The 144179-nt window shown below is 28.8% G+C and overlaps 2 protein-coding genes across 3 annotated transcripts; both read left to right on the forward strand.

Annotated features, from left to right (window-relative positions):
• The first annotated feature begins 16475 nt into the window (after positions 1 to 16475).
• Positions 16476 to 34899, forward strand: LOC107436412 (uncharacterized). The gene is made up of 12 exons (XM_016048123.5): positions 16476 to 17065; positions 19285 to 19347; positions 22184 to 22284; positions 22826 to 22854; positions 24975 to 25100; positions 26253 to 26357; positions 27968 to 28083; positions 28879 to 29041; positions 29269 to 29340; positions 30446 to 30571; positions 31883 to 31982; positions 32894 to 34899. The coding sequence occupies exons 1-12, from the start codon at positions 16886 to 16888 to the stop codon at positions 33492 to 33494; spliced, it is 1782 nt and encodes a 593-aa protein (XP_015903609.2). The 5' UTR covers positions 16476 to 16885; the 3' UTR covers positions 33495 to 34899.
• A 13491-nt stretch (positions 34900 to 48390) lies between these two features.
• LOC107436411 (bile acid-sensitive ion channel) lies at positions 48391 to 83984 on the forward strand. 2 transcript variants are annotated; one of them, XM_087153955.1, is made up of 11 exons: positions 48391 to 48662; positions 58336 to 58637; positions 60894 to 61021; positions 63156 to 63378; positions 65050 to 65234; positions 72472 to 72602; positions 76652 to 76817; positions 79519 to 79599; positions 79853 to 79952; positions 81908 to 81987; positions 83722 to 83984. In XM_087153955.1, exons 1-11 carry the CDS (start codon positions 48660 to 48662, stop codon positions 83832 to 83834), a joined length of 1512 nt encoding a protein of 503 aa, XP_087010081.1. In that variant the 5' UTR covers positions 48391 to 48659; the 3' UTR covers positions 83835 to 83984. The 2 variants fall into 2 exon arrangements, with proteins under 2 accessions (XP_087010081.1, XP_087010082.1); XM_087153956.1 differs by lacking the exon at positions 48391 to 48662 and adding an exon at positions 49680 to 49920.
• Positions 83985 to 144179: the final 60195 nt, after the last annotated feature.

Below are 144179 nucleotides of genomic sequence, written 5' to 3' on the forward strand. Positions count from 1 at the left end.
ATTAATAAAAAGTAAGTTGTGGGCAAATAATTTTCTTAAAATATACTCTTATAAAAAATAAACATGTTATTAAAAAAAGGCTAACTGGCACTTAATCCTTTAAACCTAGTTCAATTTTTCCTTAAAAGGTCACATAAAATGTTAGAGGACATTTAAAACATGAAAAAAATAACGGAGATCATATTCGCAAATACACAACAACAGAATGCATGAATTTTTCATGAAGATACCCGCAAGCCCTTTTGTAAACATGGCTTCATACTGAGTTATTTAACTTTTCCGGACAGTTTTGTTTGCCCCTAAATATTATTAAAAAGAAAGTAACATATAATGTGGACATTCTGTTGACATAAAAACATTCTAAACTGAGTTCCAGTATTTTATATTTTAAAAAAAACTCTCAGTGTTATATTCAAACAGTAAATTTTTTCTAGGGTTTCACATTATCTAACATAAAGTCTTTGGAAGAACAAAGAGAACAAATTAAGTGAAAAAGTATTATTTTAACAATGCCTTAAAGTTTTCGTAATCGTAATAAAATTCTTCGATACTTTTGCCTATTGGGAATCAAGAAACTGTAGGTTTGTGTGTTTTTTAACCATCATGAGTTTAGAGATATTTTTCTTGAAAATTATCAGAATAGCTTTACAAAAGAATAATATTCATCTCTAATTATGATACCTAGCATTTTTAATTAAGTTTAGACTAATTTATTGAATTGTTAAGTATGTAAAACGAAAAATCGCAAAAAAAATTGAAGCAAAAATTTACTTGAAAATAAAAAAATTTAAAAATATTTTGCTACATTAAAATGAGAGAAAATTTCGACAGGTTTCGAGTGCACAAAACACGACGTTTTTCTCCAGGGGAACAACATGTAAATCAACAGATTAGAAACAAGAAAAGGTACAGTTTTAACCAGTAAAGGTAAATGAAAAATTAAATGGGCGAAAAAAAAAATTGGCGAATCCAAATGAGTAATGGCCCAAGAAGGCAAATCAGAGCCAAATACATTTTCCCTGTGCAATGCAGAATCGGGACATAACTGAGATCATTCACTAGAGAAGTTGATATAAATGGAACAAAAATCAAGGAGAACAAGATGAGCTGAAATATCAGCTAGAATTTTCCTTCAGCTACCGCGTTTTTATTTTCCTTATTGATTCGCGCTTTCCGTTGTCAACAGTGCTTTTTCCTGTTTCAATTTGTCATTAATTCAAATGGTACTATCCTGACGGAGAGCATCAAATTTTGAAGGTTCGAAACCAGATAATTTTATTTCCATTTTACTTACATAGAAAAAAATTTTTTATTTATGTTCTAGATCCAGAACTGTTTAAAAATATCATGACTGTTTTTTTTTATTCATTTATTTAAAATTAAACTCGTGTATACACTCGGATATTTGATGTTGCTGTACTATTAAACAAGTACACACGAAATTGTTCAAAATCTACTCAGAAATGTTTAAAAAATGTATTTTAAGAGTAAAAAAAGTTAAAATTGATGCTTCTAATTCTTGACGGAACTGTAAATTTTAAACTTAAAAATGAAAAATCTACTTTTAGTAAAAAAATCAGTAATTTAATTCATTTTTTATCACCGTTTCTTGATATCAAAATTAAAATATTGTACTTGAAACACTGAAGTTGCATTTTTGAAAAAATTATATCAAACTTTTAAAGAAAAAAATCTGTTTTCATTTTCCTGATTATAAGTTATGCTCCTGCACTTTATTATTTTAACAATTTTGATACACGTTGGTATAAAATTGAAAATACATTATAAAAATAATACCGGAAAATAAAGTATTTAATGTTTCAATATTACTTGCAGTGTAAAACTGAAGAGGGGGGGGGGAAGAAACCAACTCTTGTCTCATAAAAGCAAATCGAGAAAAAGCAAACATTTAATTACAATTTTAATAAATTTGTATTAAGAAAAGTATTAGGTTGAGTCATAAAATAACTTCCATTTTAAATCTCAATAATCTTATATTTGTGATATAAATTTTAGTCATAAATTATTTTTACTTTGGTTCATGAAAAACTTGCTCACTTAGTTCAAAATAATTTATTTTCAGTCAAAAATAACTTGAGTAATGAATAACTCTGGCTTTTAATCATAAAAACTCTCCATTTTCATCAATTTATTGTTAGAAATTTCTCGGAAAAAATGGTAAAATAACAATTTATTTAATTGATATTTTACAATATTCAAACAAAGTATTCAAAAACCATAAAAACAGTGAGAAAACTGTGAAAAAAAACGCTTATTAACTGCTTTCACCAATTACGGCGAAACAACCAGAATTTTATAGCGCCAACTATGCACACCTAATAAAGCCACTTAGTTTTTTGCAGCTGGGTATATATTACAGTCCATAAGACTAATCTGTTATTCTCATGATCGATTTCGAGTCCCAATATCAACACCACAGTATACTCCCTTTATTCCCTTCACAACAAATGAAGAGATTCCAGTATCCTCCCCAATTATTGACCATTGATTATTGGAAAACGATACTCTCATTTACGAATAGATGACAACCCCATAAAGCTGTTCAATAGCAATAATAAAGCTGCTCAAATCAAATCAACCACAACCTATATCCTAATGCCTATAAATTAATGAAAAGCCTATTTCCAATGTCCAGTTAAATTTATTTTTTACGATTTCGTAACCATGCTAGTTGTAAATGGTTTAAAAAAATGCAGCTTTGTATTTGTTATTATATTGTTTTTAACTATAATAGTTTAAACGGTTTCAAAACCATGAATTTAAAAAAATTTCTTTATCGTAAACTTAACGATTTTTTTAATAGACAGACTGCTACCGGTTATTTTAATATAATTTAAGAATGAAAATTCCAATAGCGTAAATACAACTTTAAATCATAAATAACTTCCACTTTGATTCATTAATAACAAGTGTTCTTGATCGTCAATGATTTTTTCTTGTGTCATATATCAGTTTTGTTTTGGGTCATGAATGACTTCATTTTGAGTCATAAATAACTTTCCTACTTACTTTAACATATGCTAAAGTAAATTAACTTAAATTGATTAAAGACATGACATTTCCTTATAAGAAGAATTGGAAAATATTGTGATATACCGTGAAGTGTCGATATTTCCTGGCGATATAAAAATTATATTCAATTTCATTCTTAAATTCAAACATTTTACCAAATTTAAAGCAATGCCAAATATATTTTAAAGTACTATTTTCTTCAACCAATGAAACGATTAAACTGTAAACTTTTCCTGTTTCCTACCTTTTATTTCTCTCTTCTTTCTGCATTATGTATCAAATAGAATTTTTCCAACTTAAATAATTCTTTTCACCCCTAAACTGGGACACTTTCTGGAAGTCTTTTCACAGTTTTCTTAGAAGGGAAAGTTTTTCCTGATTCCACATCTTGAATTACTAAAGTTGACACCTGTCTGGGGAGTGTCACTGATCCGGCAGTAATTTGAAAAAGGAAGGATTCAACTCAATTTTGCACACTCTTCGTAAATTTGTTCGAATGCTCTTGGTGACAAACTTTTCAGACTAGTCTTATCTCACCTTTTAACTTGTTTCAGAATCTGAAAGAAAGTATTTGTAAAAGAAATTAATTTATTCACAAGTTTTATTCTCAGCTTGCTTTCAATATTCGCGGAATGTTAAAAGTTTTTGAAGAGGTAAAATGTTCCATCACCTTTATATCAAATTAGAAAGTTGGAAAGTTCGCGGTTTTAGTTTGACTCTAGAAAATAATTGGCTAAATATGCGTTTTTATATTATTCGTTAAGTTATGCCATAATAAAGATAAAGTTAAAAATAAAGATTCTTCTTCTTCGTCAGCACTACTGCCTAGTGCAGACCAAGGCTTTCTCAATTAGCTGCCTCCAGACAGGGCAACTTTGAGCTACATTTCTCCACCTGTTTATTCCCAACAATTTTAAGTCCTTGTCAACACTGTCCAATCATCTTGTGGCTGGTCTCCCTCTTCTTCTACTTCCTTCAATTTTCGAAAAAGTAAGTGTTTTAATTAGGTCCAACTCTTCACGTCGAAAAGCGTTTTCCAACCATCTGATCCTGCATGGCCTTAATAACCCTCAAAATATAGGTAATCTATATCTATTGTATATCTCATGATTATATAAACTAAAGATAAAGATTCACAAATCAATATATTTCACTATTCAAAACTGCATAAAAGTTTCCATGCGTCATAGAAGCATCATCTTTTAGAGTAAAATACTGAAAAATGGCGACAGAAATGGTAAAAATAAGCTGTGCGAAGTAAATAAAATTCTTATAAAAGCAGAACAGAAACCGATTGATCTAGAAATTAAAAATCATAAATGGAAATGGATTGATCATGTTCTACGTAAACATGAAAAATTTAAAGTAAAGCAAGTTTTGGATAGTATTCCTGAGGAAAATCGAAAAAGAGGAACACATAAAAATACTTGTTGCTGGACGATTGTAAATTAATTGAAAACAATAAGAAACACAGGGAGAGAGGATCTGGCCACAGAAGGATCTGGCCACAAATAGGGTGAGATGGAAAGCTGTGATAGACGCTCTATGCTCTAATTCGAAGAGAAAAGGAATATAAAGGGGGAGTAAATAAAATGTAAAAAGGCCCAGTTTTCAACAAATACTGCTCCACGAGCATATTTAATAAGATCAAAATTAAATTAATTGGGGTTTCCATTTTACCACGAGTGACACCTTAGAAAAAAAAATTGCATCGATAACTTTCTAATTCTAAGAATTCTATATTTGATTTTTAAAAAAAAATTTAAAAGTAGCTAAAATTCCAGGGCTAAAGAGAATACAAGGGCTAGTTCACTCCGCTCTTAGAGCTGAAGCTACGATTTCCCTCCTCATGACGTCACTGTGTCTACAGATCTCGGAGATCGCAAGCAAAGATATGATAACTTTGCATCTTTCTCTTGTAAAAATAAGTTAGACTTTTTCTGGTTATTAGCCTTCAAACTTTACGTAATTAACACATTATTTCCGTTCATAAACATAGTTCAAAAAAAAACTTTCTTGGTTATTATATTAAAAAAATACCATTTTAAACTTATAAAAATGTTTTGCTAGTTGGTGAAAATGACACGATAAATACTTTATTTTAAAAAGTTCAGTTTTAACTTTAACTATTAAGAAAAATGAAGGCATATATCGACACTTTTTTTATCTACATATTCTTTTATAACGATATGTTAAGTTAAATTTAGAATCCCTGATTTTAAAATATGTCGTTAATAGCAATTTGTTCATACTTAATCATTAGGAAACATCAACCTTAAACGCTAATTACTGAAACAAAATAATAATTTAGGTTCATAATGACATCAGAAATTTTACAATTGTTTATAGGCATTTAAATTTACGATGATATAATATATAGATATTTAAGTTGAAGAGAATATAATTTTTAAAAAAAATCATAAATATTTAGAATAACTACATTAAAAAATATGTTATGAAATTAGGAAAATTTCAACTATATACTATATATTTTACTTATACTTTTTACTTACATTTTAAATTTCTTTGACTTTATCTATTTTTTAATTCTTTTCACCTGCCTTTCTTTATGAAGTAGCGAGGCGGTTTCTATTTAGATAATGAATTTTTATAAAAGTTCTTTACGACAGAATAAACGTATTGCGGTTTTATATTAACTGTGTCATTTCGGAATCCATTCTTTACATAGTTGTTCATTTACTTTAGGGAACACGCGAAAAATTATACTTTTTCCTTTTTTTTTATATCAGAATTTTTGCAAGTTGTAATCGCGCAAACTGGCATTTCGATAATAGTTTTAAATTCTTGTAAATTCACTGCAAAAACTGAGGAAAGTCATTATGGAAAATAACAAATGTCTTAGAATATCTCGCAAAAAGAAATGATCCAATATTAGTTAGAGCTAGTAAGGCCAAACGCTCCGTTCTTGAAGTAAAAGTGCGAGCTTTGCGCCAAAGTGACGTCACTAGAGTGACGTCAGAGGATCGGCGCGGCAAGAGATACTTCAAAGGAGTGAACCAGCCCTTCTATTCTCTTTAGCCCTGTAAAATTCCAAGAAATCTTAATTGAAGATCATTTTTTCACCTATCAAAAAACTTAATTTTTCTTATATGCTAAAATATCCTGTTGAGAGAAATAGGCAGTATTTATACCTTCATGGTTGAGTCACCTTGGATAATAAAGCAATTTATAGAATTTCACACGAATGTGTTTATTTTATATCGGAAAAAACCAAAACCAGCTCCAAAATTTTAATTAAATGTAGATATTAATTTCATCAAATAACAGGAAATAAACTATTTATCTATTCCACAATAGCGTTGGTAAAAAATAACGAATTCAGCTATTACTATTCAAATTTGTATTTCTTCGTCCAATTTAGATTATTTTTGAAGCTAAAAAATACATCGTTTGCAAGTTACGCTTCCGAGAAACCATTTTTCTGAAGCAATGAGAACATTTCTTGTTTTAACAACAGATGTAGATGCCGCACCGCTTACATATAAAGTTGTGATTCTTAATTTTTATTTTTTCACCGTCATGTTCTTTCATTCGATTGATGGAACAACTAGTGTATTTTATTTCCTTTGACTAACTCCTTTTTATTGGCTTATTCAGTTTTTTTTTTACCTTTATTTTATTTACGCAGCTAATTTGTAATGTTTCTATCACCTTTTTTCGGATGTAAAACTGCAAGCGATGCTCCAATGTGCCGTGTCCAAAAGTTGATTGATGGATTTCGAAAGTCAGACGAAAAAATGAAATTGCGATAAAAAAATATATGCTAAGCGGAGAATGTATTATGCTTGGAAAACTAGGTAATTTCAGTTCACTAAATTGATCTTTCAGTTAAACTTTCCGCCAATAGGTAGCTGTAGCAGAATAGGAATAACCACAAGTAATATGAAAATGTTGTCGATGAATAAATATTTTAAGTTTCTGAGTTTTTTGCTTTATTTTTAGAAGATTTTTCTGTTTTCACTGTAAACTAATTTGCATTTCTTAGATACATATTGAGTAGGGGCAACTATTGACGAGAAAATTAGCACAATATGCAATTTGGTAGGCTGAACATCTTGAGTAACCCAAGCATAATGCCGCAAACATTCCATTCGTTTTTCATTGATCTTGAAATCCATTTTTAAAATTCAAACTTTGTCCAAATCACCATAATTTTAGCTTTATGCAAGATAAGAAAATTCTATATGTGTCAAAACACGGAACAATTACGATCTGTCGAATCCGTCTACTTATTAGCATATCTAAGGCCATTAAGATTGGATCCTAGAACGTGAAGACCCGATCATTATATCCAAAGTTATTTAAGGTGGTCTTTTTTTAGCACTGTACATGATCTGCAAAATATACTATTGCTATTTCTGTAACAGTCTTCCTGTTGCGGTATCAAGCTACAATTGTAAAAAAATATTGTAGTAAAATATAAATATTGATAATTTTTTGAGGACATATGCTTTTGAGATATTGAATTTGAGGTCAAATCGCTTCATAATTTGATATAGCTTTAAAAGTTCAAAATAAGTTATTGATTGAAACTAATTTTTTGACTATATATTTATTTAGTTCAAATATTTAATTATTTATAAAATAACTAGTTATTTTTGACCTTATATTTCCTTTGCAATCTATCAAATTGTCTTGAAAAATAACTTGCTCATTAAAACCAAGTAATTTCAGAAGACATTTTTAGTGAAATAAGTGTAGTCAATGCAATATAACTAGTTCACATATTTTACGTACAGCTGAAACCAAACGAGTTTTTAATATTCAAAATTAAATCTACAATCCAAAATCAAAAATGCTTTTTTTTTTTTTTTTTTTTTTTTTTTTTTTTTTGTTCCTTGTAGTTGCGAAAAGTTGGAAGATAAGAATTATTTTTGTTCACAATCTAATTTTTGAATTTTATTTAGTCTGACATTGCATACAAACGAAACTCAATCAATGCTCGCAAAAACAATTGAAAATTTTAACCGAGAGTGACCTTTGAAAATTATTTTTATCAAATAATGTTGAGTAAATGTATTCTGAATTGTCGCCTTAAGACATCATTCACACAGCTCTTCAAATATCACAATCTATTCTAAGTAACAATATTATTTTATTTTTATGTTATTGAGTTTTTAACAGCTAAAAACAGCACGAAAGTAAGTCTCTTACACATTTTAACAGACAGAAACAACAGTTAAACATTTTTTTTTCAAATATGGGCATTTTTCCAAGATTTTGAAACGAAAAAAATGTGAGTGTAAAATTTTAAAAAAAAAAAAAAGAAAAAAGGAAAAGTGAGTACCGGAAAGTCAATTTGTTTTATCAATTTATTTGTCCCAAGAGAAGTTTCTTATCTTCCAATTGTGCATGAATGAATCTAATGTTCGTAAATAGAATTGTTTCCACTGGATGAGTTTATGTTAAGCCGTATAAGCCTTAAATATCAAAGTGAGTGAGAAGTTGACAGAATTTGAACGAAATGAACCGACTTTGACGTCTGATAAAATAATCCGGTCAATATTGCTTTTGTTGTTCTCAAACGAAATCCCTTGATTTTATTTATTTCAGATATTTCTTATACACTTTATGTGCTTATCTGTTACTCAATTCTAATATTTCATAACGAATCTGCGTATTGCAAACTTAAATAACTTACTACTTTTTCCGATTTTTTTTTTCAGAATTCTAAAAAAAAAAAAAAAACGACTATTCATGATGCTTAGCATTTATGTTACTAACGTACAAGGGTTAGTCAGAAAGTAAAGAACGTTTTGGTTTAGCCAAATAAAAACGAAAGATAACACCAAAAAACTATATAGTGAAACTCTATAAAGTTGAAAGACGTAGTTTTATTCAATGCATACTTTTCTCAATGTAGTTGTTATATATCGAAAAGAGGGGGATAGTGTAGATGTGGTACTGGAGAGGACATCTTGAGTAACTATTTTATTTATTAATATCAAATTTCATCTGTAAGGTAATGTAGATTGTCAACACTGATGTATAGTGCACAAAATAAAAAACGAACAGTCTTCAATAACTTTTGATCTAATAATCGGATCTTCCAACTCGAGGATTCAATCTTAATGGCTTAAGAGGTTGACCTCAAATATGCTAATTAATTAGGGCAGACGATATTTTAAGTTACGAAATCAGACACAAAATCACAATTTTATCTGAAGAAAAATAATTTTGTTTCGTCGAATTCGGGTTTTTTTTCCCGAAATATAGGGGGTAGACGCAATTTTGGAAATACGGTTCACATTGTTCGGTCAGGAGAACAGTTCAAAGTCTAATATTAAATTTACATTTTCCGTATTACGCCGTATCTCGAGAAAGCACACATTTATTAAACTCGTTTAACCAAAGATAATCCTTAGCAAAAAATAGTATTTAGTAAATACTTATAGTTTTTTTATTATTTTATTTAATAATTGACGAAAAAATTTTGATACATATTGTTTGCATTATTTTAAAGAATATAATTTTACATAGCAAAATTCAAAATTTGATTGAAATTAGTCAAATAGATCAATTTCAATAAAATTTTGCATTTTGCTGTGTAAAATTATATTCTTTAAAGTAATGTAAAAAATATGTGTTCAATTCAAAATTCGGTTATTACTTAATAAAATAATTAACAATAATAAATGTTTGCTAAAAGTCATTTTTGAATGGAATTAGCTTTGGTTATACAAATTTTAAAATTGTATGCCAAAATTTTTCAATTCGCATAAAAAGTTCTTGATATGGCGAAATATGCAAAAAGTAAAATTATCATTATGGGGTTCAAACTTTGGATAGCTCTGCTGATCAAGCTGTGGGGACCATATTTCACAGTTTGCGGCTACCCCCTAAATTTTGAGGGTCAAAACTCCGATTCCGTTTAAAAAAATGCATGTGTATTCAACTTATTATGCAGCTTAAAATATCGTTTGCACTAATTAATATATAAGAATTAATAATATTTGAAGTCACACTCTCGAACCATTAGGCTTACGAGTCTGGCAAGTGAGGACAAAACCAGTCTTTTTTTTAAAATATTATTGCGCAAAAACTAAACAGCTAAGTAATTCCAGAAAAAAACCACAAGCCAGGTAATCGTTCTCAAATTCCAAGATTAATAATCAATAGGATCAATAGGAAAAGAGTAAAAATTTAAGCTCAGTTATTTTAATAACAATATTATTATTGAAAAAAATTCTGCTTATCCTAAGAGGTTAAAAATTAAAATTAATAATATGTAATTACAATACTTAATTATGAGTTCAAAATTTCATAAAATTCTTATTAAATTAAGAGCAATCACTTGTGGTTCTATTAATTACTTAACTAAACCTGGCACTATTTTATCTAACAACTTCAATATAATTATTATCAACATTATTAAATAGTTTTTCTTAGATTAACACTAAGAGTCGACCTATTTTAAAACTTATTAAACAAAATAAAATTAATTCTATTGAGACTTTTTACTTCCAAGATCTCTTGAATAGCATTCTTTAAAAACTAAAAAATGTTCTCTTCAGTTATGATTTTAAAAATATCCTTAATTGCGATATTGACAATTGAGAAATTTTGATTAAAAAATATCTTTTTAATAATTATCTTTACAATGGAGAACATATTTTTGTTCAAATAGTTGGAATATCACATGTATCTAATTTTTCATCACCTCAAGCTGACTTATTTTTACACTTTTATGAAAAATATTATATTCTTAATATTAAATTAGTTTTTAGATTTATTGATGATTAAATTATCGGCAATTTTCAAAACTATACCATTTTGTTAAATAATATTTACTTAGAAGAATTAAGTTAGCTTTTTAATTATGGTAATAATATTAATTTTAATTTTTGGGATGTAAGTATAAAAAAGAAGAAAATATTTGCATTGTTGCCTTAAATAAAATGATAAAAGGAATGATTTTAAAAAATTTATTGCATGGAATTCTAATGTTTCTAAAAATATTTATGTGAACAATATTTGTAATCAAATGAATAGAGTTAAGAGAATTTGTAGCAATGCTTTTTTAACCAAAACACAAATACATAACTTTTCCAAAATCGGATTAAAAAAAACAATGGATATCCAACTAATGTAATTAAATTCTATATAAAATCATTAAGTTAATTGCTTGTTATAGCTTAATTAAAAATTTCTTTTTTATTTAAATTTATATTTGTACTATGTGCAAATCCAATACGGTTAAATCCGTGGCTAAAAATCTTCTAATATTTAATAGACAATTTTTTTAAATCATTTTTTTTTAATAATTGTTAATAATTTCTCCAAAAATCATAAAAATAAAATGTTTTAATTTAAATTCTAATTTTAATTTATTATTAACTTTCAATTATCCATTATAATATAATTACCTTGGGCACATCCAGTTTCGGGCTAATACAAAGTAACTGACAAATAAAATGCAGTTTTATACTTCAGTATGAACGTGCCATAATATACACTCTATAACAAAAAAATCGACGCACCAAGAGGCAATCATCCGATTGCTTTGAAATTTCGTATGCATGAATGTTTTGAACAAATATGGCTGGAATGATGCCGACTGGGGACGTATAGTCTTTAGCGACGAATCCCGCTTCCAACTGTGTCCTGACGATCATCGAAGACGTGTTTGGAGACTCACAGGGCAGAGGGGGGATCCTGCCTTCACTATTGCACGGAATATTGGCCCTCAACAAGGCATTATGGTCTGGGCTGCCATTTCCTTTGAAAGCCGGACCCCTTTGGTCGTCATTAGAGGTAGACTTACTGCACAGCGGTACGTCGACGACAGCCTAAGACCTGTTTTGCTACCATTCCTTTTGCAGAGTCCTGGGCTGGTTTTTAAGCAGGACAATGCCAGACCACATACGGCACGTGTTGCTATGATCTGTTTGCAAGCTTGTCAAACTCTTCCTTGGCCTGCCAGATCACCAGATCTCTCTCCCATCGAGCATGTCTGGGATATGATGGGAAGGCGATTGCATCTGGCACGGAATGTTGATGACCTCGTTCGACAATTGGATCGGATTTGGCAGGAAATACCGCAAGAGACCATCCGGGAGCTTTATCGGTCTATGCCACCCCGTGTGGCAGCTTGTATCCAGGCTATAGGCGGGTCAACACCTTATTGAACTTGTTACTGTAACTATACAATAAATTATTCAATTGTTCTGAAATTTTAATGATTTACTATTCTGTACATTGTCTTCCTGTCCATCCAATTTTCGTTTTAATCGGACAACTCCTTCTTGGTGCGTCGATTTTTTTGTTATAGAGTGTACATCCTACTATCCTCTATTTACGCTTTTATTTTCATATTTTGTAATTTAACAAACTAGTTACAAAAATATTTTGAATCATTTTTGAAAGATGCCGGTAAATGGAAGCACATTTTGTGTTTTAATCTGTATTTTTATGTTTTATTTCCTTTTTTTTGCTCGATAAGATTTATTTTGGAATTCCTTGCGCGATATGTTTTATTTTCGTTTCAAATTTTTTGATGCTCCTCACACTATTTTATTGATATATCTTACTTTAGCTAATATTAATGCAATATTAGAAAGCACTATTTTTTGCAGAGAAATAATCGTGACAGTTGACAGCGAGACTATATCTTTTTCTTGTATTGTTTTCCAGTCTTTTGATTTCGTTTTAATTTTTTTTTTAAATTTAAAGACAATTTATTTAACAATAATTTTTCTTCTCCTTTTTAAAAATATTTTTTCCATGTTTACTTCGTTTTTTTAACTTCGTCTCTAGCTTCCATTTTTAACTAACCTTTGTATTTTTAACTAACCTTCATATTTTTAACTAACCTTTGTATTAACTAACCTTTATGTTTTTAATTTCGTTCCTAGGGGTTGCCCCCATTGACTTCAAAATGATATCGTAGGTACATGATTTTTCACAAGCAATTTTGATTTTGGTCAATGTCATTTTCTTAGTGCGGAAAGGCCATCTAATGTTGTTATCATTAAAACGAAATCGATGAATAAAATTAAAATTATACCTCAATAAAAATGACCTTTAATATAATTATGTGTAAAAACAAATTTAACAATTATGAATGATGGAACTATTTTAAATAAATAAACAATTACGCTTTTCATTTAAGTTTGCATTTAATTTGATGTCATAAAAATTAGTTAGCTTTAAAAAATGAGAAGAGGTTTGTTTCTTTGAAATGATCAGTTTTTTTTAATAACTTTTTTTTCTAATTTAACTTTTAACTCTAAAAATAAATCAATGATAGCATCGTCTTTAGTTCACTTTGACTTTTGTCTGTCGCTTTCAGAGATCGTCAAGAAAATGAAGAAAAAAAATCACTAAATAAGAGCAACACACAGGACCTGATTATCACCTAGGCCAAATAGGCAAGGGCCTAGGGCCCACAATCTCTTAGGAGCCTCAAAAATTAGTGAAAAGTTTAATGAAAGGTGGGATAACTTTGTGTTGGTTTAAGTACTAATTAAAAAATGATTGCAGCTTACAATAAAAGAATAATTCAGCGAATCAGTGACTTTTTGCAAAATTCACTGATTTCGATTGTTTGTGGTAACCAAACTATTTTCATTTTGACATAACATTGTTTTGTTGTTTTATATTTCGCTTCAATTTATAGATACGTAAACTTTATCTTAGAAAAATAATCTTCAATTGTCTACTTTCAAAATATTTGTTAATAATTTCATTATATTTTGTAAGTGGCCCGGAGAATTTGACGGGCCTTGGGCCTGAATTTGTCTTGATCGGTCTCTGGCAATACACAAATATTTTGAATGCATTTTACCTACTTACTTACCTACTACCTACTTACCTCCTAACTTGTTTATTAATATTGTTTGTTTTGATAAATTCCATGTTTGACCTTTTCCGCGTTTGGTGCAGAGGTTTGCACCAAAGGTTGAAGTACGTTTGGTGAACTCTCCTAAAGTTTTTCAAATTTTCGAATTTGCCTTAAAACCATTTTTATCTTACCTCAAAATCTCTACATTCGGCTCAATCCTTAACCAAATCACGTCATTCAATTACAGTTCCATTTATCTCAGACATACCAAAGCATTTCTTATCGATTCCCAGACCTCAGTTCTTTTTTAAATTTTCCATTCCACCTACATCAATCATACGGAAAACATTTTGCAATTTATATATATAATTTTTTTGAAGAAAAAAATAATAGTGACTGGAATAGATCAATTTAGTAGTCAGACGCTTAGAAGTTTATTTGAAAAGATTTTTTTTTTAAAAAGTGAATAATCTATGAACAGAAGAGAAAATTATTAAAAATTAAGAGGATTAAACAAAACTTGAAGATTTAAGTTATATTATTTAAAACCAATTTCTGGTGGTCGGGATAATTTTTTTTATAACACTAGAAAAATCAAATTTATTGATTAAAAAATTTATATTTGGATCAAAAAATGGAGAAAAACTTTGATCAATCTTTTTTTTTTTTCTTTGAAAGCTATTGATAAAAATTTAGGTTTCAAAATGATTTGTTGTAGTTTTTCTAAAGCAATAAAGAGGTTCAATTTTCATAAAAATAAGTATTTTCTCCATTTTTTTAAAATAACAAATACGAAGGGTTGATGGAAGGAAATTTTTCAATATAGGAATTTCTATTTCTAAGATGCATTCTAAAGGTAAAAATAACAAATTCTTATGCCACTTCAACGAAACTAAAAAAAAAAACACTTTAGATTTATGAAGAAAAATAACTTAAAGACAGCAAAGCAACATTTTTAATGTAAATTAGGCCAGTTTTTGTAGATGATATGATTAGATTAACTTTGCTAATTAAAAGAGATGAATAAATACATACAAGCAAGCTAAACATTTGACTTGCGTGGGTGGTGGATCCTGTATACAACTAAAGTAGATCCTATAGCAAGGGTAGACCAATTGAAACTGAAACCGATAATGGGAAAGAAGAAGTACTCAAGCACATCCAGAATATGAATAATATTGTAGAATGTAAGCAGGCTTTTTACAGACAAAACTCTTAAACTAAGTATGGCCACCCCAAAAATAAATATATAAATAAAAATTTTAAATTTTAAGTAAATTTTAAAAAATGAAGAATTTAGCAATTCTAGTATTTAAATCCAATATCTTTATATAATTGGCATTCTTTTTATAGATATATATTCGTACCCTTAGTTCGGTGTTAGAGGCGGCTTTGTATACGTAACTAAAGATAGTCATTATCCAGAGTGGAAGAGAGAACTTAAACTATTTTCGTTAATTTTTAAAATATTAAAATGAAAATCTGTGTGCGGCACAAGATTGCACCTGGAAATGTTGATGTAACTTAAAAGCATACTTTCCTAAGGGGCAAAGCTGAACCGTTTAAGATATCTAGGAAACTATAAGCTAAGTCAGCCTTAAGAAACGTAAAATTTAAATTGTTTCGCAATTTACTACTACATTGTTTTTGTCACTATACATTGTAAAGTCACTGCATTGTGTATTTGCCGACTTTTCACTTAGTATTTATAACTCCTATGTTTATAACGATAAACTCCAGGTTTAAGTTGTTGTTTTTTTTAAATTATTAATCAAAATTATCTATAAGAAGAATAAAAAAAATTTTAAATTATTTTGCCTGAAACTCTGGGATATTAAGAGAGTCACTTAAAAGAGGATAATTTCTTTAAAATTCGAGTTTGTTGAAGAGGGAGTTTGAGGACAGAAAGTAAAGTTTTTAAACCTCAGGATACTTAAAATGCATGCTAAAAAAGTAAATTAAAATTTCTGTGAGGTATATCATTTAAAAGTTTTTTTTTTTTTTTCCTTTCATACTTATGACTAAAAAAGATAAAAATAGAATTTCTTCCAAGACATTTCTGTAGGAGATAAAAATATTTAAAATTATTATTTTTTTTTTCTTTTCAAATCGCAATTTCATTCTGCTAAAAAAAAAAAAAAAGAATTAGATGGAGAAAGAAGAAAAACTAGTTATTAAGGAAGAATTTGGAAAAATTTCAGGAATTTTAGATGTTTATTTACTTCTTTATCGTTTATTTATTAATTTTAATTTTATTTAGAACTGATCAAAAAGACATTTTGGGTAGGTGCTAGCCGGACGATCTACGCTCGGTTGTTGTTGTTGTTGTAGTCCATTTACGTCGCACCAGAGCTGCACAATGGCTATTGGCGACGGTGTGGGAAACATCCCTGAGGATGATCCGAAGACATGCCATCACAATTTTGATCCTCTGCAGAGGGGATGGCACCCCCGCTTCGGTAGCCCGACGACCTGCAAGCGAAGTCGAGCACTTTACGGTAGAACAGTTTAGCGAGGACCAATACCGCACACTCTCGGTCCCCACGCAGACTGATCCAAGTGGTCACCCACCCGCACACTGATCGCAGCCAGTGATGCTTGACTTCGGTGATCTGCTGGGAACCGTGTCTTAACGATCAGACCACTGCGGGACTGCAGATGAAGGATAAAAAAATATTTGGAGATAATTAAAAATACAAATTTAACCATGCGAGTTATATGCAAGCGTTAGCTTTTCTGAAATTTTACTGTTCGTAATTGTAAAAAGTTCACTTTTTCGGTTCAGATTAAACGGTTGAAACTATTGATTGGGATCTGATATATAAGAAGAGTCGACATTTCGTTCATATAAAGCATGCTCCTTGAAAAAATGGGAGAAAACAAATAACTCACTTAATAGACTCAATTGCAAGGCTACAACTCTGCATCTTTTAAATAATAAATATTATCTTTGGTACATTTATTGAAGTCTTCAATCATTGTGTGTAGTCATTTCTGATTTATGTGCTAATTTTACTCAATAGCTTTATGCTTTCAATCTTCTAAACGATGTCTGATACTGGTGCATTTGGCAAAATTTTACCAAACTTAAAAGTGACAATTGGTGATGAATTGTCTAACTCAGATAATAGTTTAGAAGCCGGGGAAATAACTGAAGTTGAGAATGTGAAAGAAGGCGATGAAATATCCAAAACTGAAATTATTCGAAAATGGATGGATACTTTGCAGGTAAATTATTTTTAAAATTAGTTGTCTTGAAATTTATAACAACAGAAAATATGCTATTATTTTTTAATCACTGCAAAAGTATGGCATGTATTTATTAATTGTTTAAGTAACTACCACTAATCATGTTACTGTGCCGAAAATAAAAAAACACTCTTATCTAATGCTTTACTGATGAAATATTTAAAAAAAGTTCTGAATGCTTGATAACATTTCCGTATTAATATCTACATTGAAGTGCGGAGATTTCCGCATCGTGATCTGTGGCAGAATAATCGCCAACTCTTGGAAACTTCCGTGCAGGGGCCCACGGGAAACTAAAAAAAACATCGAAAGGAACTAACTCAAAAGTTATAACTCGTCGCAACCACAGGCAAACATCTGGACGTTTTTTTAAATTTGCAAGTTTAAAATCTATTTGGCACCTTGACGATTGTAGTTGGTGCGGCAGATCATAATGCGGAAATATCCCCAAAGTAGTTATAAAGTTTCGGCCATAAATGATCAGTTGCATGCAAGAAATTGAAAAAGTATCTAAGAAGGTGACAAACATTACTCATTTGTTAGATATAACAATGTTCTCGATGAGCATTTTTAGAAGGCGGCCTGTCCTTGGATCCCTATAAATGTGCCTTTATTATAAAAATAAGCAACCATTCCTTAAAAATACTGCCTTTTATTCATATTCCATTTTTAAAATATTTAACTACAGTTAGACCTCCAGGAAAAACTACCTCTATTTAGCGACCACCTCTATTTATGACCACTTTTAGGAGGCAAAGAATTTTTTCCATAGACTGCGTTGAAGAAAACCTTTAGGAGAGTCCATTAAAACCTCTCCTAGCGACTAGAAAAACATTTGTAGTACCAAATGCAAAAAAGATCAAATAAGGAAACTCAAAAAATATTGTGTAAGGTTCTTATTTAGAGAGCTAGTTTTGACGATACAACCTCATGTTGCAGTCAGGGTTCACTAATGATTATGCTATCAATGATTTACTCTAAGAGTTGAAAGTTAAATTAGAAAAAAAAAATTATTTTAATAAGAACAAGCATCTGGAACCTCTTCTCACTTTTTAAAGCTAACTAATTTTTTATGATATAAAATTAAATGCAAACTTAAACAAAAAGCATAGTTATTTATTTAAAATAGCGTTATCATTTATAATTGGTCAATTAATTTTTACACATAATTATATCAACTAGGATCATTTTTACTCCCGTGCCACAGGTCCTGGGTTCGATCTTCGGGCCAGGCAAGGCTGACTCTGCCTTTCATCCCTTCAGTGTGTCGATAAATGAGTACCAAGCATGCTTGGAAACTAAACACTGCGGGTTCTGCATTCGGCTGACCACCTAAACCGGAACATCTGCTCCTCCACCCCAGAGCCCTAGGTCAAGGAAACTGAGATTGGAACATTAGGCCTTGGCCCTCTATGGGCTAACATGCCACTGAGTTTAGTTTAGGTTAGGATCATTTTCATAGATGCTTAATTTTATTTATCAACCTGTTTTTTCATGATGCCAAAAGAAGTGGCATTTACACACCAAGAAAATGACACTGACTAAAATTAATATCATTTTCAAAAAAATCATGTACCTTCAATCACAACTTTGAATGGAACGATTTCAATAGAAATAACCTCTAAAAGCAACCAGCCTCCATCAACGACCATTTTACTATGGAACTGAGAGTGGTCGCTCCCGAGAGGTTTCACTGAATGGAAATAATGTGTAATTGTGTATAAAGTTTGAAAGCTAGAAGTCACACTTATTTTTACAGAGAGAATCATGCAAAGTTTTCATAATATCTTTGCTTGTGATCTCCGAGATCTGTGTGCAGTGTGACGTCATGAGCAGGAAAATCGTAGCTTCAGCTCTAGGAGAGAAATGAACCAACCCCTATCTCTTTTCTTTAGTCCTGGGTTGCTACTGTTCCAACCATTTTTGAACTAGTAATTTTCCTACAAAAAGAAAACCCAGTTTCATATTATTATTTGAGTAAGGTGTATACTGAAAAAAAGAAAAAATTCACTCAAATATAATTTTTAATGTTTTGAATTTTAACTTTTCCCAAACTATTGGCTGCAGTATCTTTTGTCTAATACCATAAAATAAGTTTACTGACATATTTTTAAGAGCTTGTTATGTTTTAAGTCCATAATGCATTGTAAATGAATTCTCTTTAGTTGCTGTTACACTTGTTTAATTTTCTTTTCCAGAATCCAAAGGTTTACAGCACTAAATTAGGTGGCTTTCAAACTGGCCTTGATTTGTCATCTGAGGTAATCAATTATTATTATTATTTTTCAGAAAAGTTTTAAGATTTGTCAAATATCCTTTCAGTAGTTTTAATAAACAGTGTATTAAATTTAGCCAATCCAATGAGGTAGTTATTAGGTAATTACTTAAAAGCATGATTTAAAATTTGCATGTCGTAATAAAATTTGAAATTTGTAAAACCATAAAGGAATGCATCGCAAAAATTGCTGAATAAATTATTGAAAAAAACTTGGATTTACGATAAAATGAGCAAAAACAAAGCATGTCAAAAAGTGCTTTTTTAAATGTGCAATTTAAAACTCTCTTGTCATAAGAATATCATAGTGAAAATACGGGTTTTTAAAAATCATGTGGGAAAGCGTAGCAATAACTCCCTTTAAGGAAAAAACATTCAGATTTACGATGAAAGTGGCACATATAAAAGCATGTTAAAAAGTGATGAATTAAACCCCTGATTCGTTATGTCATAAGAATTGTATTGATATTTTAAAAATCTATGGGAATCAGTAGCTAGAAGTGTAAAAGAAAAAAGGAAGAACAAGCTTCACTTTGATTTCCGAATGTAATCAATAAAATATAAAGCAAGTCAAAAAATGATTACTCAAATTTGAATTATGCACTTCATGTTGCATCAAAAATATCTGGTTTTTTTAAATCATGCAGCTACAACCTTTAAAAGAACAATCCAGAAACAACATACAGTCAACTCTGCATAAAGGATTAATATTAGATTTTGCCAACTCTATTTATTTAAACGGGTTATTTTATTAAATGGGCATTATTCTATCTTAAATGCTAAGTTTTTACAAAATTTTACTTTCTAGTGATATCTAATGCACACTATAATGTTTTGATTAAGTAAACTCAATTTTATGATCAGTGAGCAATTCTGGGGTCTGCGCTAAGCACTCGCCATCTTGCCAAATGCGACAAAATCGTAGATTTGGGTAATAAAATTGTGTTCTGGCCCAAGTATTGGCGAATGATTTTTTCCCCTGGAATGAAAAATATATGTTTAACTCGATCCTCAAAATTATATCAAAATGAATTTTTCTAAACAAATTAGTTTTTCTTTTCTTTTCGATTACAGTAATTTTGGATAGATGCGCCACATAACCAATTGGAATTTAATCACAAAAAAATTTGAGATTTGCATTTGGTGAAGACTTTCAAAAATTGGCAAATACTGTTGATATTTGGCTAATTTACTGGCTAATAATCTGAAATCCTTAGTGCGGGCCCGGAATTATAATTAAAGCTGTCAATGTTAGTATCAAAAAATATAAATGTTGTTTGAAGTAACATAAAAAAAATTATTGCTAATGAAAAGTACTATAGAAAAAAGGTACTATAATGCCTGTTTAATTCGTCAATTCATGAAAATTCGATTTTTTTTTCTGTCTTTTTCTACTGTGACGTCCATGGCTTGCATATTTCTTTCGAATGCTTTCACATATTTTTTTTAAATGTTGAAGCTTGAGAAATGCCAAATTGATTTCTTTTTTCAGTTTGGGATTTTTTGAAACTTAATGTTTCTATGACTTCCATCTTTTGAGTTAACATAAGTTATTCCTTGTCACTGACCAACTCAGAATTATTCACTGGAGTAAGCCATTATTATTCTACTTTAGAGAATGATGCACTGTACAATTGTGTGTATCTACTGGTTTTTTAAATATTTTCTCATCAAAACTAATACAGCGGGAGGGTACTGCAAGTCTTGACTGTGAAACAGATACTATTTTATATTCTTAAATCATGAGTGACTGAAGTAAGACAAAGATGTGTAAAACTTCCTTAGTTCTTATTAATTCTTAAACTAAGGCAACATATGAACAGAAAGTCTCAAAGTGAACACTCATTGTATTCTCTTCTTCTTAACTGAGGAACATAAATACCATTCCAGCTGGTCAAACATTTCTTAAAAATATTTTTTTTTCTTTCATTTTAGTACCTCTTCTTATGCAATTATGCAAGGACTTGAAACATCAAATAACTATTTTAATGAGGAAATTTAACATTAGTTTCATATAAAATGATTTGGTTCTGTTAAATTTTATTGGTATAAGCGGGTTATTCGAATATCTGATATGCAATTAAGAGGGGACAACTGTAGATTTACAATAAAATCTGTGCAAGTGTATCAAAAAGTGATAACTCAAATGTGTGGTTCAAATTGTTTTAATTTTACAAAAAAAAAACCTGTTCAAAAGCTCTAAATGGTTGCATATCAGCAATCTGTGTGCCACAGGTTGCGCATCCCTACTGAATCTTCTGTCATGCACTCTTTTTTGGAAAATTGCATTTAGATTTTAGTTTTTAATAATTATTTAATTTTTAAAAGTATTCTGAAGTGTCTATTTTTGAATTGCAACTCAGAAATCTTACAAATTTCTTTGTTGGAATTTGCAAAATCGGTGTATTAATTTCAAAATCATGATTTGTGTTGTGTACCAAACAGTTTATTAAAGCCTCATCCAAATCTTCTGTCTTGCATTTTGATTTTTATTCTTTAAAAGCTTTTTTAAGTTTCTCTATTTTTGAATTTCGTTTGTTCTGTGGAAGAAACTACAATCATACTTATTGCGAATGTGCACATTTTTATGCCATTATCCAACTGATGTAAAATTTTAATTTTTTTCTTTTTTTTCTTTTGCTTTGTATTTAAACATTTTATGTCTTTTTTTTTTTAACAAAACAAATTAGTGATAGATTTTTTTAAAAAAGAAATCTAGATATCCAGAAACTTATGGCTGTCATGGATATCTAGTACCATTTTTTATTTGAATAACTCACTTAATTGTTATTTAATGAAAAAATAAAAAATTTTAATTATAGGTGTTGATTAAGAAGTTGGAGAAAAGAGCTGAAAGATTTGGATTAGATGAAAACAGTAGAAACCAAATCACCCAACTTGAAATAGATGAGCTATACAAAAGGCAAATTAAATATTTTGTTTTGTTATTCTTTTTTTTTTAATTTATTAATTTTGTTTTTATTAGGTTTGTTATGCTTTTTTTAATTTAGGGCTTGTAAAAAGTGTTTTATTTTCTATCTTTATAAAAAAGATTTTTTTTCTTCGCTGTGTCAATTGTTGTTCTAAATTACAAAAAATGCATGATTTTCACAAGATTCTCTGCAATATTTATCAGAAACTAGTTATTTTATTATGATTATGTGCAATTTTTGAAAATGTTTTTGAATTTTATTGAATTTATGTTTTGAAAATAAGTACTACTTTAAAGGATAGAAAAAAAAATTTTTATTACTGCACAGATCCTAATTATGTTTTTTTTTTAAAAATTTTATTTGGAAAGTGATTAAAAATATTTTCTGAGTGCTTAAAAAGTACTTAAAAGGTGCTAATTATTTGTTGAAGAATCTGGCTACGTACTCTGTTGTAGATTACTATTAACTTTTATCTTTTTGCCTTTATATTCATATCGCCTGTATATTCTATACTTTCTTATTCTTTTATAGTTTTGGATATGATCCTACAAATTTATCAGGTAAGTCATATTTTCTTTCCCTTTTTTATTTTAAATTCTTATTAGAAAATTATAATATATTTACTTTTGCAATATTTCTTTGCTTAAAACCTTTTATTTATATATATATATATATATATATATATATATATATATATATATATATATATATATATATATATATATATATACAATCAATAGCTTTTGCAATCTAATGTTGGTACCATGTATATATCTAATAAAAAATGCTTAAACCACAGTGCATATAATGAATAATTTACCCAACTAGCTTAATTATTAACTTAAACTGTATTTGTTGTGTTGTCAGTTTATTTTAAAAGTAGCTCAAAGGAAAAATAGAAAATATCAGATCATTGAAGACTTGAAATAACAAAAATATGTGTTAAAATAATATTGCAATTGAACTGAATTTAATTGTTAATGTCACGCATAAGCTAAGCTAAAAGGCTCTAGATAATGATCTCAGATCCAATCCTTAGTGCATTGTATGTTACACCAGTTCTCAAAAGTTATTGTTTGTAAAAATCATCTGGTTTCTACACCGTGTTTTATAACCACCCAACCATGTGTGGAATTTTTCTGGCTCTAAGCTTTTATCACAGGGTGTCAAACTCCAATTCGAACAATTGAAGATGAAAATGTTTTTCAGTATGCTGAGTAAATGATTTAAATGCTTTATAGGTATAGTAAGAAATAAAAATTTTAGAGAATACATATTTTTGATGATTATTCCCTTAAATTCATTGTCTTTTATGCCAGTGTTTGTTTCACATTGAAGTTCCTTTTTTTCCCTTCAAAATTAGTTGAAAAATAGGTATTTAGCAATTTGGTATTATTTACTCAATTTTTTTTTCACTCTGTTATTTGCTTTGAAAATTTATTTTCCCTTGCTAAAGATTAGCTATTCCACATTTTGACTATTGAATTATTTATTATTAAGAAAGTATAAATGCTATCGAAACTCATAATTATTCTAAGAGAATTCTAGGGAAATCAATGTTAGTTTACTCAAATTGTCTCCCCATTCATTAAATTATATCCATCTATCTACATTCAAATTATCCTATTGCTTTAACCAAAAAAAAAGTTTCAATTAAACTGAAAACTTAACATTGGTTTAACAGTAGGAAATTTTAGAGAAATTAATGTTAGTTCATTCAAATTATCCTGTTGCTTTTGAATATTTTTTTTCTTAAAAGAATTGTTTCAATTTTTATAGCAATAAGTAATGTTATCCTATAAAGTATATTCGTACAGTAGAACATTGAGCGATTGTTCTTAATAGGATCATTCAATAGATAGGGAAAACAATGAATGTAGATCAACATAAAATGTCAAATAATGACTTGAAAATGTTTGAAAAATAATTAAAAGGAAATTAATAAATTCACAATATGTACAAACAATTTTATTTGAAAAATTATGTTCTTACTGCAAAAATGTTAGCGATAACGATGAATATACACATTTATTTACTTAAACAAAGTAGATATTTTGCTTTGAACATGCCCTTTTCTTCTCAGAACAAACTAGTAATTGTGGACATTTGTATTTGTAACAGATGAGCTGTTCATCGTCTGTTTGGTTCATGCTCCTTGTTGTTTCAAAGGCTTTGTGACTCTGTTACGCTGTCTTCATCAGCACTTCTTCAGCTTCAGCTATCATTTCTTGAAATTCATTTCTTAAGATTCATTCATTTTCCTCAGATCAAGCATTAAACATGATGTTTAAGCGATAAGCTTTCAATCTAAGAAATCCTCACTTTCTTCTTTATTGACATCAAGAGTTACTGTTTTTATTCTGAAAATGAAATAACTGGGCTTTTTTTTAAGCCAATGGAATTTCTGAACGATTTACGTGAAACTCTGCCAGTTATAAAAATGATCTAAAGGATTATTAAAGGATAACTTTTTATGAATAACATTTGTGAGGGGAACAATAAAGCGAGATGATACATGGGAAAAAGAAAAATCAGTGGATCTAAGTTCCACTGTATCCAATCAGAATTTAATCTTTTCTTGAAAAGTTCAATTTTCTAGTGAAATATAATTTTTTAATCTAAAATTATGTAGAATATTTCTTATTATTTTGTTTACTCTATGTGTTTTCATATGTCTCAGGCAACAAGAATTTACGGCTGGGAGTCATACACATGAGGGGTGTTAATGATATGAATACTAAAGAAGTTAGTGAATATTTTAAGGATTATGGTCCATCTTCAGTTGAATGGATTAATGATACATCATGTAAGTGTATCATTATTATTTTATTTATTTATTTATTTTTGTGAAAACATATTTTTGTGTTTTCTTGTGTAATAATTGAGAATGTTTATAAATAAAAATTTCGAGATATAAATCATATGCTATTACCTTTTGAAATAAGGCTCTTAAAATAGTAAATTATGTTAGCATAGTTTTTTTATTCAATTATTAATTTTAATTGAATACATATTTTATTTCGATATGTATTTTTTTCATTATAGTTATTGTTAAAGATGAACATTTATTTTTAATAAAATGAACCCTTTTCTGAAAGTTCTTTTTAGATGAATTATTCTAAAAAAAAATATTATTTAATTTTTTTCAAAATTAGAACAGTTTAAAGATGTAATATTACCAATCCAATAATAGTATTCCCATAACCTTTGACATGTTTGAATTCTTAGAAAGAAAACTACAGACCAGGATGTAAAGTAATCTGCTTTCCTAAAAAAATATTTTAAAATAAATTTGTGAAGAAAATTTATTTGCCTTTTTTAGATTATTTTAAGTAACATAGTTTATACATACCAAGTTTATGTAGTTAATTGTAACTTACTAGATGCTATAACTTGTACCACAACAAGACTAAATTGATTTACTGTTTATATGCATCATTTCTGTTAAATATTATGTTAAATGTGCACAAAGAATAAGATTTTAATTAATAATATAGAACAAGAAAACATACCAAATATAGTGTTAATTGCTTATAAGTTTTTAAAAAAATGGCATTATTTACATATATTTTGCCTAGAAAATTTTTATATTTCAACCACATTTTGACGGTAAGTACAAATTAAAGATATACTATCTTTCTTGTGCAACTAACTTTACATAATATTTTTATTTTTTTAAGTTTTTTTATTTATTTGTTTGGAAAAATCAAATGTTTACTTTCACTATTCAAAGTCTTTTTAAATTATTAAGCTCTTGATTAAATCTAATCACAATAATTTGATTTAAATTGTTGACACTGTGTTACAGAACTCTATTTTTCTCATTTTGCTGGAGAATGAATATTATTAATGTTATATAATATTTTTTTAGTATTATTATGAGAAAATTCAATTAAAACTTTTTTTTAATTAAATATATCTATTAGAGGTCTCTCTTCAATTAAATATTTGTTTTCAGGTAATGTCTGCTGGTATGATGAAACAAGTGCAGCTAGAGCATTACTTGGAATGAGTCAGCCTTTTTTGATTAGACGTAAAAGTAAAAAAGAAGATGCAGTTCCAGGTACTAATCATAGTTTTGCTCTTATAACTTTTCTTGCTATTAAATATTTATTTATTATTATTACTTTATTTGTATTTTAAAGTATTGGCTGTATGTACCTCACAGGAATTATAAGATGTCAGCATATAGCAATGCTTTTCCGTAGCAGGAGATAATTTTTACTTAAGTATTAAAATGCAAAGTGAAATATTTAAATATATTGCATAAGTTTTTTATATTTCAAATAATAAAACAATCTGAATAACTATAACTTTACGAAAGATTCATGGACTAAATAAGTTCATCCACATGTGAAAATTATTGTTGGCAAAATTATTTTAAAAAAAGAAGGGTGTCAATGATGCAAAAAAATTTTTAAAAAAATTATATAGTTACAATTTTAGTTTTTTTTTTTTTTTTTTTTTTTTTTTTTTTTTTTTTTTTTTTGCTCATAGCATTTTTGTCAGTGAGTTTTTTTATGTCTGGTCATAGCTCGAAATACATGTTTATGAAAATGGACACAGCTCAAAATGCAGGTTTAAGAAAATAGAATTAGCTATTTAAGAAAATAGACACAGCATAGTTATTGGCTTTGACATTATTTCAGTATATAGATCATAATATGTAAATATTATTTTATTAAATTCTTCAAAGCCATATAGCTAACTCACATTTTAATGCTGTTGCAATTTTGCTTTTTTTCAATATTAAAACTAATAATTTTAAGACTATCAATTTAATTTCAAAAATAATTTTTTTTGAAAATTTCTTGCAACTCTTAATCTGTTGAACCTTAGGAAGCATTATATAAAATATTCTCTTTTTTTTGTTGATCAATGTAATGCTGTTGACTTGAACTCAAAAACATGTCTGTGAGATGCATTACACATCACCCAACCATAGCTAAGCACTTGTGTTGTTTTTCAGTGCTCTATCTTTTAATGGCCATGGCAGGAATGCCATGTAATTTTAAGCCTGGTGTGTAGCGCCTGAGATACCTATCTCTAAGCTTCAAAAGCACAACCAATGAGAGAGAGCCATGATGGCTAAGAGGATAGAGTGTTCGCCTTCCAACGAGGTGAGCCGGGTTCGAATCCCAGCAATGACTGATCGATACGAATTCTGTATCTGTCTTGCTCCGACCACAGTGCTGACATAAAATATCCTCAATAGTAGGCGTATCATGGGTTAGAGTCCCCTTGACGTCAGGCTAACCGTGGGAGATTTCGTGGTTTTCCTCTCCATGTAACACAAATGTGGGCAACCAGCAATGTGAACGACTAATTAACTGCACCTTTCTAGCAGTATTTGTTAGACGTGTCAATTATTACAGTTCTGACATAGGAATAAAAGATAGTTTTTCGAAACTTGGTAATCAAATTATTTCTTATACAAACGCTTAATTTTTGGTATTTTTTCAATATACCATTATTTATAGTGGCTTTGCAATTGAGCGATAAACTTATTGTTCAGCCCTATTACCAATTTTTTTTAAGTTAATAAATTTGCATTTTAAAATTACAAGGAAAGCATTATCCTTGCTTTTGTACTATAATAAATTTTTTATAATATCTGATTTACATTCTTTTAATTTATAATTATTTTTCAAAACCTTTACATTTTTATTAAAGATGAATTAGATAATGGGGAAATGAGTAAAGAAACTCCAGAGAATGAAACTGTAGAGATGAGTGAACCTGAAAATGGAGAAATTTCTGAGGCAAAAGAATCTGAACAAAATATTGAAGTAATTTATATTTATGAAGCTAAATACTTTTTTTTTTAATTTTGAAATAATTCATATATTTAAAAAGTATTTATTTTTTTATGAATAATGTGTATAATAAAGTATTTATTTATTTTATTTATAATTTTTTTTTTTTTTTTTTTTTTTTGGTTTACATAACACATTTTGGAAAGAAATGTTTTTTTTTTTTTTATAAAACAAGGTTATATAATATTCAGTAATAAGGCAGATTTCTTATGACTGATAATGCATCAATGAATTAGTTAAATATAGGTAAAAGCTCTTTTTATTATGCTAATTTTTTATTTCATTAAGGAAAAGCTTTAAAATAAACAAAAATTTAAAACAAAAATATATATATATATAGCATCCAACCTGTACTATAAATGCTAAGACAGTAGTTTTTTTTTTATTATTTCTGATAAATTATTTTTTGTTAAATTTTTTCTGATTCCACAAAATTCTACTACTTGGTGAAAGATTTTAACAATAAATGAATTTGTTCCAATTTTAAAAACTGTAACTGTATAAAATTCAAATGAAATTTAAAGATATTTTTTGACAATTAATTTTGATCTATATTAATTTTGACATAAATAAATTGAAAAAAAAATCAAGCATAACTAAAATTTCAAATTTAGATCTTTGAACATATGTTAAAGGATAATTTTTACAATTATAATTTTTGATTAATGTTCTTCTGTAGTGTAAAGTTCACTCCCATTATGAAGATATTTCTTTTCATTCTGTTTTTATTTTATTTTTTTATTATTTTTATTTTTTTCATAATTTTAGTCTGAAGCGGATGTTGAAATGGAAGTTGACAAAAAGCCAGATGGTGAATCTGATGAAGACGTTAAAAATTTACCTCTTAATATTCCTGTCCCTCCTGGTTGCTGGAGATTAGGTATTCCACATACAAAAGCAAAAGCTATCTTACTTCGCTTTGCTACAAGAGGTAAGCACATCATTTATTATATAATGTAAGCTAATTTACTTAATATAATATTTATTTAATTATTCATGTGTTGGAATATTTACGAAAATAAATCATTTTTGGTTATTAACTTCTTCCAGGCTCAAATTAAAAGTTGCTGCTTTTATGTGTATTATATGTCATGATTTTATAAACCATCTACATTATTTCCTAATATTATGTATATTACTATTTTTATCTGTTTTCAGATGATAAAAAATTACCTGGTGCAGAAAAACGAAGCCAGTATTATATGAAATATGGAAATCCAAATTATGGAGGTAAAAACATAACTCTATTTTTATTTTGCACCATAAAATCCAATTAACTTATAACTTCTGAATATTTTTTTTGAAACTCTTTTAAATTTAGTTAAGTGGGTATTATAAAAAAATTATTATTGCAGCCCTCTATTTTTTGCTAATATAATGGTTTTTAAACATTTCAGAAGCACAGAATCGAAATTTAATAATATTTTTTTCGACATTTTTGCTGAACATTCCATTAATTTATATATTTTTTGGCTTGCACAATATTCATATTCTGATATTGCTTATTTAATATATTTAAGTTTAAATTTGACTAATATACAAGCAGAGCCACTTGTCATCTTAGATTATTGGTTTAAAACCATCGACTTTTTAACTGATAAAAAGCTAAAAATCACTTCACAATTTCATACCTAAATTTTAAATCTATTCTTTAAGTATTAAATTTTTTGTTAAGCTTTTTTATAAATCAGAGTTAGCTCATGAATTTTAAATGAAATATCAATAAAATTTAATGACAAAGCTTTTGTACTTCAAGTTTTAAAAAATATGTTACCTAATTTATTTTTATTTCATCTTGGAGTAATTTTAATCAGTATAATTATTTTTTTATTTTATTTACATTAATTGCCCCTTCTTTTTTTGTAGAGAATTTTAAATTCATTATATTTTATATGCTTAATTAAAATAAAGTTAAGAACCTTTGAAGGCATTTTTTAAACTCTTTATAAAAGTTAATTAAATTTTTTTTAAATAAATTTCCTTGCCTTTTTTTAGAGTTGTAAAACCTTCTCATTTATTAAAGAATAAACTGTTTGTCCAAGTTTAGGATTCATTGATTACTATCTGATTACATTTATTCCCTTTTTTCATATTAAACATTTCTTCGTGATATTTTATGTTGCTTTGTTCATTAGATATTGCTCGTGTTTATACCTTATTAATGTTCTCCCTTAATTAGACATTATTAATTTTCTTATTATTTATAACTTTTTCTCAATCTGTCCATTTTTTATGTATTTCACTTTACTGGTCAAAATTAATTATTTTCAATTTTTTTTTATGGACCCATCTTTTATTTTTTATACATTTTGTTTTTATTTATGTTTTGCTTTAGGCTTAAGGGGTCTTATAAGTACTTCAAGAAAGCGCAAATTTCAAGTTGCACGAAATCGTCAAGTTGTGGAAAATTTTAGTGGTGATCCTGAAGAAGCAGCAGATCGTGAGCCTCATTTTTCTTCAGGTTAAAACTTTTTTTAATTAAATTTATTATTTATTTTTATTTTAATTAAAATTTCCTAATATCATTATTATTATTTTTATTGTTAGTTAAATATAATAGTTTATCGATTTTTTTATTTTATTAAATATTTTTAATTTAATTTATTAATTTGGAATCAATTGAAAAAATAATCTGAATAAAGTGTTATAATAATCAAAGCTAAATTTGCTATAATACTATGTTACTAGTTTTTTAATAATTTAATTAGATATATATTTTACATTATCTTATTAGGTTGCATTTTAAATAACTTCTTCATTTTAATCATGTTTAAAAAAGCACGTTAAATTGAATATGAAGTGTAATTTATTTTATAAAATATTAGGCGATTGCTTCTCTCTTAGACTTGATTCTACTTATGATTCTTCTCGATTCTACTTATAATATGTTTTAAATGGTTAATTGCAAATTTTAATGCATTCAGAGTCATACCACTAATTATGTTTTCTTCAATAAATAAATTGTACGAGTAAAATTATTTTTTATAATTCATTTATGGTTTTAAAAAAACTTATCAATATTTTACTATTTTTCTATTGCAAAAAAAAAAAAAAAAAAAAATTCTTTTCCTAATCATTTTAATTCAGTTTGTTATTTCTTAAATAGATAGTGGTTTTTAGAATTGGAATAATAAATGTAGAGTTTAAAATAGTGGTTTTAATTTTAAGATTTACTTTTATTTTTACATTCATTAATATACTATTCATTTGTTGTAAAATTGTAAGCTGTTAAAGTTGTTCAAATGTTGTTAGGAAGCTATTTTCCATTCTCTGAGTTGACTTTGTGTTTTAGAAAATACAAAAAAATTACCTATGAAGGGCTTTAATCGCATAAAAGTAAGTAACAATTAGGATTACCCTGTGATCCAAAAAAGAAGCCAACTCTGGGGTGCTATTTTCTCTTGGGGCATTATGAGTTTGTTAAATTCATTATTTCTCAACATGTTTATTTAACGTTATAAATGCAGAATTTATAAGCCCAGAACTTCAAGTTAATAGCCAATTTTTTACAGAAAGTAAAATTTTTAAAACCCCACCCATCTACGTATTAAAAAGATGGTCTTAAGACTCAAATTAATATTAGATAATAAATAAATTAATTTCTTTTTAAAAATTAACTTCAATTTAAAACATGTTTTAACTTATTGTTAAAAGAAATGATCCTTTAAAGGGTTAAAATATTTAAATTTGTTATTTGATTAAGTCACATTTTATTTCAATTGTTTTGTTTTTTAACCTTTTTAATGTTCTTTATTTTCCTACTTTCAATTAGCATCTATAGACTCTCGAAAACGTTCAAAAGTTCCTCGTATGAAAATGTATGCTGATGAAGAAGAGGAGAAAAAAAGGAACAAACGATCACGTCCTGCACTGTGCGTAATTTTTTTTTTATGCTTTTAATTCTATGGTTATTTAAAAAGCCTTTAAATACATTTTGCCAAAATGCTATTTTTCTTCTTCAAATGTTCATAATAGCTTTTTTTTCTTTCATTTTTTCCAAAACTAAGTGTGTCTCTCTTGTCTTAGACGCTACATTAAATTGTCGATATAAAGATTAATTTGAGTTTGCCATATATAATTCTTCTTGACCCTAAAGTCTAGAGCATGCAAGGGCCGTCCCATCAAGTTTTTTCCCCTTAGAGTCTGCCAGATGCATGATGTTTCCAATTAATCATCTTTAGTGTTTTCTAACCTTCCTCAGTGTCATCAAGCCATCTGACTGGAAGTCTTCCCCGTTTTCTAATACCACCTGGTGTGTTGAAGGCTTACAATTATGCAGGATTGTAATTCTCTGATCTAATTAAGTGTCCAAGAAATCTTATTCAGTTAGACCTAATGACTTTTGATGAATTTATAATTTAGATAAGCTCTCAGACAATAGCAGAATACCAAATATATACTTATACCAAACATTATTTTCGTGGACAGTATTTTTCTTTCAAAAATTTTAATAGTTTCGGATATGTTTACTCACTCTGAAACTTTTGCTGCCATAGGCCATAGAGGACTACTAGCCAGATTAGTATTTTATAAATGCTGATTTTCGTTCTATTACTTACTTGTCATGATCGTAGTATATCTTAAACTGAACTAGCATCCATTTGCCAGCATCAAGCTATAATAAATTTCAACTTTAATTTTTTTTCTTAGTGTTTACGCCTATTTAATTATTTCTTAATGTATTTTTTACCATGCAAGTTTAGCTATCAAAATAAATAATAAAATGAAGAGTAAAAGTTTGTAAAATTTCATTTTTAAGATTGGATATTATGGTTCGTTTCAGGAACACTAGAGATTCTAGAAATATCAAGAGCCGTTTGGGTCCTAGATATACCAAAGATGAGCTTATACAAATTGGACCTAAAAGATCTGATGATGAAGACGAAGACCTCGAGGAAGAAACATTCTCTGTCACTTGCAAGATTCCATCACGTTATAACATTTGGTCAGATCAAGCGAAAAAAATGGCTCAAGAAGAGGAAGAATTTGAGGAAAGAAAACCTTCAAAGTCTAAAGATACTTGGTCTAATCAATCTAAAGGAATAGATCGAGAAGAAGAAGAAGAAAGATCTTCAAAGTCTCGAGGTTATAATATTTGGTCTGATCAAGCTAGAAGAATGGCTCAAGAAGACGAGGAATTGGAAGAAGAAAGGTCTTCAAAGTTTCGAGGCTCTTCAAGATATTCAGTTCACGCACCTGAAAGATCTTCTCATGATCGAAGCCGTCGCAACAACTATGACTATTCTGGTGATTTAAGAGAGGCCCTTCGTAGCTCTAGTCAAAGACAGAAGGCACCAGAAAAAGATCTGCGTATGAGAATTGATAGATTAAAAGAAGATAATCCTCAGAAACATCGTTCACCTTTGTGCAGGGATAGCGATTAATTAACAATTTTTAAAAATTTTAGTTGTTTATTTTTAACTGCCTCAGCTATTATCTTACTTTACATTTTTTCAAATTCAGTTTCGCATGGTTTTAAATTAAAGCTACATTTATTGTATCTAAAACGTATTGCTAAGTTGAACCTTTGCCTTAAAACATTTATGGTCTTTTGCTGTAAATCTGCCTTATTGTACTTCAAGCCGCCTTGCTTTCACTTGACATAATCTTAAAATTTTATTTTTAGTTTAATATAAAATGCATTTGATAAGTTAGAATTGCATATGCCTTAGAATAGCTGTTCTCTGGGGTTACGACAGTTAGGACTTTTTTTTAGAAGTTATGATTTTCGAAGTGTGTAATTATATTTATATCTAATGAATTATCCATTATTGATTGAATATTTCCTTTATTTGAAAGAACTTTTTTAATTGAGATGCTTGCGAAGGAAGAAAAATTAAATTAAAAAACAATCGTTTTTCGAAAACAAATATCGTTTAATGAAAAGAATACGTGTTTATGAATAATTGCATTAATATTCACATCGAATAAAAATAAACAACTTCAAGTATGTTTCCCTGATAACCATTCTCAACATTTATTTTCATCCTTTTTCATTTTTATTTCAACAGAAACCATATTTCATTTATTTCGTTATCAGTTTTCACCAAATTCAGAACTAGACAAGATGGTGCCCTGCACCTGTGAATTCAACTATCTGACGTAAAATAAAATTTTAAGACTATAAATAAAACAATAGGTTGAAAAATTTTTTACTTTTCCTTCTTTCACTGAATAATTTAAAACAAATTAATGCAATTTTAATCATTGAATATTTTCAAAATGATTACTAGTTTTCATTGGCTTATATGTTCACACTTGCTAATAATAATATATGTTGCTGTAATTATGTTTTACATAATTTTTAAAGGCTTTTGGAATTTTTATTTAAATCTTTTAATGAGGGTTGTTACCAGCTACCATTTAAGACCTTATCTAGTAAGCCTTACCTAGTTATGACATATTAGCCTCAGAAACATATAGTAGAGATAGTGATTAGTACATTTTTAAAGTTTTTTTCTGTTTTGTCATTAATTTGAGTCAATTATGTCTGAAAGTTGATGTCTTTCACTTACAGTTCTATAATTTTGAATTAAAACTGTACTAATTATATTCTATTTTAAACTATGATATGCAGTTTAGTTAGCGCTCAAATTTTGTTTTGCATGCATGCTTATTCAATGCTATAAACAAATTTTACTTTTTTTTTGTGCAAACCAACAGTTTTATATTTTGTAGTTATACGTTTGGGTGTCAATAAATAAAAAAATACACTCATTCACAAATGACAAGTTTACTTGACTTACACAAGTCACTTATTTACTGTATTTATTGTTTTATCATTTGAAATGAATTGAGATGTATTTAGTAACCCAAAACCACTCACAATTGTTTAAATTGTACGAAGATTTTATTTTTATATAAAATAATATTTATTATAGCTGTATAAGTTACCGTTATAATTCAAATTATTGATTTGCCTTTTAAATTAAGTTCATTTTTATTTTAAAACATCGAATAAAATTTTGGTGTATTGCAATGAATTCCTTTTAATAATTAATTTAAAATTTTACAAATGTTACTTTGTCTTATACATTGAAAATTTATATGTATGACGTATTGTGTAGTATAGTTTTTTTCATCCAGTAAATTTTAGATATTTTCTATTTATTGTGATAGTATTTAAATTTCTGGTATTTAATTTTTCAATGTTATGTTGATATTTATTTGTTTGAATAAAAAATGTACTTTGTTTTAAAATTTATCTTTTAAGTATAATTGCCTGTATTTTGATGCCTGTACAAAACAGTTGTTCTACTTTTACTTGTTAATAGCACAATAATAATTATTAAAAAAAAGTCTTGTTCAATAGCTTTAAAAAGAGATTTAAATAAAATCTCTATAAGTTAGAGAAAAAAAATTTTTTTTAAATATAAATACTGTATGCTGCTTTGTTTTATAATATCATGACATACAGTTTCAATTGTAATTTATATATCAAATTTTGTAGTTTATTTTTTCTTTAAACACACATACTTTTAAGATATTTTTTGTTTTATTTAATTTCATTTTGTGATTGAATAATAAAGTTTCTGTGGCTTGTTTTTTAGTTATAGAATTAAGGTTAATTTTTAGAGAAATAATTTTAACTTTATTTAATTTAATTTTTTATTAAATTTATTTAATAAACTTTATTTAATTAAACTTAATTTTTGCTTTATTTCTTAATTCTTATTTTAAGTATTATTATTATATATGTATATATATATCATGACTTTCATTTGGAAAAAAAAAATATTAAACTATGCAATGAACTCTCCTGAAACTGATTTTGTCAAATCCAGCTATTGTACAAATGTGTATAACAAATTTTGCTGGATTTTATCTTTTCCTCAAATGAATTTTATACATATACATATTTTTAAGTTCAATGTAAGAGCAACCTATTTTATTAAGACCCAGTAAACTCATAACTGTATTAACCTTTATATAATCGTTTCATTCCATGTAATTATTTCATACTTTATTGCATTTGAAAAAACTATGCAGTTTATCTATTTGTGATAATACAACAACAAATTCATCATATATTAACTACATTTTATATGAATGTTTCATTTTTAAGTGCATTCTCATTTTGTGGGAATGTTTGGTATTTAGTGTAGTCTCATTTTATGAGAATGCTCCATACTCAAGTGCATACTAAAAAAGTAAAACTATGCAATTTACCAATCTACAGATATGCAATTTATCGATATATATATATCATCTTCTTCAATCAGTATATTCTATGCAAAAAAGATTTATTGTGTTGTTAGTTTGCTCTTGTAACTTAGGAAATAAAATATTTGTTTACAAAAAATTTTGAAAACTCTTGTCATTATTCACTTGAAAGTTAACAAAAAATAAAAATCTTAACCATTGTATGTACAAAACCATCTATTTTTTAGAAATCTGTTTTAAATTAATGTTGTAGAAATTTAAAAATAAAAAAGCTACTTTTTTGTTTTCACGGAATAAATTAAAGTAAAAGCATAATTATTTTTAAAAATTTAAATCATAGTTGTCAGTAAAACCTCCAGAAAAGACCAGCTTTATGTAACGGCCTTCTCGATTTACGACCACTTTTGAGAGGCTCAGAATTTTTTCCATAAACATTATGTTGAAGAAAAACTTTTGGAGAGACCATCAAAACTGCTCTCAGCGACCGGGCAGTCTTTCGCACCAAATGCAGAAAAGGTCAAATAAGGAAACCTTAAAAAATATCAAAACAAAAAATGTTAATAAAGCAAATTAGTAGATTAAAATGTATTCAAAATATTTGTGTGAGGCTAATATTTCGAAAGCTCTTTTTGGTGTCTGTTAAGGAGATCTACAACCTCGTGATGCTGTCAGAGTACAGTAAAGACGATGCCATCAATGATTTATTTTTTAGATAAAAGTTAAGTTAGAAAAAAAAATTTTTGATAAGAACCTAAGCATCTCAAACAAACAGGCATAAAAGCTAACTAATTTTTATGATATGAAATTAAATACAAACTTAAACAAAAAACATAATTCTTTATTTATTTAAAATAGTTCTATAATTTTTATAACATCGGTTGAACAGCCGACCCAATTTTGGGTTTACGACTACCAATGTTCAACTCCTCAGCCTTGTAATTTTTTAACCAATCCAGAAAGCAAGGTAACTCTTGGATCAAGTACATATTTTACTTTCATTTTATTACCGTCGTTGAACACCCGACCCAATTTTTATGGGTTTACGACTACTAATGTTCAACTCCATAGCCGTGTAATTTTGAACCCAATCCAGAAGACAAGGGAACTCCTATATCGAGTATTGGGAGAAATTTGCCTTCGTGGAGGACTTTTTGATGGAGCTAACCCGCATTTGTTTTACATGGAGAGGAAGACCACGAGAACCTCCCACGGTTAGCCTGACGGCAAGGGGACTCTAACCCACGATCCGTCTACCACTGAGGATATTTCACGTCATCACTGTGGTCGGTGCAAGCCGGATGCGGAATTCGTATCGACTGGGATCGAACCCCGGTTCACCTCATTGGAAGGTGAACGCACTGTCTCCTGAGCCATCGCGACTCTGGAGCAAGTATTTGGAGAAATTGGCCTTCATGGAGGACTTTTTGAGGAAACTAACCTGCTTTTGCATTGCATTGAGAGAAAACCCTGCCACAGTTAGCCTGACGGCGAAAGGACTCTGCATGAGCCGTCTACTATTGAGGATATTTTCCGTTAGTACTGTCATCGGTTGGAGCCGGGTGCGAAATTAGCATCGACCAGCCATCGCTGGGGTTTGAACCCGGTTCACCTCATTGTGAGGCAACGACTCTATTCCCTTAGTCACCTATCTTTGGTAATTTTTTTTACACATAATTATATCAGCAAAGGTTATTTTTATTTGACTCTAAATTTTATACATCGATCCGTGTTTTCATGACGTCAACAGCAGTGGCAATTCCACTCCAAGAAAATGACGCTGACTAAAATTAAAATCGTTTGCGAAAAATCATATCTTGGATAACAATTTTGAAGTCAATAGACGCCTCCATTAACGATCATTTTACTGTAGAACAGAGAGATTACATTGTTATTATTAATACAAGTATGTTAAAGTAATGTTTTTTGCACTTTTAAGTATAAACATATTTTTATAACTATCGGGAAAATGGCAGACTTCTACATAGCAATAAATGATATCCACTGTAGAACATCGAATTCAGAAATATAAGGAAATTTAAAGGAATGAGATCCTTCATTTATTAATTTTTATTATGCCTAAACTATGGGCATTTGGCGATATTAAACAAATGTCTAGCTGCGTTGTGTACGGTGATTGTATTTTATGGAAGTGCCTTTAATACTAAGTGTTGATTTTTCATTGTAAGAATGCGCTGTTGTAAAATAAATTACTGAACTTAGTTTTGGTAAATTGGCCTTTAAAAAAAAGGTTATTTTTATCTTTTTCTTTTTTTTAAATTACTTTATAATTTATTATTATTATTATTATTGACGATCGCAACACTCGAATGCGCCGTCTGGGGAGAAACCGGTTTCATGCCTTTGGCCCTTCTCCCTTCCCTCTCCTCCTCTTTTCAGTTGTATAGGAATGTACTACGATATTTTCCCTTTTCTTACTATTTTTCCTTTTTATTTAATAAAAATATTTTTCAAAATTTCCGTGATGCTTTTCTTTAGAACTATGTTTAATGTAGTTTTCAGTTCCATATGGTTTTCCTACTTAAAAGATTTTATTCTATATGAAAATCAAGAGAGATACTAACGTTTCAGTATCGTTTCTTTCATCGTTTAGAACTGCTTCTCTCAATTGTTTTAGAACAGCTTCTTTTAAATCTCGTTAAGTTCGCGTCAACATTTTACAGCGCAGTATATTTCTCCACCTTATTATCTCTACAGATTGCTGAAATAAAATCGATTCGAATGCTACAAATCCATCGGAAACCCATAAATATTAATTTTTCGCATTTTAAATACGCAACTATAGTGACTCAGAGATATCGATTCCCGCATTTCAGTAATCATTTTTTAACACTCTCAATTCGCGTTTACTTTATCACAAATTCTTGAGTTTTTCTATAACTTTTTCTACAGCTAATTTCCCCATAGTTTTTAAAATGTCGATTTTTGAAGTTATACTTCTTATGCGACTTCCAACAAGGTTGCGTTAAACGTTTAACGCTACATTTTTATTGGCCGGGAAATCACGTGGTAGGATACAGTTTTCCCTCATTCATTTCCATATTGTTTTGGTTCTCACTAGCATAAAAATAATAAAAGTATTGTTTTTCTATAAATATTTTTTTAGTTTGTTTTGATACACATATAATTTAATAGGGTAGTATTTTTTATTTTCAAATTTAGTGGATAACAATTGTAAAAAATGAGTGAAAACAATCCCACGGACAATGCGACGGATTTAAGGTTCTGTCAAGGTACGTCTCTTGTGAATATCAATTGATTGTTAGGTTTTCTCTTTTGAAATTACATTATGACGCATTCACATACATTATTAATACAAATATATTTTCCATGGCTAGACGATGAGGCAAACACAAGCACTTCCACTGGAAAAATGCACAATATTACCGTTATAACAGAGCACGGAAGCGAGCGGAGCAGGAAAAAGAGTCGTTGAATAGAACTAGTGATCCTTCTACGACTGCTGATTCTTCTACAATTAACGTCGCAGGTTACGAAGTTTAACTTCTTCCGAGCGGAGGGACTCCACGCACTATTTTTTTCTTTAAATACGTTTGGTTAAATTTTTAAAAAAAAAGTTCGGATACTCGAAATTTTTTAAAATACATAAAGTCATGAAAAATTATGATTTTTCGCTTAAAAATTTTTAAGTATTTATAATATTGTTGATTTACCTCTATTTTTCTTTTAAATGGATTCCTGCGACTTGGGTTGGCTTCATTATATTTATTCCCTCTCGCTTTCCCTACATTCTCATTAGAAACATAGTTTGCTTTTAATTTATGAGGCTTTTCATTTTAAAAGGCTTAGAATATTTTAAATTTTTTATTAAGCTTGCCGGTTGTTTCATTTATTTATTAAATTTAATTTTAGCATTGATTTATTTCAAGAAGCAAAAATTAAAAGTCGAAATTTTTTTTCTATTTTTACTGATATATATTTTTTTTAGAACTAATTTCAAACTAATAGCATATAAACTAATTAGCAATTCTAAATGTGCAATTTAGTAGTGTAATGTTGGACATTCTTGCCTTTTAAAGCCTTCTGAACTTCAAAGTGCAACATTGGAGCACACATAAATTAACACATTTTTCGCTTATATATTTTAGAATTTTCCTATAATGTTGCAGATTAATACAGTGGTTTCTGTTATGTAAAGCAAATGAATTGTATACGGATTCTTAGGTTAAAACAAAGTGGTCTTTACGCAACATTCTGAATTTCATGAAAACCACCCTTACTGTGAATTTTTAGCTGAGTTACAGAATTATTTTAGTTATCAGATACGTTTCACGATACAATTATTACATTAAAAAAAAATTCCTACTACAAATTTTGATACAATATAATTTACTAGGAGGCTCCGCCCCCTGCTCGTTAATTCTCGCCAACCCCCGAGAATTACTACGCAATCCTATGTGGTTCACGCCGTGAACCATGGCTCGCTGCTCTCGCTCGCCAATGAACACAATGTTCTAGAACAAAGACATAGTATATTATCATCAAAGACATAGTATTTTATCATCAAAGACATAGCATTGTACTTATGGAGAAGAATTCTATCAATGTTCCTATTGGCTTTTAAAAAAGTATATTAGCTATTTAGATTGTACATGGTGAAAAAATCAAAACATTAGCTAAATGAAAAACATATTAGCAAAATAAATTATTAAATATTGCAGTTACTCACCTAAATTCAACTAAATGTGTATAATAAATTAGTTAATGCTAAAAATTCTGAAAGTTTTAGAAAAAAATTTTATTATTTAAAAATATAAACTTTAAACCCTAACTTTTCCTTGTGAGATAATAACCCTCAAAAAGTCTTTCATTTTCAAGAACACAAAAATTTGTTTTATCACCAAATGAAATATTTTTTGGTGATCAGCATTATTGAAATCAATTTCTATATTAATTAACATTTGTGATAAAGTACATAGCATTTTAAAACAAAATAAGGATGTTTTACATACAATAAATTAAAATGCATGTCTGTTAGCATTACCCGAGAAATACCACGTGGAGGTCGCCATGCTGCATTTCTAATCGGGGAGTTTTGATTTTGGCAGTTCCCCTTGCCTACTGCCAATAGAAGCTTCAATTAAATTTTTCCCAAAAAACATTTTTTTTCTGCAAAGCTCTAAGAAATTAACACTAAGCATTTTGAATTTCTTTGAAAACACAATTATAGATTTGGCATCTTGGAGCAATTACTGAAAGGCTGTCAAATGACTTAACTCTTGACAGGCCAAAGTTGTCCATGACTAAGAACTTGTTTAGTCAATACTGAACTGATTTTCTCAAAAGTCTGACCTTGTGACTTATTTATAGTCATGAAGAAGGCCAGCCTAATTAATTCCTAATTGAGTTTAAATTAAATATTATCATGTTTTCAGGGCATGAATCTGAATTGAAAAACCTGATAATGCTCACTCTGCTTATTGTTTCCGTTTTTAAAAGCGCTATATGTTGAGCCAGTTTAAATTAAATATTATCATGTTTTTAGGGCGTGAATCTGAATTGAAAACCTGATAATGCTCACTCTGGTTATTGTTTCCGTTTTTAAAAGTTTATTGTTTCCGTTTTTGTTGAGCCACCTCATGTGACATTTGCCATGCGACATTTTTAGCAGCAATCATTGGTCGATTTTCTAACGTTGCCATTCGGAGAGCTGTAATGAGGCTTTTTTTTTGGTGCCGTGTAAGAGAAATATATATAGAGAGATTTTGCCAGAACAGCCTGATAAATTTTAAAGTTTTTGAAAAATGAGAAAAACAAGAATTCTTCTGTTTCCTGCTTTATTCACAGCTACATTGCTTAAGGGACATATTTTCGAGTTATAATGAAACAAATTTACTGAATGAGAAATAAACTAATTTTATTACAAATTATTAAAAATGTTGCCAACGATGCCAATAATTTTTTAGGCGCGCCCACTAAGATTGAATTTGAAGTGAAGTGTGAAATATTGAATTAAGCAATGTGTGTAATTTTTAAAAAACCTTTTGAACATAATTGCAGCAAAATTTGATACTCGTTGTAACTATATTTTGATAAATCTTTTTATTATCTCTCTGTCTCTACCTATCTCAATTTTTTTGTACGCTCACACTTGAATTCGTGTTAAAAATAACCAAATAATTAAAAAAAGATAGAGGCAGTTTAGATCAGTGGTTACCAACTAGCTGCCCTCGAACTAATATATATTAGTTGTCACTTTTCTGCGGACAATTTTCGTAAAAAGTCTATATGAAGGGAAGGGATAACCTGGTTGGTAGGGCACTGATCCCATGTCTAAGAGGTGTGGGTGCGATCCCCGCCGGCCGAAGACTCCCCTTGTAGTAAATGGTGACTGATGCACGTTAAATCTGTCGAGTCGCAAAGTCCTCCATGTTCCCGTAACAAATCAATACCCCTGGGGGTACTGATCCAGGAGTTTCCTTGTCTTCAAATTACAATTGGTTCAAAATTACAAGGCTACGGAGTTGAACATCAGTAGTCGTAAACCCATAAAAATTTTGTCGGCCCGTCAACGACAGATATAAAAAGTTAAAAAAAAGTCTAGGGTAAACTAACCAGTGAAAGAACACTTAAGCTTCGCTTGCCTTTTAAAAAATCATATTAATTTCAAAATTCGTAATTTTAGTTAAATGACAGTGTCAACATATTTGTTACTAACTGCAAATTATGTAAAAAAAATTTAGAGAACTTACATAATATTGTTTTAAAGTTTTGGAGGTTCAAATAACAAGTAGTGAGAAGACCAAGTGAAGGAACAGCTCTTACGAGTGAAGGAACACAAAATTTCTCAGTAAAGGAACACTTAATTTTGGTTATTTTTTAATGTTCTTCATGAATTTATATGCCATACAAATATCTAAAAACAAGCCTATTCTTGAAATTATAACATACAAATACTTGGAAAATGTTAACTTTTTTTTTGTAATCATGAATTGAAAAGTAAAGTGTCAACATATTAACACATACTGTTTATTCACTGGGAAATCTATGCCCAGTAAAGGAACATGCCTGTTCCCTCACTGGTTAGTAGTTGTTTTTCGTATTTTTAACATACTTTTGATGCGGAACATCACTAAAGGAACAAGAAAATGAAAGTTTATCTTTTATTATCATTAACTTAGAAAAAAAACCAGTAAAGGAACACTTGTTTCTTCACTGGTTTTTCATCGTTTGGTGATCCAGTGAATAAACACCCCCTATATTTTGAATTCTCTTTTTCACAGTGAGAAAAATAAAACTATTACATGCAATTAATTCCACTTCAAACATATAAATGCAAACACTCACCTTATAATTTTTTCAAAGAAACAAGGTGTTGCAGAGATATAACAAATTCAAACATTTTTGCAGAGAAGTCTATTTGACCAGGTAATCCAAAACATTGCTAGATGACTTCCTATTGTTTGGCAGTAAGCTATTGTTACCAATCAGTCTAAAGAAAAACTTTCAAGTTCTTATTTTTAATCAATATATATGAAATGTTCCTTCACTGGTTGGTTTACTCTATATGGGTTTAAAATACTTTTCTTTCGTTAAAAAAAAAAAAGGCGAAAAAAGAAAAAACTAATTTCTTCGTTTTTGTAAAAATTTAACATACCAACGGCGCAAAAAAATTTATTTCTCAGGTTTTGCATCCAAGAAAATATTTATTAAAATACAAAAATAATCATGTATGAGATTCTTTTTGTGTGAGACTTTTTTTTTTTTTTTGTGAATATAATTTAGCATGTGCGTATCGGAAATTTTCTCGAAGTAATTCTCTGATTTGACTTTTTGAAACCATTCATTTTGGACAAAATTATTTACATTTGCAAATTTTAAAATGCATGAAGGAGGTAATGAATATCATGTATTATTTAAATTCTTTGAATTGAATATGTCCGGAGTGGAAAAGGAAAAAATTTAATTTAAGATACTCGAGAATTTTTTTTTTATTATTATAATTCCTAATAAGTCGTAAAAAATGTTAATTTATCCCAAAATTAAATTTAAAAGAGGAAAAAAAAACTTGTCACTAAGTTTCTGATTAAGAGAAGATTCAAAATGATGCTTAATTACATAATTTGTCATGCTTGTTATTCTGTTTTTAACATTAAAGAAAACTTTATATTTAAGAGCAAAATATAATTCTTATTTTATTAAGTTTCCATTCGAATGCAAGTGCACTTCCTCCGTCCCTGTTGCAGGAGCCAATGAGTGTCAGTTGTGTTACCTATCTGTTGCACATTCATTGTTTAATACATAGGTGTATAGTAGTCAGAAATTTTTAATATGCAATTAAATATTTTTAAACATCTACTTCATATTTTAATTTGCAATTCAATACTTCTGTTTTGTACAACTTGATTAAAATCTGACAGTAATCCTACAAACATAAAAGAGTCCTATATAAAATTTTGATAAAGTTTCGGCCCACCATTTGACTGGTGTTTATTATTGCGTCCCCCGGCCTCATGTAAGTTGGAAACCCCTGTGTTAGATGCTGCCAAATCTTCATATTCGCATTAAAGAGTTCAAAAATATAAAAGACTTGATTGGGAAGAGATAAAGGCGGAAAATCGTTACCAATTTACATTGTTATAATAATGTACATATCTATAAATAGTAGAATTATTTCTAATTTATTTTTTCCAAACCAGGTAAGTCAATAAGTTTTTCATAAGGAGTTGAGTTTTCAAGGAGTTGATTTATTTTTCGAAGTTGATTGTAGGATTGATTTATTTTTGAAACCAGGTGATTTTTTATTTTGTTACGATTAACATATTAACAAAATATTCTTTCATAAAATTATAGTAATTTCGTATTTTTTAAAGAAATGTTCTTTATTTATACGTTGATTTCGATTTTTTGTAAAATATCGCCTTTTAAGGTGGAAAAAACATGAAAAATAGGATGCAGCCATGGGGATTGGTGAATGAAACGAACAGTGGGCGGAGCCTTCTTGTATTTAAAAAAAAAATTCCCATTTTCAACTTATGATTTATTTAAACAGTTATTTCAATATTATTAGAAAAGATATCCTTTTCTATATAAAGTTTCGTGATAATAAGCTTCATTGCTTGTATATCAACCCTTTTATATTGCCGAAATAATTTAGACTAATCCTGGATATATATAATAAGGGAATTCAAAATATTTTGTAGACAATTTGCAAGGCATTTGAAATGTTTATTTAGCGCGTAAAATACTGCTGTTTCTTCATTTAGATTTTATAACTTAATTTCATTTAAATATAAAACCTAAATGAAGAAACATAGTTAAATTTCATTGCTATTATACTTATGTACCTTTAGCTGTAAAAAATTCCGCTTCAAATTATGGTAAAAAGTTCCGGAACTCAGGGTGCCACTACTTTTCCCCGAAATTTTTTGTGGAGCAAAAATCCATTGTACTGCATTTTTTACAGTAATATTTATATGATTACAATGATTTAGTGATTTAATAGTAATAATTACAGTAAAATCATCACTCAATCATATTAATTAAATAATCGAAAATACCGTTTAAAATTTCACTGTGAAAAAGATTTTACAGTATAATGGATTTTACGAATGCAGCACTCGGAGTTTCAATACTTTTCACTGTAATTTTCACCGTAATTTTTTTCAGTGTATATGAAAAGAAAATGGCGCAAAGTGTGAAAATAGTGTGTTTTTAATAGCCTCACCTTACTCGGAATTGCAAACTGTGTTGGGGTGAATTTCCTCGCTGTGTTCATTTATTTTTCAGCAAGGGGGAATGATAAAGTGTTAACCGGAAGTTATATTTACTCATAATGGCTTCCACGTTTTTCTCTTTTAGTTTTATTGTTATCCCAAGGGGACAGAGATGAGTTGTTTTGCAGTGAGAACAATTCCCGGAAAATAGTTTCCGTGATGTAATTATTACTCTTTTCTATTGACACTTTCATTCAGTATTAGATGCGATCAGATCTCAGGAAAGGCCAAAATGAGCGAATCAATGTGTCAATAATAGACGTCTCATTTGTTGTTTAATTGAAATTAAAAGGGGAATTTGAAAGGATTATTTTTCGAAAACTAATGAATGCAAACGAAACACTATGTGATCTTATAGTTATTTTCTAAGTCACGCGTTATCTTCAGTTACTGAAATTATAGGCCGGGATAGCCTGGTTGGAAGGGTGTTGGACACGCGTTTGTGAGAACAGGAGTTCGAATCCAGGCGGTCGAAGACTCCCCGCGTAGTAAATGGTGACTGGTGCTCGTTAAACTGTAAGTGACTGGTGCACGTCTGATCACGAAGTTCTCCATGTTCCCATAACAAATCAATACCTCTTGGGGTACTGAATTGGAGATTGATCGTGCTCTGGTTCAGGTCAAAGTTACGGTCTGTATAAGAATGAATGGGTACACCCTATAAACCGGTGGGACGTATGGGTGTGGCAGAAGTCGTATTTCAGGCCAAAGATGGCGCCATAGGAAAACAAGGACAATCACTCCCCCTCTGCCTTAATGGCCGACGACATTAGCAACAGCATTGAAATTATTTAGTAAAAATGCGTGGTTTAATTATTTATACCGAATAACACAATTCTTTTTTATTAACGGTTGTATATTTCATATTATTTTATAAACGTCACTGATTAGCCAACCCAATTTGGAGCTTATGACTACCAATGTTCAACTCCGTTGACTTATATTTTTGGACCCAATCCAAAGACTATGGAACTCCTCAATCAAATACTGAGAGAAATTTGCCATCGTGGAGGATCTTTTGATGGAACTAGCATGGAGAAGAAAACCTTGAAAACTTCCCATGGTAGCCAGACGGCAAGGGAACTATTCTAACTTATGATCCACCTACCACTGAGGATATATTACGTCAGTACTATGATTAGTGCGAGTCTGGTGTGGTATTCGTATTGATAAGCTATCACTGGGTTTATAATCCGGGTCACTTTATTGGGAGGCGAACGTTCTATCCCCTGAGCCATCGAGGCTCATGGTTGCATATTTGTTTCTCATGAACTATTCGAACGATTTTGCTCAAAACAAAATCATTCTTTTTTTTGGCCTTGCATAATAACATTATTTTTATTGTAAAGTATACAATATTTTTGTAAAAAAATATTGTATACTTTACAATTAAAATTTTTCTCAACTATTATTGACTAAAATAATAATAAATAATAATCATTTACTAAAAGTTATTTTGTTCTTGAAATTTTCTAAGGATAAACGAATTTTATAATTGTATGCAAAAAATTTTTCATCTCTTTTAAGAAGTTTACGATATATAGCGGAAGACTTAAAGAATAAAGTTAACATTAAATGGTCCAAACTCTCGACCCCCTCTCCTGACCAAATTTATATTATAGGCCATATTTACCAGATTGCGACTACCTCTTTATTTATTGGCGTACAAAAATCCGAATCCGACGTGAAAATTTTATGTTTATTCAAAGAAAGAATGCTTTTATGTCTGATTTCGTCACATAAGATATCGTCTGCAATAATTAATTAGCATATTTGAGGTCACCCCCTCGAACCATTATCATTGAATCCTAGAACGGGAAAATCCGATCAGTAAATCGAAAGTTTTATAGAGTAGTCCATTTTTTTAAAAATAGTTTGAAAACTTGTCCGATTGTTTTGACTTTTATGCGTTCAATCATCGAAAAAATGTTCAATAGATTTTGATGGACGATTTTGTGTCTTAATTAACATGTAATATCGATAAAATGGTCCAAATAATTCGTTTTTCTCATTATTTAAATATGTAGTTTACTTCATTAAGAATTTTATAGCAGCATACTTAGAAAAGTAGCACTTTCATTTTAGACCGAATAAAATCAATTTCTACATTCTAATTACGTCACGAACAGAATGATGAATGTACCTGAGAAGAAAAAAAAATTTGCAGTACAGAAAGGAGTTACGAAGTCCATTAGGAGTTGTCTTCACAATAATAGACTGCGATCGAAAAAAAAAATTTAAACATAAAAAAAGAGAAAAAAAATGTTCGTTTATACGCCCGCTGTTTCATTTTAGCGAACAAACATGGGTAACTGATATTGGCACGCACAGGTAAGCAGAATTGCTGGAACATTTACTTCTAATCATCTCTGGTAAAAAGGTAGGTTGAAACAGGGAGTTAGATGATAAAGACGATTTTGTTCTGTTTAAAGTATTCTATATCTTCCCATCCTCCCACTACTTTATGGAATAAAAGAATGATAGAATCTTTCAGTTCATCATTGATTTATATAGGTTTCTTGTCTGGATGTTGGCAAGTTTGTGGATGTTGAAAAAAATTCGTGTAAAATTTAATGTTTTAATTTAAAAGTTTTTTTTTCGTAGTAGACTTCGCAAGCTTTTGTACTTAGAATGGTTTGTATATTTTATGAATCAAAATTTTATATTTAATCGTTTAAATTGAATATTTTCATCACTACATATTTAGTTTCTGTAACAGTAAATATTATTTGCATCATTTAGTTTTAAAGAGCATTTTTCTTCTACTTCTAAAATTTCCTTATCATAACTTAATAATTATTATAACATGATAGATTTCAAAATACCTTAAGCATAGAAAGAATATCTTGCTGTTTGATACATTATTTAATAATAAATTATGGAGCAAATTAATTTATTAAAAAAATGTTTTACGAATTATTTACAATCTATGTAAATTATGCGCGCTTCTAGGGTAGCGAATAAAAATCTCTGTTTTCGCCGTCATAATGTTTTAGCCGATATATATATATATATAAATATATATATATATATATATATATATATATATATATATATATATATATATATATATATATATATATATATATATATATATATATATATATATATATATATATATATATATATATATATATATATATATACATAGCATCGTCTGGACTCATTCTTAGTATAATAAAATTATTTTCAAAATAATTTGTAATTAAAAGAGCGAACATTTAATTTCACAAATTATCCCGCGATAAAATATTTCGATGTATGTTTACTCATATTTTCGTGATAACGCGTGGCATAATATCGCGTTGACACAATATCGCGTAAGTAAAAGAAAGCGACTAATTACTGTTATTCTCCTTTTGTTTTTAAATCCTCGCGATATTTTGCATAAACTGTACGTTGAATGAATGCCTTGCTTATAATATTATTTTACTAATTGCAAAGTAGCATATTTTCAATGTTCATGTAGCAGGCATGAAAATCTGTGAGTAGATTTTAAAAATATGTAGCTGATATTTTTATGTGATGATCAGTGTCTTATTTTAAACTTGTTGACTCAGAATGATCAGGATTTATTCGACGGACAGTTTTTAATTCTGGACACAGCTCAAAATGCGTGTTTACAAATATGAACCAGGTTGAAATGCGTGTTTACAAAAATTGACACTGCAAGAAAAGCGCATTTTCAGTTTTAAACTCTAATTTAACAACTTAACGGAGAGTTACGTGCTGACGTTTTCTTGCTTTTTTCCCCTTTCCTTCTTAAATGATTTTTTATCTTTTTTTTCTTTTTAAATAGTCATTATGGGGCAAAGTCCCAGACTTCGCGGTGAGGATGGAACTAGGTACATAGATGTAACTTTTCAGGCGGTTCAGAACTCTAAACAATAAAGTGAGTTTTAAAACTCAAAATTCCTACTACTTAAATTTACTGCCACTCTAATAAATTAATAGCAACCTTGAAAAAACAGCTCTCTCTCTCTTTTTAGAAAAAAGACTTGTCTAATAAAATGCACCAAGTGATTTTATGCAAATGTCTCAGTTTAGACGATCTCACTTGACGAATTTATTTGGATTTATTAGTTTATTCCTTAAGAAAAAATTCTCATAAAAGAAGTTTGAAAAATGGAATAAAATGCTGTGTCTATTTTTATTACCACTTCGAGCTGAGTCCAGATTTGAAAACTCACCGACGCAGCGTAATTTAAGTGACGCAGAATAAAAATGTTTTAGTGTTAGGCCTAACGCATGCAATTACTATCATATAGGCACTTAAGCATGGTTCCAGGGGTAACTTAAAGTATTAATTTAAATTAACGAAATTTTGTATTAATAAAAGATAAATTATTTGTATCCAAGTAGAAATGAATAAAAATGTAATTATTGATTGATATCACTTCACGTTTAAATTCTACTTGAAAATCTTAATGCTAAACTTACATGAATAAACATAAACAAAGGGATTTTTGACTAAGATCTTTTATTTTACTTTTATATTATTTTACAACAATCGTCGAACAGTCGACTCAATTTTGAGTTTATGACTATCAAAGTTCAACTCCGTAGCCTTGCAGTTTTGAACCCGATCCAGAAGACAAGAAAACTCCTGGATCAAGTATCGAGAGAAATTTGCCTTCCTAGAGGACTTTTTGATGAAACTAACCAGCATTTCTGTTACATGGAACGGTTAGCTTGACGGCAAGAGGACTCAAACCCATGATCCATTTACCACTGAGAAAATTTTACGTCACTACTGTGTTCATTTTGAGTCGGGTGCGATATTCGCATCGACCAGCCATCGCTGTGATTCGAACCTGGTTCACCTCATTGTGTCGCAATGACTCTATCCCCTTAGCCACCTATCTTTCGTAATTGGTAATTCTTTTACACATAATTATATCAGTAAAGGTCATTTTTATTTGACTCTAAATTGCCGAGATTCTTAATTGTCTGGTGCGTGCCGGGTGCGGAATTCGAACCCGGGTCATCTCATTGGCAAGTAAGAACTCTGTCCCATGAGCCACCACGGGTCTAAGATCTTTTATTTAGCATAAACAAAATAGATCTACTAGATCTTATAGATCTAAATCGCCTATAGATCTAAATAGATCTATAGGCGCGTTACTACTGAACACTCCAGCACGGAAATTTCACGGGAGCGAGAAATAGAGGGCGAAACCTCACCCCGTCATTTTCACGGGAGCGAGAAGGAAGGAGTTAAAAAAGAAAAAGAAGAAGAAAAAAAAACGTTTTTGCATTGAAACAGAATTTTGATTACAAAACAATGGTAAGCGCAATAGATAAATATATAGACTGAGTCACTTAGTTTTGGAGTTTTACTAACGGTCAAGTTGGTATTAATTCGCAAACTTTACAACAAATGTTTTTGTTCTTTTCGTTTCTGTAAAATTTTCTGTTCTGACAGTTCTTTTTTAATGCAACTTCTCAATTACTGTCTTTAATGTGTGTAATTAAAGGGCAATACTTTTTTGAATTCCTGATTCAAATCAGTGGTATTTAATGCGTGCTAAATAAGTGGTATTCATCAGTATTTAAATCAGTGGTACGTACGGACTGATTATTTCAAATAAGTCAGTACATACCACTGATTAAAACCGGCTAAAAATTTCTAGAAATATTAACTGTAATTGCATCAAGTATTTAGTTAGCAAATCAATTAGTTTTCATTAAAACACATTCAACTTAGCTGTGAATAAAAATTTTATCGCTGACTAATTTTGTTAAATTATTCAGCACTTTAGTTATGCCTTCAATTAAAATATTAAATTTTTTATTGAGCTTCCAAGAATGTTTTAAGTTATTTTTATAAGCCCATAGATTCTTTATCGATCAAACATGCAAATAGCTTTTCATGTGGAAATGACAACATATTATAAGTATTTGTTTGAAAAATTAGACAGGAAAACAAAGAAACTTTATCGATCAACTATACCTTTTTAAAAGTATACGAATGATTAAGTCAATATTTTTTTTTCAATTTCCGTCCATTATCAACATTCGTTCACCTTTTAAAAAGAACTGTGAATTAAAATTTAATGTACTTTTTATTTTCCCAATAAACAAAGAAATTCTTTTTTTCTTCGAACTATTAATTTACCATTAAGTGTCCGTTGTTTTCTAAAAGAAAATGCATTATGCTAACGGCTATAAAGATATTCAGCTAAGATGTTTTCTCAAACAAAAGCTTTTACATTCGATCATTTTCATGAGGTACTTCAAAGAAGTTTTGATTTTTGTGACGAAACAAATAAAATTTTATTCATTTATGATTTAGAGAGGTTAAGAAAAAAATGTTTCCCTAAACAAAAACCTCTGTTTATTATTAATGGAAAATTGTCTGAGAACACTTTAATCAATATACTGTTTACAAAATAAAAACTGCAATGCCCTAAATATATTTTGCTCTTATGATAGAAGTTTACATTCTAAGATGGTTTGAATGATGCAATATAAATATGCAAATTAATTAGTGCATATTCAAAAACATGTTTTATTTTTTTCAAATATTTTACACGAGTTTAGATTTTTAATAGGAAATTCAATACAAGCATTTAATTTTTGTTTAAATTTGATTCAAATATTTATGTGAAAAACTTATTGGGCATTCTAAAATCTTTTTCGCAAATAAACAAAGTTTATTTTTTTCAGGTTGTGAAGCACAAAAAAGAAAACACCCTACTAATGATTATGTTTTCAATTAAGTAATTATTTTATTTTTATAATTTTATAACCGTCGTTGAACAGCCGACCCAATTTTCATGGGTTCACGACTACTAATGTTCAACTCCGTAGCCTTGTAGTTTTGAACCCAATCCAGAAGACAAGGGAACTCCTGGATCGAGCATTGGGAGAAATTTGCCTTCGTGGAGGACTTTTTGATGGAGCTAACCCGCATTTGCGTTACATGGAGATTAAGACCGCGAGAACCTCCCACGGTTACCCTAATGGCAAGGGGACTCTAACCCATGTTCCGTCTACCACTGATGATATTTCACGTCAGCATTGTGGTCGGTGCAAGCGAGAGGCGGAATTCGTATCGACTGGGTTTCGAACCCTCATTCGCCTCATTGGAAGGCGAACACTCTATCCCCTGAGCCATCGCGGCTCAAGTAATTATTTTATATATATTAAAAGAATGACAGAAAATGTGCTAATTAATTAGTGCTAACTCTGAATTAAGTTAGAAGGGAGTAGCTTAAATAGTAGCCACCTCTAATTCCTAAAAAAACACGATGAATTGAGAACACCCTAGCTGATAAATTAGGTACCTTTCATCACTTGGGCTACTTTGCAAAAACTCAGGTCGCTTGGTACATTTGTTACCTTTTTATTTAAATTTATTTAAGTTTTGCTTAAGCTTTTATTCGATTTAACTAGGTTTTACTGTAGTTTCCGAATGTCCAGTTTAAGGATATAGTATAACTAAAGTTATGTATAGATTATTAAATATATCATATTATTGTTACACAACTTATTCTGATATCTTCTATTTGTTTCAGTAGTTAATATTGCTAAAGTTAAGAAAAACTTTTTTTTTTTAAACGTAGTTGTCAAAATTGTACCTTTACTGGGCTTCTAAATCTCATCGTAACTATACTTGCTGTTTATTTATTCAAGCTCAATTGTGTACTTTTAAGAGCTTACTTTAAGTTATAATGTTTTCTAAATAATGATGCATCTAGTATTTAATTTCATTTAGTAAATGCTCTATTCAATATATATTATTATATTGCGTTTTATAATATTAGAGTTTTATTTTCTTAAAAGAACTTTATTCTTTGAAAACCTTTATACTGAATATAAGGAATTTATCTAAAAGGTTTTTCACTGAATAAAAATTCTTTACTGTATCATAAAAAAAAAATAATTTTCAACACTGCCACACCCAATGCAAAGAATAATAATAATGCAAAATAAATCGCAATATTTTTAATCTACTTTTTGTACAATCCTAATACGGAGTATTTTGGTTGATTCAAAAGATGCAATTAAAGTTGAATTTCACGCATAAAAATTTTGAATATCATGCAGTGTGTTGTATGCAAAAATTTAATTCATTTTTTCAATTGAATAGTACTAAAAATCTATTATATTTTTGATAAGATTTTATTCTGATAAGTTAATTTCTCTTTAAAATCTGCAAACGCTTTGAAGAAAATGTTAACTTTATTTGAAAAGATAATTTGAAGCTTGGTTGTATAAACTCACTCTTTGTCTATGCGGGTGAGTTAATCATTTTTAGAATGATATAACGTATTCTTAAGTCATGAATTCTTTGAACCAGCTGTAGATTATAAAGTTGAATTGATAATTTGAGAGCAGTTTTCATCAATCTTACAGTAGAATTTTTTAATCTCGATTTTATTAAAACTGTAATTTAATCTTATTTAAAATTAAACATTATGCATATTAAAAACAAATAATTTATTTTCGCTTCTTAAAAATATTAGAAATTGAAACATAATTAAATTATTTGGATTTTAATTAAAGCTAAGAACTTAGGAAGACGGTTAAAATTACATGTTTCAGAATTGAATAACTTAATATGGATTCTATTCCTAAGATTTTTCTTAAACTTCCAAATTAGTTTTTTTTAATACAATATATTTTGCATGAATTTAATTGCTAATTAATTTTAGTTATGTTTAATATTATGTTTTGCAATAGATATATTGCAGTGTATCTTATTTATTTCTAAATTAAAGAAAATCGAAGATATCATTTGACTGTAAACTGTAAAAAATTTTGGCTCAAATTAAGGTAAAAAGTACCACACTCAGGCTGCTGGTACTTTTTACCGTGAAATTCATTTTTAATGGAACATGTTACGAAACAAAAAATCTGATTACCATAATTTTTATAGTAATAATTACCATAAAATCACTTAATCACTTTAACCAAATAAATATTATCGTAAAAATGCAGGTACAATATTTTACGATAAAAATGTATTTTACGGTAAAATGGATTTTAAGGATGATTCTCCTAAATTGTCGGTACTTTATACTGTAGCATGATCCGCAATTTTTTACAATGTATTTTAATTTGTCTCATTGATTTCATTCGATTGCGAAAGTTGAGGACAAAATTTTTGAAATATTTATGAAAATGCGTGTAATGTTTTGAAGTATTTAATACTTTAGAACTGTACCAAAACTATACAAAAAATTCTCATTTGTATTCTACACTTTCAAAAATTCTGGATTAAATTAAGTATCAGCAAACAGGGTGCCGATTTTTCTTACTGTAAAATCCATTTTTACCGTAACATGTTATGCTGCAAAAAATTTGATGTGCCGCAATTTTTACAGTAATAATTATGGTAAAATTGCTGAATCACTCTCATTAAATAAGTATTACTGTAAAAACTACAGTGTAGTATTTTTTGATAAAAACGGGTTTTACTTGCAATGCATTTTTTGTACCGTAATTTGATAAGAAAGTTTTTAGTGTAGTTTTTAAATAAACTTATTATCAAAAGCACAATAATTCAGAGCAAATAAGTTAAATTTTGTTTTAATTTAAAAATAATTAATTCAATTTGTTATAATCTAAAACCTTATTTGTTTTGTTTTGTTTTTAAATAGTCTGTTTTAGCACTTAGGTTTAAATTGAATCCGAGCGTTTTTAATTTATAACATCTATTTGTGTTTTATTTTTAAATTAGCAAGTTTGATGTAATTTTCATCACTAAATGATTGTAGCTATTCTTATAACTGTATTTTATGACATTTGAGGTATGGGTGATTCTCCAAAATTTGCGATAATCAAGAGCATAAAGCATGATTTGTGAATTTTTTTAAACAAAATATTGGTACAATTTACATAATTAAAATGCAAAGTATAGACTTTCATGAAACATAATTTGCTAAATCATTTTACATTTACGTCATGTAGCAAATAATTTTATATTAACTAGGAAAACAATATTTAAAGTATATTTTGGAGAGAACAGTGATGACAAGGACAGAGGTGAGAAGTGCCTATACCAAGTTAGATTTAACCTCATACACTGTAAAGAATTCCAGATCAAATTACGGTATAAAGTTCCGGCACTTTGTTTGTATCATCCGTAAAAACCATTTTATAATAAAATACATTTTTATTGTAAAATACTATAGCAAAATTTTTACAGTAATTTTTATTCAATTGGAGTGATTCAGATATTTACGGTAATTAGAGTTAAAATTACGGTACATCAAATGTTCTGTTCCGTAACATGATCCAGTAGAAATGGATATTATGGTAAAAAAATAACAGCACCCTGAGTGCCGGTACATTATACAGTGTAGAGTGTTTGTGTTTTTTTTCTAGAGAAATTATTAATTGTAAAATGTAAATTTATCTATTAAAACAAAATAAAGTACAGATGGAGGACTGTAGTTACGCTTTAAGAAATAATTTAACCTTTAAGCTCATTTGGATGACAAAATATTTATAATTTAGTCTGACATTGCATTACCCTAACATTTAGTATATGACCTCTGTGCTAATTTAATAATATTTATAATAAGTGATAGACGTAAACTAAATTTCACTGTAAAAAGTTATGAAATAAATTACTATAAAAAGTCTCTGGACACAGGGTGCCAGTAATTTTTTTGTAATATAATCCATTTTTACCAGAACATTTTTATACCGAAAGAAAAGTTTGATATACTGTAATTTTTACAGTAATAATTACCATAAAATCACTGAATTTAATTAGAGTGTTTTTAAGTGTCCGTTTCTGACTAATAATGTTTTAAATAATATTGGAACATTTCTCTCATACGAATGAATTTTTTTTAAATTGAAAAAGTTTTGTGTTTGGATTTAAGGTATGCTTATACTTTTCAACTGTTAGAAGTCATTGAAACTATCGATATTAATGGACTGATATTTTCCATTACGAAATGCATCACGTTTCACAGTAAAATATCTTCTTATTGGATAAAATTAATTAAAATGACTACTAACTTTGTTCTCCTTTCCTTTATTTAAATATTATGGGAAATATCCCTGTCAATTATTCAATAGCTATATTGTTCTAAGTGACTACATAAATATATGGATTAATATAATTAGTGTATAACTTTATTTTTATATTAATTTATATCTTTGAGATTCATTCAATTAATATAGAAAAAAGTTTATTTGCAAACGATTGGGCTGGAAAACTTCTTTAATTTAATTTATTTTTTTCTGATTGATCTGTGTCTAATATATGTTCATTGCCTTGTATATTATATTTAAAGTTTACATAACGTATTAAACTTTCTTAAAAAATTATTACTTATTAAACTTAACATTTTATTGGGTTTATCAATGGATCATCAAGTATCTCAAAAACTAAAACAAAATCTAAGACTGTTTATTTACGTTTACAGAATTCTGTCATATGTAAATAAAACCTTATATTTGTAGTCAAAGAAAGAGTGAATAAATGAATGATTCTAAATGTTGCTTATCTAACCAACGTATTTAAATGTACTGAGCCATCAAACTAAGTTACGAAACATACCAAAAAATGCCTACTTCAAATGAAGACTACCCTCTCACTATAGCAAGCTCGTAACCCAAAGTGGTCATAAAATGAATGCTTTAAGTCGGATTCTTGGTCAATTCTTGGCGCCAATGGAAAACAAGAAGCGTACCCCTCTACCTTAAAGAGTGCTTGTTAGTATTAACAAGTGGTATAAGACAGCAACAAATAAATGCATCGCAATTTGAAACCATGGGCATGAGGGTAGAATATGGTCAGCCTTGCGCATTATTGACATATAAGCTGAGGTGACTTTCAAGCCCACAACAGGGCTTGATTCTATACAGTGACAGCTCACACTATTCAAAATAGCCCCGATCATGCACAGTGGCAGCTATGTACCTTAACCACTCTATCGTCACGATTTCGATTCAAATTACTAAGTGGCACAAATAATTTAACATGGGTAATATGTGCCACTTAAATCTCTAAGATTTTCAAAAATAGTGTTCATCATTAGATTTAATTTAATCAGAATGATTCGTTCTTTTTATTTGAATCAATTTACATTGAATTTACACTTTTGCCTAACTCTTTTAAACATATATTCGTCCATCAGTTTAAAACATGCGGTTTGTCAAACCACTTTTAAACATATATTTTGTCCATCCACTTCCAAATCTACATTCTACCCATCCACTTTCGAACATTCATTTTGTCCATTCACTTTCAAATTTGAATTTTTTACCATCTACTTTTACCCGCATGGTACTTTCTAGGTTTTATTGTAACAAAATTAATACAATATTTTTTATTCTTCAGTCTTGTATTGTTCCGGCGAATGATGGAAGGCTAAGAGCTCCAGAAATGAAAGTAGGTGAAGTCAATTCAAGATCTGCTTATGCACAAAGTTTTTCAATTGAACCTAAATCAGCTCATTGCAAAGCTTCCAAGTGGGATAGAGTCGTAAATACATTTCTACAAACAAGCACTTTGCATGGTGTCAATCACTTGCGCCCACCTTGTTCCAGGCCACAGAAGGGCTTCTGGTTGCTGGCCATTCTAGCTTGCAGTGCTTTCCTATTTGTGCACGCCTCAGTTCTAATATATAACGCCCTCACAAGGTAAGTGATTTTTTTTGTCAAAACTGTATTGTTATTTATTTCATGAGTGAGTAGCCGCCAAAGCGGTATGGTCAGTAAGAGTCTTCGTCTGCTTTGATTTTAAATGGGGTTCATTTCTTCGTGCTGGAAAGTGGGTGTCTTATGGAGTTTCATGTTCTTTGATTGCGTATTAAGGGTTCAAATTGAACTTCTCGGGGATTTCAAAGTCGTATCATCATATGAAAATATCATCGAAATCTGTCTAAAAATTCCGGATGACTTCCCATTTTGAATATTGTAAAAAATAGTATATTTCAGAACTGAGCAATGATGAGTTCTCAAATATATTTTCACAATAAATTATAGATTTCTAAATAAAATGCTGAGCTTCGAAATTTAATTTAGAGACTCAGAATTTAATGCTGAGTTTCTAAATAAAAACTGTTTGCACATTTAAAATGCGCAGTCCAAGTATTAGATAAATTCATTAAAAAAATTAATGGCTCAAAAAAGTGTGTTGAAGTTCGTAATTTAACGCGATAACAATTAACAATTATTTCAGAAAATTAATCATTAACATTATAAAGACTGAGCATTGCTGTTTACCTAGATTGACTGAAGGGGAGAGTTTAGCCCTTCCCAAGTTGTTTGTTTGTATGTCAATCAGACATTCAAAGTCCTAATATATAATCATAATTAATTTAATCAAAACATAGACTTGATCATCGAAATTCCATGATATTTTATTTGATTTGGTTAACGAAAATAATTGATTAATATATAAAATTCTTAGATAATTGAGTTTCCTTTTCTCGATAAACAATAATTATAGATATGTTGAATTACTCTTGCTATTTTTTTAAATGAAATTGGTGTACCTTATCAATACCAAAGGGTACCCCATACCCAAAACTGCCAGGAGATATGGGATACCTATCAAGATACCTAAGAGGCTGTTCTAGCCCTTCCCGTTATATTTAAGGTTCTATAAATACCTTTTTATAAGGCTGAAACGTGAATGTATAAATAAGCATTAAAATTGGATATAACTATGAAACGTCAGAAATATTTAAAACTTTCAGTTAAGTCATTTGTCGAATTAGAGAGCAACAAAAATGTGTTGGGCCTAATAATCTGTTTTTCTAGTGTTAGATGTCGATTTTTCAAAATTTTCTCCTAATATTCCATTTAAAACTTTTAACTGAAATTTTTAAAACTAAGACGTAAATTACATTACATTAAATGTTTAAAATTTAAAAACTCATTAAGTATGAAAAGAGAAAAATCAATTTAGAATTTCATTTTACCAAAATATTGCTTAATCAGGACATGAAATTTCAGTTCTAAGGATACTAAAATTTTTGTTAGACTAAAATTTCTGTTAGCCATTTTTTTCACGAAAAATGTGAGCAATTTTTAAAATTTTAACAGATTTATTTTAAAGAGCTATTTGGAGGCTACAATCACAAAAGAATGTAGAAACTGAAAACTGTAAAATAGCTCAAAAAGTTATAATCTGGATCAAATTTGAAAATTCATTGAACATTCTTCACTGTTATACTTCTCCAGCATGTGAATCCACATCAGTTAAACTAACTTAAACTTAAAATTTGGTTACTCTGCTAACACAACATTCACGTGTTCATTTGGAAGATTTGGGATTAATTACATAGATAGTTTCTTTACTTCCTCTATCCCAAATTCAAGATTTTTATTTTTTTGAGAGGAATTTTTTTCTGCAAGATGTCTAAAAGTGTTAACATAGACATAGTGATAACATAGATTTCAGTCTTTTATGATGTATGTTTTAGCATACATTTTATTAATTTCTCTCTCAAAGTTAGAAACTCTTGCTCTCCATTTTTAATATTTCTCCGGGGAAAATATGATAATTTGAAACTCTAGTTCTTACTAATGTAAATATATTTGGCTAGTAGAAATTTTGCGCATTATGTTTAATAATAACACTATGATTCAATATTGACATTATCTTAAAATAATTTTTATTTGGTTCAGGTCAAAATTAATATCTGTGGATGAATGCGTGCATGAGTGTATGAATGAATTCTCCCTATAAATGGGATATGACGTATGTGTGTGGATGAAGTCGTATTCTGGGCTATAGCTGGAGTCACTTAAAAGCAAAAAACGCACCCTCTGCCTTAAATTTGCTTGGTTTTACCAAGCAGACTTGCTGGTATTGGCAAGTCTCATTGGAAAGAACAACATCTTAAAGTAAAAATGGTCAATAAGTAATGTTTGTTGTTTCTTTTTTAGACCTTCCCTATCAACCACTCTAACACTGAAATATAGAGACTTAGATGAACCGTTACTAAAAGAAGAAGATAAAATAACTAAATTTCCTGGTATTACAATATGCGGGTTAACACCTTTTAAAAGAGTTGGTAAGTATTTATTATAGATAGAAGAGATTATGAGGATCGGGTAAAAAATAATTCTATCGGCACAAAAAAAATACAATGGAATTGATATCTTTGGTTAAGCAAGGAAGATAAAGTTAAATAAATGTGCGTAAATGTGATATTTTTTCAGAATTTAAAAATTTACCTATACAAAAGTATGTTCTATAGCAACGGTTCCCAAATGTACTTTCCAGTACTTTGAATTTAAAATTAACTAACTATAATTTAGTATTTTTTCCATTGAAAATACTGAATTATAGTTAGTTATCGGCCCTCACTATCTAAAATTTACTCAACTATTTTTAAAAATTGAACACCTTTGTTGCAGTATTAAATTTCGTAACATTTTTTTTATTATTTTCATCTTACTCTTCATTTCATTGTATTTATAATATATATTTATATAATATAGTTATATGATATAGTTACATAATATAGCTATCAAACATCATGACCATCATTCATTTTATGGTTATTTTATCATTTTATTATTTATTATTTTATCGATAAGTTATTATTAATGGGTCTGAATTTATCTAACCAAAATTAAGTTTTCGAATTTTATCAAAAAAAAAGGACTTTGTGTCAGAAATAAATTTTAAAATTATTTTTTTTAAATCTCCAAACCATAGAACATCATATCGGATTAAGGTTTAAAGTAAATTTTTTTAATTTAATGATCAATTAATTTAAAGCAAGTTTTTTTTTCTCCAAAAACTAATGCCTATTATGGTAATAGTATAAAAATTTCTAAATTACCGTTTTTTATTATTATAATATGATCTCCTAACATACATTTTGTACATTATTTCCTTTCCTCATAAATTCATTTTGATTAATTTTGTTTATTTTACCTTCATATAAGTCTGGTATTCGTCCAATAATTACCTTGTATTCTAGTTCTCCGAGCCTAAGAAAAATATCCTAAGGCCTTTAGTCTAAGGACTTATGTGAATATAAGTAGCCTAATAATGGTCTAATTATAGAATTTATTCATAACCTAAATTCTTAATATGTTAAAATAGTTTGGAAAGTTTTAAAATTTTATATTACGTTAATGCTATAACAGTTTATAACTACAATTATAAACTATTATATTAATTTACTATTACAATATTAATGGCCTATTAAAGATATTTAGTAAAAGACTTTAGTCTTTATATGTAGAAGTAATGTAGAAAATTTAAAAGAAAATTATTCTATATTACCCCTATTCTGTCGTGCAATTGAAAAATCAACGTAAGGGACAAAAAATTCAAAATTGAAATTCTTATATATTTGGCATCTTTGCATGGCAAGCTGCATATTGCAACAACAAAAAAAGAATAAATAAATAAATAATTTCAAAAAATAATTTTATTCTATCAGCTTTTGACATTCTATTTTAGAGTTCATAGCATTAACAAAAGAAGGAAAATATTTGCAAAACACTTTTCTCAGAATCAATCGTGAAGCGCTTGCGTAATTTTTTCAATTGCCCGGTAGTATAGTAATACTATAAGGAACTAATAATTACTAATCTATTATATTGTTAATGTATTATAATAGCCTAATAGTAGTATTTGTTAATATACTTAAGTCCTTATACGTAGAAAATTTAAAGAAGTTTTATTCCATGCAAAAACTATAGTAATATTAGGTTGTTAAAAAAGGTTTTGAAACACTCTTGCTGCATCCCTTGCTGAACTATCTCGTTTATAGCATTAGCGAATCAAAACCCGAAGTTCAGTTTTATCCAAAGTCATTTAGAGCATATTGATGAAAGTTGAAACAAAGATCACCAAAAAACAACAACACAAAATTGAAATTCATGAAAAGTTGAAATTTTCGCAAGTGTTACAGAATTTTTTTGACAACCTAATATTATAAGAGCTCATAATTACTAATTTGTATATAATAGCCAGATAATAATATTTATTAATAACGTAAGGTCTTAGAAATAATGCTGAACATTTTAAGAAAGTGACAGCAAACGAACGTGTATTAATAGTTTTGAAATAAATAAACCTTGAAACAGTGTACAGATTTCGAAACTTTTAGCAAGAAAACTTTTTTCAGTAATTTAGATGGCTTAGAAGGTGACTTATTATTAAATGTATTTCAATTGATTTTACAGAAACGGAAGATTCTTTATCCTTAACAATGTACCATGCTCTGAGCCTCGGGTATCCTTACAGTGGTCTTACATTAGGTGAAAGGATACATTTGCAGGAAGCAATTACAAAATCTATGAGTAATAATAATACGTTATGGCTCCTTAAAAAACAACTGCAAGACTTTGAAAACAGTACCCTAAATGAAGAAGGAATTACGAAATTACTTTGGAACAGTAGTTACAAGTAAGGCTATAAACTAACTAGTAGTCATAGTCAATTTTTTGAATTAGTAAGGCCTATAATAATTTATTTGAAAAATACATAAATTAAATGAAGCAATCATCATGTAGGCATTTGAATTAGAGTAAATGTTTTTGATATATTTAAAAAAAGTTGGTGCAAAATGAGTAATTTTAAATACTTTTAGCATCTTTCGGGTAATTTAAAGAACAATTTAATCGAATAAAAAACATACACAGTTATTACTTTTGCTTATCCAGCGAAAATTCCAAGAAAAAATGTTTTTTTTTTAATTATTAATAATCAACCATTTTTATTTAAATTTATAAGTGATGGAAAACTTTTAAAGTGTAAGGTGCATTAAAATTCCCAATTAACTTTAATTTAATTACTCGAAAAAATATAAAATTGAAATGGAATAGATGGATTCCAAACGTTCAACCTCTTCCTTAAATTTTAGATTTTATTTTTTGAAACTTATGAGTCTTAAATTATGTATATATAAAAGTTCTTGTTGAAACCTTTAAATAATTATTAAATTAATTTATGTAAAGTAAATCATAATTACAAAAAGTATTTTTTGTGGTATTCTTTAATTATTTCAAGAAAAAAATTTTTCTTACACTTTGCATAACCAGATTTAATAAATTTGAGCATTGTATATAATAATATAATAATAAAAGTGAATTTGATTTGGGATTTTTAGGCCTTTTTGAATTATAAGGCAGGGTTCCAAAATTGTACTGCCCAATATGTCCCGGGAATGCAAAATTTCAGATCAGGCATGCGTTCTTTCTCTTACAGCCTGGTCTGGCATGTAAATATTTTTTCAGATATGCAAGAAAATACCAATCGCGCACTCCTTGAAACTTATAAGTAAATACCTAAGATGCCAAAGGATGTTTAAGCATAACCAAAGGAAGTGAAATAAAAAATGCCCGTAAAAGGTAATAATACTTTTTTGTCAATAATAATGCTCAGCAATTGCTATTACAACCTATGAGCAATGCAAAGCAACTATATCAATACTTATTCGTGATTAATACTTCTTTGTTCAAATGCTTACGATATACATGTAGAAAAAATTGTTGCTAGAATTACTGTTTTGTATGGTAACAATACTTCTGTTTTTTTTTCCTTTCTTTAAAAAAAACATAATTTTGTATTAAAAACCAAAATATATGGTATTCAAAAAAATCATTTGGTACTTTTTCCTTTCATATGGTAAAGAAAAAATAACCAAATGAATTATACAAAACTGAGTAGTACATTTAACCAAACAAATGATTTTTATGCCATGGTCTAAGGTATCATGCATAAGGTACAACATTTACTTCCAAACATCAGGGTAATAAAATTATATTTTATTGCTGATTTTTCAAAAATCATTACAAAAATCCTATGGTATGAATTATCATGCTTTCTGGTGCTCCCATGGATCTAAAAATTACGGTGAATTTTACCAAATTCAGATATTTTTGACCATACTTTTTTTCCCATTGTAGGATAAGGCTTTAAGAGGTTGATAAGGAGTTTTAATATGCGTCTTGCAATTATATTAATATGTTTCATTTAAAAATCTAACAATTTTGTTTCAAGACCTAAAATTGATAGAAAGAAATTAGATTGTTCGCATTGAACTTTTCTTACTGTAGTAAACTTTGTTTCTTACAGATGTGAAGAAGTTTTTGAAAGATGTTCGGTAGGTTTTCAGGAGTTGAATTGTTGTTCTGTGTTTGAGCCTATATTGACTACTTTTGGTTTCTGTTACGCACTGAATTATGAAAAAACCACTTTTGATCAGCTAGAAATGGAAACAATGCCTTTTATCATAGACCTTCATGTTCCCACAACAAACAGTATGTACAATCATATCAATACCAATCAATCATATCAGTACTTTTATATCAATTTTTTTTATGTTTCTCATATGTAAATATTTATTTATTATATTTTTAAACCCAATTACTGCTTGTAACATTTCCTGTTGTACTTAACAATTGCTGAATAGATTTTAATAGCGCTTTTAATTCCTGCTTATGCAAAAATCTCTTCTTTTTTTTATAACCATTGTTGGACAGCTGACCCAATGTTTCGGATTTACGACTACTAATGTCCAACTCCGTAGTCTCCTTAGCGAATAATTTTAACAATTGTAACAGTGCATATATTTAGAAGTCGAAAATTGGGGGGGGGGGGGAATGATACGCAAGACATACATAATTTTTTAATTAAATTTTTAAATTTGTTTTAAAAATTTTCCTTTATTTACAATAAAAATTTATTTTTCAGTTTTAACGCCGTATGGAGTTTATATATATGCCTTTTTTATTTTGAAACCGTCGTTGAACAGCCAAACTATTTTTTTGGTATACGACTGCTAATGTTCAACTACGAATTCTTGTAATTTTGAGCCCAATCCAGAAGACAAGGCAACTTCTGGATCAAGTATTGGGAGAAATTTGCCTTCGAGGAGGACTTTTTGATGGAACTAACTCGCATTTGCGTTATATGGAGAAGTAAACCACGAAACCTCCCACGGTTAGCCTGATGGCAAGGTAACTCTAACCCATGTTCCGTCTACCACTGCGGATAATTTACGTCAGCACTGTGGTCGGTGTAAGCCGAATGCAGAATTCTTATCGACCAGCCATCGCTGGGATTGGAACCCGGTTTATCTCATTAGAAGGCAAACACTCTATCCCCTGAACCCACGGATTATCCAACCTCTTTTGCATTGGACCAAACTATATCACGTATCATATTTAAAAAGATTAGTTTATACTGTAACTAAAAAATTATTACATAAACAGGTGCCACACATAATGAACTATCGAATAATATGAAATTTGTAATTTTATTTTGTTAAAAAGGGAAAAAAAAGGAAAAATGTTTTGATAAAAATAGGTAAACGTTCCATGTTTGTCTAATTTATTTTTCATTTGTTCGGAACAATATGATTTTATGTACACATTTAAAATATTTTTACCAAATACGATGCCCTCCTTTCAGCTCAACCCAATTAGTGCTTGAAGGTTTTAATTCCATTAAACCATTGATACAGAAAATCTACTTCACACAAAAATAATTATTTTACTGTATTTTGAGTATGTAAATACAGTAGGAATTGTAAAGTTTAATCGTCAGTTAGAAATATTAATTAGAATTAGTGTAAGTATGTCAGTTTTAATTTAATATTAATAAAGTTAGAAATATATAATTTAAAGTCGATTCTTCAACTGATTCCTTAATAATAATAGAACTGATTAGCCATAAACCAAGGAATTTAAATTAGGATTCGCTTATTGTTATTGAGAGGTCCTTTCCTGATACACTTTCTAACACTTAAATAATTCTACATTTTAACAAACTATAAATTCCATATTATTTCTAAAGTGATGAAAAATAATTTGTTATTAAAGTTAGTGTGGAAAATAAATTTCTAGCGTTATTTGACACTTGAGTACGGCTGATTAATTGGAAAACAAGAGCAGAACACTGCCCTGGGCATTTCTGACCCTCTAGTTCAAAGACTAACTCTCTTTTAATGAATTTTGATGAGCAACCAAGTTACTTTTATTTTAAATTTCAGTGATTGTACGTCTGATAACCAAAGAACTTTTTATGTTACCGTACATAAATTATTCCGTTTTTAAGAATTTGATGAAAATAATCAGCTGATAACTCTAACCAGTAACAATACGCATCCGGCATACACTATGAAAAAATTATTTGTGTACAATTTTTTATATTATCAATAAAATGTATCACATTCTTGTTTTTTACATACATCACAGCACTTCTTTTCCATCAATTAAAATTTGCATTCGAGCTCATCTTAAATGAAAATATTTTTTTGGAAAATTTTCGCTATAAACATTGATTTGTGCACTGCAAAAAATTCCGGATCAAATTACGGTATAAAGTTGGGATGAATCGTTCATAAAATCCATTTTACCATAAATTTTATTTTTACCGTAAAATTTATACCGTCATTTTTACAATAATATTTTTTTAATGGGAATGATTCAGTGATTCCACGGTAAGTGCTGCTGTGAAAATTATTTGTATAGCTTATTTTTTATTATTATTTTACAGTATAGCTTATTTTTTGCTCCGTATCAAGTTCCGATAAAAACGGATTTTATTGTCAAAAGTACCAGCACCCTCAGTGTTCGCACTTTTTACCTTAATTTGATCTAGAATTTTTTGTAATGTGTGGCACAGGCCTAAAGTAAATTTTTTGTGCATTTTATTTTGTATTTTTTTCTTCGTTAATTTAAGAAAAAGCCGTCTCAATTAATGCTCATGGACCCGTGGTGGCTCAGGTAATAGAGAATTCGTCTCCCAATGAGGTGAACTGGGTTCAAATTGACTTGTAGGTATGAATTCCGAGTCCGATACGCACCGACAGCAATACCGACTTAAAATTTCCTCAATGGTAGTGCCAGGAATCATGAGTTAGAGACCCCTTGCATCGGGCTAAACGTGGAAGGTTTCCTCTCGGTGTAACGCAAATGTAGGTTAGTTCCATCAAAAAATCCTCCACGAAGGCAAATTTCTCCCAATACTTGATCCAGGAGTTACCTTGTCTTCTGGATTGGGTTCAAAATTGCAAGGTTACGGGAGTGAATGTCAGTAGTCGTAAACCCGAAATTGGGTCTGCTGTTCAAAGACGGTATTAAAAAACAAAATTAATGCTCACGTAAAATTAAAATTCATATATTTATGAGAAAGAGTCAAAATAAGGTAAGAGAAAAAACGGAATTGAAACTTAGAAAATTTTGTATTATTTCTGAACGTATTATTGTCATTTTTATTTTTTGATCCAAACAAAACGAAAAAAATGAAACTATGTTTTTTTCAGCCCTCAAGGAAATACTTTAAGGAAAAAGTGAACTAAATATTTAGGATCTAATATATCAAATAAGAAGCATTTAACGCAACCTAGAATATCTTTCAGAGATACGAATTTATTAACACCCTTATATTTTACCATTTTTTCAAATAATTGTTATTTGACTTTTCTTTATGATTTTTTTCTATTAGATCTTTAATAATTTACACATAATATTTTGTTATGGATACGTTGCTTGAATGTTGTCACATTAGCCTTAGAGAAATACAGTTTTCCGTCATTGTTTTACTGACATTATACACTTTATACGATCGGGAAGAAAATCAAACTAAATAATCTTTAATAGTTAGCAAACAAAAATAATTTCAATGCACTGCAAAAATTTTAATATGAAAAGTTTCCAAAAGATTAATTCTGAGAAATGAATTTAGAAAAGCATAATAGATAAATTTTTTTAAGTTACGAATAACTGTACACCAGAAAAAATTTAATTAGACAAAATCTTTTGAGGAAAAAAAAATTAGGAAGATTCCTTGAAGAAAGACAAGCTAAATACTAATACATTACTAATAACTATTTTTAAAAAATGTCCCAAAAGATAAATTCTCTGGTCGGAAACTTAAAAGAAAAAGACAAAATAGGGAAATATTGTTAAATTATAAATAACTGCATCCCAGAAAAAAATTTATGTCATTTGAGAAAAAAAATTGCTCTTTAGAAAAAATCCTTTAAGAAAAACCAGCTAAATGCCGATAGGTTATTAATAACTGCAGATCAAAAAACAATCAATTTGACATTATCCTTTAAAAAAATATTTTCAGATAAAACAGTTAAATATTAAATTATCAATCACTTTAAATCAGAAAAAAACTTATTGGACAAAACAGTTAAATATTTTTAAGTTAACAATAACTGTAGGCAGAATAAATCGATTAGCCTTCATCTTTCCGAAAGCTGGCGATGTGCTGTATTTCTTTTCGATATTGAGTCAGTCTAAGTAAACATATCAAATCGAAATTGCAATTCAAGAAAGGATAAACTCAAACAAGTTTGGTTAATGCCATAGGTAACCCTATGTTATCAGTATAAAAACATCGTTCTAATAATCTTCTTTATCTTATAATTTCAGACAATAGATTTTTATCGTGACAACTCATTTATTTACTGTCTGATTACTCCTTGGCTACCGTATCATTTCACAATAATAGTTTTTTCTTTAAACTTTTTCTTGATAATTTTGACGTTAAACTCACAAACTTTTCTATTTTCTTTTGCTAATAAAACAAAAACTCTTATACGTAGACAAATGCATTTATGAAATTATCTTTAAAGAAAAACAAACTATAACTAAAAAATAATAATCGATGATGCTTGGAAATTAATTCAAGGCCAAAGAATAATGAATAAGACGTTGAATGCTTGTTTATTATAGATTCGAATTTTCGATCAATTGAATAAATGATTTTAAATTAAAAGAAGTTGGAAATTTTACGTTTGTGGAGCAATCGAAAAATATTATTCAGAAGAAAATTCGGAGAATATTATTTAGCATTCGAAGAAAAAATATGGAATAATTAAAAGGGGAAAATGTTAATATTTAGAAGTGACAACTTCAATTGAAGCATTTTAATAGATGATTTTAGCTCGTTTATTATTTTAGATTCCAATATTTGATCAATAAAAGATAAGATTTATAATGAAAAGAAGTTAGAAATTTCTAGTTTGAGGGGCGGAATATTACTTAACATTCGAAGAAAAAATGTGGAATAAGGAAAATGTTAATATTTAGAAGTGACATTGGATCATTTTAGTTGATGATTTTAGCCTGGAATTTTTTAACTTTATATTGTTTACTAAAAAATAAATGTAACAGTATAAAAATCTGAGCACTGAAGAATTTTTCAACGTAGAACCATATCAGATTTATGACTGTATACCTTGGCTGTACTTAATACCTTGTAAGTTTGACCCCAAGGTGGAAGACAAGGTATCTTCCATGATCATTACTTGAATCAAGAATTGGGGTGAACTCACTTTAGTTAAGAATTTTTTGAATAAAATTAATTCTCATTTGCGTTACACGGAGAGGAAAACTATTAAAGCATCCTCCGGTCAGCTAGACAGTATGGGCATTCTAAACCATCGTTCTATTACTGTGTCTGTGCTATGTGCAAGCCGGGAGCAATGCACGAATCACCTTAACAACTCCCAGATTCAAACCGCGGTTACCTTATTTTAAAACGAACACTTTATGGTCTAAGCCATCCTGGCTCTTGAACTTGATATTGGAATTTAAATTTTTTTTAAGTTGAATTATTTAGAATTTTAGTTGAAAATAAATGGTTATCTTTAAATGTAAAAAATTTGATAGTTTGATTAGTATAATTTTTAATGTTTTAAACTTTGGCATCGGTGAATTGCAAAGCTTGTCTTTCAGAAAAAAATACAGAATTTTAAAGGAGATTTTTGGAATTTATGCAATAAGATTGATTATTCTTTTTCCAAAAAAGTCACCTTGATATTTATTTCTGATGTCTACATTGGAACAATGAGAGAAATGATCAAAAATAATCTGAAGTATTCCTTAAGAAAAATCTCGCTTTTTAGATTATCTGAGAAGCATAGGAATGACAAAGTATCTGTTGTCCAGACATAAGTGGTGGTCGAGTTTAGGCTAGCCGCTATTCCCTAAGAAATTTTCATAATATTCAGAGAGTTGACCGTCAATTATTCGGCCAGCTTCCTTCTTTAAAGGAAAAAAAGCCTAATCCAGAAATTTATTTATAGTTATTGATCTTTACCCCTAAAAAAACGGTATACATAAAGTTATGATAAAAAAAATGTCAGAATGAAACGATAAATTGATAAAATTCTTACTAAACTTACCTTATTTCAAAGCCATAATAGGATTTAACATTTTGCCTAATCGAAATTAAAAAATTTTATTATTATTGAATTCAATCAAATTCCTATTGCAGAGGACACTGTATGAAGCTTCCTAATTCAATTCAGTAGTATACACCCTTTATCATGGCAGTTACATAACCAGGCAACGGAAACAAAAAATTCTTGGGTTTGAGCATCTCTGTCACAGATTATTTATATTGGTGATCACGCACAACAAACATGTAACTCTCTCATTCTTTGGCAAACGACAGCATAGCACAAATTCGCCTTGCTCTACTGTTCGCATTGAGTCGACAAACAAATTAATCGTATAAGTCTCAAAAACTGCCGAAGCCTAAGCTGACGATAATTTTTACAAGAATGACATAAATTTACTGTTAGTGACCAAGCATTTTACGTAAAAAAACAAGAAACAAAACCTGCATTTTACAAGCATAAGTTTATTTTCACAGTCAGTGGAATACTTTTTGACGGTCACTGACTAGCGGTAAATCTTTAAAAGTGTGACCAAGACCCGTCTTTTGAAGCCTTTATACTGTCTCAAAGTAGTTTTTAGGCCTCTCTGAAAACATAACATGGGACTGGCCATGAATGGCGACCATGTGATCCATTGCTATACCATTGACTGGACGTTTTCCGGCGTCAATTTTCTTCGTTCCTTTATTAGAAAGCAAGTAAAGTTTGGTGCAGGTGTAGTTATGGTGTGAGGATGTTTCTTTTGGTATGGACTGTTACCCTTGATCCCCATTCCTGGTGAGCTCAACACCGACACCTAATCTGGACAACAATGTGCTTCTTACGCAGTTGCAATCATTCGGTTCAGATCATTATTACTTCCAGGATGACAACACCACTTCTCATGTTACAAGGTCCATCATGGATAGGTAGGATGACAATGGAATGAACCGAATGGACTGGCTTTCTCAGCATCCAAACCCGAATCCTGTAGAAATCCTATAAAAAACCTCTGGGATGAGTCGGATAATCGAATTAAGGGATGCAACAACCGTCTAAAATCGGTAAAAGAACTTGCATGCATTCTTCAAGCCGATAGCCGACAAGCATAGCCCGGAAGGTTAATGCAATTTTCTTATTATTATAGCATAATTGGTAGATGGAGGCCGGTCTATAGCTAAAAGTTTTAATCTATGGAGAAAAAAAATTAAAAAATTACTTATTTCAAACTATTCAAGGATAAGCAGGTCACTTTATACATTCCTTTTTTTTTTGGACGTATCTTGAATCTCACGACATAATTAACACCATAATATAGGATGAAAACGTTCATATAATAAATATAATTCATCATAAAAAAGTGATTTATGTTTCAGCTACTGATTCTGAAGAAGGCTATTTGCTTTTAGTGCACGATCCAAGATTCAAACCTAGAATGATTCTCCCTAAAGATGGACTTCTAGTTGCACCGGGAGTAACAATGAGCTTACGACTCACTCTACGAATAGTAAGTTCATTGCTTTTGCAATATTACTATTTAAAAAGAATCAAAATTTGGCTAAAAGTATTTTTGGGATTTTGGACGAACTGGAGTATCAGGAACGTATCCTCTAATTATAAGACTTTATCTCTTAATAAGGAAAAGACAATAGTTAGAAAGAGCAAGAAAATTTAAATAAAATGTAGTATGAAATGATTTTAGGTCTGATATTTTTCAATGCATATTTATGCCGAATATAGTTTTGTATTGTTATGGGTACTAACTGGAAATCAGTTGCCACTGACAAACCAATGAATCTTGATGAATTTTCAAACTACATTTTAATATTTCATCATTAAATGTTGCTTTGATGGATGATTTAATTCCTTGAACAATACATATAAATTTCAGGAAAATAAACTCATGAGTTTCTTTATCAATTAAATTACGTTTCTAGTCTGATCCCTTTAAGGAATATTGCATATATATATATATATATATATATATATATATATATATATATATATATATATAGCACAATAAAGACAAGAAGAAAAAGGAGAAAAACTAATTTATTTTTAAATATTTATTTCTTCATTTACTCTTTTCATTAATCTTTATTATTTTCCAAGTTTTCTCTAACTTTTTAACTTTTCCGTTAATATTTCTAACTTTCCCATTAAGTACTTTTAACTCTAAGTTTTCCTGTTTAAAGGGCGTTTGATTAACTTAAGGATATTCTTGCAATCAATTACCTTTCAGAATTTCGGGTTAAATTTTGGAATCCATTGAAGATGCGTAGATTTTTCATGATGCAACTTCTAGCAAAACCTCCGGCCCAAATGTCCAAACCCCAAGACCCTGATTGATGAAGTCTTTTTCATAAAGAATTCATCTTAAGGTGTTAAATAAAACTTATAAAAAATCAGCTTGGGCCCGTCTATGGAAATGACTTGTTTTTTCTTTAAATAAGATCATAAGATCTTATTAGCTGGCATTCGGTAATTTATATCTTGGGTTCTAAAAATAAATTTTGAAATATATTTGAAACAATCAGAAAAGAGGAAGAAAAAAGGAAAATGTTGAAGCACAGCTACTCTTTTTTAAACAAAGGAAAGAATAAGATGAAAATATTGATCATTGAACTTATAATTCACTCAAGTTCCTTTTGTCAGAAAAGTCAGAAGATTCTTTTTATTTTCCTCCCATGCGAAGTAAATCAAAAAGGATAAAAGCAGGTCATCAGTCAGAAAATCAAAAAAGATAAAAGCAGGTCATCGAATCAACAAAAAATTTAATATAAAAATACTCAATAGTGTCTCAATACTCAATAGTGCCATGTCAAAAATATACAACTTTAAAAAAATCATGTGAAACAATAAATTTCACTTAATAGAATCGTCGAATAAGCCATCTGGATAATTTCAACTGCTCAGAATCACATGATATCAACACTTATTGAAGATTCTAAAAACTGTAAACTGCGAGAAACAGCTGTAAGAAACTGTAAGAAACAGCACGAAAAAATATTTCTTTCTGATTTTCTTAGCGTAACTTTACGTAAAAGTTTTAAGCAAAACGTTTTTCCGATGAATTATTTTTTTTTTACCATATTTTGTGGATGCGCATTCTTCTTCTAAAAGGGCAAGTTATTTTTTTAAAACAATATTGTGCTCCTGAAAGGAATTTTTTCAGTTTCAAAAAGAAGTTTATCTGTTTCTTTGTATTTCATTGGATATAATACGCATTAAATATTTCTTAAAATTATAATCCTTGTAAGGTTTCATATTATAAATTGTTCATTACTAAGAAGCGAACTTTCTAAAACATAATAAGCTAAAATGGTACAAAAGATTGAAGTATATTACATAAATATCCTCTTATAGTTTGAGTTATTGCTTTTTCCTTATTACTTTTAATAGAATTATTTTTAACTAAATTTTTGAAGAAATTTACGTATGAAAACAAGAAATAACAAATAAATCATGAGTATAATATCGATGATTAATCATAATGATGTTAAAAATAATTTAGGAATTTATAGGCAACCGGATTCTGTAAGTATTCAAACAATATCAATTTTATAAATAATTCTGCAAAATTCTAAAAGTATTCAAACTTCTAATAATTTCAATAGAACTGAAATTTATTTCAGTGTAGAAAACGATAATTTAAATGCAGAACAAAATGTTCTACTTTCTTTTCTACTTTTCTTTTCTAATTCTTTTTCTGTTCTACTTTTAAAATGGCAAAAAGCATGAAAACATTAATTTGTGGTTCAAATTGTTTGAAAATCAGGCCGATTTATCCCCTTTACATAATTTTTATATGATAATAAGTTTTTACACTGAAAAGAGTTGCTGCTTCTTCGTAGCCATCTTAATCTAAATTCATTCACTCAATTAAAAAATAGTTAATCGATGAATTTCTAGTCGACTTTAACACAGTCAAAATTCATGAAATTTTTTTTTAAATCGAAAAAACACGTTCGTACAAATTTGTGCAAGAATATATTTCTTAAATTGAAAGAAATTGCAAGCCAAAGTATAATTGATGAACAAGCTTTAATAAAATTTTCTATTAACGACACATCCGAAATTTTCTATTAACGAACAAAGCAAAACTATATTATGTTTGTCAACTAATTTAAATGATTTTAAGCACAAACTCAGGATATATGACCGAATTTGCACGGATAGAGAACAAAATAAAATACATACTAATCGCTCACCTTACACTACTCCTAAACAACTAAAGCAAAATGTGGTTAAACTTGATTTAAGTAATTATATAAAATATAAAAACCAGACAACACATGCGATGAAAGATTTACCCCCAGAATAATACATAGAAAGTCAACAATCCGTACAGTATAAAGATCAAATAAAAAAGAAAGATAACTCGAGTAGCAAGTAAAAATCAATGCTAAACTTGAATACGGGATCAACAATAAATTTGATGACCGAGCATATTGTATCAAAATTGAATGCTCCCATTAAAAGTTGTATAGGGATAAATGTAAAGGGATGAAGGAAAATTAACATTTGTTAAAAGAGTGCTCCTTTAATTTAAAAATTTGTGATTTGGTTAGATCGACTGAGTTTCTAGTACTAAAAAAAGATCTAAACTATGCCATACAGGTGATGCAATCTTTAAATAAATTTTCGCATCGTTATAAATTGTGTACAGCAAATTGTTTCCCAAGGAAACAGAAAACTGATCACTTTCACACCTCCGGAAAATCGCGACTTGACTTTACAAGTTATAACTGAAATTACAATGGAAATAAGCGTCAGCACCAGTAAACAAACAACTAATAAAACAGAGAAAGGGAACATTAGACAAACAAATGCAGAAATAAATATGACAAATGAAGTAAACGAAAATAAACATTCTACGGAAAAAAGAAAAAAAATGTCTGACGATTTCGAATGTTTTTGAGATAAATTCTGTGAATAGAAACACAATTTTTCAGAATGACATCCACGAAACAAAGGAAATAACAGAATATGTCAAAAATTCTGATTTACTAGGAATTTTAAAACAATAGGAGGACATTTTTGCTGAGCCCGAAGACCCTGATAAGGGAAACCTTTTCCTTAAAGAATTCATCATAAAACGTTAAAGAAAACTTATAAAAATTAGCTTGGGCCTCATCTATGGAAATGAGTTGTTTTTTCTTCAAATAAGATCATAAGCTCTTACAAATATATATATATATATATATATATATATATATATATATATATATATATATATATATATATATATATATATATATATATATATATATATATATATATATATATATATATATATATATATATATATATATATATATATATATATATATATATATATATATATATATATATATATATATATATATATATATATATAATATATATATATATACATAAAAGATGGTTTTCATGATTTCATTTTGATTTAAAAGTGATTAATACGTGTAATTTTAAATTTTTCTGGGAATTAATGAACAATATTAACTACGAACTGACTTTTAATTTAATAATTCATTTCTTTTTAAAAGTAATTTATGCATTCAACTTTTTTAGACCGATTATAGTGCTAAATACACAAAATGGTATGGTCTCGTGACAGAATGCCCCAAAGTTGATTGCCTAGATGAAGATTACAGCATTCAAGAATGCTTGTTTCAGAATGCTGCATTTAGAATGAGAGTAAAGTGCAACTGTACTTGGATACTTGACGGATGCAAAAGTAAGGCATAACTCGTTTTCTTTTTGTGTTTCGTATTGATTTTAATAACAATCAAACTCTGTGCTCAGTATCACCAAATAAAATACAGATTTGTAACGATTATATTTTTGATATTTTCTTAAAATTTTTTTTATTCAGTTTCAATTCTGTTTATTGGTGTTTGTTAGAGAGAGCCGATATAACTGATATGTTTAATAGCAAAATGTTTTGTTATTTTTTTAATAATAATGACGCTGAAAAGTATAGAGCAACTTAATGAATTGACTTACTGTCTGGCAATCATGAAGTGAGTTCTCAGTAAGGTTTGATTTCAGTTTGATCTCCTGCTTATCTCCTGCTTTTCATATAGTCTTCGAACAATGCCGATCATTAGTGTTTGAATAGAAAAATAGAAAAGTTGTGTGAGATGAAAAAAATGTCAGCAGAAAGCTTTTATCGAGTTAAAATTATACCTTATCTTACACAACGTTTCGTATGTTTTTTAATTCAGACACTGATAATCGGCAATTCTCAATAAGGTAGAAAGCGTATCTCGTGACTGTCAAATAGTATCCGAACACTGCCAATTGTGAATGCTTAACTAGAAAAATATACGAAGAGTTGTGTGAGATAAAGATTGATCTAAAGCTTTTTTCAGTTTAAATTATACCTCATCTTACATAACACATTTTTCAAATTCAGACACTGAAAATCGGTAGTTTTCAATGAGATTGGGTTTCAATGAAGTCGTGAACTTATCTCGTGATGGTCTAACTGTACTGAACACTGAAGATTATCAGAGTCTAAATTGGAAAATGTTTGAAAAGTTAGGTCATATGAAGAATATATATATATATATATATATATATATATATATATATATATATATATATATATATATATATATATATATATATATATATATATATATTCTTCATATGACCTAACTTTTCAAACATTTTCCAATCAGATGTGTCTTGACAACGACTATTTGCCTTTTCCATTCTTGTTTCTCTACCATTTAGTTTTTTATTTTTATTTTATTCATGTTTTTCATGTTAATTTGTGTATATATATATATATATATATATATATATATATATATATATATATATATATATATATATATATATATATATATATATATATATATATATATATATATATATATATATATATATATATATATATATATATATATATATATATATATATATATATATATATATATATATATATATATATATATATATATATATATATATATATATATATATTTATATATATATATATATATATTTTTTTAATTTAAATTATACCTCATCTTATTTAACTTTTTGAATATTTTTCAATTCAGACACTATTAATTGGCAGCTCTCAGTGAGGTCGCGTTTCAGTGTGTTTGAAATCTTACTTCACTGTGATTGACAGATAGTATTCTAACACTTCCGCTAATCAGTGTCAAATATACGAAGATTTATGGAAGATGGAGAAAAATGTAAACAAAAGTTTTTTCGAGTTTAAATTTTACCTAATGAATTTAAAATAATCTGGGTAAAAGGTTCAAACATTCTTTTACATATTCATGAAATAAGAAATTTAAAAGTTATAATTCTGAGAAAAAAAGTTACTTGTTAATCATACATAAAAACATAGCACAGATTCTAGCCTTAGCACTTTATAATCAGTTTTAAAGCTTTATAAACAAGGGCAAGTAAAACTTTATCAAAACTCCAGTTTAGTTGTTTTATTTTGGGTAACAGTTACTTACAAAAATCTCGTAATTTCAAATTGTGTTAATTAATTTTCCATTAAATTACGCCTGCGTTAATAGGAGTAATAAATAGTAGCGTATTAATAAAATAAGAAAAGTTATGATTCTAAAATAAAAGTTACTTGTTTATCGTACACAAAACAAAACACAGATTACTGCCTTAACACTTTATAATCAGTCTTAAAGCGTTATAGGAAAGAACAAAAGAATAATGTCGTTAAATATGTTCTGGTCAAGTTAGGTACGTAGTTATTTTATTTCCAGATGTAAATACATGCGGCAAATATTTTTCAAAGTGAAATATTATCAAAGCTCCAGATTAATCGCTTTATTTTGGGTAAGAGTAACTTATGCAAATTACTCAATTTCACAATGTGTAAATTAATTTTGCATCCAGATTATGCCTGCGCTAATAGGAGCTGTAATCAATACCATTTTCTGTGGTCGATATAAGTTATGAACGACTAACTTTGAAACAATTTTCATGTGGTTTCATGTTTTCCTTCTGTTCCAGAAAAATGAAACTTAGTTAGACCCAAAGTCAGAGTCGTATTTGGATTGATGCTTAATATAGAAGCTTAATCATCAATCATAATCAGTTTAACAAATGAGCAATTGACGAAAAAGAGCCTTCAGCAATATAGACCGACTATATTATAAGAGGATATACTAAATTGAATATCGGTAATTCATTTAATTTTTATGCTAATAACATACATACAATCATGGAGAACATTAAAAAATCTATGAAATATTATTGAAGCAAACAAAAAAACACCCTTACATGATGTTTTAAAGTTACGTAGTAATATTGACCATTGTTTAATTAGACTTACTTCACTTAAATAAACGTTGTGAGGTATTTTTTTTTTTTGTCTATTATGAAAAAGTAAAATGACACCGATATACTTGTAATAACAAAATATTAAACATTATTACTTATTTTAGAAGGTGGTAATACTTCCTATCCTGTTTGTGGTCCTAAACAAATGCTTGGTTGCGTTGTAATAGAGTTGTCAAAAATATTAAGTAAGTTGTAGTTTTATTAATATTGTTTCTCAATTCAACGCTCTAAACACCGATGTATCTAACTACATCTACAGATGCTCGAAACGTAGTGTGAACAATTTACATTTATTGAAAACTATTTCAGCAGTTGCCTGCAGTTTAAAACTTAACTCCCAGTAAATTTCTGCTTTTATTTAAAGCTTCATGTATCGTAAATGCCTTGAAAAATTTGGATTGAAAATTGTTAAGAAAATGACATTATTATTTATTCCAGGTGATTTATTGAAAGAATGTCAACCACCTTGTTTAGATTATATATTTGAAGCTACATCATCTTATGCTCAATTGAGATTTAATTACAGTTTACAAGAACGGTAACTAGTTTAAAGATAATTATCTATTAAATAATATCTTTTCAACTGATCTGTTATATTTTTGTATATATCTTTTAAAAACATACACAGAAACTTTGAATAACTTATGATCTTACTATTGGCTTTTCACGTAATAAAATCTAATCTTTCAGATTCAAAAGTTGTACTAAGTATGCTAATTAATTAATTTAGACCATAGTTAAAATTACGGTATTTGGCAGAAAAGTTAAAAATTTATCTTTTCTGAATGAACGTGTTTTTATGCATTGCACATAACACGAAAGCAAGCGTTTTCAAAATAAAACAGACATAATTTTTAATTTTTTGCCCACTAAGAGAAATTGGAGAAATATCAGAAATAAAGTTTCCTGTTGTTATAATTTAAAAACTATATCGAAGTAGGAGTAAAATATTCACTTGGCATTTTTTAGTCTTAAAATATGTCTGTATGCAAAATTCCAGCTTAATTGATGCTTGACCTTTCGGGCACCCGCCTTGCTGCTATTTTCTAAATGCATTTATTAAAACAAACCAGCCGTTCACGGGTGCCATTCTTCCCAAATAATACTACAATTTTTAACATTTTATATTTTAAAAAGAAAACACGAATAATAAAAATAACTGGAAAATGAGATTTTAAGCTATTAAAGATTAGCGAGAATATATACACTCTTAAGATTTTCCATCCAAATTTATGGTAAAATAACGGAAATATGTCTGTCTGACTTTAAAGTTTACGGTTAGAAACATTTATTTACCCATACCTATAAACCGTTATTGCAAGTAACCATATAATATAGTACAACTGGCATGACTTCGAAACTGTAAAAATATAATGTCCCTGGGCATTGGAGTAAAGTTATGTAAGACTTTTTGTTAGGTAATGAACACTGAAGTTAGGTTGTGGTTGAGTTGTTATTGTTCAAGTGAATCGCGGAATGTGGCTTAATTAGTTTACCTAGTGGTACCAATTATAGTGATAGATAGGAAATGTTAGACTAAACATCTCTGTGGCGTGACAATTTTACGCAAAAGAGAGTTTCTTATTCGAAAAGTCCATGGTCACCAATTGAGGAGGGAAGTACAATGGAAACTCCTCATGTGTTGAAGGAATTGAATTTTGGAAATATTGTGATGTCAACGCTATGATTCGAGACCTCGTTTAGTCAGGCAAAGTTTAACAGATTTACCCTTTCGGCTATGTACTCGGCTGCAAGGAATAAAGTGGCATCATAAAATTTTCGGAACACATTGATATTAAATTATTAGGCATTTGCTGTTGTGTTAGGCATGCGATGATTGAAAATTAAAATATAAACTCAAAATTCAAGGCTGAGCTTTAAGCTTACAAAGAACGTGTGCTTGGTTCTTATGTGCTTTGGCCCTAGTAGGTGCGAATACATTTCTAGTTGCTCGAATAAAATTCTAGTTATTGAACCGTATTAGATGAAAACATCCAATAAACAAATCTTCTCATAATTAACAGTTTTAATATAATCTTTTTATGGTTATTTTACTGGTTTGGTTGAATATGATGAAATAACTATTGAATAAGTTATTATTTAACAATTTATTTTGAGAAAATTTTAGTAGTGCAATTAAAAAAATTGAAAGTACAGAAAAATCGAATGTGCACATTTTAAGAAACTTGGCTTTCTTATAAATTTAAATTACGAACAGTTTTTTCTCTTCTCATTTATTTTAAAACAATCTACACTTATAAATACCATTGTAGAATAATAAATTCAAATTCGATTTTAGTTTTTATGTGCAATATATTAGATATCGTGGCAGTAGGCCTCTATTAGTAACTAAAGCTATACATTTATTATTGAACTTTTTATTAAACTGTTTAAGTACTTGATACCGTGCAATTTTTAAAAATAGTACTTATATTTATGAAATTTTGATTAATTTTTGTTTATGTATAATCATGTTTTTTTTTCGATTCTTAGAAGCAGAATCTCTATTTCTTACAACACTATTAGTTATTATCATAATATCTATCACAAGCATTATCTATCTTCTTTATTCAGTAAGTATGTATTTTTCAGTAAAGAAAATGAATACTTTAATTTTTTTTGTGATGAATATTTCAATTATTTTAAGCAAATGCGTTATGTCTAATTTATATAAGCAAAGAGGTAAGCGAAATACCGTGCTAAATAAATTCAAGTAATTTGAGGTAATCTCTTTTAAGAATGTACAGAAATTGAAAAATCTGTATTTATAAAATATTTCTTCCTTACAATATATATACATATTCAATATACAATTTCCAATCTTATTAAAAATTTAGAAAAATAAAGTAATGTTATATAATCAGAGCTTGCCTTGACATGTTCTGAAAGTGAAGATGTCAGATAGTTTAATTTGTCGGAAATTTTTTTTTTGTCCACTGAGCATTTTATTTATCCATAAGCTTATGTGTATTTAACTCGCTCAATTTTCTATTTTCGCGGGTCGTGAGAGATTATGTTATTCATGTTAATCAACGTACCAATCGTGTTAGCGTCATTTTGCTACTCATCCTAACTTTTCGGAAGAACTTGTTAATCCCCTTTTTAAAACCATGTGTTTAGATGCAAATTAGGTCTCATACTGAAAATAAAATACTTTTTGAAATAAAAACCATGATAGGTTCTCAAATTTTCTCGATTTTTTTCGTCTTGAAAACATTTAATCTTCCAGGTTTAAAAATGTATTAAGTTCCTTCTTGAAAACAGATTTAAATTTCCGTGTTTAATAATTTATTACTAGTTAGCGTGAAAACACTTAAATTTACGTATTTAAAAATACATTATGCATCATCCTGGTAAGACTCAAATTTTCATGTTGAAAAAAATATTACGTGTTAGCGTGAAAACAATTAAACTTCATTATTTAAAATTACCTTAAGCATCATCGTAAAAAAGCTTAACTTTCAAAGTTTAAAAGTATATTCAAGGCCGACTTGAAAGCACTGTAATATTTACGTGTCTTAAGCTGCGTTGCAAGTAATCTTAAAGCACTTAAATTTCCATGTTTTAAAATATATTAAATTTCATCTTGAAAATAAAAATATTCTGGTTTAAGAAAATATATTACTTTTATATATAAATTTAGAGCGTAACTTTAATTTGTAAATTTCTTAAATATAACGGTTTTCAACTAATACTAAGCTTATATTGCTTTAATTTACTAAAATATCACGTTCTTCTGCGAAGCACTTCAATGTTTTAATATACTAAAATATCCTTTTATATGTTTTTCTGCGGAGCACTTCAATGTCTTGATGTACTAAAAAATTACTTTATTCGCTCTTCTGTCATACTAAGCTTGTATTGCTTTAATTTGCTAAAATATCCCTTTATACGTTGAACTTCTAATTTTTCTATTCTTTCTAAACATTTATTACTTTTAGATATAAATTTAGAGCGTAAGTTTATTTTGTAAATTTCTTAAATAGGAGGATTTTCAACTAAAGAATGTTTTCAAAACATCTTCCTGATTTCTCTATGCTGGAAAAAAAATGCAATACTAAGATTACATTGCTTTAATTTACTAAAATATCCCTTTATACGCTCTTCTGCGAAGCACTTCAATATTTTAATATACTAAAATATCTTTTTATGTGTTTTTCTGCGGGGCACTTCAATGTCTTGGTGTACTAAAATATCACTTTATACGCTCTTCTGCATAACACTTCAATGCTTTAATGCACTAAAATATCACTTTATATATTCTTCTTCTGAGCCCTTCATAGATTAATTTCATATTCCCTCAAAAGGTGATATAGGTGGTGCTATGGGATTGCTTTTAGGAGCCAGCTGCTTGACTGGAGTTGAACTTCTAATTTTTCTTGGACAATGGCTATATTTTGTGTTTTTCAAGAAGATATGATAACAACTAAGAGAAGAAAATAAACGGCAATAGAGTAAAAAAGAAATTCACAAGTTCCGATAAAGTTTAATCAACATCATGAATTAATTCTTTAATGTTAGAATTTACATTAATGTATTCATGTAATAAATAAAGACTACTATTATAGTATATTTTTTGCTTCTTATTATCCTGCCATAATTGCAAAAATCACATCTAAACAATTTCATCAAAAAGCATCTGTACAAATATCTAAAATTTAATAACTATTTTTAACTGTTAATATGATAAACTAATATTAAATAACATAATGTTAATATGAGAACTCATAATACGATGCTGAATTTATGTAAGAATAAATAAATTACATAATCCGTACATCTATTTAAAAAGTATTTAACTCTTCATAATAAAACTTAAAAATGTTATACCTGTCTTTTGTTATACCAGAACAAATAGGTGTAACATGAAGACGTTTATAAAGTTACAATCATTCTTAAATACACTAGATGAGATACTATTATTTTTAAATTATTTAGATTAAAAATTAAGAAATGTATCTCAAATAATTCCGAAGTTTAATGTTTCGCGGCAAAATTATCTATTTTTTCATCTTTCACTTAATTGAGAAATAATCAGTAAGTAATCAATACGAATTCTCCAAAGAATCAAAATTCACTATAAAAAGCTGTTCTTCATGTTATTGAACAACTGGGCAATTATTTAATTTGGAAAACAAAAGAAAATTGCTTTGTTTATTCTGTTTAAATTTTTTAAAGTAATAAAAATGATAAAAATAATATAGAAGACAAAAATTTTATCCTGTACAGTTATTTTTTATTCATTAAATTTGAGTGAAAAATACTGCAATTCCTGTTCCTATTCGGTCTATCAATATACAGTTAAAAATGCAAATATTTTAAATAGTTTTAAAAAAAATCATTAACAAATTTCACGAAAAAACAGAAATCTAATAATAATTGTTAAGGACAAAACTATTAAAGTAAAATAAATAGTATGTTTTCAAAATCCATTAAAGTAATTATTTATTGAGTTTTGAATATGTTTATTTTAAATATAATCAGTCAGAAAATTTTCTTTGAAAATGAATATAAAATCCCTTTATTACATAAAATACTGGTAAGGTGTTATATGTGTCGCAGTTTAACCCAGTTATTTAGGATGTCTAATATTAACTTTGTATGATCAAATAAAAATCAACTTTTTAGAGACTTACATGAAATTGCTATAATATTAAGGTTTTAAAATAATTTATTCTAAAAGTTAAATTTAATCTATATTAAAGTAATAATTTCAACTCATTGTATCTTGCAATATCCTTGTCCACGATTCAATATCAAAATACCTTCGTTCTATCCATTATCGCTATACTTACTATACAATGCAATTCATAATTCTAAAATAAAATGGATTATAAGATTCGATCTAATTGAATTAAACTGATTGATATTAAACTTATTCAAATTAAAACATAAAAAAAAAATTTTTCGCTTTTATACAAAAATGATATACTTAAACGAAAATTGTTTTAATACCTTACCTCCTTTGCTATGTAATGAATATTTAAACTAGAGTATCAGGCAAATTGGTTTGCATGCTAACCGGTAGTTTGCATTACAGACAATGATTATTTATTTTTTCTAGAAAAAAATATATCTAAATTTAGAAAAAAAAATCAATAAATTTTACTCCATTTTAAATACTATAATATTGATTTTTAGTAATTGTAAAACTGAATTCTTTTAAGAGAAAAATAGTTACAGTAGAGTATATATTCTTAATAATTAATTTACTCATTTACATAGATTTCATACATTTACACTTCTGTAAAAAATGAAGAACTTAAAATACAAAAAAGAGAAATCACAGTAGTGCAGTAATATTTAACCTCTCAACACCCCGTGTCAGATATGTTGAACAATGTTTGGTTCAATTTTATTACCTAATAATTGCAATTATTAGTAATTGCAAAACTGAATTCTTTTAAAAGAAAAATAGTTATAGTAGAGAATATATTCTTAATAATTAATTTGCTCATTTACATGGATTTCATACATTTACGCTTTTGTAAAAAATGAAGAAGTTAAAAAACAAAAAAGGGAAATCACAGCAGTGCAATAATAATTAACCTCTCAACAACCCATGTCTGATATACTGAATAATGTTTGATGCAATTTTATAGTTTAGAAAACAATGTTTGTAGATATTTTTGCCGTTTGCATGCTTTTGCAAAATGATTGTCTAAATGTAACTGACTTTAACTTCGTTGATGGGAGTTTGTAATTACGAAGAAACAATTATAATATAAGTAAGATATTCGATTCAAATAATCTTATAAACAGTTTTATGTCATTTAAGCAAAATATATTTAAATTTAAAGGATTTTGATTCGTGACAAAAATCTAATATTAACTTTTTATAATCATATGAAAAATCAGATTTTTTAAGCCTTCTATGAAAATAATACCAAAAATATGAAAATAATATCAGAAATGAAAACAATAAGCCTTAGATAAAAAATATATTTCGTGATCAAAATCTAATAATAACTTTGTATGATCGTATGAGAAATCAGCATTTTGATCACATGAAAATAATACCATAAATATGAAAATAATATCAGAAATGAAAATAATTTTAATCCGTATATGAAAATAACATTAATACTTATGTGAAAATAATATTCTAATCAAGTAATCTTATGGACAATTTTATGACATAAGTATCTTATATTTAAATCAAAAGGATTTTGTTTCATAACCCAAATGTGCAATGCAAAAATTCTCTACAATGTGTTAAAAATAAAAATCTAGAAATCAAAATGTATCACTGTTTTGTGCAATAATTAAAAATAACTGAAAACGAGTAAAATTATTTTGTTTCAAAAATTATTTTCTGCAGTTTGTATCAAAAAAAATGTTTATTGCTTCTTAACTACTCTGTATAAAACTCCGGATCAAATTACATTAAAAAAGTACCGGCACTCAGGGTGTCGGTACTTCATTTTTTTAAGGAACAAGCTATCTGATGTATCTGAATGTTTACATTAATAAATACCGTAAAATCACTGAATCAGTCTGATTAAATAAAGATTACAGTAAAAATTGAGGAATAATATTTTACGATTAGATGGATTTCACGGATAATCCATCTGAAGTGCCGGTACTTTATGCCGAAATCAGATCCGGAATTTCCTAGAGTATATATGTTTCAAAGAAAAAATCTTAGCTCTGTCATTATTTAAAGGTCGATCCTCAGTAGGTTCAAACTAATATGATAGTTGCAGCAAATATTTTAGCATATTTTCATCTCAACTGCATTTATGTATTTTTTTTCTATTGTATTTTCTTTTCCCTTAGGAAAATTTGCCATAGAGAAGCCTATGGTAATCTATGGCAACCTATGGCTACCATAGAAATTTGTATGGCAAGATACCATACGACTATGGTTACCATAGAGATTTGTATGGCATAACCCCATAAGCCTATGGCTACCATAGAAATTTATATGGCAGGATACCATAGCCCAATGGTAACCATAGAGACCTGTATGGCATTTATATGGCACGTCACCATTCTCCTATGGCAACCATAGAAATTTGTATGGCAGTATACCATAGAGCAATGGTAACCATAAGGATTTCTATGGCAGTATACCATACGCCAATGGAAACCATAAGGATTTGTATGGCACATCACCATTGGCCTATGGCAACCATAGAAATTTGTATGGCAGTATACCATAGGCCAATGGTAACCATCAAGATTTGTATGGCAGTATACCATAGGGAAAAGCTGATCTAGATCCCCACCAACGAAACAACAACTCCTATGGAGTCCTCAAAAACATCTTCTAAAAGAAATAAATATCCATTTTTTTCACCCCTAAGTTAATTAAATTCAACTTGTAATCCCACAAGGCATTCCAGGTGAGTCTTTTCCGGCCTCCGGATGGCTAATTTTCTCGTTTTCGAGTGTTTGAAGTTCGATGTTCCATTGATTTAGGCTTAGAGTATCAGACCGCCATATTAACGTGTCATCCACTACAAGTGGAATCTTTCGCTAACTTTGGCTACTTATTTTAATATTTTTTCGATCTCATTCTTGCTCAAAAACATTTTGTTGCAAACGCCTATGTGATTATCTATCTGAATTTATTAAGTTTCTAATTTCCGGTGATCTGGTACTTTTATTGTTTGTATCTTTTCAAAATATGTCGCGATTGGGTATAGGTTTTCGCTATGTTAAATTTTGCCGTTTGTTAACGCTGACTTGGTACACTTTATAAAAGTCTGAAAATATAAGAAAGATAATTGGTTTGCAAAAGCATGAATAAAAGTAAAAATATTAAAAAATAACGGGCTGGCAAAAACATAAATAAAATAAAATAAGCATATAAAGAGATAAATTTAAAAAAATAAAAGCAGACGATAAAATTAGAACACCAGAGAGTTGTTGATTTTTTAGAATTAGTTTTGTGTGGAATTTAGGTTCTCATATATCCCGTTACGGACACTTTATCTAGTTTGTTCTATAATATTTTATCTATCCCGCTGCGGGTGAGTTTCATTATATCCCGTTGCGGGTTATTCTTGTTGTTTTATGATCTTTTCACTATCCTGTTACGGGTACTTTATATTTGTTAATGTATGTGTTGTGGTGTGAAATAAACGTTTTTTTTTAATAAAACATAGAACTGTTTCTTAATATAGCTTGATACGTTACAACTTTAATTAATATTTTGCAGTTTATATTTTTATCTAAAATTTTTATATTTATTTTTTTCAACTGTTTCTAATTAAACGACATCTTGCTTTTTATTTTATCCCCTCCCTCTGATTTTATATAAATTTTTAAAATCACATCACTTTTCCATTATTAATGGTGTTCTATTTCCCATAGCAATTTGTAAACAATCTCATGATGAAAAACGCAGTTAAGTGCTTATTATTAAAAGCCTGATCCATCATTTCTTTAATAATTAAAATTTTTTTAATTCTTTCAACTTGTTCGGTGACAATTTCATTTTATTGCTGTCATATATCAATATCAAAATCTGTGTTTACATTCTCATTAGTTTTTGATTTTAATTCCACTTGGGTTCTTGCAATGTTTTTTTACATTATCTTACATATGTTAGGGCTTTATATATCTATTTGGTGTTTAATTTTTGCTTGCCATTAAATTGTTTATTTATCATGTCTCTGTGTTTTACTATCTTACAACTAATATTTCTTAAGTATCCACATATATTTGTACAATGTTCTGTTGCAAATTTATACATAACTTAGGGTCATCACTTAACTAGATTTGCTGGATTACTGTTTGGCAATTTTTTTGCTTCAATATCATTAACGGGACAGTCCCTGGCCAAATCATTTGTTGCTGTTACTAAAAATGCTTTTTAACAATTTAATCTTTCCTTAAGCTTACAACTTTTTCGTCATACCGATTCCCTATACCGAATTAATTTTTATTTACTATCCCTGACCAAGTGTCAATTTGTCAATAGCAATTACTAATTTTACCTATTTTAATCATGCCTTAAACAAGTTTTGTATTTACCAATGTTTCTATATTGCGTTCTCTTTTCTAACTGTGCTTAACAGAACTCAACATAAATTTTCTGAGTTTTATGTCCCTCTCTAATAGGGGATCAACTAATTTAGCCTGTTTTCCATTCTTAGCTTTTCATAGTCTAATACCATCTTTTATATAGATAAAATTTTGTTCACTTGCCACCACTGGTTGTTCACAGTTACATATTCGGCTTTTGTCCCGTTTGGTCTATTTTAAACTAATTTCGCTTCGACCACCGGCCCCACTCTTTATCTTTTGAGTTTTCATAGTATTTTATTGTTTTAGTAGTTTTTAATTTTTAGCTTAGTATCACATATCAAAATTTAAAAAATTTTCATACTCGCTCCGACCATCGAACCATTATTTTACTTCGCTTTCTCTTAGGTTCCTCTAATATTTGACGCTTGTCTGACTAATTATGATACCAATCAATCAAATTTAACGTTTTTTATACTCGCTCCGACCTCCGGACCCACTTTCTATTTTCTTGTTTTTTACAGCTTTAACCCTTAGGAAAATTTGCCATAGGTTTGCCATAAAAAATGCCATAGGATATTCCTATGGGGTTTTGCCTATGGCAAAAATTTTGCCATACACTTTTGCCATACATGTATGGCAAAATTTTGCCATACATATATGGCAAAAGTGAATGGCAAAATTTTACCATAGGCAAAACCCCATAAGAATATCCTATGGCAAATTTTTGCCATACATGTATGGCAAAATTTTGCCATAGGCAAAACCCCATAGGAATATCCTATGGCATTTTTTTATATGGCAAAATTTTGCCATACGCATATGGCAAAAGTGTATGGCAAAATTTTACCATAGGCAAAACCCCATAGGAATATCCTATGGCATTTCTTATATGGCAAATTTTTGCCATAAAACTTAGATGTGCTACAGCTTATGACGAAATATTTTTCCATACGCTATGGTACACCTTTGCCATACAGCTATGGCAACATTTCTCTTTGATATTTTATCATACATCAAAAAATAGTTACTTACAAGAATCATTCGCAATGGATATTAAAAATGCAAAACTTAATAATTGTAGAATAAATATATATCCGGAAAGCTTTTTTTTTTTTTAAATTTCTTTGATAAATTTCTCTTGTTTCACTTGCAAAATCCTTTCTGAATGCTGTTCTTATTCAAATAAATTTTAAATGGTTAGTACTAACCGTTAGAAAATGGGTCCGGCCGTCGGAGCGAGTGGGGAAAGTATTGGTTATGTTGATTAGGAACAAAATATATTAAGTACAGGCAACCAATATTTGTTAAAACTGTAAAAAACAAGAAAATAGAAAGTGAGTCTGGAGGTCGGAGCGAGTATAAAAAACGTTAATTTGATTGATTGGTATCATAATTAGTTAGATAAGCGTCAGATATTAGAGGAACCTAAAAGAAAGCAAATTTAAATAATGGTCCGATGGTCGGAGCGAGTATGAATTTTTTTTAAATTTTGATATGTGATACTAAGCTAAGAATTAAACAGACTACTAAAACAATAAAATACTATGAAAACTCAAAAGATAAAAAGTGGGACCGGTGGTCGAAGCGAAATTAGTTTAAAATTGACCAAACGGGACAAAAGCCGAATATGTAACGGTGCTACCAGTGGTGGTATGAGAACAAAATTTTATCTATAAAAAAGATGGTATTAGACAATGAAAAGCTAAGAATAGAAAACAGGCTAAATTAGTTGATCCCCTACTAGTGAGGGATATGAAACTCAGAAAATTTGTGTTGAGTTGTGCTAAGCACAGTTAGAAAAGAGAACGCAATATGGAGACATTGGTAAATACAAAACATGTTTAAGACATGATTAAAATTGGTAAAATTAATAATTGCTATTTACACTTGGTCAGGGATAGTAAATAAAAATTCATTGGGTATAAGGCATCGCTATGACGAAAAAGTTTTAAACTTAAGGAACGATTAAATTGTTAAAAGCATTTTTGGTAACAGCAGAAGATGATATGGCCAGGGATTGTCCCGTTGATAATATTGAGGCAAAATAATTGTCAACCAGTAATCCAGAAAATCTAGTTAAGTGATGAACCTAAGCTATGTATAAATATGTAACAGAACATTGTACAAATATATGTTATAATATAGTTAAATATATATAATATAGTTAAGAAATATTAGTTGTAAGATAGTAAAACACAGAGACACGATAAAAACAATTTAATGGCAAGCAAAAATTAAACACAAAATAAAAATATAAAACCCTAACGTATGTAAGATAATGTAAAAAAGGATTGCAAGAACCTAAGTGGAATTAAAATCAGAAACTAATGAGAATGTAAACACTGACTTTGATATTGATATATGACAGCAATAAAATGAAATTATCACCGAACAAATTAAAAGAATTAAAAAATTTTAATTATTAAAGAAATGATGATCTAGCTTGATCATAATTACTTAACCGCGTTTTTCATCATGAAGATAGTTTACAAGTTGCTGTGGGGAATAGAACACCATTAATAATGGAAAAGTGATGTGACTTTAAAAATTTATATAAAATCAGAGGGAGAGGATAAAATAAAAAGAAAGATGTCGTTTAATCAGAAACTGTTGGGGGAAGGAAATATAAAAAATTTAGATAAAAATATAAACAGCAAGATATTAATTAAAGTGAACAAAGTCAACAAATGGCAAAATTTAACATAGCGAAAACCTAAACCAAACTTATACCATATTTTAAAAAGATTCAGATAATAAAAGTACCAGACTGCCGGAAATTAAAAACTTAATAAATTCAGAAAAATAATCGCATAGGCGTTTGCAATAAAATGTTTTTGACCAAGAATGAGATTGAAAAAATATTAAAATAAGTCGCCAAATTTAGCGAAAGATTCCACTTGAAGTGGATGACACGTTAACATGGCGGTCTGATACTCTAAGCCTAAAAGAATGGAACATTGGATTTCAAACACTCAAAAATAGGAAAATTGGCCACCCGGAACCCGGAAAAGACTCACCAGGAATGCGTTGCGGGATTACATGTTGAATTTAATTAACTTCGGGGTGAAATAATGGATATTTATTTCTTTTAGAAGATGTTTTTGAGGACTCCATAGAAGTTGTTGTTTCGTTGGTGGAGATCTAGATCAGCTTTTCTCTATGGTATACTGCCATACAAATCTTTAAGGTTACCATTGGCCTATGGTATACTGCCATACGAATTTCTGTGGTTGCCATAGCCCAATGGTGACGTGCCATACAAATCCTTATGGTTACCATTGGTCTATGGTATACTGCCATACAAATCTTTATGGTAGCCATAGGCTTTTGGGGTTTTGCCATACAAATCTCTATGGTAACCATAGGCGTATGGTATCTTGCCATATAAATTTCTATGGTAGCCATAGGCTTATGGGGTTGTGCCATACAAATCTCTATGGTAACCATAGGCGTATGGCATCTTGCCATACAAATTTCTATGGTAGCCATAGATTACCATAGGCTTCTCTATGGCAAATTTTCCTAAGGGAACAAATATTGGTTGCCTGTACTCAATATATTTTGTTCCTAATCAACATAACAAATATTTTCCCCACTCGCTCTGACCACCGGACCCAATTTCTAACGATTAGTATTAACCGTTTGAAATTTATTTGAATAAGAACAGCATTCAAAAGGGATTCTGCAAGTAAAACAGGGAAGTTTATCAAAGAAATTTTGAAAAAAGCTTTGTGGATATATATTTCTACAATCATTAAGTTAAATTTATTCTACAATCATTAAGTTTTGCATATCCATTGCGAAAGATTCTTGTAAGTAATTATTTTTTAATGTATGGTAAAATATCAACGAGAAATGTTGCCATAGCTGCATGGCAAAGGTGTACCAGAAACTATGGAAAAATATTTCTTCATAAACTGTAGTACATCTTAGTTTTATGTCAAAAATTTGCCATATAAAAAAAATGCCATAGGATATTCTTATGGGGGTTTGCCTATGGCAAAATTTGCCATACATGTATGGCTACATTTTACCATATAAAAAATGCCATAGGATGTTCCTCTGGGGTTTTGTCTATGGCAAAATTTTGCCATACATGTATGGCAAAATTTTACCATACAAAAAAATGCCATAGGATATTCCTATGGGGTTTTGCCTATGGCAAAATTTTGCCATACATGTATGGCAAAAATTTGCCATATAAAAAAAATGCCATAGGATATTCCTATGGGGTTTTGCCTATGGCAAAAGTGTATGGCAAAATTTTACCATAGGCAAAACCCCATAGAAATATCCTATGGCATTTTTTTATGGCAAACCTATGGCAAATTTTCCTAAGGGGAGTAAACTGGTGTTAATGTTGATTAAAAAAATGATATCTTGAGAGAAATTTTAAAATAAATAAGAAAAAGCATTTAAAAAAACATAAATTTTATTTTCAAATCTCATACATTAAATGCCAAGTTAGATTAAGAATAAATATGAAGCAAAATAAGAATCTTTTATAAAAAATAACAATTTATAGAAGTATCAAATTAAATCTCAAGCAAGTGCCAAACAACATTAGTGTGTATTCTCATTTCATCTGCTTATGCCAACGCGTAAATTTTGCGACAATCAAATTTGAAAATAATGCTGTTTTCATAGCAATAAAAGTACGCCTTCACTTTCTGTCTCAACTCTTCTTGTTGTTAAAAGTTGTTAATTACTTTTTATGTAAGGTTATGCTTTTTATGTAACGTCTTCTTTTTGTGGAACAAGAAATGATCGTCTGAAAATTATCATGTAAATAAAATGTTGTTCTTTTCTTACTAAAAGTTTTATTATTTAGGCAGATTTATTATTTAGAGAAGTAGAGAACGACAGAATATTTTAGTTTCTGATAGAGTCTCGTAACAGTTGTGTTTTTGTCTTAGTTTTGCGGCCTTCCACGTACTTGATACATATTCTAAAAATATCTATAAGGCTGGTCTTTTCGATTTTTTCGAAGAAGGAAAATATGGAGTTGGAAAACTATCGAGAAAGTAAAATGAGTTTATTAAAAAGTCAATTGAATGACAAGTCTCATTTTATTGTAAATGGGCCAGATAGGAAAACTCGTCTCTGCCATCACCAGGGATTTTACTAGAAATTGGAAGTAGGTTATTAACTTTACAATAATACGTTGCTAAAAATACTTAGAATTAAATAAGCATATTAATGTATATAAAAATATTAGTTTTCTCTTTGCTTATTGTGTTTATTAGTTATTAACTTCGGGGATATTTCCGTATTGTGTGTGATCTGTCACGTCAACTACAATCGCCAAGGTGCCAAATAGATTTTAAACTTGCAATTATTTTTTAAAAAAAGTATGTAGTTGTTTGCCAAGAAGTGGCTACGAGTTAGGAGTAAGCTTTCACTTGAGGGAAATTATGTAATTTTAAACACTGTATCATATCTTGTCATGGAAAATATATATAAGAAATATTTTGTCTATAATGTGGACAAATAAGTGAAATGTTTTGTAATTAAACTTTTTTAAAAATCGCCAATTATTTACTCTCATAACGTTAACAAAAACAGAAATATTTCGTTATATTAAGAGTCGCGAATGAGTAATTTCTATTTTTTTTTTTTTTTAATTTTTAGGAGACCAAATAATGCAGTGTTGGTTTTTCAATATTAAAAAATTAGATTACATTAGATTATCATTAGATTAAATTAGATTATTTTTGATGCATAACTTTATTGCAAAATACCAATGAAGAAATGTTGTCATAGCTGTATGGCAAAGGTGTACCATCGCTTATGGAAAAATTTCTTCATTAGCTATAGCATACCTTAGATTTATGGCAAAAATATGCCATATAGAAAAAATGCCATAGGATATTCTTATGGGGTTTTGCCTATGGTAAAATTTTGCCATATACGTGTGACAAATTTTTGCCATACATGTATGGCAAAATTTAATATAAAAAATGCCATAGGAAATAAAATAAATGCCATAGGATATTCCTATGGGGTTTTGCCTACGGTAAAATTTTACCATATACGTAAGGCAAAAGTGTATATGGCAAAATTTAACCATAGGCAAAACCCCATAGGAATATTCTATGGCATTTTTTTATGGCAAACCTATGGCAAATTTTCCTAAGGGACAGCTGATTAAACTCTTTTTAAATTTTAGATTTTTTTTATCCTTATAGTGATTTAGTTTAAAATTCATTTTCTTTAATTTTATTCAATGATTTTAATTATTTAGCCGTTTAATTTATATTTTATGAGTAAAAAACGAATCAAATTTGCTCTTTGTTTCTAAGAAAATCTTAATTAAATCTAATGTCACAGATAAAAAATTTTCTTGATTGCCTTTATGCAAAAACAAACTAATAAAACCTATTAAATTAAAAAAAAATTTAAATATTAAAGCTTTTTTTATCATTAAGTCAAGCTAGTTAACTATGCATGAAACATAATTTTCTAAATTAATTCGTTCGTTTATATTATTATGCATTAATTATATATTGAAATCTTTATTCTCCGAAAACATAATTAAGCTAATGTCAAAAATTTAGGATATTGTAAAATGAAAAATTTAAATTAAGTTTAAATGCAAGTATTTTGAATTATATTTTTATAGAATTAAATTATTAATAATAATTTGATTGAGATACTTATCATTTAAGATAAATATGCTTTGTTTGTGGAATAAATTCAGTTTAAGCAAATTACTTAAGTTTTACGCTTAAATACTTTATCAAATAGTTTTATTATCAGCTGTATTATACATTAATTATCGAATGAAATCTTCATTAATAACTTTCTGAAAACATTAATTAGTGTTGAAAATTTTGTCGATGAACAAAATAATTATTAGGAGGAAAATGCAAACTAAAAGATAAATATGTATTCTAGGCGTGGTTTCTCTCCAAACTAATTAAGAAGCCGAGTATAATTTCAAAGTGCTAATAATCAATCATGACAGATTGCTTAGTTAAAAATAAGTCGGAGTAATTTGAATTCTATATTAATACTATAATCTGAACTAAATTATAATTTGAATTATTCTTTTGCTAAATATTTAAATTGCTGAAGTAAATGAAGATATTCTTTAAAAAAAAATTTAACCACAATTCAGATTTTTCTTTTAAACTGGTTACCTACAAAATTTAAGTTTACATTATAATACAAAATATCCATTCTGAAAAACTATGAAGGACAGTAATGCAAAATATTAATACCATATTAGTGTATGAAAAATATTAAAATAACAGTATTAAAATTTTTTAAAAAATACAAATTAATCAAAAAACTTTTATTAAACTCTTTTTTTTAAATCTATTTATTTTTAAAAAAAATCCCATAGTTTTTTTATTAAACCTCGAAGATTATTGAGAGCATTCTAACATTTAAGTTTATAACGTCGCGTACTTGAGGGAAATTAAATCTGTTTTTTTTCCGCCTTTTCTAACTAATTTTTTTTATAATTCAGACTAGTAAAAGCTGCTATGGCTCAAGGGATAGAGCGTTCGCCTTCCAATGAGGTGAACCGCGGTTCGAATCCCGGCGATAGCTGGTCGATACGAATTCCGCATCCGACTTGCACCGACCACAGTGCTGACGTGAAATATCCTTAGTGGAAGACGGATCATGGGTTAGAGTCCCCTTGCCGTCAGGCTAACCGTGGGAGGTTCTCGTGGTCTTCCTCTCCATGTAACGCAAATGCTGGTTAGTTCCATCAAAAAAGTCCTCCACGAAGGCTCATTTCTCCCTATACTTGATCCAGGAGTTCCCTTGTCTCCTGGAATGGGTTCAAAATTACAAGGCTACGAAATTGAACATTAGTGGTCGTAAACCCAAAAATTGGGTCGGCTGTTCAATGACGGTTATAAAGTTCAGGTTATTACTCTTCTAAGAACATTTTTTTCCGACTTTAATACCCTGTAAATGTGTTTCTCCTTTATGAAACACATCTCCAGGAAAAAGCAAGTTTGCCTGTAAAATTGGGCATCAAATTCATTCATTCACCTTACATTTGTTTGAAAAGAAATTAAAAATTACTTCTATGTATACATTTTGAAAGGAAATATAAATTTACAATTTAAATGCGTATGAAACCGAAAATAGTAGAAAATCTATTTTTACATAATTTAGCGCTTTACTGCTGTGTTTAGGTAAGAAAAGAAGTAAAATTTTGAAATGGTTTCTTTTAACAACTCGCAGTAAGAATAATTTGTTGCTACATTCATAGAAGTAAGTAAGCAAATTGCATAAGTCTAACAACGGATGTGCGAAACTCAGAAATTCCTATTAAAACAAAATTAAGACCAAATTAAAGAGCATGTTTGAAAACCTTGGATAGAGTACAAATTAGTCGCCAGATCTTCCCCTAGAGTAAAGTATGAATCATTAAAGTTTCCGTTCATTTAGTTTAAAACTAACAAAAAATTTCTAGCTGATGTGTAACTGTTAGGCCATACGCTTATTACCAGAGAAGTAGAGGTTCAAATCCCCGCTATGATGATTGACTTTTATTCCTAATCTTATTTTTTAAGAAGGTAGATAAAAATTTTATATGTAATATTTATTTTATAATTTTTTTTTCTTCAAAAATGTGAACTTTTAAAAATAAAAAAATGAACTCAAATTTGTTTGTTTTTTTTTCAGTTAAAATGTTTAATTGTTCAAAACAATTTTGCACTTTAAATTATAATTTTGGAGTTTTTATAACTGCAAAATTTAGTTAAAAATTAGTTTAAAAGTTTAGCTAATTTAGTTTTTTTCTTAAATATTCCATACATTTTATTTAAAAATTTAAATATCTATTAATTTTTTAAATTTTAAAAATTTATTTTTCTTTGAAAAAAAACTAATTTTAATTATAAAATAATAATTCATCAATTTCATGAAACATATTTAAAAATTATCAAACTTTTCAGAAAATAAAATTAGACAGGAAATTCAATCGTAGCAGCTGAAATTTTAACCTCTAACCTCTCTGGTAGATAGCGGACAGCCCAACCGTTTCTCCAGGAGTGCACATCAGCAGGAAAGTTTTCGTTAGTTTAACTTTAATGAGGCATATATATTTTACCCTAGGAATAGATCTGGTGGCTAATTTGAAATCTATCTAAGGTTTTCAATCATGATCTTTAAGTTAAGCTTAACCTTGTTTCATTAAAAGTTTTCGAGATGCTTACATCCCTTGTAAGAGTAATTCAGTGAATAAGACAATCTGTATAAGAACAAAGGAATTAATCAAGGAATCAGTGAATGAGCAAATGAATCGATTTATTTCGAAAATCAAAGACAGACGAAATAATCAATGAAAGAATAAATCAACAATTCAGCCTGCAACTTTTGTAAATCAGTGAATTATCCCTTAGGAAAATTTGCCATAGGTTTGCCATAAAAAATGCCATAGGATATTCCTATGGGGTTTTGCCTATGGCAAAAATTTTGCCATACACTTTTGCCATACATGTATGGCAAAATTTTGCCATACATATATGGCAAAAGTGAATGGCAAAATTTTACCATAGGCAAAACCCCATAAGAATATCCTATGGCAAATTTTTGCCATACATGTATGGCAAAATTTTGCCATAGGCAAAACCCCATAGGAATATCCTATGGCATTTTTTTATATGGCAAAATTTTGCCATACGCATATGGCAAAAGTGTATGGCAAAATTTTACCATAGGCAAAACCCCATAGGAATATCCTATGGCATTTCTTATATGGCAAATTTTTGCCATAAAACTTAGATGTGCTACAGCTTATGACGAAATATTTTTCCATACGCTATGGTACACCTTTGCCATACAGCTATGGCAACATTTCTCTTTGATATTTTATCATACATCAAAAAATAGTTACTTACAAGAATCATTCGCAATGGATATTAAAAATGCAAAACTTAATAATTGTAGAATAAATATATATCCGGAAAGCTTTTTTTTTTTTTAAATTTCTTTGATAAATTTCTCTTGTTTCACTTGCAAAATCCTTTCTGAATGCTGTTCTTATTCAAATAAATTTTAAATGGTTAGTACTAACCGTTAGAAAATGGGTCCGGCCGTCGGAGCGAGTGGGGAAAGTATTGGTTATGTTGATTAGGAACAAAATATATTAAGTACAGGCAACCAATATTTGTTAAAACTGTAAAAAACAAGAAAATAGAAAGTGAGTCTGGAGGTCGGAGCGAGTATAAAAAACGTTAATTTGATTGATTGGTATCATAATTAGTTAGATAAGCGTCAGATATTAGAGGAACCTAAAAGAAAGCAAATTTAAATAATGGTCCGATGGTCGGAGCGAGTATGAATTTTTTTTAAATTTTGATATGTGATACTAAGCTAAGAATTAAACAGACTACTAAAACAATAAAATACTATGAAAACTCAAAAGATAAAAAGTGGGACCGGTGGTCGAAGCGAAATTAGTTTAAAATTGACCAAACGGGACAAAAGCCGAATATGTAACGGTGCTACCAGTGGTGGTATGAGAACAAAATTTTATCTATAAAAAAGATGGTATTAGACAATGAAAAGCTAAGAATAGAAAACAGGCTAAATTAGTTGATCCCCTACTAGTGAGGGATATGAAACTCAGAAAATTTGTGTTGAGTTGTGCTAAGCACAGTTAGAAAAGAGAACGCAATATGGAGACATTGGTAAATACAAAACATGTTTAAGACATGATTAAAATTGGTAAAATTAATAATTGCTATTTACACTTGGTCAGGGATAGTAAATAAAAATTCATTGGGTATAAGGCATCGCTATGACGAAAAAGTTTTAAACTTAAGGAACGATTAAATTGTTAAAAGCATTTTTGGTAACAGCAGAAGATGATATGGCCAGGGATTGTCCCGTTGATAATATTGAGGCAAAATAATTGTCAACCAGTAATCCAGAAAATCTAGTTAAGTGATGAACCTAAGCTATGTATAAATATGTAACAGAACATTGTACAAATATATGTTATAATATAGTTAAATATATATAATATAGTTAAGAAATATTAGTTGTAAGATAGTAAAACACAGAGACACGATAAAAACAATTTAATGGCAAGCAAAAATTAAACACAAAATAAAAATATAAAACCCTAACGTATGTAAGATAATGTAAAAAAGGATTGCAAGAACCTAAGTGGAATTAAAATCAGAAACTAATGAGAATGTAAACACTGACTTTGATATTGATATATGACAGCAATAAAATGAAATTATCACCGAACAAATTAAAAGAATTAAAAAATTTTAATTATTAAAGAAATGATGATCTAGCTTGATCATAATTACTTAACCGCGTTTTTCATCATGAAGATAGTTTACAAGTTGCTGTGGGGAATAGAACACCATTAATAATGGAAAAGTGATGTGACTTTAAAAATTTATATAAAATCAGAGGGAGAGGATAAAATAAAAAGAAAGATGTCGTTTAATCAGAAACTGTTGGGGGAAGGAAATATAAAAAATTTAGATAAAAATATAAACAGCAAGATATTAATTAAAGTGAACAAAGTCAACAAATGGCAAAATTTAACATAGCGAAAACCTAAACCAAACTTATACCATATTTTAAAAAGATTCAGATAATAAAAGTACCAGACTGCCGGAAATTAAAAACTTAATAAATTCAGAAAAATAATCGCATAGGCGTTTGCAATAAAATGTTTTTGACCAAGAATGAGATTGAAAAAATATTAAAATAAGTCGCCAAATTTAGCGAAAGATTCCACTTGAAGTGGATGACACGTTAACATGGCGGTCTGATACTCTAAGCCTAAAAGAATGGAACATTGGATTTCAAACACTCAAAAATAGGAAAATTGGCCACCCGGAACCCGGAAAAGACTCACCAGGAATGCGTTGCGGGATTACATGTTGAATTTAATTAACTTCGGGGTGAAATAATGGATATTTATTTCTTTTAGAAGATGTTTTTGAGGACTCCATAGAAGTTGTTGTTTCGTTGGTGGAGATCTAGATCAGCTTTTCTCTATGGTATACTGCCATACAAATCTTTAAGGTTACCATTGGCCTATGGTATACTGCCATACGAATTTCTGTGGTTGCCATAGCCCAATGGTGACGTGCCATACAAATCCTTATGGTTACCATTGGTCTATGGTATACTGCCATACAAATCTTTATGGTAGCCATAGGCTTTTGGGGTTTTGCCATACAAATCTCTATGGTAACCATAGGCGTATGGTATCTTGCCATATAAATTTCTATGGTAGCCATAGGCTTATGGGGTTGTGCCATACAAATCTCTATGGTAACCATAGGCGTATGGCATCTTGCCATACAAATTTCTATGGTAGCCATAGATTACCATAGGCTTCTCTATGGCAAATTTTCCTAAGGGATTAGAACAACCTATCAATGAACATGCAGGTTTTCTTTTTTATTAACTAGTTACTTCATTTTGATTCCTTAACTTGCAGATTCATTAATTTGCTCATTCATTGATTTGCTTGTTTATTGTTTCTCTTATTCACTGATTCCTTAATGCGATGACTAATCAATTCACATTTTTGATTACCACTATTCATTAATTCAGAAATTTGCTGATATCTTTTATTCGCTTATTCATTGATTTCTAGATTCATTGATCAACTAATTTTCAATTCACTCATTCATTGACTTTTTTATTTGCTGTTTTGATTACAAATTGTTCCGCACTAGTACGCTGATAAATTCATTTATTCCTGTGCTGAATTATTGTTCCGTTTATTCATTGATCTGTTTGAGTGATTAATTTTCTCATTGATACATTGATATTCTTTTTTGTTCATTGATTAGTTAATTCAATAATTTTCTCAGTAATTGATTTGCTGATTCACTTATTTCTGAGGGAGTTTCATTGAGTTTAAAATTCATTCACTCACTGATTCATTTATTTTAGAGATTCATTGAGTTATATTCATTGATTTGCGGATTTATTCGTTAATTCAGTTGCATGTCTTCTTTTGTTTATTTTGTTATATATCTGCTTAAGTCTAAAGCTCTAACTGTTTCAAGTATACTTTTTGTTTACGACGGAAGCATAAGAATGTCTACCCAATGTTTTATAGAAAACACTATGTTGTCTTTAGGTTATTTCATACTGTGATTAGCAACCGGTGGTATACCTTTGGCAAATTATTCAAAAGCAAACTAATTTAAGTCTAATAAGAAATAAACGATATTGACTTTCTTACGACTTAGTTTTTAAGTAAACATTGACTATTTAATGATTTTACCTCACAGAAATCCGTCTTTACAAAAATAAACTGAAACATTAATTTTAAGAAAATTCGACAACTTTTAAAATCGTCTAATTTAGGTTTTCAAGCTCATTTATATTTGAAAATTTAAATAATAAAGCTATTTCAAAATTTTGAATTGAAAAATAGTTTCTTTTTGTGGCAAAAGGTGTCTTAATACCTTATAATAACAAATCAAAAAGTTCAAAAGTTTATCGAACATCTAAATACTCAAATTTTGAATTTTTTGTACAAAACTTCGCATTCTATTGCATGTGTCAAGAATTTTTTTTTAAGTATCTATCTTAAAACCACATTTTAAAATAATTAAAATTTTAAAATAATTTTAATTTTAAAATAATTTTAATTTTAAAATAATTTTAATTTTAAAATAATTTTAATTTTAAAATAATTTTAATTTTATGATTTACTTTGAATTTAAGCTGTGTATGTAAACTTAAATACTTTGCAGAAGTATAATTTCATGGAACAGTGTTTTCTTTTTTGTTTACTTTCTTTGAAGCATCCTTTTTGAAAAAATACAAAGGAATAAATTTAAAAAAGTTCCACATACTTCTTTAGATATTTTCATACATAATGGAAAACAATTTTGTTTTACGTCCTATCTCAAAAATCGCAAAAGCCAAAGATCCGGCTTCATACTCCCTTAAAAGGGAGACTATTCTGTATTATTATTCTGTAAGACTATTGTTTCTCAAAAGTGGGGAAAAATTAGTCAAAATAGCTCCGAAACAAATATAGACGAATTTGAAAACTCCACGTATTGATCCCGTCCGACCGACCATGTATTCCTCATTGAGTATTTTGAGCATGTCACTATTTAATAATGAATAGTTTTCAATTTTGACTGAATTATTTTTGGAGCCATTTCGACATCGTTATCGATGAAAAGTTGTACCAATGTTATTTTATTTGTATTGCTTTCCCTTAGGAAAATTTGCCATAGGTTTGCCATAAAAAAATGCCATAGGATATTCCTATGGGGTTTTGCCTATGGCAAAAATTTTGCCATATACGAATGGCAGAATTTTGCCATACATGTATGGCAAATTTTTGCCATAGGCAAAACCCCATAGGAATATCCTATGGCATTTTTTTGAATGGCAAAGTTTTGCCATAAGTGTATGGCGAAATTTTTGCCATAGGCAAAACCCCATAGGAATATCCTATGGCATTTTTTATATGGCAAATTTTTGCCATAAATCTAAGATGTGCTACAGTTCATGAAGAAATATTTTTCCATAGGTTATGGTACACCTTTGCCATACAGCTATGGCAACATTTCTCGTTGATATTTTACCATACGTCAAAAAATAATTACTTACAAGAATCTTTCGCAATGGATATTAAAAATGCAAAACTTAATAATTGTAGAATAAATATATATCCAGAAAGCTTTTTTTTAAATTTCTTTGATAAACTTCTCCTGTTTTACTTGCAGAATCCTTTTTGCATGCGGTTCTTATTCAAATAAATTTCAAACAGTTAGTACTAACCGCTAGAAAATGGGTCCGGTGGTTGGAGCGAGTGGGGAAAATATGGTTAGGTTGATTAGAAACAAAATAGAGTACAGGCAACTAATATTTGTTAAAGCTGTAAAAACAAGAAAATAGAAAGTGGGTCCGGAGGTCGGAGCGAGTATAAAAAACGTTAATTTGATTGATTGGTATCATAATTAGTTAGATAAGCGTCAGATATTAGAGGAACCTAAAAGAACGCGAAGCAAAATAACGGTCCGATGGTCGGAGCGAGAATGAAAATTCTTTAAATTTTGATATGTGATACTAAACTAAAAATTAAACAGACTACTAAAACAATAAAATACTATTAAAACTCAAAAGATAAAGAGTGGGCCGGTGGTCGAAGCGAAATTAGTTTAAAATAGATCAAACGGGACAAAAGCTGAATATGTAACGGTGCAACCAGTGGTGGCATGTGAACAAAATTTTATCTATAAAAAAGATGGTATTAGACTATGAAAAGCTAAGAATAGAAAACAGGCTAAATTAGTTGATCCCCTACAAGTGAGGGATAAAAAAAACTCAGAAAATTTATGTTGAGTTGTGTTAAGCACATTTAGAAAAGAGAACACAATATAGAAACATTGGTAAATACAAAACATGTTTAAGACATGATTAACCCTCCTGGCGTTTCCCCTCTCTCTTAGTTTCTTACTACAAGCGGCAGACACATTTTAGAAAGATGCCACGAAAAGTGTCGAGGGTCGGACAAAAGGTATGCTTTCCCCTTTCCACTTCAATTTGTGGTTAAAAGGGGTGATTATCGGTCTAGGAGGTCCAGGTGGGTCATGACAGTTTGATGGATGAATCGCGTATGTGATTCACTTTTCCGAAAGTCATTTTTGAACTGTGGTCAACATTGCACTTTCCTCTGAAATATCAAGCAATGAAGAAGACATTTTTACTGATAAGATTATTGCTTTTAGGTTAAATTACACTTTTTCTTGTCCTTTGAACTTTGACAATGATAACGTTGATATATAACATCAAAGGTTGTTATCAATATCCCCTGTGATGGTACTGAATAGGTTCTTTCTACTGATATTTTTTCCTTCCTAGCTCTTTTGACTTCTGTGATTTCCCAGATACAATTGCCAAGTTTTAAAAAAAAAATGTGCATCCTTTTTAATTTACTTCAGTTCTAAGTTCATGTAGGATGAGAACAATTTCGTTGATATACGTGTTAATAACAAATCATATTTACCTTTTTAATCCACATTAATGATATCTTTGAATTTAAAAAATAATTTATAGTACTTATATAGTACTTATATAATAGTACTATAGATGCGAAATATAACGTCAATTCAGTGGATATTATATTTTCATGTATAATGGCTCTTTTTCTTTGAGAGGGAGAAAAAGCTTTTGTTAAGCGCTACTGTTTCAAAACGAAATATCCATTTTTAATTCATCGTTTACGCGATTGAGTAAAAATCGTTAGGTATTCTAATAGAGATTTATAAAACTTCAAAAAATATGAATTTCTATTTACACTAGTAGTTATTAAGCAAAACTGCATTTTTCATTACATTTTTTCATAGTAAAAATAATATTAAGAATGAAAACATATCAAAATCTTATTAAATTTCGCATGCAAGGAATAAATATCAGTACAAGAATCATTGCAAGAATATTTTTTCAAGCAAAGGCGGGATCAGGGGAGGGGGAATTGCTCCCCTGTCGGGCATGCCCCCCCCTCCCACGGGAAAATTTTAAAGTCTCGTCCGGAAAATAGTCTGGTCACATTTTTTTCTAAATTATGTCAAAAATTCTTTTACAAATGCCTAATAAAAAAATTTTGTAGTTGACTTTTTATCTATTTGTTCTTAATTAGTAACAAAAATTAGTAAAATATATTGTAAATTCTATGTAATTATAGTTTCACTGCACTACCCATAACTTTACCTGTACATTGTCAAACTAGAGACTGGATGCGATTAGACATAGGTGAAATTGAAGACTTTTCGAAGTCCCATAGAAATCCTTTCCCACAGACACATCTTCATTTTCTTGGAAACTTATCTTTCAAACTGCTATTCTTTCTTCTGGAGAACTAAGAAGGGGATACACAGGTCCTCTTCTTTGCGAATTCTTTTTTATGTAATGTGTTTATCAATGGTTTATGTGATCACATAATTTCTTTTTGAAATTTTCAAGCAAAATGAAAGTATAAGAACAAAATAAAAAAAAATTAATTTTTTAATCTTTTTTTTTTAAAAATACTATTAATTGAGGAAAATCATTTATTTATTCGGATTCAAGGTTTATATTTTAATCAACGCAATAAATATGCAGTCGGAAAAAAAACAATAACAAAATATTTTTTATTTATTATCTTTTTTATCATTTTCTTAGTAGTAAAAAGATTGTTGATTGAGTCAGAAAAACAATTAAACTGTTCATATTCAATATCCTAAAATATATATTAATCAACCTAACAGATTCTCATTGACTTATTTTATGTACAGTGCATGAAATGGAAAAAGGGAACACCTTGATTAACTTTTGATTTAATCATATTTTCACGTACAAAGAATCAATACCATATTTTAAGTTACGAAAATAAACAGAAAAACGCATTCTGATCTGGATAATTATACAAGTTTGTCTATAGTTTCAGGTTTGTAGATCTTGCTATTTTATTTTATCCGTCGTTGAACAACCGACCCAATTTCAACTCCGTAGCCTTGTAATTTTGAACCAATCCAGAAGACCAGGAAACTCCTGGATAAGTACCCCCAGTGTTGTTTATTTGTTATGGGAACATGGGGGGCTTTGCGACTCGATAGATTTAACGTGCATCAGTCGCCATTTACTGCACGGGAATTTCAAAAATCGTGATTCAGAATTTTTCAACGCATATTATAAATATATTAAATATTTTATAACTATTTAAAACTATATTTTTTGCATGGAATTACCTTTGGAAAAACGAATTTTAACAATTGTATGAAAATTTTTTCGATTCAATCAAAAAGCAAAATCGGTCAAATAAGTCCTGAAAAATAAAAATAATTTTTTTTTTTTCGAAATTTGGTCCCCTAACTTCTTAATTTTTAGTGTCCATTTCTTGTGACTTAAAATTCGTAACTATGAAAGCAAAAACAAATTTAAATCGTAGAGGAAAGAATGTTTCGCGTTGACATGTGGTAAACAATAATCAATTAACTGTGTGAAAGGTTATTCGTTGCAGGCATATGCCAATATGTAAAACGCTTTTGCAGGGCGAAACAGAAATCTTGGTAGAAAGTGTGCTTTCAGCTTTGCAGTAAAACGAAAACATAGGCAGACAAACAGCAGCCATGTGTTGCAATTTTTTTTTAAAAATGTAAGTTAGTTAATATTCGTTTCTCGGAAGCAAATTTAAAATTTGTAAATTTAAAAATAATTACAAATTTCAGCTATATTGTTTGAATCTTATATTTTCAGCCGATGGACTTACTCTTTTTCTCAAATAGAGAAATTAGCATTTTGCCGGACATAGATGTTCACTTTAAAAGCATCTTTGAAAAGAAAAGGGAATCGCAAGGAGAAATTTTCGAAGTATCTTTGTATTTATTTACAATATATATTAGCATCGAGTCCCCTGATTAAAATAGCCCTTTTTTTGTCCGTAAAATTATACAGTGTAACAATTAAAAAAAATAGAAATTTTGCAATTTTATGGGCATAACCATTTCGAAGTTCCTTCGAAACGGGGCATGATATATTTAGATAGAATACGTGGATGCAAAAAATGTACTTAAAACTTTATTTGAAAAATATTTAAATGAGTCAAAAGTCAATCGATGCATATAAAAATAACATTTTATATTAAAATATTCTTTAAATGTTTTGTTAAATGTGTATGAAATTTCTGATTTTTATTATCGAATAATTTTTGCTTTATGAGAGTAAGAAGTGTCGAATTTTTTTGAAACAGCGGTTACTGCTACAACTATTCTTCATTACAGAAGTAATTTTTACGATTACAATGTATGGTAAATTGCACCATACAGTACAAAATATATCGATAACACAAAAAAAATTAGATTTAAATTTTACATTAAAAGGAATCTGCACATTATGGGTATCAATATTACTGATTTTAGATTCTTAGAAACACACTTGAAAAAAATGTAAAGTATAATTAATTTAAATATTTTGAATTTGTTTGAGCCCCCCAGTCGGGGGAGACTTGACCCCTTGTCGGGCAGAGTCTGGCGCCATCCTTGATTTCAAGAATTAATACATTGATTCTTTGCTATTTTGTCTACTGCTTTAATTTCGTGTGAATGATTTTTACAATATAAATCAAACAATATATATTGTAAAAAAAGTACGTCACAGTAACCGAATTTAAATATACAAAAATAAACATATTTTTAAAGATTTTTGGTTGTATTGATTTAGTATAATAAATATCAATTAAATTTTTTTCATGAAAAAAATTAACTCTTTGCACCATGATGACCTATAGAATCAGTTATTCCAAATATGTTTCTGAGACACCATTTAGAAATATTGTCTCAGACTCAAAGGTAAATAACTATACTTCTAGCTGACAACACTAATTTTTTCCGCCTATAGAATAGAATACAGTGCATGCAAAATCGGAAAAAAATCGTTGCTCTGCTTTTCTTTTTCTGTGAAAAAAACTGACAATAATTACAACCTGTAAACATGACATAAAAATACTTTGTCATAAAAAAGTACTTCGATTATGCATTATTCAAGGTGCACACCTTTTGTATGGCAATTAAATGACATAGAGAAGAATTACACAAAAAAAAAGGAAGATATTTTCAAAATTGGAAATGGTAAATAGAATGAATATGGGATTTTATATTTTTATTCGTTAGTTTATATATTCATTACTTTATATTCTTATATTCATTAGTCTATATTTAATTTTTATAAGTAGGATATGTTTGCTTTTTTTATTTCTTTATAGAACCTAACTTAGCTGGAAAAAAAATTGAAAAAAACTTATGTGTATAAGTATAAAAATCTATTACAATATAAATATTGCTTTCCCCCGAATTCCATTCTTTCATCCCTCTTCAAAGTCAAGAGATAGGAAATGACTGACGTATAATAGGAAATGAGCTATGGGATTGCAAATTCAGGTTTTTAAGTCGAACGTCATCGAACTAGTCACTCCTTCTATTCAGAATAGATAAGGGTAGGATTTCTTTTCTAGGGGGGTGGCGGAGTAAAAATTTTGACTCAAAAGGACAACGAGTTAGGAAAGAATCTCGATTTCAATGTAAACAGTGCAATGTCACTTTGTGTGTTGTACCTTGTTTTGAATTATATCATACAATTGAGAATTTGTAATTTTTACACATGTTTAAAACATAATACAACTGATATTTTAATTAACATTAACCTGTTTAACATTTTCTCATTTAAATAAATATTTTATTGCATAACTTCGTTTGTATTTTATAAATACTATTTAATTGAATAAAGTAAGCTATATATAAATGAATTTTAATGAAGTTGCTATATTTTGTATTTCTAACGAGGTTATCAGTATAATTTTATCCTTCATCTAATTTTCTTTTTTATTTTTAAATTATTACTAATACATTTAAGCAGATCAAATTTAGGAATAAAGTTTTCGGGATCTTTAGCTTCAAATTTGCAAAAAAATAAAAACTTATTGCACTACTTTTGTAACATATCAACTAATGAAAAGTTGCAATAACATTTTTTTTTTAAAATTACATTTTTTAAAGAAAAAAGTATTATACGTATTACTCTATGGTTTCAAATTATATGTGCTAAGAAATATTTCGTGTAATAAAACTTGCCTCCCTGTCCACTATATTTACTATTTATAAGAGTAACACTTTAAGAATATTTTATTTATAGTAATTAGCAACGTATTTAAGGAGCTTGTGGGTTATGGATATACTTGAGACTATGGTAGGGCGCAAGAACTTGTTATCACTTAAAAAAAAACATATAAGAGGTTGCATTATGCCTTATAAAATAAATTACACCGTCATTTATGAATTCAAAGATATACAATTCCTAAGAATGAAAAAAAAACATTATGTCTTTCATATTTATTCCCAAATATTATTATTATTCATCCTAAATTTATTGAAGCTCTTATTTTAAGTTTTATTATTTTCTTGCAGTCGAGAATTTCTCGAAAAGAATCTCAGAAAATACAGTGACAAATCTTCTCTGCATTTCACATTTCGCTAACTTAATGCAACACGTTCTGCTTATTACAGTACGTCCATTTCTTTTAGATCATCTTTCATAGTATTTTTGATCATAAATAGAAAAGAAAGCGATAGGCGAAACTCACTTCATCCGAACACTTATAAGCGGAGTCTAGATTATATTTACATCACAATAAAGCTTGTTTATTGCTCATTTCAAATGAAACTTCTAAAAACGATTTCAATAACTTAACAAGATCATCACGTAACTAGAAGTATCATTTACTTTTGTATTTAGACCGTCAATAGATGAATATTCTAGTACGAATGACAGTACTGTAATACTTAATTTGATTGTGTTAAATTAATGGAATATTAGGGGGAGTGGAAAGTAAGGTCATTTCGGTGCAGTTGGTATTTGTTACCAAGATTTTATTTTTAATCAACACTGTATTCACCCTCGTTATCAACAACTTTCAAATTCCGGATTGTTTAAAATGTATATCGTAATGTGAGTGACATAAAAAATTTAAAATTTATTTGATTATTTGCAAGGATGGAAAAAAATGTTTGGTATATTAAAACTCACTTAGTTATTTGAAGTTTTAACAACTTGTAATTTTTTTTTACATAATTTATTAAGAAAATTTAAATTTATTATTAAACTTAGTTGTTTTTACTGAAACAAGCTATAAATCGTTTTCTTTAAAATGTATATCGTAATGTGAGTGACATAAAAATTTACAATTCATTTGATTATTTGCTTGGATGAAAAAAAAAATATTTGGTACATTAAAACTCACTTAGTTATTTGGAGTTTTAACAACTTGTAATTTTTTTTTATATAATTTATTAAGAAAATTTAATATTAAACTTATTTGTTTTTACTAAAACAAGCTATAAATCGTTTTCTTTAAAATGTATATCGTAATGTGAGTGACCAAAAAATTTACAATTCATTTGATTATTTGTGGGGATGGAAAAAAAATATTTGGTATATTAAAACTCACTTAGTTATTTGGAGTTTTAACAGCTTGTAATTTTTTTTAATATAATTTATTAAGAAAATTTAAATTTATTATTAAACTTATTTGTTTTTACTAAAACAAGCTATAAATCGTTTTCTTTAAAATGTATATCGTAATGTGAGTGACATAAAAATTTACAATTCATTTGATTATTTGCTTGGATGAAAAAAAAATATTTGGTATATTGAAACTCACTTAGTTATTTGGAGTTTTAACAGCTTGTAATTTTACTAATTTAATAAAACGTATTTCCAAATGAAAAGAATTTCGATTTCCTCTCTATCCATGAAAATGTTTCAATATCATTAAACTAAAGTACAAATAAAACTAGTGTCATAGGTGACGGGATTTTAGACAAACGCTGAGAAAGTCCAGAACATTACATGAAGAGGAGAGAATGTTTTTAGAGTTAACTTCAATTGCAAGAATTGTTTTGAAATATATTTTGTAAGCAAAAAAAAAAAATTTTTTTTAAAAAACAATTAATTACTTTAACTAAATTAGTTAAATATTATAGAAAATTGGTAATATTAAAAATTCATAAATTAGTTCATTAAATATTACATTATTATTTAGAGAAGAAATAATTTGCTGCAATTTACACTAAAATTAAATGAATTTTCGAAAATTATTTGAAATTTAAAAATACAAAACGATTTAAAACATTTAAAGATTTAGTATAATAAATTAAGCAATAAATATTGAATAAAATTAAATCTATCGAATAAGTTGAACAAAAAAAAAATAACCTGTTTATTAAAGGTAAACTTTTAGTTTGAGTGGGGGTTCAAAAATCAAAAAGAATGCAAAATATTCACATCTATTCAAACAGAAATACTATAGCACAGTGAGTGATTTACGATGACAGCTTATACGCCTCTCAATTTGTGAGCAGTAGGAGGTTGAGGGGGAAGGAAATATTCTAGAGGAGAAAAAGACGGGTTCGCCGCTCCAGAGGCAGATCGTGAACCCGTGAAAACACGGGCAAGCCGCTTTTAGCAAGGAAATGAAGCCCGTATTATAACGGGCTTGACGCCAGGAGGGTTAAAATTGGTGAAATTAATAATTGTTATTGACAAATTTACGCTTGGTCAGTGATAGTAAATAAAAATTAATTGGGTATAGGGAATCACTATGACGAAAAAAATGTAAACTTAAGGAAAGATTAAATTGTTAAAAACATTTTTGGTTACAGCAGCAGATGATATGGCCAGGGACTGTCCAGTTGATGATATTGAAGCAAAACAATTGTCAAGCAGTAATCCAGCAAATCTAGTTAAGTGATGACCCTAAGCTATGTATAAACATGTAACAGAACATTGTACAAATATATGTGGATACTTAAGAAATATTAGTTGTAAAATAGTAAAACACAGAGACATGATAAAAAACAATTTAATGGCAAGCAAAAATTAAACACAAAATATAAATATAAAGCCCTAACATATGTAAGATAATGTAAAAAAGCATTGCAAGAACCTAAGTGGAATTAAAATAAAAAACTAATGAGAATGTAAACACTGATAAAAATACCAGACAGCCGGAAATTAAAAAAACTTAATAAATTCAGATAGATAATTGCATAGGCGTTTGCAATAAAATGTTTTTGACCAAGAATGAGATCAAAAAAATATTAAAATAAGTAGCCAAAGTTAGTGAAAGATTCCACTTGTAGTGGATGACACGTTAATATGGCGGTCTGATACTCTAAGCCTAAATCAGTGGAACATCGGATTTTAAACACTCAAAAATGGAAAAATTGGCCACCCGGAGGCCGGAAAAGACTCACCAGGAATGCCTTGTGGGTTTACATGTTGAATTTAATTAACTTCGGGGTGAAATAATGGATATTTATTTCTTTTAGAAGATGTTTTTGAGGACTCCATAGAAGTTGTTGTTTCGTTGGTGGAGATCTAGATCAGCTTTTCTCTATGGTATACTGCCATGCAAATCTTTAAGGTTACCATTGGCCTATGGTATACTGCCATACGAATTTCTGTGGTTGCCATAGGCCAATGGTGACGTGCCATACAAATCCTTATGGTTACCATTAGTCTATGGTATACTGCCATACAAATCTTTATGGTAGCCATAGGCTTTTGGGGTTTTCCCATACAAATCTCTATGGTAACCATAGGCGTATGGTATCTTGCCATATAAATTTCTATGGTAGCCATAGGCTTATGGGGTTGTGCCATACAAATCTCTATGGTAGCCATAGGCTTATGGTGTTGTACCATACAAATCTCTATGGTAACCATAGGCGTATGGTATCTTGCCCTACAAATTTCTATGGTAGCCATAGGTTGCCATAGATTACCATAGGCTTCTCTATGGCAAATTTTCCTAAGGGTTGAAACAACTAGTGTTTAATGTTCATACTCACCGGAGAGAAAAACACTCGAAATAAGATTCTTTTTTCATCATTTAGAATATCCTATACTAAAATTCATAGACACAACATTGTCAGCAAGCCAATATAGTATTGTCAGCAAACCAATGTAGTATACTTTTGCAGTAGCGCACTTATTGTAAATTAGTATAAGAGTATGTGGGAGTTAATCGCATTGTGTTTTGATGGACTCAGTTCTTAAATAGACATTGGCTGATATTAACGAATCTTCGCATAATTTATTATTCTCAATTATTAAGTCCAACTACAAAACTAATCTTAAAAGCAATCAACTACTTTTGCACACGTGTAAATAATAAACCAATTCTAAATTGCTCTCCAGCTGAAGCTGGCAACGTTAAATACCATAAATACACATAAAGTGAATAATGATTCTACAAAGCCATTAGAACTAGTACATCCAGCAAACTACAAGTTTAAATCTAGAAACTTCATCAGATTAATCGGGATCGGAAGATGAAATATGTTGATCCAGAGAAAAATTAATACCCTAGAGAGCAAACGCAGAACATGTGGATGACCGCCCAATCATTACAACCTTGAAAATTCACCGAAAGAGAGAAATGAAATATGATTTTACAGATTTGGATAATAAATCAAACATTTCGTTATAAGTAGAACTAACTTATCTTTCGAGTGTGAGTAATAACTAATATTCTCTATGTAAGAATATTATTTCGGATTTAATCGATTATGGTTAAAATTACCTCGGGAATGATTAATTAAAATATAAAGGTTAAGTTTTGAAGTTCCACGAGTTACCGTTATTTTAATATGAGAAATAAATATTGCTAAAGAATCTACCGATAACAATGATTTCCGACGATATTTCTTTTATTTTTCTAATTTATATAATAAACTCTTTTCTATTTAAAGTTTTCCTTTATTAAAACTAAATTTCTTCCCTTTTTCGTAATTTTTTTTCCGTACTCCTTGTCGAAATGCACGGAGAAAAATATGGTTGTAAAATTATTGTAATGTGTAGTAATAACATTTCTGATAAAAAGAAATTATAATTCTGACTAATTAAACCAAAACATGCGGTGTTTAAAAAATTCTTTTTGTAATTGTTCCGTAACGGTTTATCGGAGATTATGATTCTAAAGATAATGTTTTTTATAACCATGCGTTTAGCAAAAGAACAAAACATATTAATTGAAAAGTATAGAATGAATGTAAATTGAACTGAACATATAATTTTTACGTAATGCTCTAAAGTATCATAGTAAAATTACTAAATTTTACTACATTTTATTACATATTATGAAACCATACTTTAATGTGCATTTTGCGCATCCTTTTTGACAAGGTTTCTAATAAGACAGATAAAAAACGGTGATAATGGAACACCCTGTATCGTTTTTGCGAATCTTTGGATACAGTTGAGCCCAGCTATGTTTCTTATTTAAAACATTCAAAGCAAAAACCTTTAACCTTTAAAGCTTAAACCTTTATTAACACATTTTATTACTATTTAAAAACAATGAAATTCTTTAAGTAACAAAATAATATGCTAATATCTCAATTAAAATCTGAGATTAGTATTAGTTGAGCCGTTTTCTGGTATTAAGCATCACGTTTTAGCAACTTTAAAACGAAATATTTTGAAAACTAAAACATGTAACTTTCAGAAATTTGGGCACGTGAACATCGCATGTTTTACTTTAGTTTATTTTCAAAAAATTAAATATAGTTTTAGATATTGAGGTATACATTTTCATAAATTAATATAAAGAAGAAAATACCGTTTCAAATTTGGAAGCACTTATCAAAATACAAATTTCCAAAATTGGTAAAGTTTGATTAAAAGTAAGGATATTTTTATTCGAAATAAATGAAAAAGTAAATTATTTACAGATATATAAGAATTTTGAAACATCAAATTTTCAAAATATTTATTTTTTTAAATTTTTCAAGGAAAATTTGTGACAAATTTGTTTATTGTAATAAGCAGGTTTTTAAACAATTTTTCACTCTGGTTGTAAAAAAATGGTAATTCACGAAAAACAACGAAATATAAAAGCGTTAAGTTAAGCCTAATCGATAGAACTTCGTATTATCCATTAAAAGATTCTTCCTACAATCGATTTTATAAAATTATTTCAAGTCTTAATTAGGAATTTCTTATATCACATATTTTGTGTCAAATTCATCTTCATCCAAACATCAAACATTATATAAAAGCCAGAAAACTCTTTTTAACAATTAATTTTTTTCGAAGAATTTAAAAGTGACTTATTTGCAAACAAATATTTAAAATTTATTTTCCTTCAGTAAAAGCTTATTTATAGAATTCCTTATATTGTTTAAATAAACATTTTTCCTAAAATTTTGATTTTGAGTTCTTATTGTGTAAAGCAGTTAAACAAACATTTATTAACTAAAATACTAAAATTCCATTCATTATCCTAAATGACTGAATAAATAAGCGAATACTTTCGAAAACAACAATTTTGTAACTTTTGCCAAATCTTTTAAAGTTTGTTTAACATGGTTGATTTGCCATTTACAATGCAGAAAAAAATTGAATACATAAACTCCAACGAACTACGCTTTCCCCCTGAGGTTACCATAACTTTTGAAACGCATGAGAAGTCAGCTTCTTGATAAAAATCAGTCCATGTTTTAGTTTTTAAGACTGTGAAACTTTGTTTAATTAGTTGCAGTTTATAAAGACTATACTTGAGTAGATTTTTTGAAGAGCAAAGAATTAATTTAGTTTTAAAACATCCAAAAAAAAATTTTTTAGGAAATTAAAACTTAAGAATCTTTTAAACAGGGGCATGAGAATTTAATTTAATTATGAACTTAAAATTACTATGACCTATTGTTTTCTTCCTTATTACGTTTAAATACAATTGTGATCAGTTTCTAAAAATAATAGGGATTATCAAATACGGTTCATTTAATAACAGTTTATAAATAATTTTCAGCAACCATTTGAACAAAAAAACCATGTTTAATCCTTTTGGTCCTTACAGGCGCATTAAGCCTAGATTTCACTCCTTATGAGACATTCCTTATGGACCACGCTTAACAGGTCAACATTAAATTGTACTGCTTTCGGCTGTTAAATTTTAAGAACCCAAAACTTGAGTAAGAGACTTAATCAGCCCTACTTTAAACAAGATTTAAACAGATTTTTTCACGAAAAGAGAAATCATTCAATTTTCGTTTATTTAACGAAATTAGGTATTTGAGATAAGCAAAATGCAAGAATCATGCACTAAGGAAAAAGTACGATTAGGACTATTAGAATAAAATATGAATTTCCATTTTTTTTTACTTGATTGAAACATCAAAAAGCTTGGTAATTTTTACTGAAGCACTTTGTAATGATTTTTGTAAAATTAACAATAAAATATTGTTATTCATAATGTGTAATTAAATTTGATAGAGTATGGCAAGAAAACTATTTATTTGGTTAAAATTACTTTTCAGATATGTATTTTTTGCTAAATAAGTGCTAATAAGTAATAATAATGGTAATAAGTCTAAATTTAAAAGTTTTAGAGCAATTAAAAAATTTTTATTATGATTTCTTCAAGAGAATTATAACATGAGTTATTACTCGTTAAAAATGGACCACAGTTGCTTTTTTAGTTTATGCTCATAGAAGACTTAATTACCTCAAATACATACAGAGTATTTTATCTTTATATATTGAGCAGAATATTTTAATCGAATATCACATTGAAGCCATTATCTTAAGCTGAGAGTTGTAATGCTTTGCTGGGTGCATCAGCTGTTTCGGAGTTCTGTCATTCAAATACCTAATGCCATTCTTTCGGCAGCTGCCATTACACTCTCTTAACCCACTTTCTCCTCCTTTATGCGATAAATTCAAACAAAGATTTTCATTTTGTTTCATTACACCCTCGTTACACTATTATATTACATTTCGTTGCTAACGCATGTATTAATTATCAAGCGTTTAAAATTGATGCGCACCATAAAAATGATAAATTTAAACTAGAAATTCGATTGCTGAGACTAAAATAATTAAAACAATTAAGCCTTTTTCAGAAATGGTTTAAAGTTTATATAGTGTCTGATAAAAATAATTATTTTAATGTTATATTTTTTGATTCAATAACCATTTATTTCATATGATTAATGATATGAATCTACGTCAATTGCTTATCACTACATTAAAACTTAAAGTTTTAATTATATTAGGATTTGTTTTAAAGAGATAAGATTACATTATATTTGTAAATATCAACAATATTATATAAATACTGTAAAAGGACAACAGTGTGCTAAAAATATAAAATTTACATTAAAAAAAATTTATGCATTAAAGCTTTAATGTTACAATAATACAAGATAAATTGCATTGTGTCAAAATCATTAACATCAAAATTATGAAACACTATAAACTGATAAAAATAAAATATTTTAAATGAGAAATAATTTTCAAGAATAAACTGATGATAAAACATGAATTTTTGCTGTATTTTAATTTCATATATAATTCACATTCTAGAAAAGTTAAAGGTACAACTAGGAGGGATTTTAAATTAGTTTTTAATTCTTTGCAAGAAATCTCGTTAAATTCTTCTTGCTGTGTAAATGAAAATGACAGCGGAGAAAAAAGATCCGTAAAATTTAGATATCATTTATTTTTAAAAATGTTAAGGGGTTATTCTTTCCTCTTAATTTATTAAGCGGCTCATTACAGTTTGTATTTTTTTATACATTTTCGCATTTTTTCTTGAAAAGTTTTCAATAATTTATTACATTGTCCTCTAATTAGTATTTTCTTACTAATTAAACTCTTTTATTTGCTACGAAATCTGGTTCGTGATTTTTTTTTAATGCTAACATCTAAATAATGTAAAATAAACACCGAAACGCACTTAGTATATAAATTTTTTAATGCAAATTTTGCTCAAGAACGTTTCTAATAGTTAAAAAAAAAGCTTTGGCTTACTTTTGAAAGTATAAAAATTTCCAAGTGTCCCTGAAATCCTAATTAAATTACTTCATTAAAATTTCTGAAAGGACACACAAGAATTGCAAATTTATAGTCAGTTTCCTTTTAATTTCAAAGACTTAAAAAAATTGTACTGCCATCTACACTGTAAGAATTTCAGAATAAAATAAAGATAAAAAGTACTGGCACTCACGGGTCCTAATGTTTTTGAGAATGACGTTGTTACATTTATGAAAATAGACATGTGTTTATAAAGTAAAATAAAATCAGAACCAATTGAATTGAACCCTAAAGAAGTGAACATACTTCATTTATGTTCACTTTTTTAGGGATTTAATTGGCTCTGAATTCATTTTAATGAAAGAAATTGCGTGACTACATGGACCTTATCATGACAAAGATTTTTTTGTAATAGGAAGACAATAGCTAAATTGATTGACAGTCAGATCTCCAGATCCAAATTCAGAATGATTCAGATTTTTATGGGAGACAAGGATGTTCTTTCCTGCCCTCCTTTAAGGTCGAAACAGGAGCTTGAATGAGTGTTACCTCATGTTTGCACTTCACTTTCCATTTCAACTGAAATACCTGTATAGAAAGTCGATGTAATCTATATATTACAGTTAGGGACCAACACATGGCTTTCGTGAGCCTATTTTTGTTACGTTTCTACTAAACGTTTCTACAGAAAACTATGGTACTCAGAGGAGTTTTATTTATTAACATCGTCTGAGGAATTTCTGGTACTTTTCTGTTATACGGATTCAAAGCGAGAAGTCACCAAACAAACTTAAACCTCCTTCACCTGACCTTATAAAAAAATGAAATCAAAAATTAAATTCAATAAAAACAGATGAATTTCCTTGCGTCCGGCTGACCGAAAGTATCGAATTTTCTGAATATTAATTAGTTTTGCAGTCATAGTGTGGAAAAGGATCTGAACGAATAATAGTGTTAAGGACTTGTTTTAGATGGAAATGATGAAAAGAATATTTTTTTAAATAATTTTTTAGATTGTCTTTTTTTTTTCATAGTTTTTCTTTTTTTCATTCTAAGTTTTTTTTTCATAAATAGAATATTATGTACACAATTTCTGTTGTTTGTGATAAAAGCAAAACAAAAAACTTAAAACTTAAAACAAAAGCCCCCAGCAGGCTCCCTAAGTGCACTTCAAGCAAATCATTATACAAAATCAAGCTTGTGTATCTTATAAATGAATCTAAGAAAGAAAAATATACCATAGAATTCTGCAAATGTGTTCTAATTTATTCATAATCTAAAGACGACGTGAACATTTATTGTTATTGTAAAAGCATTCGAAGCCTTATAAAAGTTACTTGCATGTTGCAAGATAATATGATTTAGTTATATGTTAATTCTTCTAAAACAAAAAAAAAACGAATTTCAGGAAAAGTAAATAGCAATGTTTTATACGGTGTTAGTTTTCAATTATTATTCTTTGCTCATGCATTATTCAGACTGACTTTTTCTTTTGTTCAATGGTATCAATATTTACTATCGCTTTTGTAGCTCAGGCGAAAATCATTAACTTATTTTAATATTTTAACAATACTGTTAGATGCCACTGAAGAATAAAATAGATGTAACATTGCTGGGATACTTTTTTTTGACTGACGCGTAGTAATATTAAAAAAAATTCTTCAAAGAATAACTTATCATCAATTATTTTTATGAAGCTAGTGAGTTGAAGGGTTTAGTAAGGAAAATATGAGTGATATTTTGCTTTAATTGAACAAAATCTGCATAAGCATAAATGTACCAGTTACTTAACGGTTTTTCTGATTTTATGTTCACTTATTTGACACATGGCAGATTGAATTATTTTTAGTGTTCGCTGTTCTATCCATATATATATATATATATATATATATGGATAGAACAGCGGATATGGATATATATGGATAGAACATATATATATAATAAATAAATAAATACAAGAAAACACGAAGAAAGTTAAGAAAAGCAATAAGTTTCATTTATTGCGCTTAAGCTGCAAGAAAACAGAACTCATTTGATAAGTTCAAAATGCAGAATAAAGCAAAGAAAAATTATAGACATATGAAGAAAAAAAAAGGGGGGGGGAAATAATAAGTAAAAAAAATAACAAGCAGTTTTTAAAAAAAAAAGGGAAGAAATTTAATTTAAAAAACCGGAAGAAAAAAAAGATATAATCTTTTCATCAGCCCACACGATTATATCCGCAAAACAGAGTGCTTTCTGATATTGTATCAATAAAGCCAAAGCAAAATATATTACTGTGAGGAGCACTCAAAAAAGTGTATTAAGTGTTAAAAGTGTATAAAAGTGTAAAAAGTGTAGTGTGTAACTCACACTATTGTATTAATATATTTTGCTTTGGCTTTATTGATACAATGTCAGAAAGCACTCTGTTTTGCGGATATAATCGTGTGGGCTGATGAAAAGATTATATCTTTTTTTTCTTCCGGTTTTTTAAATTACATTTCTTCCCTTTTTTTTTAAACTGTTGTTTGTTATTTTTTTTATTTATTATTTCCCCACCCCCCTTTTTTTTTCTTTTTTTCTTCATATGTCTATAATTTTTCTTTGTTTTATTCTACATTTTTAACTTAACTTAATGTTATATATATATATATATATATATATATATATACACTGGTTATCATAAATTAAGGAAAATTCACAAAAATCGCGATAACTCAAGAAATTACACATGGAATTTTATGAAACTTACCCACAATATACAACACATAGTAAGGTATTAAACAACATAAAAAGAAATTATCAGACATTAATAGTAGTATAGAAATTAGCACATGTATAAAATAAACAAATTGGAAGTATCGGTTTGCAATAGAAAAAGTACCTTTAATATGGAATATGATTGCCTCTAGAAGCAATACAGCACAAACAGCGATGTGTGATGCTTTCAATTATGCGGTCTATCAGTTCAATAGGAAGTGAGAGCCATTGCTCTTGTAAAGCAGTTGCAAGCGTGGCAAGGGTCTGAGGGGGCGGATTGATGGCAGATACACGCCTCCCTAGAGCATCCCAAACGTGCTCGATAGGATTCAAGTCCGGGGATCGAGCTGGCCACTCCATGCGAGTAATTGTTTCCTGTTGAAGATAATCATCAACAATGCGAGCTCTGTGTGGTCTTGCATTATCGTCCTGTAACAGGAAGCAATCACCAATTGCCCCGGCATATGGGCGCACATAAGCATCAAGGATGTTGTCTCGATAAACCTGAGCATTCACGGTTCCCCTTGGAAAGACATGGAGGTATGTGCGCCCTCCTAAGGATATGCCTCCCCAAACACAGACACTGCCTCTTCCGTATGCATCTCTTTCACGGATGTTTGATGGATGATAACGGGTCCCAGGTTCTCTCCATATCAAATAACGTCTACTGTCACTTTCTAGACTAAACCTGGACTCATCCGTAAAGAGAACAGGACATGTTGTCGGGCCCACTGCAAACGGTCTCTCCTATGGCGTGATGAAAGCGGCACGCAAATGGCTGGTCGTCTCGCATACAGACCACCTTCGTGGAGCCTTCTGCGCACAGTTGACGTTGACACCAACCTTCCGGTGGCTGCAGCAAGAGAGGATCTAAGATGTGTCGGAGTAGCGGTTCTATTCCTGCGTGCACTTAATGTCAAATATCGGTCATCGGCACTGGTCGTAACAGTTGGCCGTCCTTGACTGAACCTCCTAGATGCCGAATCTGTGGTTTGAAATTGCCTCCAAAGTCTATGAACCACAGATGGACTCACATTTAGCCATCTGGCCACTTCTGATTGACTCTGCCCTGCCTCTAGTCTCCCGATGGCTCTCCATCGTAGTTCTTCAGGCAAATGATGCCTAGAGGTCATTATTACGAATTGGCTATCTCAGATTTTCAATGTCGCAATCACAGTAAAATTTGTGTGCTTTCTCTCAAACTTGGACTTTTATGCTCCAGGCAGATGACGTAAGCCGAGTGCAGCGCCACTAATTTGCATATTGCAATTTTACTCAGCTACTCTTAGTGGACAACATATGCAAATTTTGCACGGTTTGGCTTACTTTTGAAAGAGTTATCGCTATTTTTGTGATTTTTCCTTAATTTATGATAACCAGTGTATATATATATATATATATATATATATATATATATATATATATATATATATATATATATATATATATATATATATATATATATATATATATATATATATATATATATATATATATATATATATATATATATATATATATATATATATATATACGTTAATACATTGGTAAATACATCTAAATATTTTTAATACTAAAATGTTTAAAATATTAATTACTGTAGTTTGAGATAAAATTAAATTATTCATTTCAAAACGTAAAGCAAGTAAAAAAATTAAATATTAAAATAAAGTTTTGTTTGAAAGATAATAATACAATTTACAATGCTTATGACTATTTATGCGTAGTATAAGTTAATTTGTTTCTTACAAGTTATCGTTTTTAATTAATGTCATATATTTCATTAATTTCTTTTGTTGCTGATAACGAAATCAAATTGTAGAGAATCATAGAAAATATGAGTTTTATTGGATTAATATAATTTTCATAATGCAATAAGGCTTGATTAACTTTTAATCGATTAAATTACTACTACTTAAAGTATATTTGTTTAAAAAATGAAGTGAAGTAAAGACAGAAAACTTCAACCACCAACTGCACCAATCATAAATTGTTAGGAGCATATTTTTCGAAAGGTGCCTTCTTAATTTTGAGGATTAAAACTTCGAACCCATCGTAAAAAAGGTATGCTTATTCAGTATCATATTCTCTAAGTCAACATATTATATACATTAATTAATTAGTAGATTTATAGTTGGCGTCTCAAATCCTTAAAATATTGTATCTTAGTGAGAAAAATTAATCAAAAGTTTTTATGATGTTACATTTTTTACTTTGCACACTCTCAAATATCCTTATTAATTAATGCAAACGATAATTTTAATTACGAAATCAGTCACAGAAACGTGCTTTCTCTGAGCAATCAAACCTTTGTTTGACAGATTTAGATTCCTTATCTTCAAAACATGGAACTTAGTCGCAATCTGAGAAATATATTCTCAATAATTTTGTTCAGAGAAAGGTCTAAATTTTGGACCCCTATAGGATAATTTAACTTTTTGTGCTTTTCACCATAACTCGAGAATACAGAAATTTAAAAACGTTGTATATTTAAAATTCGATTTCTTAGGAACTATTTGACAAATTTTGTTCAAATTTTTGCCATATCAAATTAGACGAAGAGAAGAATTCTTGCAAAATTACAGTACTGTGTGGTAAAAACATTTCCGATGAATATAACAGTAATTCTAATGATAAAAACAAAATATATCGTATTCTAACTATTCATATAGTAATGGTTTCTGCTCATATGGTAAAGATGGATTCACCAGAAATTCTGGTTGTTTTTGTAATTGCAGTTCTTATTATCACACATTTAGTAAAAATAATAAACTAGAATATAAATTTTACATCAAGTTTCAAAATTCTGTTCAAAATTCTGTTTTACATCTGTTTCAAAATTTCTTGCTGTTTGTCTTTCAAAGTTATGAGCTGAAAATTTTTAGTTTGGTAGTTTTTTCGTTCATATGGAAAATGGCCAGAAATTCTGTCTTTCAAAATTATACTTCTTATTACCAAACATTTAGTAAAAATATAAAACTGTAAAATAGTAAAAATATTAAACTAGACAGTAAATTTTACATCTAGTCTGACTAATACCTGTTTCAAAGTTTTTTGTTGTATGTCTCTCAAAGTTATGAACTGAAATTTTTTTTCGAGATTCATAAATTTTGACAAGGAGAAAAATATTCTTTCAAAAATTCCGCACTGTATGGTAATAATATTTCTGAATAATAAAAGCATATTTTTGGTATTAAAAACAAAAATATACAGTATTTAATCCTTCATTTGGTTGTCTTTCCGTTTATATGGTGACGGTTTACCTGAAATTCCGGTTTTCAAAATTATACTTCTTATTACCACATATTTAGCAAAAATATAAAATTTAAAAATAAATTTAACAGAATAAATGTTTTTTTTAGAAACATGCAGAACGACAGAACCTTCAAAAAACATACTTAAAGGAAAATTGTGGTGTTTTCCTCCAAATTTTACCCAAAACTCTCGCACATAGCTCTCTTCTGAACAATATGATATGAAATAAATGCAAATCTAAATAAAATACGAACGAAACTAAAATAAATTGATGAACACTACATATTAAATAATGCTAGAAAACGCTATGAGCGAACTAAAAATATTTCTAGATAAAAGAAAGAAGAAATTTTTAGTTCAAAACTTTGAAAGACATATAACAAAAAATTTGATACCTACTTCTTTGCCATACTTCATGTAAAATCTTTTAAATGCAAAATTAATGTTTTATTTTCGTAAATGCTGGTGGTTTTAGAAAAATTATTTATTAATAGTCTTATAATGTTAATCTGGGTTGTCAGAACTGTCTTTTGTAAACAGACGCAAAAAAAATACTTAATTATCGTTAAGAACAAGACACTAAAGAATTTACTCATTTATATTCTGAAAGAAAATATCTTGTTGACGAAGACTAATTTTTTTATATGATTTAATCGATTATTAATAACTTTTCTTCATTTTATGATACTTTTCTTATTCATTTTGTGTTCTTCAAAACTGGCTAGTGTACATGAATTATGAACTGCATGAAATATTCATGAAAATAAATAATTAATTAATGAGTTAAGCAATAGATATACAAAGTTTTGAAAAATTTTTGATTGATCGGTACATTGTTCCGAAATTTATTAACTTACAAATTATTGACTGACAAATACCAGTTTTGAATCATTGGAATAATCATTTACAATCTATTGAGAAATGCACATTAACATAATTAATAATTGATGATAAGATAAAGATTTTTAGATTATTTCATGCGTTATGTTAAACTTCTGAACCTTAACTGCCTTAATTAAACTTCTGGCACTTAAGCCTAGAACTGCTAAGAAATCAAATGAGAAACATTTTTAAGGCATTCTACAATTATTGACTTTAATATGCATTTAAAGCAGAGACTTTCGCAATGATAATAATATAAAACAGTGTCCCGCTGTAGACTGACCGTAACGAGGTTAGTATTAATATTGACCGGATTTATTACTTTAACGGTAACATATATAAAGAAAAAATTAGATTTTTTTTTAAAAAAAAAAAGACTTTTTTCTTACTTTTGACAAAATGGCATATCAGTGTTCATTTATTCTCTGCGTCTTAGCTACAAACTTACTTAAACCAAACAACGGTTTATTATATTTTTTTCAGAATTTATGCTTCATTTACTGACTTAATATATCCACTACATACGAATAAACTATAATTTTTATTTATTATTACCATTCCTGCTCCTTATTTTTCATACAAATATCCATTATTTTTATATTATCATTTTCACGAAAAATGAAGAGAAAAGAAAACCATGAATAAAAATATCAACAAAGTATTAAAAAGAATAATAAGTGATACAATAATTTGATTTAGTTCAAGTATTTTAATTTAATAAACCTATAACAATTTGCCAAAATTTTTTTTAAAAAACATGAAAATGAAATGAGGAAATAAAGAAAACGAAAACAAAAACCATCGCATAAAATAGCTGAAAAGCATGAAATTGTGATAAATCAATAAATACCTTTATCATGAATTTTAAACTAAATGAAAGCGAATTTTACCAACTTTATAAGTTTATTTTATTCCTTTTCTGCTGTTCAGTAAATGTATTTTCATAGAACAAAATAGAAAAAAAAATCTTAAAAATAACACCATAAAGAAATTTTTTGAACGTTATTTCGCTCTCGTTATAAGTGCAGTATAAGCTATTTTTATGCACAAGGGATAGATGGAAAGTAAAATAATAAGGAATTAAAAACAGAAAGTTTTAGATTTAAATCGAATGTCCTAGTTATAATTTTTCTTTCTAAAATGCAAAAAGTGATATTCTGTTATTGAGAAATCTTAGAATAGTTAACGTATTTTATTGGCTTAAAATTTTCTTTAGAGCTGCTATTAGCCGCAGGGATTTTATTCACTGAATAAATACTGTAAGGGGGAGATACTTATTCAAATATATTAAGTACACGAAGCGAATAATTTTAAAAATAGTAACAGTGCATATATTAAGAAGTCAAAAATTGGAGAAAAAAAATAATACGTAAGACATACATTATTTTTTAATTTAATTTCTAAATTTGTTTTAAAAATTTTATTTTTTTATTTTTTGGAGAAAAAAATTTAACTTTCAGATTTTTCGCAGCATAGAGTTTATATACATTATTTTTTTTATTTTATAACCATCATTGAACAGCCAAACTAATTTTTGGGTATACGATTACTAGTGTTCAACTACGTAGCCTTGTAATTTTGAAACCTATCCAGAAGACAAGGGAACTCCTGGATCAAGTATCGGGAGAAATTTGCCTTCTTGGAGGACTTTTTGATGGCACTCTCCCACATTTGCGTTTTATGGAGAGAAAGATCACGAGAGCCTCCCACGTTTAGCCTATATATATATATATATATATATATATATATATATATATATATATATATATATATATATATATATATATATATATAGATAGATAGATAGATAGATAGATAGATAGATAGATAGATAGATAGATAGATAGATAGATAGATAGATAGATAGATAGATAGAGTTAGATATTTAAGCTTATGACATTTCATGATAATAAAAACATTAACCATGCATTTTTCTTTGTCTTCATTTATAATAGTCGAATATCCTACATTTCCATCCGTATTTTTATTTCAAGAATTACCATGATACTGAGGTTTTTCTTCAAGATATTCTATTCCATTCCATATTTTTCGAAGATATAAATGTTTGTAACATCTTGATCCCGACTTTTTTTTCCCGAATGGCTATTGTTATGGCGCAAAATGGTTTCAAGCAATGAAGATAATGTTTGCCATTCAAACAAAAACGGCAATATTTCCATTTCTGTCATTTCTGGCCGCAAACTGCAGTTAAGGTGTTACATTTAAAGTGTTATTTAGGAAATTTATTTTTCTGCAACTTTACTGTAGTTTTCGTAGCAGACGGTCACGTAAGATATCGATAAACAAGGCGAAATAGTTTTGAATTCAAATGTCTATCCAATCTTTTACTTTAAGATTTTGCTACATTTATCAGGAATTTAGAAAATGTTTCATTTTTTCTATATTAGCTTAATATCTGTTCTCTGTACGTATGCAAAAGAACTAGTATTTTATTTCTCCGTACGAGTGCAAAAGTAACTAATGTTTTATTTGGTTCTATACAAGCTTGATATCTGTTCTCCGTACGAGTGCAAAAGCAACTAATGCTTTATTTGATTCTATACAAGTTTAATGACCATTCACCGTACGAGTGCAAAAGCAACTAATGTTTTATTTGATTCTATACAAGTTTAATGACCATTCACCGCGCGAGTGCAAAAGTAAATAATGTTTTATTTGATTCTATACAAGCTTAATATTAGTTCTCGTACGAGAGCAAAAGTAACTAACGTTTTATTTGGTTCTATGCAAGCTTAATATCCATTCTCCGTACGAGAGCAAAAGTAACTAACGTTTTATTTGGTTCTATGCAAGCTTAATATCCATTCTCCGTACGAGTGCTAAAGTAACTAATGTTTTTTCTGGTTCTATACAAGCTTAATATTCATTCTCCGTACGAGTGCTAAAGTAACTAATCAATCGATCGATATTAATCACCACGGCGAAATCATGTACAAAACAGAAAGGCAAATACCATTAAAATTTCAAAAAATAAATAATTCTCATTTTTTATTCATTTACTATTTATTGCACTTTCTGGTGACTTCACATTTTTAGATTAATAAAAACACGTATTTGGAAGTTCCCATTAAAGTAAAAATTAATTGTATATTCATTATCATTTGGTATGATTTTATTTTTCACATCCAACTCGTTACAGCCAAAATCAGCCAGAATATAAAATTTATCCTGTATTTATCCTTATCTATGGTTATCTATCCTGTATGGTTCCTATCTATAATTTATCAGATTCGGAGGTGATAAAAAACCTATCACTGCAAAATTATATTAAGTACCAATATTTTTGTATTCTGTATCTAAAAAAGCAACACCTACTACCACAATGTCAAGAGAACTAATTTTGCAAAATTAATTTAATAAATATGGTTAAAAAGCGTAACTTTAAACAAAATAAACACGTAGTTACAAATACTAATTTGTCAACATCACATGCCATCTGCGTTTTTCGTTGATTTTACCTGACATAACAAAAAAAAAATTTATCTTTAAGAAACATGCGAGGAAACTTCTTTTCGATTAAATTGGGTACTTGCAACTCGAGAAGAAGGGAAGTGATTATGCCTAACCATATAATTAGATTTAATTGGCTACCCGCAAGTGATGTCACGTGTGTGTCTAGACTGATTAGCTTCTGAATCAAAAAACACCACAATTTACCACCGTAATCTGAAATAGCGCACTACAAATAGTTAAACATTTGAAACGTTGAAACAAACGCAAACTACTTTTTTCATAATTAGTAGTTACTTTTTTAAAAAGCATTGTAGTGAGCATTGCAATACAAAAAAAACTGTAGTTCGTATCGACTCTTAGCAACTATTTTTAGAGTTAGTTTACAAAAAAACACGGTTCTAACGCAACTAATTTTTCGAATTAGATGGATATAAATCTTCGGGGGTCCGTCAATAGATGCGAAGAAGAGGACCCTGTAACTGAGGCTCTGCGTTAACAAAACATTACATATTTGAAATCCAATCTAACTAATACCCTTACGAAAAATAGATAATTAACCACTTTGATCATGCGACTACCCACTCGAGAAACATTGATGTTATTTTAAAGAAAGGGCACGTATTTTCGATGTACTTAATATTTTAAAAAGAATTAAAGAATATTAAACAATTAGAAAAGTGCAAGTATTTAAGAATTTCGCATTTCCCAAATTAAATATTCACTGTCGAAAAAAGTGTAAGAAGTTGAAGTGAAAAAATTCGTTAAAAATGTTTTGAAATAACAAACTGGATCATGTAAAAATGGATTAATATTTCTTAATGAATCCTTCATATTTAATGTAAGCCAAATTTTTTATTCAAAATTATTTTGAACATAGGTGGAAATTCAGTTCTCCAGTAAAGTCCTAAGAGACATGAAGTAGTTACTACAATTCCAAAGTAGTTTGTAGTTCCTACAATTAAAAACAATATACAAGGTGTAGTTAACTACATTTGTTACGAAGTAATTGTAATAAACTACAAAAATAATGTAATTTTTTCCGATCACTGATTTACTTATGATAACGTCACTTGCAAGTATCGAATCGAACAATTTGCTAATAAGAACCACCGATTTTGTGTTTAAAATATTTTAAGAAAAAGAAGATTCCCACATATTTTTTTTATTTCATTTTATTGTTAATTTGTTGCTAATTTGCTGTATAGTAACGATAAGTTTTTCAAAATAGGCTAAGTTTTTCGACGTAGATAACAGAAAAACTGAAGGAAGTTAAATTGTGTGAGTGGTATTAACTTTTATTACTTTTGAAATTCTTTTATTACGGATAAATTTTTAATGATTTGTTTAAATACACTAAAGAAAAAAAACCTGCGGAATACATTTTTAAACATAAAATCCCAAACATATTTAAGTAATTTTTTTAAAAAAAAAGTCATGCCATGTATTTGTTTGTGATTTACATTGGTTTCTTTCTTCCTTTGGTTTCTTTCTTCCTTTGGTTTCTTTCTTCCTTTGGTTTCTTTCTTCCTTGGTTTCTTTACATTGGTTTCTTTCTTCAGAACTACTAATAGAATAAACTACCTTTCACGTTCCACTCAGGATACTAGAGATATTAATCTTACCTAGTTGTATAATTAGTTACAAAGTTTCTTAAGAGATGGCGCTACTAATTATAAAGATGATGCAATTTTGCATTAAAAAAAAAGACAATTACACCAATAACTAAGAGCAGATGAAATTTAAGAGACAAACGAGCGAATATTTTATTTGCATCACATAGGACAGAATATAGAATTTTATAGTTCTTTTAGTCAGTAGTGTCCTCTGTTGATGGTCTTTTAAATCGTAATTTAAAATATATAATTGCCCAAGATTTTTAAACCATACCGTTCCATTTCTTTGCGGTTTGTTTTTTTTTTTTAATTTTTCGTTTATTTATGAGAGAAATAGAGTAGAAATTTTCAATGATCAGTAAATTAATGAAAAAAATTTAGAGATTTATTTCGGTTTACTAAATCAAATTAAACTCAATTCTCCTTTTCCTTAAATTTCTTCAGCTTTAAAAACTGGAATTCCTTAAATGTAACATTTTTGTCAGTCAGGCAATCACGTGACACATGTGATCCTTTTAGAAATGCAACTTGCTGTTTAGAAATATTATCACTACATCAAAACAATTCATTGCTGGTTTATTATTTTGATTCCTATAAATATTGGTTTATTAACAGTTTTGTTTAACTTCATATTTCACACAATTTACAAATAAAACAATCGGTGAGCTACTATTACTTTACGATACAAGGCTTTGAAATTAGCAAGGTACATCTAAATTAAGAAAGCTGATTTTGAGAGTTTTAAAAAAATAAAAAAAATTCTTATGCTTTTAACCAAAAGTTAAAAAGTAAACATGCATTGTAAGACAAAATATTTTGAACTTTATAAGATGTTTCTTTAGAAGATAGTTGTTTACAATAAGGGTATGAAATAATTTCTTCTATTTTATCAAGGAATTTTTCACGCTTTAAATACTAATGCAACATTTCGCCTAGAGGTAAAATATATTTCCAAATGCATTTAATTAAATTTGTTTACATTTACATAGGTTAGGGAGTAAGTGATGCGAAAAAAGCTTTTATAGTTTCGAAGAATGCCTTACAGCTTCTATTTTTAGAAACTATTGTGTAGGTTGCTGAAGCTCTTTCAAATGACTGAATTCAGTCAAATTTAAAACTGTGCTTAATATCTAAATAATACTAATTAATAAAATGTTTTTTTAAGATTCTTACACACAAAAGTAAATAGTTTCGCAATTCTGATCAAGTATTCTCAAAAGATTATTTAAATCAGACATTTGCAGTTCTCAATATTTATCATAACTTTGATTATCGTTTCATTATTTCGTGTTTTTTCAGTGGACTGCAAAATTCTTTGATATGATCAATAATAAACAAATATCTTTTGCTATCCTCAGCATAAAATTAATAATCTTTATAGTGATATTTAAATGAAGGTTGTTTATTTATCTCTTATTTAGCAATTATTAAAAGCAATACTGATTTATACTACTTTCTTACTATTATTCTTTGCTATTATTGTATATTTATGATTTTGATTTATATTTAAAATTAGAGATTTAAAACAAAAGTATTGTTCCTTTAAAGTAATCAAATTAGACTACATTATATGGGAACATTTTAAGAAAATTATATTTAATTATCATTAAAGTTTATTAAAAGATAAATAAGTTATATTGACTTTCAATATAAATTTAATTCATAACTGTGCTCTTTTAACGTTTGCTACTAGAATATTAAATTCAAAACATGTATACGAACTTCTAAAGCAATATTGAGGAAAACATTTTAACCTTAATGAACAAATTGGCAAAAAATATTTTATAAATTTTTATTATAACCAAAAATTAATTCAGAATTAAAAAATAGTCAACTAAGAAAAAATTATTAGGTTCAGATATTATCCCATTAGAAACAATACTAAAAATAAAATACTAAGAAAATTTTGGGAACTTTTATTGCAGTAACTTTTAAGTTTGATTTAGCAATTTATATATCGATAGGGAGGAAAAAGGATTGCTAAATAACCTTGCAAGATGAAAACTAAATCGGTGAAAGTACTATATTGTATGGTAATGTCACTTCTGGCGCAAAAAAATTATAATTCTGGTTAATAAAAACAAAATATACATATTTAAAAAATACATTTGCTATTTTTCCGTTCATATGATAACGGTTTACGGAGTAGTAATGATAATTGTTTTTCAAAATTATAGTTCTTATCACATCGCACTTAATGAAAAATAAAAAACTGAAAAGTAAATTGAACCGAATAAAAGGTTTTTATGTCATGCTGTAAGGCATTATAATAAAATTACCAAATTTTACCACATTTGCCGAATTTTACCACAATTTAATAAAACCATAGTTTATAGTTAGTTTTACAAAACTCATCACCAAAGCGCTTCGGTAACAATTGATGAGCTATTTGGTTACCCCATGCAGTCGAATATATGGTAAATTTTACCATATTTTGGTAGTCTTGACCATTCCCAGCGGGAGGCAGGAAGTTAGCAAATAACAGACTTCCCGTTTCTCTTAAATATTGAACTCAAAACTTATACACAAATCTCTTGAATTTGTAAGAGAACTAAATTTAAATCCATCAAATAAACATACTTTTCTTTTGAAACGTAAAAAGATTGCTTTCATTCGAAAAAATTAAATTTATACTAGGCGACATTTTGCGAAGTATTAAAATAATTTTAAAGTTTCAATTTTATAGTTTTTTCTGATGCTGAACAATTAAAGTACTAAAATTTCAACAAAAAAAATTCTTTTCCGTTTGGTAAATTTCTCTATACAAATAGAAAAAATCGTTGATTGAAGTTCCTTTAGATATAATTATAATAAGCTAAGTCCCTGACTAATATGTGGTTTTAATATTTTATATTATTAATTAACATTAAAAAAAAATTCTCGCTTTGCATTCAGCAAATTTTCTATTAAATAAGTAACATTGATATAAGAACACATTAAAAGTGTAAACTTCGTGACAAAAATTCCTTATATGTAATAAATAATTATTAAAATCTTTAGGAACAAAAATTGAAATTTCCAACTCGAATAGGTCAAATAATTATTCTTAGAATTAAAACGCCATGAGCAATAGCTTAATTCAAGCCCACATATTCAAATTTCCCAAGAAAGAATCCTTTTACTCGTAGAAGAATCTTTTACCAGAAGTACGATTTCCATTGGAGATTTCAGACAAAAACTGAATATTGTGCTGCTATTTAGTAAAAATTCCAGAAATTTGTAAAGATCTTGCTATTTACTTATTTACTTACAAAAGTACTTGTAAAGTATAGTACTTTATTAGTAGATACTATTTGCAAATCTTGGAAAAAACTTGATTTAAAAATACAGCTTTTTTAAAAATTGTGCCTCTATCAATTTGGTAATTATCACTATCAATTGGCTCCATGCTCTTTAACACCGTGTTTTTTTTTTTTTTTTTTGATTTTATAAAATCAAATAAAACTTTAATAATTGAACGCACGTAAACAAAATTCTGAACATAAATAATGTTTCAAAAATAATATTATTTTAAAGATTTGCACTTCTATTTAAACATGTAATGATATAATATTAAGCAAGAGTTTAGAGTATTTTTTGTTTTTAAACAGCATTATATTTCAAAAATAGTCTCAATTAAAGAATTTTAACTATTCGTGAAACATGTAAAGATATAATATAAAATTTATTATTGCTTTATCGATCTTTCAAAAAAATGATGGTTTAGAAGTAGTTTTATTTAAAGGATTTACATTTTTCATAAAATATGTTTCGGTATAATATTAAATATATAAATTTGAAAATTTTGTTTGAAGCAGGAAGTGCTTTTTTCTTTGAAATATAGTCTATTTTGAATATGTAATAGTTTAGACAAAAATTATTAAAAAGCGAAGCATTTATATTAAGTTAGCAGTCAATTTTCAGTCTTTTTTACTTTTTTTTTCAATTCTAAAGTATAAAACCATTTCATTTTCAAGGACAGTTAATTTGTCGGTTGAAGCGATGTTTTGTGCAAAAGTTTGTTTTATAGCCTATCGAATTTAACTAGATGGATAGATCAATGTGCATCTTAGAAATCCAAAATTATACCAATCCCAATCATATCAATCACGAAACAATTCTTTCTGTTGTGTTCTTTCTGTTGCGACAATTGTGCTGTGACATACACAGCACAATTGTCGCAAGCATCTTTTGCAACCTTTGACCTTCGATCAAAAACAAAAAGGTGCCAAAAATGCTGATTTTACTCATCTTGAAATTCCAATTTAATGATCTGAAAATCAATGCGAATTCATTATAAAAAAACTCAAAAAATCAAAATCAATATAAGAAACTCAATCCAAACATGGATTCTGTTTAAAAAAAAACATCCTTTTTTGGAGGATTCAAAACATTTTGCCAAAATCATTTCCCGATCCACGGAATGTTAAAAAAAAAAAAAAAAAAAAAAACAGGAATTTTGTTGCCAACAAAAATAAAAATTGCTGTGTAGTTGCTATGTGTAATTCAATGCTTTGCACGTAATATTCAATACAAATTATTCAATTACTAACTGAATTTAAGTTAGATACCTTGTAAAAGAAGTTTTTTTCGTGTTTCGTGGTTTTTTTCCTGCAGATTGATCTTCATAAATAAGTTTTAGCCCTTCAAAGACTTCTCTGAAATTTAATGATAAGTATATGATAGCTCAATACTTCAATGTCATAGCAATATGAAATTTATCTGCAACGCATATGGGAAATATGAAAATAAAAATTTACGTTTGTTACAAGAAATGAATATTTCTAAGTTTTAGGAAATAAAACAACTCTTAAGATACTTAAAATAAAAATAAACAAAACTAATAATATTAAAAGAAAAAGAAAAACTTAGAATATGAATACAATTGGAAACTTCTATTTCATTACTTTATACATTAATCATGAATTGATTATGATGAATTGCATGCTTTATTATCGAGTAAATCGTGAATAATGTCCTTCCATCATAAAGGACATTAGTAGTTATTCTGGAATTGAATGAGAGATTAGTACTTCTTGGATAAGAATGTATGATTTATTATCCAAATCTAGGAAATCGTATTTCATTCTTGTCATTCGGAAAAGTCAAAGGGAAATAACGTTTAGATGGTTAACCATTTTCTGTAAATTTTCATAGCATCTTATAATGCCTATATGCACAATTCTAACAAGCTTTGAGTTGGCTTACAATTTAAAAAATTCAAGAACAAAAATAGTATAGTGTTATTATAAGACTGGAAAGTGACTAATTGAGGAATCGATTTTAAAAACAATTTTAATTTTATTTTTAATAGTTATGAAACAGTTTCGTTGAATATGTAAAAAAGTACTTCAGTAAATCAACACTCTAAAACAGTTAAATATTTTAACAAAAGTTCCGATTTTTTTTTTAAATATTTACATCTAAAAAACATTTTTAAAAAAATAAATAAAAGCATCTGAAGATTAAGTGATTATTATTTATTATAGATTTGAGTTTTATAATACAAAATAATTTTAATTCATTATTTAAACTTGTGGTGTAACTACCACTACAAATATTAAACATCAATTCACTGGTACATGAGACATGCTAACTTGATTCAATCAAGAGCTACCTTTCATGGTCGATAACTCCGCCCCACATTGGTTACCTCCGGACGTGATTTGATCACGCAGTAACGCCTACTTCGTAATCTCTTGACAGTAACGCCTACTTCGATGGATGATCCACATTGAACAGTTGACTTGCTACTTGTGATAGCGGCATCATCCACCTCCTCACTCTGTTGCTACTCAGTCTCGTCTCGAACATACACACAACGTCGGCCAGCATACACTCGACTGCTAAAGGCAACACAGGAGCGACCACGTCTGTGAAGTTAATACACCTCTCACATTCAGCACTCAAAAACCCGGTGAACTTAATTCCAGCTCTCCCGGCCTTTCACAAGTACAGCAACTAAGTGGAAACCGTTAATCGAATTTTATCTCTGATAAAATTCTGGTGGGGGAGTATTGTGGCGTAACTACCACTACAAATATTAAACATCAATTCACTGGTATATAAGACATGCTAATTTGATTCAATCAGGAGGTACCTTTTGATAGTTGAAGGTTGGCATGGTCGCTAAATCCACCCCCACAAGCTCATGAAAACTAAATTAAATATTAAACTAAAATTTTTATATTAAACTAAAATAAAATAAAAGACCTGGAAGTTAGTCTACGCAATTATTTGTGATAATAATATTAAAATCGAAATAATAATATCAGAATTAATTGAATTTCAACAATAAATTCTGTTAGATAAAATCTTTTACTTTTTCTGAAAAATATTTCCCAAAAAGAAAATAAGAATTGAATAAGTAAATATTCCTCCATTCCAATTCAAACTTCGTTAAAACATTCTGATATTTGCTTTAGGCACTAGTAGCTGTAAAACATATCATATTGTTCTAAGATTAAGTTTTTAAAGTTTATTATTTTGTTTTTCTTCAAATACTAGAGATTATAGTATTAACAAACTCCTTTAGGCATATTTAGTTGCATTAACGAAGCGATGAATTGTGATTTTCGTAATAAATTTTGAAATAGATAGTTGCATAATGAACGTTGAATAAAATAAACTGGAGAGTCAGTATTTGTTATCTATTTAAACTTCATTTTCTAATGATTTCAAAAATTTATAAAACTGAAAACCTTTAAAAAATTAAACTTTAAACTTTAAAAACTTATAGAAAAATTTTCCTACGAAAAACTAACATAATAATATTTTTATTAAAACTAATTCACAACCATCTTATAAAAATTGTAAATCACTCTAGTAACAGCCCCATATGAGCCAGGGAGGTCGTTGAGGTAAACGCAACACAATTTTGCGACCAACGACATGATTGGGGCATTATGGTCAGCATTGCGCATTTTTCTCTTTTACACTCCAGATAAGCTGGTACTAATTATTCTGAAAAATGATATACTTCAAGCTATCACTGATAGCCGAACCCTAGTCTTTCAAACTGAAAATTTAATGCCTCAAACGCTTACTCATAGAACACTAGTATGAGTTATTGTATAACTTTTGTATAGTTTACTGGTATGAAATACTACAAAATAAGGCATGCATTTTTATAAATATTTAAAAAATTTGTCCCGAACCTTCTTAAGGAGTCTAAAACAATGAAACAAATAAAAAAAATTACGGATCAAATTACGGTATAAAGTACTAGAATTTAAAGCGCATCATTCGTAAAATTTCTTCTACCGTAAAATAAAATACCACAATTTTTACAATAATATTTACTTAATTGAAGCGATTCAGTAATTTTACTGTAACTATTAAAATAAAAATTACGGTATATCAGATTTTTTGTTCCGTAACATGTTCGAAAATGTTTTTACTAATAGTGAGTTAATATTCTACTCAACAAATAGAAAAATAACTTTTTCGAAATGTCGCACAAAACAAAGTATGAAGATGTAATATTAATGGGATATGACATTTCAACTCTAAAACACTTGAAATAAATACAAAAATTAATTTGCAAAAGATAGAAACTTCTAAAAGGTATCTGTCACAAGTTATTTTAAATGACGAGTTCTTTTTCTCTGACGAAAATTAAATTTCCAGCTCTTTTTAAAAATTACTGTTGAATCTATGACATTTCTCGACATTACTTATAATTCTAGAAATGCATTTTTGAATGGTTTCACAATTCATGCAATGCAAAAATATTTCCTGACGAACAGAATGCTTTTACTTCAGATTGAAAATGCTCGAACATTTTTATTTTCACCTTTTATCAAGGTAGGCTTAGGTAGGCTTTTTAGGTAGGCTTAGTTTGTATGCTGAAACCTGGTTTTTCAACCGCATTAGTTGAAAGCAGTTAATAAGCGGCTTCTCTTACGGTTAACAATTTGAATACCAACTTGATATAGTTCGACTGGAACGAAAACATAGATGAATTTAACACCTTATTATGGCTGCATCAAATTATGTTCAATGACGCCTATACTACAGTGTAAAAAATTCCGGATACGACTGCGGTTATAAGTATCGGCACTCTGGGTACCAGTATATTTTACTGTAAAATTATAATAACCACTGCTTTTTTACCGTAAAATAATATTAATTTATAGTTTTCACACATTCAGTAAAAAAGGCAAAACTCAAAAGTAAACTTTACCAAAGAAACCAGTTTTTATGCCATACTCTAAACCAACATGATAAAATTACCAAATTTTACCAAATTAGCCAAATTTTATCACACATTATAAAATTATATTTCATTGTTAATTTTACCAAAACCATTATTAAAGGGCTTCTATAAAATTAAACTTCTTGGTGTTTCCATCGGGACGGAAACACTGTAAATTTTACCATTTCTGGTAGTTTTGACTTCACATTTTTTTCTCAGTACACTGTAAAGAATACGATAAAATGTACCGGTACTCAGGTTGCTGGTATTTTCGACCGTAAAATCTATTTTTGTTAGAATATGTTATGTTACGGAACAAAAAATCTGATATACTATAATTTTTACAGTGATAATTACAGTAAAATCACTGATTCATTCTATTAAAATAAATATTCTTGTAAATTTTAAGGTATAATTTTTAAAGTTTGAAATGGATTTTACGGAGGATGCATCCAAAGTGCTGGTTCTTTATACTGTAGTTCGATCCTTGAATTTTTACAGTTGGAATTTTTTTCACTTTTACAGAGAGGTTTTGCAAAGAGTTTGATTCAAGTTAACTATAACGTTTACCTTATTTTTATACCCTTAATAATACTTTGATTTATAGAGAAATATTCGAGAATGCGCTATAAAGATCAAATAGCGTTAGCTTTGAAATTAGTGTAAACCACAACGAATGAATTAGAATGAATGAATTGAAATTAGAAAAATCTTTATATTTTTTTCAGCATTGAACCTATTTTTAGTGCGGATGAACGTTTTTCAAATGCTTTAGATGTTAACATGTTTGAAAAAAAAATTCCGCTGTGAACAAAATTAATGAAAAGGAATATTGAGCTCATAGCCGACCAGGTGGCCGAGTGGTTAGCGTGCTTTACTGCGGAGCCGACGGTTGCGGGTTCGAATCCCGCTCAGGGCATGGATGTTTCTTTCTCTCTTTCTGTGTTCTATGTCCTTTCTTCTGTGTGATTGTATGAATGTAACCCACCCTATATTTTGTTTGTGGTTGTATGAGGTGGGCGACGCTACTCCTCCGCCGCGGCTTAGCCATAGGTGCCCACTGGGTAACGATAAGAGAGTAGCAATGCTGGCCAATTGAAAATAGTCCCAAGTGACCACCATTAACCAAAAAAATATATTGAGCACATTTGAATAAAAGTGAATGATCAATTAAAAATAGTTTTTTTTCTTCTTATGCCCACCCGATTGACGCTGGTCATCCAGGTATGGCCACTCTTCCAGGGACACCATATTTGGTGTACCAACGTTGCTTACACTGTAAAAACAGATAGTACAGAGAATGAAAGAACATCCATGTTTTGTCCTAGATTCGAACCCAGGACCTTTCTCATGTGAGGTATGGCCACTCTTCCAGGGACACCATGTTTGGTGTACCAACGTTGCTTACACAGTAAGAACAGATAGTACAGAGAATGAAAGAACACCCATGCTTTGTGCTGGATTCGAACCCAGGACCTTTCTCATGTGAGGTCAGCTCTCTGACCACTGTACAGTCCAGTAGGGGCTCAGTTAAAAATAGTAAATTGATCAAATTTAATAAAATGAGATAACGATGATAAGTAGACATTCCAAAAAGTAACTATATAACATGACAAAATTTCATTAAATATGTAATTAAAAATCTCAATTTTCAGTTAATTTAGTAATTACTGAAAGTTCAATAAATGAATTATGAATGAAATTATCTTTGAAATGTGTATACATGATGTAGTTTTCACAGCATAACCATGCTCATAGTTTTTGATTAATCAAAAGATAAAAAGTCGATATAAAACAACTTTAAAAAGATTAAACCAGTCACATTTTCCTTGGTACGTACAAAGTATATCTTTGCTGACGACACGACACTGCATTTATAACTTAAATCGTTGTTTATCATTTATTTACGCGAAAATATATTTGCAAAACTTAAAAATGTTTCATTTCCAACGAAGAATATTTCAACGTTAAAACTCTAATCTAAATAAATAATACACATATAATTCACAATCTATACAGAACTTTCTTTAAAAACTGCAAAATTTATAAGAAGAGATATCGGAAATAAATGGAATCCCGTATTTTTACAAAATAGCCAAACTAATATCTATCGTAATAATCCTCTCTCCGTTCGATAATCCCTGTCAAGTTACGTTAATATTAAACATGCATTAAATGAAAATGCTATCCAGAAACAATATTTATCATATATAATAACCAGATAAGCCTCTTATTTCTCTTTTGGATGCATGGCATGTTTTTCGTCTCTTAGATCTTAATAAAATATTTATATAAAGGCTTTTGTAAATGTTTTGTTTATTATACATTAAATGTGTATTGTTATGATACGCGGTACATCAGAAGCGGCATAGTTTAGTTAAACAAAAAAGTTATATTTAAGCGTATCCTTTCATTTATTTTGTTTAAAATAAATTATCAAAGCGTTTATTTTACTTCACATTGTGTATTCTTTGAGCGTCCATTTAACTGTGTAAATATTAGTTAACTTTATTAATATGTAATATTTTTTAAATCTAGACTCTATTAAAACCAGACTCCATTTCTAACATTTTTAAATCCATCCTTTTTTTTTCAGACTCTCTTGGAATTAAAAGTTGTAAAGAGAATTTTGGGCTATTTTTGTCCTCACTGTACTATCTATGGAATCGAGATGGCAGATATTCTTGCTAAAAAAGGGAACTGGTATTTTACAAAGCTGCCAGAGAGAAATTCCTTACTCTTTCATTAATTTTTTTAATTTTTTTTATTTCCAATGAGCTGCACAATCGGTCTTGCCGATGAGCAGACCTAGTGCATTCTCCAGAGGTGGTATCCACTCTTTCATGACCACCACAATGGGTGAGATACCGTTGGTCACGTTAATTTGGACGTCTAGTTTCTGCCACACTAGATGGCAGCACCGAGACTCTATTTGGATGCTAAAGTGCACTGGGAATTTAATTTTGCCGAAAATACCAAGAGCCAATAAGGCACTCCAGGGATCTTTTACATGCCGCATAATCATACGACATGGCCGCTAAGGATTTTTTGCATCCCGAAAATCCGGTGTCTGGACCGGGGATCGAAACCGCAGACTTGGGCTCAAAAGGCCGACGACAAGACAACTGCGCCACCCAGCCACTACTCTTCCATAAATAGAATAATTAAAAACACGATAATTAAGATTCATGAAAATAATTTAAGTGAACAAATTGGTGACAGGGTCTGGAGGGAGACTCTGAATAAAATCCCTGATCACCCGAGACGCAATGCGGTTGCTGCCTTCAGGTTGGAAACCAGACACGACTGCCTTGCCGCTCACATCCATAGACTTAAGATCATTCCCGATCCACAATGTGTCTTATGAGGGAAGGCCTCCCCAATGATTGCTGAGCATCTTGGGGTTTGCCTCGCAGTTACTGGCAACATCTATGACCGATACTGGTTTCTGTTTATGTTTATATTTCTATTGTTGATATTCTATTTAATATTTGTTTGTTCTAATTGTGTGTGTATTTCGATTGCTCTTGATTTTTTTTATTTGCTGTTTTTTCTTATGGGTCTGTGCAGAGTGTTTTTACACTCCAGCGAATGATATACACATCAAGTACTATAAATAAAAAAGTACTGCTAGAAATAAAGAAAAAGTTAAATCCATTAACAAAACAGTTAGTAAAAAATTTATTTTTTTTCCATTAATATTTTGTTTACTAGCGTTAAATACACTAAACGTCGTGATACCAACTGAAGAAATCACTAGGGCTAGAATAGCCCGGTTTGTATGGCTATTAGCCCATGTCCCAGTGGTCGTGAGTTCGATCCTCACCTGCCGAAGACTCCCTGTGTAGTAAATGGTGGCTAGCGCACGTTAAATCAGACGGGTTGCAAAGTCCTCCATGTTCTCATAAGAAATCAAACTTCTGGGGGTACTGAATTGAAAATTGATCGTTCTCTGATTCAGGTCAAAATTACGATTTTCTAATGATTGGTTACATGGCTGGATCCGCCCTATAAACGGGATGCGACGTGTGTGGCTGAAGTCGTATTCTTGGCCATAGATGGCGTCCCTAAAAAACAAGAAAATCACACTCTGCCTCAAATTCACTTGATTTAATCAGGCAGGCTTGCTGCCATTGTCAAGTGAGATTAGAAGTAACAACAACAACTGAAATTACGAATACGACACTTTTTAAGCGAATTGAAAACTTTTTGTTCACAATTATAAAATTCGTTTATCCAAAGATAACTCTTTTCAAAAATAAATTTCAGTAAATATTTATTTTTGTTTTTAAATAATAATCGAAAACATTTTAAATTGTTTGGTATACAGTTTTTGCACCATTTTAAAGTATGTAATTTTACAAGACGAAATACGAGCGATATAGGCCAAATAGTTCCTGAGAAATCAAATTGAAAGGAAAAAATGTGAAGATAACATCTGCTATATAAAGCTACATATTGTGATTATTGCGTGGAGGACTCCATTTGTGTGTAAATCATCATTCCTGGATAGTTACTACGAAAACCGATCTTTGGGAGTCATTTTTTATTCTCTTCGCTCTTGTTTTATTTTTTACAATTCTTATATGTATAATTTGATTTCTCAAGTACTATTCAACCGATTTCGCCGCTCAAATTTTGCATGTAAAATTATATACTTTAAAATTATGTAAAAAATTGTGTATCTTACAATTCACAATTTTTTCGACTCTTATTTAGTAAAATAATAAATAACAATAAATATTTACGAAAAAAAATTTTTTTTGCATGGAATTGTCTTTGGATAAACAAATTTTATAATTATGTGCAGAAACACTCTTGTGCAGAAACAAAAAAAGTTCTCGAGATTTGGTATAATACGTAAAATTAACGTTATTAACATGTAATTAAAACATAAAATTAACATATGGTGAAATAAGTATCTAACATTAGGGGGTCCAAACTTTGGATCACTCTCCTGACCAAATTATGGGGACCACATTTTCTAGATTACGGCTACCCCTTATATTTTGGGGGTCAAAAAACTGAATTCGTTGAAAAAAAAGGTATGTTAATTTAGCGAAAACATGATTTTGTGTCTGATTTCGCGACTTAAAATATTGTAATGGAACTAAACAATTAGCCTACTTGGGGTCACCCTCTTCAACCATTAAAAATGAGTTCTAGAACATGAAGATCCGATTATTAGATCAAAAGTTGTTCAGGGTTGTCAATTTTTTTTTGGCACATTGTTTATCAAATTTGAACGTTATTTTTGTCCCTTAGATGAAATTATGTAATTCTGGTTTAGATTAAGTAAAAAGGTTCATGCATCTTT

Source organism: Parasteatoda tepidariorum, chromosome 10, assembly GCF_982258835.1.
Source record: "Parasteatoda tepidariorum strain Cologne lab strain chromosome 10, Ptep-v5.0, whole genome shotgun sequence".
In the NCBI taxonomy this organism is placed as follows: Eukaryota; Metazoa; Arthropoda; class Arachnida; order Araneae; family Theridiidae; genus Parasteatoda; species Parasteatoda tepidariorum.

Excerpts from the sequence above, each read along its gene's own strand:
- LOC107436412 (XM_016048123.5), top strand. The coding sequence starts at position 16,886 with ATGTCTGATACTGGTGCATTTGGCAAAATTTTACCAAACTTAAAAGTG. Across the intron at positions 19,348-22,183 it reads GCCTTGATTTGTCATCTGAG|GTGTTGATTAAGAAGTTGGA; the intron begins GTAATCAATTAT and ends TTTTAATTATAG. Across the intron at positions 26,358-27,967 it reads AAAAGAAGATGCAGTTCCAG|ATGAATTAGATAATGGGGAA; the intron begins GTACTAATCATA and ends TTTTTATTAAAG.
- LOC107436411 (XM_087153955.1), top strand. Across the intron at positions 65,235-72,471 it reads TCATGTTCCCACAACAAACA|CTACTGATTCTGAAGAAGGC; the intron begins GTATGTACAATC and ends TTTATGTTTCAG. Across the intron at positions 79,953-81,907 it reads AATTACAGTTTACAAGAACG|AAGCAGAATCTCTATTTCTT; the intron begins GTAACTAGTTTA and ends TTCGATTCTTAG.